We start from the raw sequence: 144,179 nt of genomic DNA on the forward strand, positions 1-144,179 counted from the left end.
GCAAGTGGATCGGACCCTCAGAATCCTGATCCACTATCCAACCCCAAAAGCCATCCGCACCACCCCGGCGTGGTATCATCCTAGTAAATCAACGGGGCACAAAGATCGTCGACCATATTCCGCGAACGACAATGGGTTCGTTCCACGGTCGGCGTCGCGCAGAAGGGTAAAATAAAAGGCGAAGGGTGCAATCTCGCCGTGCTGGCAAGAGGAGCTAATCGGCCGACATAAAGTTGCCGGGTAGCAGCGGAGGTGGTTTAACGCGTACCGCAAATTATGCCCTAACCGAGAGGGCTGGCGGGGTCGGGAAACCGGCCGACCGAAGACGGAAGCATGGAAAGAGAGACGCCGGAGCTCGGTGCACGAGAGCAAAGAAAGGAAAAGAAAGGAAGAAAGGGAGAAAGAGAGAGAGAGAGAGAGAGAGAGAGAGGAAGGAAGAAAATGAAAGGGAAACAAACGGACACCGAAGTCTGGGGTAGATTGTGGATTTTATGCATTTAGAATGAAATTTGATCGAGTCAGACAGAAAAGTGTTAGGTCAATAGACGAATTTATAGATCTTGAGATTTTCCAAATCATTAAATAATAAGATGTTTATTCACCTTATTTGGATTTCGTTCTATTGGTGAATTATAAGGGATGATGGCCAATCCGGAAATTCAGAAACATTAGAGATATACATATTTATATTATAATTTTATAATTATTTATATTATTTTATATTTTTTTTATATATTTTGTAATATATAATAATATAATATATATTTCATATATCATATTATTCTTTTATATTATTATTTCTTGCGCGAATACAGTTTAAGGGTAGAGAAAAATAGAGAAGGAGAAAAAGAGAGAAAAAGAGAGGAAAAAAGAGAGAAAAAGAAAAAAGAGAGGAGGAGAGAGAAATAGAGGTAGAGAGAAAAAGAAAAAGAGAGAACAATAGAGACAGAGAGCGAGAAAAGAGAGAAAAATATATATATATATATATATATATATATATATATATATATATAGACAAAGAAAGAAAAAGTAAAATAGAAAATAGAGAAAGAGAAAAAAAGAGAAAGAGAGGAAGAGAAAAATAGAGAAAGAGAAAAATAGAGAAAGAAAGAAAGAGAGTCAGAGAGAAAAAGAGAAAATAGAGTAAGAGAAAAATAGAGAAAGAGAATAATAAAGAACGAAGAAAATAGAGAAAGAGAAAAATATAGAAAGAGAGTCAGAGAAAAGAAAGAAAGAGAATCAGATAGAAAGAGTAAAACAGAGGAAGAGAAAAAGAGAAAGAGGGGGGGTGGCTCGGTGAAGCCGGGTGCACACGGCCCTTCCCCGGCAATCTGTAACTTCGCCATTCGACGCTAACAACCAGCCAACACGAGGAGAGGCGCGGAGCTCTTCACGGTCCGACTGCTCGACCTCTAATACCTTCTCCTTCCCGGTGGCCAGCCGGGCTGCTTCGACGACGAAAGTACGTCCTCGCGACGTGTTCCTTTGGCCCCGTTCCGAAGTGCCGTTTCTCGAATAAACAGTCTCGACGGAAAGGGAGCCCGGTGGCTGGTCTGAAGTTCGCTGGGGCGCCGGGGGGCTGGGAGGGGCAGGCGAAAACGACCGAGTCCTTTTCGAGGAGACCGTGAGTAACGTGTGACGGCGGGTGCGGTTTGGTCCCCCCTGCTGCCCCCCCCCCCCTCGATGGCCGAGCAGTAGCTCGCTCGCTCTACAAACGTTCCTTGATGAGATCGACGTGAGCACCGGGAACTCCGGAACTCGGTACTCGAGCGAGACTCCTTGAAAGTGCGGCTCGGCCGCGCGGCGGAGAGTCGTTCGGCCCACGGTTAACGAACTGAATTTTCACAAGACGTTGCCCTTTAATGGCCCCCGGCGAACGTTTACGGCCACCGCGGCGTCGTTGAACGGCGCCGGCCGTTCGCGCAAATTACAAGCGCCGACCATCGTCCGGTTAATCTCGCGCCGCAAACTTCTTTCTCCGCGTCGCGTCGCCGCTCTGCGCGCTTCGGGGACATCGTATCCTCCACCACCGGCACTATCCTCTATCCCGTTTCTCGACGGGGATTTACTGCGCGGATCGGTTTCGGCTGCCGCAGAGCCGCGTCTCGAAAACGGATCGAATCGGGGAGGCACCTGTTGCCCGGCTAATTCCTGCGACGCGAGAGAAAACGCCGACCGCGGCGACTACCGTCTGCCGAAAAAATGTTAATAACGAGCTTCGACGATTTACTCGCCGGACGATCGGCCGATGGAATCGACGGGGCTGTTGGTAAACGAAGGTTTACTATCGGCGTAGCGGAAATTTGATTTTTGGGGCCGTCGGGAAATTAATATCTCGAGGTTGTTTGACTCGAGTGGTTTTTTGAGGGAGGAAGATAACTTGTATTCGGGTTAAGGTGTTTGGGAAATAGTGGATTTTTACCTGTTTAGGGTGTAAGCGTTATTTAAAGTGCAGGAAAGCGTGTGCACTGTTTAATAATAATTTTTACGGTACGGGAAATCGTGTGAGCTTTTTTAATAATTTTTCTAAACAACGGTAAATTGCGTGCAATCTTTAGTAATATTTTTAATATAGAGGAAAACTTGTGTACTTTTTTAATATAATTTTTAAAGTGCAAGAAATTGTGTACAGTATATTTTTTGATGTATACGAAAGCGTGTGCACTTTTTAATGATATTTTTAAGGTGCTAGCAATCATGCGCATCCTTTAAGAATATTTCTAAAGAACAATATATTATGAGCACTCTTTAGTGATATTTTCAGTATACAGGAAGGATGTGCACTTTTTAATAATATTTCTGAAGTACAGGAAATCGTATGCGCTCTTTAATAATTTTTCTGATGAACAGTAAATTATGTGCACTGATCGTTGTCTCTTTTTATTTTTACCATAAGGGAAGTTTTATTGAATTGAAGACATCATCCCTTATTTTACATGCCAAATACTTGTCTATGAATATGGAAATTTCACAAAAGTTTGTCAGTTTTGCTGTAATAAAATAAATAAAGATAAAAAAAGCTTGATAATGCTTTTCTTCATAGCTCTACAGATTATAGCTAAAATAATAAATAAGGTACTAAATAAAATAATAACATAATAAATAAAATAATAGGTAATATAATAAAATAGTAACCAAAATAATGAAATAATAAATATCCACATGCAATAATAAATCGTCCAATATCCAAACACAACCCCGAATTCTCTCCAATTCCACCCCCGAAACGCCTGTACCAAACGCAGCATTGAAAAAATTATTTATCCCCCCAAAAATAAACAAAAAGATCAACGAAGCGCATCGACCGTTCCATTTCGAAAATGTTCGGAAAGCGAATATTCGCCGATTCTTGCTGTTGAAAGGGTCGCGGTGCCGACGCGACGCGGCATTGGACGTGTTAATCACGTCGTCGCGGCGCATGAAGCGTATCCGGGCGGGGTCGGGCCGGATAATTGCCGCTTACCGATCCACTCGCGGCGAAAAGCTCGAGGAGAGGCCGCGCCGGAACCGGAAAAGCGATACGAGCCGCGCGCCGGTTGCAAAAAGGCGGAGGGGTCGCCGATGGAGGAAGCGCGAGAGGACCGGGCCAGCCGGCGTGTACATCGCGCACCTGTTGCCCCCCACGGGATCAGGATTTACATTTTAATAGACAGTAGACAGAGAAGAACCGGAGTGGCGGAGTTCACGGTTCGCGGCTCGTCTTCGGGTCATTAGGAAAATGGCCGCCGTCTCGCCCGCGCGAACGGAGAACCGGTCGATGACCCCGGACGTCCGGCCCGCCGCCCCAACGGCGGTCAATCAACGAAATTAAAAGAGAGGCCTCGGCCTAATTGGGAAAGTTTATTCGCGTGGGAACGTCGCGGGGAAACGCCGTCGAAGGAGCCCCGTTCAAATTGGATCGCGCCCCGCAAATATTGGGATTCAAGCGGCGCGGACGGAATCGTGTTACAGAATATGAATAAATATCATTTCGCCGGGAGTTATTGTGCCGGGGAACGCTCGTCGTTTTCGCTTAATTTCGCCGGCTCCGTCCACTTGTTACGCGTTATCCGAAGCCCGGCGCGCCGGCCGCTGCGAGAAAACGCACGCGCATCCGGAATTTAATTAGCTTAATTAAATTCGGAGCCTTGCCGACCTCTCCCTGCGCCTCTCTGGCCAACGTGCGCGCAGAGCCGGCTCGTTTGACCTATAATCACGATGAAAGAACGTGTTACGGGGCCCGGTTCCACGGTAAACAGTCTTGGAATCTTGCTTTCGGTTTGATAAACGTCGACGAGGGATTTCGGCGCGACGGAAAATTCAGTCTTCCCTCTGTGTTTTAGGGCGGCGATAACATTCGTGTCTTTTTAATCCTTTTTAATCCATCCGTACTTTCACGAGTCCGACTAGTGATAGCTAGTAATAATTTCTAGTCATAATTTGTCGAGCATAGATGTTGTTTTTTAACATTGATTTCCTTTAAAATTAGAATAAAATTCTAATCTCTTTTTAGCAATATTTAATAATTTGACGACCGCGGCGAACCTCTCGAAAGTTTCAGAAAATTACAGTATTTTGTTCTATGAAATAAAAATTGCACAGCAAATTAATGCGACAATATTACTTTTCCTACATTCTTGCGAGTCTTAATGATATTAAGAAATTATAATTGACTGGCGAAGAAATTAATTTTCGAAAATTAAATTTTAAACAACTCTGTTATTATAATAATAATAAAGTAAAAAATTTAAATCTGGTTATTTAGCATTAAAATACCGTCGAACAAATTACCAGGTTTCAATTTTTTATTTTGCAATTTTTAAAGAGATTATTTGTCCACTTTATTGCACAGTAACAGCAAATGATTAAGTTTTCCTTAATTAAGCTTGCATTATTGCAGAAATTCTGTGAGATTTATGTACATTCGAATTTTGCCATTTTCACAAAACAATGCTCAGAATTTACAAAGCATTTTTACGAGCAGATTGTTCCTTTCATTAGCCTTTAGCATTAAAATAAATAAAAGAAAGAAACTTCTTTACGACGCGTTAAAAAATTGGCCAAGATTATTCTCACTCGATTAATAAATTTCCCCTCGAGAGAGAACTGTGTTTTATTAAAATTATCCATTGTCACAGAATTCCGACATGTCGCGCGCAATTTAGCAATCTCTAACGACGTTCGTCGATTCGGGTGTAAAAAAGAACGTTTCATATGCGCCGGGAAACGCGTCGTAGGTGCAGTTTCCGTCGGAAATAAAACAACCGCCGAATGATGAACTGCGGGGGAAAAGGTCCGCGGAAGATGAGACAACGTTTTCCACGAAATTTCGCCCGCGCTCGTTCGCGAGTTTCAAGCATTCCTTGCAAAAAAAAAAGAAAAAAGGAAAAAGGAAAAAAGAGAAACGTTGATGTGCAAAAATTTCGTGAGACCCGGGGAAAAAAAGAGAGCATTCGCGATTAAAACTGACCTCCGCTGCGAATTCAACTGCAGCGAAGATTGAGGCCGGGATGGAACTGCGGCGGAAAATGTTCCTCCTTCGAAATGCATTCTCTGTACACACGCGCGCCGGCCGGAGAATTTAATTTATTGCCGTTTAAATATTAACTCGCCGTTTATTTGTCGAAAAATCGGACGGCATGCTCAAATCCGGCAAATATTGATCATAAACGAGTTTATTCCACTTTTTAAATACGACTCTGTGTGGAAATGGTACTTCCACAGTGTCCGAAAACAGTGGTTCTAAAATGTCTAGAAATGGTGGATTTTTTTTAAGTGTTCGAAAATAGCGCACACTTTCCGGTTTTCTAGCTTCGAAAAATCATGTGCATTATCTTTAAGAATTAATATTGTAGTCGCAGTGAATTGCATTGTCGCATGCTTGCAATAAAGGAACAATTAACGAGTTAGAAAATGTTGGTTTTCGAGGAAGAGTGCAATTTTTGATAAATAAATTACTAATTTTCAGTACAACATATTTCCGCACAATTACGACGCTAAAAAAGTTTCAAAGAGCAGCAATTAAAAAGAAAAAATACACTTCAATGCAGAATATTCTATCCCTTCATTTTTATCTCTGTTCACATAATCAAATTATGTTTTACGTATATCTTCTTTCTTCTTTCGAGTTCTTTTTATATTTATGTTCCCTTTTTTAGTTTCAAGTTCTAAGTTTTAAGTTTCTTATCCACCCTTATGTGAATGCTACATTATTATCACTCTTTTTCACTACAACGAAGGGTTTATCCTGTCGATAAATAATTATTATTATTATTTACAGTTATATTATCATATCAAGGTCAAGGCCATGTCAAGGTCATATAAAGGTCACATCAATGTTATGTCAAGGTCATATCAAGGTTATGTTAAGGTCAACATATGAAATTTTTAAGCAAGGTGTACAGTGAAAATTAACAAAGTACGTAAATGATATTTTAATTTAAATAATTCCGTGTCCGAACACAGTTCAACGAATGATTCGCAAAGCTAATTTAATAAATAATAATCGCGATAAAGGACGTATGGAATATGTTTGTTAGAGAAATATGAACAATAACCTTCACATAACCTTGACATAATATAAAGGTCATATAAAGGTTATGTCAAGGTCATATCAAGGTTATGTCAAGGTCATGTCAAGGTCATGTCAAGGCTGTATCAAGGTCATGTCAAGGTTATATCAAGGTCAATAATTCCGTGTCCGAGCACAGTTCAACGAATGATTCGCAAAGTTCTCGCTTCGTGATTTGTTCAATACTTGGAACGCGGCTCGAGTCCGTCCCGACCATCTGTCGAAGCCTCGTGCTGCGGGCTTTCGAACTTCGCGCCGTCACCTCTCATTGGTCAGTATTTTCCGTTAATAACTCGTAAACAAAGCCGCAGATCGCATTTTCGCAAAGGAAAAAGTTACTTCAAATGACCTCAGCTACCCCTCATTTTCGGCTGTTAAAATAATTGTAGAACACCCTGTATATTATTTATAATTATACAATTATATTATATACTATTATATATTATTTATAATTATATTATTATATTATATACTAGTATACATTACTTACAATTATATTATTATATTATATACTATTATATATATATATATATATATATATATATATATATATATATATATTATTTATAATTATGTTATTATATTACATACTACTATACGTTATTTATTAATAATATATTATTATATTACACATTATTATACATTATTTGTAACTACAAGTATTCGCGAAAAAAAGAACAAAGTTACATTAATTTTGAAATTGTTTCTATTTTCTACCAATAATACCAATAAGACGATTAATATTTCCTGATGCCACCCTATCTGCTCGTGCTTTCCGCGATCTATTTCGTCAGGTTCTGCAATATTACAGTTAATAATCGGAAAATCCGGTGACGCTTCAATTTTAAACGACTCCGTAGTCGACGAAGGGGGCGCCAAATTCAAGCGACACGCGCTGAATGGCCGAATCAACGGGCGGTGAAAGATTAAAGGGACAGCAAGTTTTCCGCGATATGACGTCAATAGCAGCCCAATTTTCCTATTTCTTCGGTTGCCTTGAGCCGGTGTTATGGTGAATGGCGGTCGAGCGAAATTGCCTGGCCTATAGCGCGTTCCCGAACAACGGACGAGCCACACCTATATTCCATTCGAGCCTCCCCTCGGCACCGAAACCGAAGAGCACCCCCCCCCCCCCCCCGTTCGGGAAGAATCGGCGAGCGCGGCGCGAAGAAAAGGGGAGAGAACTACTCATGATTCAATCGGCGAAGTTAAAGCGAGCGCGAAATGATTTGGCGTAAACTCCGACATGGCCGACTTTCATTCCTTCGCGCGCGCGATACCGGGGGAACCACTCTTCCTTGAATCCCGCTCGCGCCCTTTCACGTTCGATGGCCTCAATCGAACCGTGTTGCTCATTGATAACCACCCTCGCGTCTAAAGTAATTGAATTTTTCAGCCGCTAATCCCGATGCTCGATGGAACGCCGCTCGGAACGGCCGGCCGGCAGCGTTCCTTCATTCGCGGAGAGCGGCGCCGAAAAGCATCCCGCGGAATCAAAGTAACTTTCGTAATGAAATCAGAACTTGGACGGCAACAATTCTCCAAATCGCTTGGTTTGTTCATCGGCGAAAATATAGCTTCCGGCGCGGACGGCCGATGCTGCGTTTAATAACGCTTTCGCCGGAACGATGAGCTTAACCGCGTTGTCTTAAACATTTCTTCACTGCGCTACGATAAATATGAAATTCATTCGCTAGCTTTCTTTTAATTGCATTTTGTTAAACTTTGTAGAAACAATAATATCGACTGCATAATGATACAAAAATATATGATTCATTTATCAGCATTGGAACACGGGTTTCGTTTAATAGCAAAAAAGATGCCATCGCGAAATTATTTCGCGATTTTTATTTTTTATAACCGTGAATTTTGTTAAACTTTGTCGAAACAATAATATCGACTGCATAATGATAAAAAATATAATATTCATTTATCAGCATTGGAACACGGGTTTCGTTCAATAGCAAAAAAGATGCCATCGCGAAATTATTTCGCGATTTTTATTTTGTATAACCGTGAATTTTGTTATACTTTGTCGAAACAATAATGTTCACTGGATAATAATAATAAATATAAAATTCATTTACCAACATCGGGAAGCTAGTTTCGTTTAATAGCAAAACAAGATGCCGTCGCGAAATTATTCAAACTAACCGTGAATTTTGTTGAAATTCGTAGAGATGATAATATCGTCGGCATAATAGTAATCATAAAATTCGTTTACCAGCATCGGGAAACTAGTTTCGTTTAACAGCAAAGAAAATGCCGTCACGAAATTATTTCAACTAACCGTGAATTTCGTTCAAATTTTCTAGAAATAATATTGTCTGTATAATAATGAATATAAAATTCATTTACCAGCATCGGTAAACTAGTCCCGTTCAACAGCAAGGAAAACGCCGTCGCAAAATGTTTAAACGAACCGCGAATGTTCCTGATATTTGTAGAAATAATAATATACAGTTTGTTAAAATTTGCGCAAACAATTTAGCCTTTAGTGCAAGCACGATGACCGATGTATTATCAGAAGATCTTTTTTCATCCGAACGCATTCGCCTCTTTATTACATAATTCGTGGGGCTTCAGCGTAATATCAAGCACCGTGAAGTATTGTATACTGATCCAACATTAATGGCTGGACCTCCGTCACTGTTATTATTCTGCCTACCTTATGATAAGCCGGAGGGTCAATATTGCGAGCGCCTATATTATAATACACGATAGATAGTACACTCTGCCTGTAATCATTAATCATGTTTTATCCGGCTTGTTGTTTGTATACCTATCACGTTTTACATTTCTTTCGCAATTTTTCATATCGTCGTCGTTTAGAAAGAAATTACTATGCTCCTTCGCTGTTCCCATTATTCATTACTGTACATTAATTATTTGATTACTATATAGTAATAATACATAATATAATATAATATACAATAATAATTAATAATGTCTGTCTGCACATAGGAATTAAGTAATTAATATCGTCCTCTACAAATGAAAATTAAATAATTAATATCTATCTCCATAAATAGAAATTAAAAATAAATTAAAATCTATCTGTACGTAGAAATTAAACAATTAATATCCATCTCTATAAATGGAATATTAATCGTATAAATTGTATGAATATTAATTGTTTAATTTCTACATATAGATAGATTTTAATTTATTTTTAGTCTCCATTTATAGAGATTAATTATTTAATTTCTATCTATACAGGTTGATATTAATTATTTAATTTCTATGTGCAGGCAGATTAATTATTTAATCTCGATATATAGAGACACCTAGATATTAATTATAAAAAGAAATATTCCTGTACACATCTAGGCACTGCGTTAATTACGGAATTTAGATTTTCATATGAATCTTTAATATCACTGTAACGCGAATATCCGTCGCTATTTCACAGAGTTCGTCGAAAAAGCACACGCGCAAAGAATACCTAAACATAAGGAACAAGCGAACAAACGCTTAATGAACGAACGCGTGGCGCACATCAGCGATCAGAGGATAATTCGTCATCGGGCTCTCTTGTAACGCGAAACTTATTTAATACCGAGCGACAAAAGCACCGCCAGGATTTCCGTGACAAATAAAACAAAAGCGGCAGATACGGTTAATTTTCGCCCCGTATGGTAATTCCATTTTATTCTTGGTGCAAAAAGGAGCACGCGCCGTGGAAACGGTTGCCGTGTCGCGCGACGCGGAATAACCCCCCCCTGGTTCCCGGGGTATTGTTCGCGGCGATCGTGTGTGACAGAGGAATAATTTGAAAAAATGTTTTCAGTGGCAACACAGCTTTCGCGCGCCGGTTCCACCCAATGCGGCCCGAACCCACGTTAATGGGTTTTCCGAGACGCGCGTAGCCGAGAGGGCCGGCCCCCGGAGAAATCGTTAAAGACACGCTAACGATATTTCTCGGTTACTTCGGCTGTATTTTCACAAAAAATATCTCACCGGCGAGGATCGCTTAAAGACGCAATTTAATCGGGAACTTTACATTCCATTACGCCGAAGAAAAAGTACCGTATCGCCGGGAACTACGCTCCTCGTCCCCCGCGCCGTCCTCCGCCTCTCGCGAGTCCTTTCTCTCTGCCGCAGACACGCTCTTTAAAAAGCTTCCTGCGCACGGAGAGGTGCCGCGCAGCTTCCCTTTGTACCGGCCCTCTGCAACTTGGGCCGCTTCCGCGCCGTCCCCCCAAATGTTATTCAATCGGCCGGGAAAACATTCGGCAGGAAATTACGTGCGCTGAAATTATCGAGATTTTTCGAGCCGACAAATTCTTACGCTTCCATTGACAGTTTTTAACGCTTGTTTTGGCGATCAGAATTCTCGTGGCGGTCATTTCGGGGACAGAATATTATATATAAAAATATAACAATAAAAAATAAAATATTACGTATAATAAATATAAAATAAAAATATTATATTGTATATAATATAATTTATATTATATAAATTATTACACGTGCAATAATTATATATTATATTATATTATATTATATTATATTATATTGTACAATTATTATATATATTATATAATTATATATTATATTATATTGTACAATTATCACATATATTATATAATTATATATTGTATTGTATAATTAACGTAATTTATATTATATTTTTATATAATATTTGACAAATTGTAAAATTAACAATCAATAAAATGGAATAAAAATAAATATAAATTACGACCCGCATCGTCTTTACAAATGCAAAAAATCAGCGAAGAGTCGCGAAGACATTGAAAAAGCGGGGAGAAATGTAGCCGGACCGATGGGAACCGCGGCGAACATGGAGAACGGTGTCCGGTCGGAAAACTGGCGTCGCATTCGAGGCACGGATGCAGGCGGCGGCCGCGCACATATCCGGAACCGAAAGCCGGGTGCTGCTTGCAGCGAGTTAATATTTAACAAGATTCGGCAGGCCGCGAAACAATTCTCCTGGAACGGATACGAGCCGAAAGAACCGCAAAACAATATTTCGATGCGTTCGCAGGTCCCGCGGCGAGCCGGTTTAATATTTCACGGTGCTGCAACGGTAACGAAGAAAACTTCGGAAAGATTTATCTATATACACCGGGCCCGGCCGAGCGTAATTGAAAATCTCCCGGGCGCTGTGATAACGCGGCCACGTAGCTCGCCGAACACCGGGCGCGGAAACTTCGCCGTTTCGCCACGATAAATTATTTTATTCCGCGATTATGGAGCGAATCGTGTGAACGATCTGCGGGACGTGTCGGTCTGGGAATGTCGTCGCGAAACAAAGAAACGCGGATCGGTGAGAGCGAGACGCTCGGAGAATCGAGGGTCAACGCGCGGATGCGTTTATACCGTAATAACAGCGACACGGTATCTCGAACGGTGTTGAATGTTAAATTATTGCAAAGTAGAATCGAGCGTTATCGGCGAATTGCAGATTTTATGCGTACATTTGTTGCGTTCAGATTATTCAAATTATTGGGATGGGAAATGAATTCTGGAAATATATTCTTGTTTTCAACTTATTGAAATTATTGGGGTGGGAGATAAATTCTGGAAATATATTCTTGTTTTCAGATTATTGAAATTATTGGCATGGGAAATATATCGTAGAAATATATTCTTGTTTTCAACTTATTCAAATTATTGGGGTGGGAAATATGTTCGAGAAATATATTTTTGTTTTCAACTTATTCAAATTATTGGAATGGGAAATATGTTCGAGAAATATATTTTTGTTTTCAACTTATTCAAATTATTGGGATGAGGAATAAATTGTAGAAATATATTCTTGTTTTCAACTTATTCAAATTATTGGGATGGGAAATATATTCTAGAAATATATTCTTGTGTTCAACTTATTCAGATTGTTAGGATGAGGAATAAATTGTAGAAATACATTCTTGTTTTCAGCTTATTAAAATTATTGGGATGGGAAATATTCTAGAAATATTCAAGAAATAAATTCTAGCTTCTGATTTACAATTATCTCATAAAAGAAGCATCGTTTTTGCAAGTATACAATTGACAACATTTAAGAGCATTCTCTCAGCTTTATTCATCAAAATTCTTTATCCTTTTCTAATTCTAATTCTTGAAGATATTTCCTTTAGACCTATTAATCATCCCACCATTCCCATTGTAACAGCAATTTACTTTATTTAATTACCAAGAATTGAGTACTCCAATAACTTACTAGTTAGTACAAAAAGTATTTAGTCTGCAAAGCAGTCCAATATCATTAATCAATAAACAACGAATCTTCGTGCAAAATAAGATGATTCGATGTTAACCATAGGAAACAGAAATTCGATAAAAAATATTGTTCTCCATTCCATCACGCCAATACATCAAAAATACCACCGCGCCGTACTTAAATTCTTTCACAGTCTTCACAGATCAGCATTTCGCCTTCTCGTTTCTCCTACAAAAATGTACAAAATCCATAATCAATTAATTAAACAACTCAGACTTCGTATGAATTTTCGGGGTGGATTTTCGTCGCTTAAAATTCGTCGAGAACCTGACGTCGACGGGAATCGCGAGCGTCGGCACGCACTGTCCACGATTCCTGAGCAAGTAGCCGATCATGAACCGAGATAATATCGAGTGGGCGATCATCGTCGCCGTCAGAGGCGACTGGGTGTCCCGGGCGATCGTCGATAGCGCCGCTCTCAGACGACAATGACGTCCGTTGGGCGCTTATCCGGTTCTTTGGACGGCTCGGAATTTTCCCTGTGTCTTTGGGAGACGGGGCCGGGTTTCTCACGCTGCTTGGGCACGGATGCGAAAATCTGCGTGGCGGAAAGAGAGGCCCCGAGACGGCGAGGCGGAGCGTCTTCGCGCGTTTAATCTGCCGCCGGTAGACGCGATCCGTCTTTGTCCTCGTCGTCGACGTCGCAGACGTCTGTCCCGTCCTTCTTCTTCCTTAAGGGTCTAGTCTTCGAGTGCATTCGAGTACACCGTCGTCTCCTCGGAACCGTTACCTCCATCCGCGACGCCAGCCGAGGCGAGGCGAGGCGGGACGAGGCGGGACGTCGCAAGGCGTCGCGACGCAACCAGCTCGTCGCAGCCGAAGCCCGTCCTCGACGTTCCCGTTGTTCTCTTCGCCGTTGTTACGAGCAGAAGCCAGTTGACACAGTCGGTGACTCGGCCACCTGGGAAATACCGGGTAATGCCCGCAAAGCTGGTCTCTCCCCTTCCCGCAGCGCCCCGTCTCCCAGCTCGGTCCTCTTTACCTTCGCCCGGGTCGCCTTCTTTTTTCCGCGACGCTGTCTGTCTTTCGTCGGTCCCGTCTTTAAACCGGTCGGAGAGAGACGGAACCATCTTCTAGCAAGCTCGTCGACGAAGACAGGCAAATGCGAACGAGCAGCCGCGAAAATTGCCACGGCCACCGTCGTCTCGGGTTCTGTAATCAGGATTAGGAACGCGCGACTCGACCACCGGGACGTCGATGATGGAATTTATCGAGCCACGGGCGGAGCGGCTCGATAAAAACTCCAACAGATCGGCTATTGTCCCGGGGAATCGATCGCGAGACTTTTCGATCTTCGAGACTTTTCGATCTTCGAGACTTCGCGATCAGACCGCGGATTTTTATGCGAAATAAAAGTATCGTCCGAGTTGGCTGCGAGAAATGTAAAGCAAATAGCAAGTTCTTTCTTCCTTTCTTCGATAACTCGGACAAGTTGGAAGTAATAAGTTGACATTTTTAAGTTATTTTAATGTGTCTTGTATACGAATTTGTCATAAATGCATAAAATCCGTAGTCTGTTAATGACGCATGAAGCGAGGGAGAGGCCTTATGAGGTTGTGATGACGATGCAGCAGGGTGCAGGTGGGGAGACAATTACCCGTGGAGATTGCTTATGGCTTTTGGAGATAGCTCATGGTCCTCTAAACTAGCTCATAGTCTCCGGAACTAGCTCATGGACCTTGAAACTAGCCCATGATCTTTGGGGTAAGTCCGTCATACTCGAAGTAAGTTTGTGGTCTTTGGAGCTGGCTCATGGTCCTCTAAACTAGACCATGATCCTTAGGACTAGCTGATGGACTTAGGACTAGCTCTAAACTGGACCATGGTCCTCAGGGCTAGCTCATGGTCCTCAAAACTAGCCCATGATCTTTGGGGTAAGTCGATCATTCTCGAAGTAAGTTTGTGGTCCTCAGGGCTGGCTCATGGTCCTCTAAACTAGACCATGATCCTTAGGACTAGCTCTAAACTAGACCATGGTCCTCAGGGCTAGCTCATGGTCCTCAAAACTAGTCTATGATCTTTGGGGTAAGTCCGTCATTCTTCACTCCTGAAAGTAAGTTTGTGATATTTAGAGCTAGCTCATGGTTCTCTGAACTAGTCCATACACCTCAGAACTAGCTCAAGGACCTCTAAACTAGACCATGATTCTTAGGGTTAGCTGATGGTGCTCTAAACTAGACCATGGTCCTTAAAGTTACCTCATGGTCCTCGAAGTTGGCCTATGATCTTTGGACTAAGTTAATGGTCCTCAAAGTGTAAGTTCATAGTCCTTAAATCTAGCTTATTGTCCTCAAGACTAACCTATGATCTTCTGAATTAACTCATGGTCCTTGGTAATAGCCTATGGTCCTTGAAGCTGGTCCATGGTTCTTGGAATAAGTCAATGATCCTCAAAGTAAGTTTAAAGCTAGCTCATGGTACTCTGAACTAGCCCATAGATTTTGGAACTAGTTCAAAGACCTCGAAACTAGACCATGGTCCTTAGGACTAGCTCGTGGTTCTTTAAACTATATCACAGTCCTTAGAGCTAGCTCATAGTCCTCGAAATTAGTCTATAATATTTGAAGTAAGTCAATGATCCTGAAAGTTTAAGTCCATGGTCTTTAGAACCAGCTTATGGTCTATGATCCTTTGAACTAGCTAATGGTCTTCAAAACTAGTCTATGATCCTTTGAACTAGCCAATGGTCTTCAAAACTAGCCTATGATCCTTCGGACTAAGTCATAGTTCTTAGTGATAGCCCATGGTCCTCGATGCTAGTCCATGATCCTCCATGTAAACCCATGGAACTTAGAGCCAGCTAGGAACTAGCCCATGCTCTTTGAAGTAAGCCCATGGTCCTTAGAATCAGCTGATGGTCCTAGGAACTAGTCCATGATCTTTGTAATAAGCTCATGATCCTCGAAGTAATTTCATGGTCTTCAGAACTAGCCCATGATTCCCGAAACTAGCCCATGGTCTACGAAGTGAACACATGATCTTCAAAACTGACCCATGATCCTTGCAGATAGCCTATGATCCCTGGAATAAATCCATGGTCTTAAAAACTAGACAATGATCCCCGGAGCTAGACAATGATCCTTGAAGTAAACCCTATCTCGTGTCTTTGCTAAATGCAGCTTGGATCAACCTGTTAGCAAGAAAATGTATCAAGAAAATTAGAGCTCGGTATTTAAGATCCTCTGTATAAATCTTTATTTCGTACCTATGAATTGACGTCATAGTATCTGCTTACATTAAGAACGATATTATAACAATTTCAGAGGAACGCGTAAGAGTGCCTAGTTGCTAACGCAAAGGACTATCCTTCTGTAACAGCTACGGGATAACTTTTTATCAGAATAAAGAACCGCGGGACATTCGATCCTGAAGATTCGGCGGCGATAGAAAATCATGCGTGTTCCTCCGTATAAATTATGCTAAAGAAGCGCGTAGCTACGTTGCTCCAGAGGTCTGCGCTCCCTGGCGCAACCTAGATCCGCAACTGCATCTCAATTGCCCTGAGAATAACGTCCCGCGGACGAACATCATTTAAATCATCGGTTAATAATTAATTAAACGAAGAACGCGTGATCCTACAAAATTCAGCATCGGCAGAGAAATTCGTCTATCTATTTCTTTCTAATTACTTTGAACAGGTATAGCCTAACCGCTCCTAATTACACTGGCCGGTGCCCCGCGATGCAATCAATGTCCATTACTGCGACACACGATCCACGCGCGATAATAAAGTCGACAAAACAAGTCAATAATCGGATAAGAAAGTTCGCGAGACGTCGTGAGAGACCGTTCCTTAAGAGTTCCGCGAATTTCAAACGGTGATTGCGCCAGCGTCGGCTTCGAATCGAACCGTCGTCAATTCTCCTTCTTCTCCGCGGCCGCAGATTGATCTTCGCTGCTCGTCTTCTTCCGACCGAACAGAAGGCATTTGGTTGCTCGGTAGGCGACGTAGAGGGTCAGCAACCCTATAACTGCGAAAGCAGCCAAGACATCAACGAGATTGCGAACGCACCAGGGCATCTTCGCCGCTTCGCTCTTCACGTACGGCAAGCCGTTGCCTCTGCCGATGTACTCCGTCCACCATACCGCCGTTTCGAGCGCGCTCGAAGGTCGGTCTCGGAACGCTTTTGACAGTCTGCGGGCGTTCACCATGTAGCTGCGACAGAAAGTGATTTCGGGGTTAGAGAAATTTCACGGCGCGCGTGAAAGGCATCCCGCCATCGAATCAGCTAATGCAGGGACATTTTTAGCTATCTGTTACAGAAAATCGGTTGAAAATGATTTCTACGATCGTTGCTGACGTTTATGCCGAACTATGTTCTGCGATGTGTTTAGAAACATGATTCAGTATTATGAATGTCAATGTTATTGTTGCATATAAATTTACAGAACAATGTGATACATAATAAAACAAGATAATAAAATAATACAATATGATAAATGAAATAAATATAGAAAATATAATATAATCAATAATATAATAAATAAAATAAATATAATGAGTATAATGTAGTATATATTGTAATGGAACAATGTAATAATAAAATAATAATATAAGAATCTCTCTTCTCTAATTATGATGAATTTTATGAGATATATATATTTCATGCATGACAGCATTTTTTACCATCAAGTCAATATATTTTGTCTATAATGAGCACCTATAATAAATAAGCATCTATAATAAAATTAATCAAATTGATTTATAATAAGCGTCATTAACAACAAAATTACCTGATCATTCGAAATTGTCCGTGACCTAATTTCCAATTAATCGAGTTATACTGTATATATTAAGAAATTAATAAAAAAATATACATGTATAACTGATAAAATGTAAACAAATACAGTAAATTCTCCCTAATTGACACTGAACTTATACACAAAACTGGACAATTTGGAAAGAGGAGATAGAAAGAGGAGCCTCGCGGTTCGCTTTTATAATTACCCATTGTCAACAACTATAAAAATATAGAAATATAAAAATATGATCGTACTCCCTCTCCCCAAAATGTCCATCTGAGCGTCAATTAAAAAGAATTCACTGTATTGCAATATAAAAACAAGCACAACGTAAACACATAAATAATGCGAAGAAGACAAATAAAAGCAACTAAAACGATGGCAAATAAAAGCAAATAACGTAAAACAAAGTACAGTAATTTTCAACGATGCCTCGATTATTCAATCGAGAAAGAATATCGGTACAGCACGAACGAAAACTTCGCCCCGGTAACGATCGAGATCGTCCAAACATCGTTGCAACATGAATTCCGTAACAGGAACGCACGTTCACAACGTGGCACACTGCGGAAACCTTTTTAGCCCGGCCCCATTTTGGTCTCCAGTAACAAATTCCTAAAAGGAGACGATCGTTTCATGGGATTCGATGGGAAGGCGCTCTTAACGCGCCGCTGCGGCGCAGCGCGACGATGATCGCGGGCGGCGCATCGGTCTCTCTCGAGCTTTTTTGTTCCGCGGCGCAGTTAACAACGTTGCCCGGGCAATGCAGGAACCGTTAAATAATTCATGGAACACGGGGATCGATCGGCCACTCGATATACCGGAGACGAGAGGAAAAAGATGCGACGGGGATACTTTATAAATATCTCCGGGAGCTTTTAACGGGACGCTTATCGGTCACCCGGAAACAACCTTTTCCATATCGATGAGAAATCCGGAAGAACGTCTTCGAGGAGCCGACGGACAGGAGACAATAGATATACAACAGACAATAGATAGATCACAATGGCCGGAGAGTAATCTCCGCGAACACCCGTTCGCAACCGGTCGCTCGAGAATCGCTATTGTTCACCAGGTGTTCGAGGACGTCATGTGTAAAGAACCGTAAGGATAGCCGACAGATAATGCCTTGAAAAATAGATAAACGCGCGGAGCATTGTTCGTCGTTGTTCGCTTATGGGGAAATATCGTTCACATTTTTTGCTATTTAAGCGATCGCCGGATTGGGGATGTTCGCGAGTTCGTCGCAGATTTTTCTAACGCAAGTATAAATTGTCGTAGTCTAACAGCGCTTTTATTCTAGTTTTACTGTGAGTAAAAATAAAACGTGGAAAGCCATTTTAATTTACACTTCGATCATGCACATTATTTTCAAATACTGTCCAAGCCTGCACGTAATGGCAGTTGGGCTCGTTTTTATAGTTACCGATTGTCAACAGCTATAAAAATATATAAATATAATAATAATAATAATAATAATAAAATGTAATGATAATAGTAATAATAATAATAATAATAATAAAATATAATGATAATAGTAATAATAATAATAACAATAAAATATAATGATAATAGTAATAATAATGATAATAAATATATAAATATAAATATAAATCAATAAATATAAAAATATAATCGTACTTCCTCTTCCGAAATTGTCAATTTTCGTGCGTAATCTAAGCGCGAATTAGGGAGAAATTACATTTCCGCGAAACTGCTTGAAATCTGCTCGGAGAAAAATTCGAAAATCATCGAGTCGCCAAAAGAAGTCGATTTCCGAAAGTTTCGGCGGCGTCGCGATCCTTTAATTTTGGTCTCCGTCCAACCAGAACGGTTCGGACACAGGGTGCACCGGTGACAGAGGTGCACAACAGAGTTCACGGGTGCGCAGGGAAACGCGAAGAGCGCGTTGGGCGAGCAGTGGGCGCGCGGGGGCGGGTGCTGCGCTCGCAACCATCCCCGACGACCCGGAACACACAATTTACCAATCGGTATTCTCCATTATTCGTGTTTACAGCTGTAGGCCGCGAATCAACCTGGCCCCCCCTGTTATTTGCCTCGGTCAAATTCAGTCGCAGGCCTGCGGTGGTTTTGAATTAACCATCAATTTTAAGCGCGTTCGTCGTCCCTACCGTCGACGTCGACGTCGCCCGTCCCCGCGAACGGACCAAACGCCGGGACGCGACGGCTCGCAGGGTGTCGGATGGACGCTACATTCGGCAAATTAATTTATTGTTCGGAGCACCGGCTGGCCGACAACGGATTACGCCGGAGAAAGATGTGAAGGCGATTCGGCTCGGAACGTTGCTGGCCGATGCTGTTCGATTTTGCGGCTGTCGCGAGATTCCTGCGAAGGTTCTTCATGGGAGGATTATGCGATTATGAGGATGTTTATGGAAAATTTAAATTATTCGATTGTTGGAAGTGTAGGCGATGAAATGACTTTTTGTTTTGGGTAATTGTAACAGATAGAAAGAAATGTAACAATGTTCTTAAATTCTTGCGAAGTCTTGCTTGTTTTAATAATTGTAATAAATTCTTCTATTGTTTTTCGACTTTTAATAATTTTAATAAGTTGACAATGATGTAGCAATATCCTTAAATTCTTCCAACGTCTGTCTTCTTTTTAATAATTTCAGTAAATCCATGTAATGTCTTCCTTTTTTTTATAATTTTAATAAGTCGAAAATAATGCAACGGTGTTCTCAAATTCTTCTGAGATCTTGCCTTTTTTTATTAATTATAATAAATTCTTTCAATGTCGAGGTTATTGACATAACCTCTTTTAATAATTGTAATGAATTCTTCTAAAGTCTTGTCTCTTTTAATAATTGTAATAAATTCTTCAATTGTCTTTCCACTTTTCTCTGTCCTCTTTTAACAGTTGCAATAAATTCTTGCAATGTTTTTTCTTCTTTCATAATTCTAATAAGGCAAAAATAATGCAACAATGTTCTCAAATTCTTCTGAAATCTTGTCTCTTTCAGTAATTGTAATAAATTCTTCTGTCTTTCCCCTTTCGATAAATCTAATAGGTTTAAAAAAAAATAGGTAATAATAGGTTTAAAATACTGTAACAAAAATTAATCCTTGAATTCCACTAATTAATATCTTTATATTTCCCTATAATCATAAGTTGAGTAACGTTAATGGCGTTCGGTGAATTTTTTATCGTCTGTTCTTCCTTAGTGGTAAATCGAAGAGTTCCTTCGTAACAAATTGACTCATAAAAGCTTAATTATATGAAGATAATAGTTGGCAAGAGGGAAGACGGTCATATATTTTAATGCTAATAGCCAAGGGACCGGGGATGAAACTTTTCTAAGGCCAGAGCATGCTCATAGGGTGGAAGTTACGGCTCTGTAACGAGTAACGAATAATACATTTACATCCTTAAGGGTATCACCTTCTCGGAACCACTCGAGCATGTCTCAAATAACTCACTATATCCACCGTGAATGCTCTCGAGAGGATCCCTATAGGGGAATACATTTTTCAAAAGCCGCGGAAGATTTAATGGGTAAAATGTGCAGAGCCGCGGCATACTGTAACAATCTTCAGCTGGAGAAATTAAGTATGCGAAAGATTTATCGGTGTGTGCAGTTTTCACGCTGTACCCAGCGAATTGTACGTTTAGCGATTAATAGAGCGTGCATCTTTTTGTGCGAAATAAAAATGTTCTGCAGAAATTTTACGGTACAATAATTAAACGAAGATGTGCTTCTTCTTTTGATAGATTTCGTTGAACTCAAAATCGTGAGACAGAATTAACAAATTCTTTTTGTGAAAGAATTTGCTCTGTACCTTCATTTACACATTTTTACCTTGAATTGGATACGTTTGATACAAATTATATTATATTATAAATTATATACTATGCTGTTGTTCATTGGAGGCCAGCATTTCAGTTTAATTTTATAACTTGTGTTAAGCAATTTTCTGGTAGGAAAAATCGATGCTAATTTATCGGAAAATTGGTAAATTTCACATGGCTAAACGAGGCATAATAGTTTCTATAAGACTAAACAAATATATATTTTATTTAATTTTACTTTAATTTTTAATTTCATTTAATTTTATTCAATTCTTATAATTTCAATGAAGAAATTTGGAAACTCTATTGTCACTTAAGGTAAAATTGTAGAGGTTAGAATATAACTGGATGCACTTCCAATCATTTTATATACTTAATTTAGAGTTTTAATAATATTTTAAAATATTTTGATAATATCATCCTACACTCCTATTTTAGTAAAATTATGTCTTATTTCTCAATGCTTCTGTCTACATCTTCAGCCTGTTTTCCATTGTCTTCCTATTTATCGATTATGATGATATAAACTTCTTCAAACTTCTTCTCAAACTCCTTTGAACTTCTTCAAACTACTTCCAACTTCTAGAAGTTCCTTCGAACTTCCTCAAACTACCTGTAACTTCTTGAAGTTCCTTTGAACTTCTTCAAACTACCTGCAATTTCTTGAAATTCCTTCGAACTTCTTCAAACCACTTCCAACTTCCTGAAGTTCCTTCGAACTTCCTCAAACTACTTCCAACATCTTCAAACAATTTCTCCAACTTCATTCGCAGATAATTGCACCAACCACCCAATGCCAACCCTTTCTTTTGGGACCGCTCAGTCCCAAGTTAAACATTCGACGAAACAACTTTCGCCACAACATCTGTCCACAAACACCGCGAACAATTGTCCAACGACAATACAAGGGTCCGCCCAACAATCGAACAAAGCCGCATTATCAGCAAGCCGGCGCGACGGTGTCTTCGAGCGTGTGTCCAGACGCCGGCGTAGAACGGCGTATTTCACGTTTGCCCGCGATAGCGGCCAATTTCGGTGTTACAACGGTGCGCGAGGTGTCCCTGGGTGCGGTGGTTGGTCGGCCCCGGGGGTGCGATAGCATTCCACGGATCACAGAGCCATCGTTCTTTCGCGACCGCAATTAGAATCCCCTAACCGAACACATTCGTGCGCGCGGGGCCGCCGCGGACGATTTGTGCGTGCGCGAGCGCCGTCCCGGAAGTCGCATCCGGGAAAACGAAGAGGCCTCCGAGTCCCTACGATAACGTTCCAAGCACCCGGGAAGTAAGTTGCCGGCGTGTCGGTGCGGGTGGCCGGGTGTGCGCCAGGGCCGAGCGACAACGATCCGAGATATCGCGGGAATTATGATCCCCCGGAGATACGAGTCGTCCTCAGAAATGGGGATAGAAATGGTTCCTCGCCTAACTTTCGCTACATCTGCCTGCAGACTTTCCCGGCAAATAATTTCGCCCGGTTTCCGATAACGCTGCTGCTCCTAACCCCTTCCCACCGCCCGCCGCGGAAACTGTTCCGTAACCCTGACCGAAAGAATCGTTGCAGTTCACGAGCAACTATGGGAGATACGATCCACGCCGTTTTCCACTTCGTTTGCGCAATCTGTACAGGGCGATCATCGAATCCGCGATTCAAGATCTCGACGACGGAGTTGGGAAGTACGTTTTTATTGTAGGGAACTCGCGATTATGGACGTTTCTCGTTGTGAGAGATGGTTGCAGGCGATGCTGGGAATTTTCGATGATGCTGGTGTTGTGAATAAAGGGTCGGGTAATTTTAGATGACACTTGTAAAGGGTTAAGTCATTTTAGATGATGCTGGACTTGTGAATAAAGGATCGGGAAATTTTAGGTAACGTTGGACTTGTAAATAAAGGGTCGGGTAATTTTCGATGATGCTAAATTTGTAAATTAAGGGTCGGGTAATTTTAGATGACGCTATACTTGTAATGGATTAAGTCATTTTAGATAATGCTGGACTTATGCAGAAAGAATCAGAAAATTTTAGGTAACGTTGGACTTGTAAATAAAGGGTCGGGTAATTTTCGATGATGCTAGATTTGTAAATAAAGCGTCGGATAATTTTCGATGATGCTAAATTTGTAAATAAAGGGTCGGATAATTTTCTATGATGATAAATTTGTAAATAAAGGATCGGGTAATTTTAGATGACTCATGAATGAAAAATTAGATAACTTTAAACGATGCCAGACTTCTGAATAAAGGATCACTTAATTTTGGTCGATGCTAGAATCATAAATGAAGCATTTGATGACTTATAAATAAAAGATCGGGAAATTTTAGGTATCGCTGGACTTGTAAATAAAAGCCATTTTTGACAATGCTAAACTCGCGATTACAGGGTCAGGTAATTTTAGACGATGTTAGAATGATGAATAAAGAATCGATTAATTTTAAGTGCCACTAGACTTGTACACGAAGTGTCTGCCGATGTTAAACGGTGCTCGAAATTTTACGAGGACGTACTTACAATTGAATTCACGTCCAAAGTATTTCCTCGAACGTTTCCCCGCCGTTCGACGATTTCGAAGTGCTCTAGTATCTCTGATATAAAGTGTCATAAATTTCACGAAACTGATGTCAACGCTGCTGATCTTAGTGCGTTATTGCAATAGCTCGAGTAGATACGTTTGCAACTGATACTACAACTTGCAAAACAGAACGTGTTCCACGGTAAAAAAAAAACAGCTGTCACCTTCAGCTCGAAATGGAAACTGGAATGCATAATCAGATCTTTGGTATGCCAAAGTAGCATGCTAAATTTTTCATTGCAAAAAAAATAACCTTGAATAATGATTAACGATCTCTACGTAGATTCATCTAGATCCGATCAGACCATCGAGATTCAGTATGCAAATTGTTTTAACGAGCATGCTTACTTCGAACTTGACGCGAGAACGACATTTTCATCGATTAATTATCGTGAACATGACTGCTCGTAGTTCAGTGTTTCATTATAGACACTAAAAAACTAGGTAAGTTAAAATACCATGCTGACTCGTTACTGAACAGAAGTAAAAACTGCGCTCGAAATCATTTTCGAATCTGAACCATTCATAATTGAAATTAATGAATGATAAAATAGCGACAATTCATTACGATATAAGAACCCAGAATTCCTGCAAAATGTATATAAAATATATGTAATAATTATTGCTTGACGAGTACTTCATTGAATAAATGAATGAATGAGCGAATGAATTAAGTAATAATAATCAATTAAGCAATCGTCAAGTAATAATTATATATGTAACATGTAATGAATGAATGAAAGAGCGAATGAATTAAGTAATAATAATCAATTAAGCAATCATCAAGTAAAAATTATATATGTAATATGTAATAAATGAATGAAAGAGCGAATGAATTAAGTAATAATAATCAATTAAGTAATCATCAAGTAATAATTATACATGTACAATTATTATATAAGCAGCAATATTACATATTATAAATTAATAATAAGTAATAATCAAATAAGTAATCAATGAACGATCCTTCGCCCTTGATTTTCAAGATGGATCACTTCGTCTCTTTCAAACAGACTGCGTTGCCATACGACACGATTTATATCATTTTCGTAGCATTTAATTGGCAACAAGAGCAACGAACTCGAGCGAACAGAACCGAATCTATCGGAACCGGCCGATCGAAATTCGCTCGGCCGAAATTTCGAGGCAGTCGGCCGCGTAAGAAATTCCGCGTGCGAGGGCAGATAATGTTCGTCGGCGGTGAGTGCGAAGGTAGCGGTCGCATAATGAACGAGACATCCGGTTATCGGGATCTCGGCACGGCGCTTCGCCGTTTGCAAATTCCCTGGAAACGAGTCACGAATATTCCCGGCCACGGAGCTCGAATCGGTGCCGCTGAATATGCAGGTACACGCAATTAAAATATTCGCCGACGCCACGCGCTCGCTCGCTCGTTCGCGTCCTCCCGCGTCCTGCCGCTCGCTCGCCCGCGCGTCGCTCCGCGCGGAAAGTAATTTCCCGAGGAGAAGGAATTTTTCAAAGTTAGTTTGCCAGTCTCGTCATGCGTTATATTGGCCGGCGAAGTTGGCGAAATTCGAGGCGGACCCGGGCGCAAAGTAATCTTCGTCCCCTCGTAATTCCTTCGAAGTTACTTTACGATTTGCCCGGCTCGGGAGCCAGCTGGCTAGCCCGCTCCGCTCGGTTCCGCTCCGCTCTGTTCCGCTCCGCTCCGGTCTGCTGTCGCTCTCGCCAGCCAACTCGCAGACGCGTCACCCAACTTACTTTCCGGCTTGCAACGTTATCGCGGCGAGCCGAGGAGCCTCTCCTCGTCTCTTCCAATTAGCCGCGGTAACAGAATTCACATTATTCAGGATCCTCCGCGGCACCGTTCTCGAAATTATAAACCATAATTTAAGGATCGTATTGCAAATCGCGTCGCAATTACGGAGCATCCAGCCTCGAGCAGTTCGAACGGAAACTTCGCTGGCCGAGCGGCCGAGCTTTCTTCGAATTAACGCGAATGATCTTCTGCGAAACGCGATCGAAAAACGCTTTCGTCGATGATTTGGTAATCGAAGACCCGAATCGATGCGCCAGAAGATCGGAATCATGTTTTAACGCGCTCGGCAGAGAGAATCAATCAAGAAAATTTCGGCGACGTCGATGCAATTTAATGATTGAATATACTTAATTGAATATAATACTTAAATGATGTGTCGTACTATTGCTATTTTAATTGGTACCGTCGTCGTATACGTCAAAACTAATATATTAGTTATTATTAAAATGATAATATATATATAATATGATATATCATTCATTATTAAATTAAATTATTATTTATTACCAAAACAATAATATACAATATAATGTATTATTTATTACTAAATTAAATTATTATCTGTTATTAAAATAATAATATATAATATAAAATAATATAACACAAAATATAAATAAATAAATAACATAAAAATTAGAATAGAACATGCGAAGTTCCACTGTGTCCTTGAACTCTCGTAATTCCTTCCTAAACGTTGTACTGGACCGATTAATGTTCGTCGCAAACGCATGAAATCCGCGAATCCGGTAACGACAGTCGATCCGTGTTGATCCGTGGCAACCGGTTCAAAGAGACTTCGCGAAAAATCCAAAAAAAGGCGCGAGGGCCTGTGTAATCAGCCTGTCGACCACCGCAAATTCATTAACGCCGGCAGGATATTATCGACGCGTTATTCCGCGCCGGAAACGAGATACAGCTGTAACGCGACCGCGAAACGCTTAACAAACAGCCGGCGAAACGAGCGTTCGCGTTCGCACGGGCTAATTGGGCCAGAAGCAGAAAAGTCCGGCAACGGGGTATATGTTTCATTTGCACCTGACACAAACAACGTTTAAATCCTCAATTACAGTCGCTCGGCCGTTACGCGGACAGGATATCCGTTTGACGTACGTGCCCGTTAATTTTCGAACGCGGTTCCGGCGCGGGCCGAGGGAAGGGGACGCGCGCCGCGACACCGGTTACACGCGACACGAAACGGTTCCCTCGAAACACCGGGGACCCTTAAATCGTTCCGGCCAAGGGCTTTCTCCTGTTCCGGCCGCCGCGAATGCCCGCGATTCGGTTGCCGGCCGGTTTCGCGGTCCACGTAAGTATTTTCCGCGCGATTTCGCGCCCGATGTCGGCGCAGCCTCATTGACAAACGGCTCCGGCCGCGTTATCAACCGCTTGCACTCGCCGAATTTCCTTGGACCGGCTGCCGAAAACGGCGACCTATTTAGTCGCCAAGCAGGAACGCGCGAGCTTTACGAAAAATATCGAATGCTGGGACCTCGGAAATAATTGGGATAAAAGATTGCATCGATACAGATCTTTTAAAACAGAAGATGTTAATTTTTGATGCGTCAGAATTATCAGATTTCGTCACTAAAAAAATTTGTACACTGTACAATCAAAGGATCTCCGAAGAAAATCCTAGAAACGTCGATGAATTTCGCGGAGTCCTTTGAATCGGTCAATTCAGGAGACAAAAACTGGCTCCGGTTTCCCAGTTTATATAACGATTAAAAAGCGGTCTTTCAAAAATCGAGTACAACGGTACAAAAGTAGAAGCTTCGGCCTTTAAAATGAGCACAGATAGACTGTCCTACGAGTTCTTCTCACGGAGTTACAGCTGTTCGATCGTCGACAATTTTCCTGACCTTTTAATTTTGCAGGTTAATGGATTTCTCGCGTCCGCGTTAATTGTAAGCTGTAATTGTGATCTGCTGACGGAAATATCTGGATCGTGATCTAATCCGACGTGTTTTTTTTTATAACACGAATGGGTGAAATGATCGAAATTTTTCTGCGAATTTTCGAACCAGCTCCTTCGAGATCAACGGCGATTAGGTGTAGCACGAAACAGCTCAGAATTTCGACCGAACGCCAGAAAATTGGAATTTAGATGGAACATTAATCCTCTTATTAGACTTAATATAAATAGCTGGTAATTTAAACTAGATGCTAGGGAACTAGAATTTAGATGGAACGTTAAGCCTCAGATTTACGAGGATCATCGCGTCAAAACATCGATTTCGACGGAACTTCGCGCGTTTGTAATTTCGCTAAAAATATTTTGCATGCGTCCAGGTAAAAATTGGGAAATTATTGTAGACATACTAAACGACGCAGGGATGAAATACTTTTCCTAATGTGTTCAAGCATTGCTCGATATCCTAAATAAACGTTCACTGTATACTATATTTATTTATTACGTATTTAATGATGCTTATTATTGGACCGTGAATTTTACGCATTTATGGCAAATAGAAGAAGAATTTAAGGACGCTGTTACATTATTTTCAACTGTTTACAATCGTTAAAAACGGAAAGACATTTTTATCTGATTCATGTTCCACGAAATTAATTTAGACAGCTTTTATTTCGCCTAAAAATCCACGGTCTTGTAACGAGCTTCCACGTATTTTTTAATGTCAACAAATCTGTCATTTCTCTGTACAACAATGACAGAGAAAATCGTTTAAACCACAATTATGTCACCTGAGAACGTGGAGCAATTTAACAGGATCGTTGAAAAACATAAAATCCCATTCGACATTCGTTATACTTATTTTTTATCAACGATAGCTTCAAAGAAAAATATGTAGAAAATTAGAAGAACCTTCTATCGATATCAGAGTGGTATTTTAAGTCCGAGGTGTTCCGCGAAGCGTCGAAAAAATCGAGAAGTCTCCGAAATTCTCGAAAGAAAAGAAACGCGGCGAAGGCGAGCTGCGAAATCGTCGCGATCGCGGAATCATCGGCGAGCAGATCGATAAGATTCGCCGAGAGCATTAGGTCGAATAAAGACGAGGGACGATCGCATCCTCGCTTAGCCGCGGCGAGCTTATCGGGGTTCGGTGGAACGGGGCGAAAAAAGGAAAGAGCGAAGGTGAAATAGCCCTCGGGCCCCGAGCTCCGATCCAATTAGATTTTTAATAAAAGTTTACCCATCCCGCCGCTCTGTCCCGCGAGTCACGTACCGGTTTGCGTCCCTACAGGCTGAGAAAAAGATTAACTGGTTCCCAGGGTAACCAGCCTTTTGACACCGGGCTACCGGATGACCTAGTGCCACCGGCGGATTAACGAGTTAGCAAACCGCCGTCGATACTTGAAAAACCCATGGAACTTTTACAGTTCCGCGGTTGGCCCGTCTTGCGGGGGGAAAAACGCGGGCAATATACACACCGCCGGGAACTTCTTCTATTATGCCGAACCGCGGAGCCGTTCGTTCCCGCTTGCATTTTTCAAATTTCCACTGCGGAATATTTAACCCTTTGTACTCGACCGGTCCCACCCCGGGGCGCCGGCAAAAATGATTACACCGCGGTCGAGAATAATTTCTGTATTAACGTTTCTGTTTCAAAAATTGTTGGAAGTGTAACCGACGCGCGAAAACGACGAAATATTTTGTTAATATCAGAAATTGTAACGGAAAGAGAGTAGTCAGTTTGACAGCGTGTCGAGTAATCTATTTTCTCCGTTGGACTTCTTGATGTTTTCGTTTGGGGACACCCTTTATATTGTAGGTATTTTGAGTGAATAAAATCTGCGGGATAAATTTAATTGGGTTGTTACAATTCATTGTAGTTTTAATTTTTTAATATGTCAGAAATTAATGCACTTTTGATGTGTTTCTTGTGTGGGGAATAGTCTGAGTGGGCGTGGCTTCGCTGCTCTGGGTTTTGACAGTTCCCTGACAGTGCTATGCAGATCAAGTTCCCTCCATTTCAAGCCTAAACTCTATAGTTTCCAAAAATTCTGAAAATTCCCTAAAGAGTCTAATTCGAAAGTTTCTCCGTATAAAATGTTCCAAGTGGGCGTGGCTTCCGCGCTCTTGATTTTGACAATTCTATGACAACACCATACAGATCAATTTCCCTTCATTTCAAGTTTAAACTCCATGGTTTCCAAAAATTGAATTCTGAAAAGTCTCCAAAACGTGTCCAGTTCGAAAGCTTCTCCGTATAGAATGTTCCAAGTGGGCGTGGCTTCGTTGCGCTTGACATTGGCAAACATCAATCTATATCCATTTCAACCGTAAACCCTATGCTTCTTGAGAAACTAACCCCAAAGATCCTAGCCAAACCGATGAAAGATCCATCAATTCTGAAATTTCTTTACAGAATACTCCTAGTGGGCGTGGCTTGGTAGCTCCCGACCGCGACAGAGCCATTGCCCGGGAGGGTAATCAGTGCTCACGATCGTACTACGGAAAAATTTTCTCGCTGAAACGCCCACGCGAGTTCCGAACGGCTCGCGTTCTTCGGTAATTCCTCGAGTGGGAGGAGTTTTGGAACCGAGGGGAAGGCAAGGTCGCCTTTTAAATAATCGAAACCGCGCAGACCGCGGCCAAAGGCGATCTTTAACGTGGAATAGATTCCCCCTCCCTCCCTGAAGACATTCGGCGTGGATGCTCCCCTAAAATAAGTATTTCTAGTTCGAAGGGTGGGCGGGAACCTTGGCAACCGGCGTGGACGCATAAAGTTCTGGCTGTCCGAGCCACTGATTCTAAATTATCACGAGTCGGCACGTGAAATCTACGTATTCGTAACCCGTTCGCCTTAGTGTACGTAAAACTGCTTGGCAGATGCCGAACAATAAGACGGGAAAACGGATCGGTGTCATGGCGGCGAACGCGAATCGTTTGCTCCCGATGACGTATGTATTTTTGACCTTCGAAAAATGATGCGTGTTCTAGTAAATGTGCTAGTAAATAGATGTTGATGTTATACGGGGTGTTTCATAATTATGTTAACACCAGGAAAGGGATCCTAAAGGATTCCTGGGGTCATTTGAAGCAACTTTTTCCTTAGCGAAAATGCAATCCGCGGCTTCGTTTACAAGTTATTAACGAAAAACGCTGACCAATGAGAGGTGAGCCAGAGGCGAGAGTCAGCTGACGCGAGGCGGCCGAGCCAATGAGCGCAAGTAGGCTTCGTCCGCTCGTCCGTGAGTTCCGCCTCCCGCCAGCCGAGCTCGCCTCTCATTGGTCATTGTTTTTCGTTAATAACACGTAAACGAAGCGCGGATTGCATTTTCGTTAAGGAAGAAGTTGCTTTAAATGACCTCAGGAATCACTCCTTTCCCAGTGTTAACATAATTATGAAACACCCTGTATAATACGTTTGTGAATTAACGAATAATTATTATAATATATATATATATATATATATATATATATATATATATATATATATATATATAATAATAATAATAATAATAATTATATTTACGATCGTTGGCGTACGACGAAAGGAAAGAATCGATTACTTAATTAATGGTGTTATTAATTCAGGACAAGTTGCTCAATTTTTGACGGCGAGAATTCACGGGACATGGAGATTGCTCACTTCCGAACATTTCCACTTTCGATTATGTTCGTCCTTCCGACTTGTCTAGCATAATCGCGCGTTGCTCTGTTCGATACACCACGCGTTGACGCGTGTTAGTCGAACGTCAAATCAATGATACTGTAATATTATGCTCGCAGCGGAGAAGCGAATCATTGGAGACAATGATTGACGGTAATTGACGTCTTAATTGCTCGGCGAAATGACTATGCATCTTCTCAACAACGCGTTGATTATCCTTTCGGAAATCTTTTAAGTGAAAGAGAAGTGTCGCTAGTCACCGATTACAAATAACAAATTACAGATTTGTCGCAGTAATTAGCTCTGTTACCTTCCGCAAACTTTTTACGTATTGTCAATTGTTATTGATAAATGTTATATGCAGACAAATATGATCCTTTTATTTTTCAAACATCTTTTTCATAGTTGCCGCGTTTCGAAAGAACAGCAAATCATTTTGTAACATTTCTGTGGATATTTTCCATTTGCAAACTTAAACGAAACGAATGAACTGAGTCAAAGTTAAACAAGTACTAATTATCACGACATTAAAGATAATAAAATTCACGGTAATCGAATAAAAATCATGGCAATCAATCGCCGACAAATTCCACGTGTTCCGATTTCCATGACATCGAGCAGAAAATTAAGCACAAAATTCTGCAAACTTTTGACAGCCTGTATCTCAACGACCGATCGATATTTTCCAAGAATCGAAGGCTCGTTCGACGCGGTAAAGCGTGCAGAATAAATCTGCCGCGACAGCAAAAGCCTGCCGCGAACTCGAAGAATCCGATCCGCGGGGAAAGCAGCAGACTCGGTTACGTTCCGGTCGCGGCAATTACAAAATCCGTGTGCCGCGTCGAGGAAAATCCGCGTTTCGCATTCGCGGACGCGTATTTCGGAGCACCCTGTGTGCAGAAGCGATCTCGTTCCCCGGAGGCTTCTCCTTCGTCGGGTGCTAGACGGTGGTCGGGAAAATCCAATCGCTTCCCGACGATATACGTCTTTGTAACTCGATAAGTCGCCCGGGTAATACGGCGGAAGGCCTTGGGAAGAAAATTTCGACGTCCAGCGAGAGGAGGATAGAGCCAGAAACTGGGGAACAACGGTAGAACGAGATCAAAATCCGGAAATCTTATCCCTGGCCTCGGATATTCGGGCGCGGGGGGGACGCGTCGCGCCACGCGTGCTGCTCCGTTTCCATAAAACAGCCGGAATAATGCCGAAAATTTTCGCGGGATCGCTCGATATTTCGATCGCTTCGAAAACCCGATTCTCCGAGATTTTATCGCGTTTGATGGCGTCGTTTGTTACGAAAACAGCAAGCGAAATCATTTGATTGTATTAAATACATGCTTTTATAAAAAGATGTACGACAAGTGTACACGTACTTTTATATAGATAATGATATAATATTACTTATATAATATTTATACAAATAATATAATGTATTTTATAATATTTATATAAATAATATGATATATTTGTATAATATTTATACAGATAATATAATATACTTATATAATATTTACATAAATAATATAATGTATTTATATAATATTTATATAAATAATATGATATATTTGTATAATATTTATACAGATAATATAATATACTTATAATATATTTATATAATATTTATACAAATAATATAATATATTTATACAATATTTTTATGTAAATAATATAATATATATGTATATTTTTTTATATATTTATAAAATATGGCTGAAGATGTGGTAAAAATTTATGACAGAAATATACAAATGAAATATGAGAACTACAGAACGACTGCAAAATTCGAATATCATTCTGCTTCTTACGATTCGTTAATATTCAGCGAAGGATAAAGTCAAAGAAGAAATGCATTTTTCTATAGCTTCAATTTCTTGCAACCGATGCAGACCATTTTTATTTTCCACGAGCAGTTTCCCGAGAATCGCGCACACGAATATCTTCACACATGCGATCTCATTCTTTTTTTTTTTGTTTTAGACCAGCAGAATGGTTTCCTTTGAAAAGACATATCGTTCGATGAATTCCAGCTCCAAGAATTTTCAACGTTTCGCCTCGAGAAAAATGTATATTGCATCTCGCATGCTATTAGAACGATCTTCCAAAGACTGATACAAAATAGTTTGTAATTTCTTTCTAAAAAAAATCCTGAGCACATGGATCTACCGTGCCAATGAAAATATGATTTCCTATCTTCCATTTAAAAATTGTTGATATTGCGAAAATCCTCTCACAGAAAATTATCGAATAAATTCCTTGAATTAAGTACAATTCATAATAAACGTGGAGAAAGATTTAAATAAATTCAGTCCTGTTCGTACAAGTCAATAAACATTTGTCAGTTTTAACATTAAATTCGTGGAACCTAAAGATAACCTTCATTTACGTGCTGTAAAAAAATAATAATAAATTATATAATAAATTATATAATAAATTATATAATAAATTATATAATAAATTATGCAATAAATTATATAATAAATTATATAATAGATTATATAATAAATTAATAATAAATTATATAAAATGTTACGAATATTACAGGACCAAAATAAACATCATTAATAAACTAATACAAATCGGCTGCTTTTTTAGTGGATCTAATGTGGACCTACTGTTAATGCAACGTTATGGCATCTGTTTAGCGCGAAGGAAAGCGAACCATCCGGGCGCGTTTGGGATCGCAGCACTAAGAAAAGCCGGCGGTTCGAGCGTAGCCGTTTAATTCGCAACGTCTTGCCGGCGTATCCCGCGGGATCGCGAGTTTCCAGTGAACCGCGAACCCCGTTTCAACGGGAACCGTATCTCGTGGCCGGATGACGGCGGGCTGGAAGCCCGGAGAATTAAATTCGGCCGGGAGATTTCGATTATTATGAGATCGAAGCTGTCTGCCGGGATTATCCGGGACACGGGGCTTAATAAGTCCGGCGGATGCGGCAAATAAAACGGGGAACGCGGTCGAATGGGACTCGTTGCATAACAAGATCAGAGAATCTTATATCCCCCGGGACAGCCGTCGGAGACGTTCGACGGGTCCCCGGGAGCCCGTGTCACGAGAAAAAGCCCTCCTTAGCGAGAGATTTACCGCGATTCGCCGTGATTCACTCGGCCCGTTCCGGTCGCCGTGCAAATTTCGAAATGATTTGCAGGTTAAAGGCTGCTTCCTTGCCGTCTCTTGAACCTGTTTTCAGGCTGAAACCATCTACCGATAAACTATACTAATGTTAACGAAATTTGCGAACACAGGATTTGCGAACGCAGGATTTGTGAATGCGAGGCGCTGTGTTGAAAAAGAAAAGTGGATCGAAAGGAGCGGAAAAATGAAGCTCGAATAATCTACGAAGTTCAATGACCTGTTTGCCACTTTTTTCAAAATGTTATGGTAGTTCAAGGAGCACTGACAACAAGCGTTTCACATGGATCATACACTTCCACACCCGACGAATTCGCGCCATTCTCAGTCGATTTTTCTCGCGAGAGAATTCCACGTTAATTGCAACATGCGTAACACCATCATTTCAATTCGAAAAGCGCGCGCCATATTTCGCCGATGATTTATCACGCACACAAGCGTCGCGCACGCAGGGAGCATAAAATATCTGCAGTATCGCGTTGCAACGCGTTCGAACCGGCTTTCATTTTTTTTTCATTTTTTGTTTTTTTTTTTTTTTACGTTTTCCCCTCCCGGGGTGAAACCCAACCCCTCTAAATATAATAATGATCTCTGGGCAGTTTTTCAGCTCGTTTAACATATTCATTAAAATCCTGGATAAAGTGTAACCGTTGCATTCGCGGGTCGGTTTACTGTTACGCGCGGCTTCCGCTTTCGGGCCGATCAATTACCGCTGGAAATTCGGGGCAACGACGATGCTCGTTCGCGCGCCGCGCTGAAATCGGATCGAAAAAAACAAATCGGTTCGGTCCGTCGCCAGATAAAAATTTCGCTCGACGCCAATTCCAACGGGGGGCGTGCGAGTTATGAAGTCGTCCGCTCCGGCCGGACGCGAACGTCTGTGTTTAAAGCGTTTTCTAAAACGCGGCGCACCCCTCCCCCCTCCCCCCTCCCCCGTGTACATCGCGGCGCCGGATGCATTATTCAAACACTTGTGCCCGTGGCCCGAACCCGTACACGTAACTTAAATAATGAAATTCAGCAGATCCGCCGGCTTTTTGCTCCTCCGCAGACTCGCTTTAACTCCCGGCCGGCGGAATATATTCCTGATAAACACACGCCGCCGCCGTCGCCGCCGAAGACGCTTCGCGGAACTTCCGTTTGCAAATAGGCAACTTTTTAATCTGTCGCGAGACCGGGCCGGGCCGGGCCGAGCCGGGGCTCCGCGATACCCGTCGAGTCGTGCCGCCGAAGCGAACCGACTTTCGGATCCGCGGCGGCGGCCGCCGAACCCTATCCTCCTGAAAACGAGACACTATCATCCGAACCGAACATCCTGCCTCCGGGGCAACATTCGCGAGAACAATGGTCGTTCGCGTTGCAGCCAGACATCGCCTGGCTCGAACCGATTCGCCCGTTTTACACGCGAGATATTCCAAGGTAGACACCGCGGGATTAACTCCACGGCTTCGAGGTGCTTCGAATCCGCGCGGAGATCGGGACTCCCGGTCTTCCGAGGAGTTTTGGTTTCGTCTGGAGCACGATATAATTAATTCGCTAGTTAGTTCGATATTTAATTCGATATTTAATTCGCTATTTAATTCGCTATTTAATTCGCTATTTAATTCGCTATTTAATTCAATATTTAATTCGATATTTAATTCGCTATTTAATTTGCTATTTAATTCGATATTTAATTCGATATTTAATTCGCTATTTAATTCGCCATTTAATTCGATATTTAATTCGCTATTTAATTCGATATTTAATTCGATATTTAATTCACTATTTAATTCGCTATTTAATTCACTATTTAATTCGCTATTTAATTCGCTATTCAATTCGCTATTTAATTCGCTATTTAATTCGATATTTAATTCGCTATTTAATTAATTATTTAATTCGCGATTTAATTTGATATTTAATTAGATATTTAATTCGATATATAATTCGCTATTTAATTCGATATTTAATTCGCTATCTAATTCGCTATTTAATTCGCTCGTTTCGACGGAGACGTGTTGAAAAAGTCGGGTTGATTCTGCAGTGTATTGTTCCACAACGTTTTCGGACTACTTGTAAATAATTTTGCGCGGTTTCTGGAACGTTTCCTTAATTTCGCACGGTTTTTGAAGCGTTCTCTTAATTTTATACGGCTTTCGAAACGTTTTCGTAATTTTATACAGCCTCGAAAACGTTTTCTTACTTTCGCACGATTTTTAAAACGTTTCTTCATTCCACACGCGCTTTTCGAAACGTTTCCCTACCTTCGTATCATTTCTAAAGGGTTTCCTCACTTTCGCACGATTTTTAAAACGTCTCCTTATTACCAGACGGTTTTTGAAACGTTCCCCAGCTTTGTACGATTTTTAACACGTCCCCTCAGTTTCGTCTGCTTTTACAAACTTTCTTCAGCTTTAGACAGCTTCGCTATTTTACTATTTATTATATTATATTTCACTATTTCACTGTTTACTATATTACTTATTTATTATTATTTTCCGGACATATTTCAAAAATATAAAAACATACACGATAGGTGTAATTTTTATCGTTTTCATCACTAAATGATAATAATAACAGAACACTAAAATAACATTAATAATTCATTTCATACGGAAATCTTCAACAAGCATTTCTTTTTCACGAGGACATGCTAGTCGAGCTCGTGGAAACTGCTCTAACACGAACCAAAAAATATTTACTAAAATCATAACATTTCTAAATTACAACGTTACCAACGCAACAAACTATGTACAATTATTCACGTTAACAGCCGAGCACGATAAAACGACATAAACCGTCAATTCACGTACAATAAAGCTCCCCTTTCTCTCCGTACGATTTGAATTCCAGGGCACAGAAATTGGGGCACAGAGATCGGAACGTCCACCGTGCACGAACGGAGTTCCCGGTTCGAGGAGCCAGCACCAGTTACGAAAGAAATTCCCGCGATGCGGCGGAGATCCGCGCCGCGTCCTCCGCCGCGGCGGACAAGTTTCCGAGGGGAATTGGTTTCCTCGTGGAGACTGAAGTTGCCAGAGCGAGGCAACCGATCCCGGGCAGGGACCCGAATCGCCGGGAACTGGCGATCAGCTGGGAAACTGGGTCGTCGGCGTGATCAGGACCCGGGACATTTAAATTTGACGGGGCCAGGCAGCGGAGCGTGCGATCATCGTCCCGCTCTCGAAAATAGAGCCGTGGCGCGCGTACACGGATCCGCGTTCCGCCGGTGAAAGGAAAGGGCGTGTGTGGCGCGGCGAGGCGTACAAGCTGCCACGTAAAGCCAGCAGCCAGCAGTCGGAGGGTTGGCAGGGTTGCCGGGGTGGCGGTAGTCAAAGTTTCGGCAGTTTGTAAGGAGGTACGAGGCACGCCTCTGCTCCTCCGCTTCTTCTTCGGTTACGGCTGAGGGATAACATAGTGCAGCTCCGTCGTCAAGTTAGCTCGACACCCAACTCACCGTTCCTTCCCCCCTCCTCGCCACCCCGCTCCACTGGTTACCGCCCTGCCCGCTTTGTCCTCGGGTTTTTCGCTCGGTTCGCTCCCTTCCATCTGTCTTTCTCCGTTTACTCCGCGCGGCCTCGGCTGCCTCGCCCTCGCCTCGTCCGCTTTATTGCTCTGTTGTTCCCGTCCTTATCCTCCTCCGAGCGTAACCCTTTTTCGCCCGACGAGCTCCAGAGCTTGCGGAACCGACCGCCACCCGCACCGCTGCCGAACCAGCCGCGGAACCAACGGCCCTTCAATCCGGCGCCGGCCGGATTTATTCCGGAGAGCCGAAAAGGGCCTCGGATCCTCTTCTCGTGATTCGTGATCCCCGCCGCCGTTTTGCGGCCTCGTTCAACCCCCCCACTCCACCCTCCAGATGGTCCCAAATCCCGAAATCCTGGCCGAGACCTCTCGAAAATCTACTTTCGAACCGTGAATGTAAACGGCTGCTTCGTTGAATTATGAAACACAGATTTTCAGCAGACCGCGGATTTTTATATGCGAGATAAAGGCCGTTTGCAGGACTAATTAATGCTAAATATTAGTACTAAAATATTATTAGGCTGTTGCAATTTCGGTTTTCCGTATAGACGGCTTGCGAGAAAATTGAAATTACCTTTCGGTTTGTTGAATTATTATTTCATCTCGGTCTGTCTCGAAATTACAGTCGTTTCTCCGGGAAATGCTACATTTCGGGTCGCTGGGAATTTCGCTAGTCCTGCGCCGATGTAATATATTGCTACGTCGATGCTAAGGGACGACGGAGTCGATCAAGCGTGGCACGCGACGTGGAAGACGACACAAAATGGTCTGTGTGCCGACTTTTCGGTTTATTAAATTGTTATTTAACCTCGGTTTATTTCGGAATTACTTCGGTTTTCTCGTAGAACAACGACCCGATATTTAGACATTATTTCCATTCGTTAATCGTTTCAACGATCGTGCTATTTTCCATGAATTCATGGAATCCGTAATTTAATTATATATATATTTGTGAAACTGTTTCTCCGGAATCGACGTTGATACTCCAATAGGATCGGAATTAAATAATTGATGCAAGGCGTCTCTATAAATAATGAAACTAGTCCGTGCTCTTCGATAGCTAGCTATTTAGGAAGCTAGCATAATCAGCTGGCTACTTAGCATAATGAGGAAACTGATGTTGGGTACTGAAACGGATACATTCTCCGGATATTTTTGAAAATCCATCGACCTGTTATATACGAATTGCGAGGGTTTTAAGCGAAATAGAAAGCTTCCTGTTTCTTTAGCTGAAACAACACTGACACGACGCTGCGTGGCGCGGCGTTTAAGCGATGCGATTCAGCAGCGAATTGTCACGAAGCAAGCCAAGCGAATTGTCTCGCGGCAACAGCAAAAGTTCAGCGATCGCTCATCCGGCCGAGCGCGGAATCGCGAACTGTTTAAACTGTCCAATAATCAATGAGAGTCCGAAGTTCTTTGCGTCGGCTCGGCAGACATCAATCAGACCGGAAGTTCCGGACTCGCTCGGTTAATCGAACGTTCTACCATTCATCAAAGCGGCGACAGTGGGACTGGATGGGGAAGTTAGGGTCGCGCAATTACTTTCACGCGCGGAGAAGTTGCACGCGTCATTGCGCGGCGTCTTCTTGTTCCCTAGGCAGCCTTGAAACCTGCATCACCTGACGGCGGACTCTGACCGGGGTGATAACGTGACCGAAACCTCGAAAGAGTCTTGCGAAAGTCCTTTGATTTAATCGGAGATCATTTTGTTCGGATTTTCTCTGCTCGGATGATTGCCACAGTTTTGGACAGAATCTGGCGACTTTCGGATCTTGGGTCGCATAATGGAGAATTATTTCGGATTTTTTGGCTGCGATGAGATTATCGGAAATTCTGTTGCTCTATTTTTCTTTTTTGTAAACGTGTGCATTTGCGTGGACATACGGAGTCTGTCGATTGCGAATTTGAACTTAAAATTTTGATGGATAACTTGATACGACTTGATACGACTTAGTACGACTTAGTACGACTTGATACGACTTGATACGACTTAATACAACCTAATAAGACTTTAAACAACTTGAAACAACTTAATTCAACTTAATATAAATTAATACAATTTAATACAACTTAATAGGACTTAATAAAACTTGATATGACTTAATACAACTTAATAGGTCTTAGTACAACTTTAATACGACTTTAAGCAACTTAATTCAACTTAATATAAATCAATAGAACGTAATACAACTTAATAAAATTTAACAGAACGTAATATAACTCAATAGAACTTAATACAATTCAATTTAACTTAATACAACTTAATATAATTGAACACAACTTAATACTAGATTTTATGCATTTTATGCATTTTCGACACGAATGCATCAAAAGCAAACCACTGTAAAACCATTCAAAAAATTTTCAAATGCTATAAAACTATTTGAAGCTTTTTAAAATAATTAAGAATAAAAATCAGTGTTCATGCGTCTCTGCGCCCATCTGCAATTAACGCAGCTTTCAATCTTTCAGAATTATTCGCAGCTCCTATATATCAGAGCGAAACAACTCAGCCATAGAATCGTCAAAAAATTGGCGTACGGGTGCAACGATGAGGAAAGGTCTTGAGAATGGAATGACCACTTTCGTCAGCCCCGCGGGACCCTGGAGCAGGTCCAAGGAGTCGAAGAGAATTCTGCTGCTCTATACCAGCGTCACGGGCCGCCGCGAGTCCCTCCTCCTCCTCTCCATCCCCTAATTCGAGGAGCCGTGAACCACGGCCAATGACATAACTTCGGTTATGGCGATTTTAAGATCGCGCCGATCGGCCGGCTAGCAAAAGTGAAGCTTCATGGCCGGATCACGGGATAGTCGAGCGTCGATTTGACTCTGCCGCGACCCGGGAAATCGTGATCGTGCCCAGTTTATTGCCACGATGTGTCTTTGAGCGGATACTATCGAGTTACGACACGCAACGACGACATAGTACGGTAATTTCTCACGGAAATGTTCGGAGGTCGGAATTGAAAGAGGTGGATCCGAGAATATTAAGTCGCGATTCTTCGGGCATCGTGGCTCGTTTTTATAGAATTCTTATTTCTAAGTTTTTTGCTACGATTCGAAGGCGATTCGGAGGCTACTTGCTACGATTCGAAGGCAATTCGGAGGCTACTTGCTACGATTCGAAGGCAATTCGGAGGCTGCTTGCTGTGATTCGAAGGCAATTCGGAGGCTACTTTCTACGATTCGAAGGCAATTCGGAGCCACGTGACACGATTCGAAGGCAATTCTAAGCAACGTGACACGATTTTAAGGCAATTCTAAAACTACATGATAGAAGTTGAAGGCAATTCTGAGACCACATGACACGATTTGAAGGCAATTCGGAGCCACATGACACGATTTGAAGGCAATTCGGAGACTAAATGATACAATTTGAAGGCAATTCGGAGACTAAATGTTACAATTTGAAGGCATTTCTGAGACCGCACGACACAATGCTAAAGCAATTCTGAGGCCACGTGACGCGATTCAAAGACATTTCAGAGGCCACGTGCCACAATTTAAAGGCAATTCTGCGACCACATGCCACAACTTCTGCGAACTTCTGCGGACTTGTGTGGACTTGTGCAGCCTACTACAGACTTCTGCGGTCTTCTGCGACACCGTCCCGCAAACAAATAAGCATAACAGAGCGTTTCCCGCCGAAGACGCGCCCCTAACAGGATAGAAACCCCGGCCCTCGTTACTTTCAGACTTATGATTTAGGGCCGATTTAATTACGAGCCACGCGAGTCACTGCTCCGAGCGATGAAAGCTGCTTAATAAATCAAAACGACGCGAAAGCGTTGGCAAGTTCGCGTTCGACGTGGCTCGGTTCCGGGTAATTACGACAGGCCAGGATTTACGAGTACGCCTTGGATCTTCGACAGCGCGGGGGCGGCGGAGCAACGATCCTCGCCGCGTGGCAGGTGCTACTGTGTCCCCCTGCCCCCTCTCCCGTGTTACGTAACGCCTTGAATATTAATTAATAAATAGATTCGTACGCGCGTAATTGGACGATCGCGATTTGCATTCCGGTGGTTACGTGATCGAAATATAGCGCCGGCTAATCGGCCGCTGACGGACGGTCCCGTCTCCGCGATCAACGCTCGGTCCCCGTCGTCACGCACGCGTTCCGATGGCCAAGGGTCCTCCGGCACACGTTCGCAATTTCCAGCGCGAAATGCCCGCGCCGTTCGAGCTCCGCGAACGTTGCCGACGCACGGCCGACGCTCGTTTCGCGTCAAATCGAACACTTTTTCCTGCTCGCGGGGATCGCGCGCGGAAATAAATCGCGACGTGCTCCGCGCGAGAAATTAGAAGCGGTTTGTGTCGCCGTTTTAATCCATTATTCGCCGATATTTCATTTTTGGGACACTTTTTTAAAGGTTTTTTTCTTCTACAAACCGCAACTTCTAAATAAAATGCAGGCATTGAAATAGTGAGAATGCAAGGGTTGCTTCAAAGTGCTGTAACTTCGCGAAAAAAAATTGCAGTCCCGTTTTTTTTATTTCAAATTAAAGAGGAAAGATCGAACTTTATTCTACACTAAACGGAATCTCCGCAAAAAGATTGTGCAGAGTCCGTGCATTTCGTCAAACTCGCCAATTCTCAATATGACGAATACCTTGTAAAAATGCAAGGGTTATTTCAAAGTGCCATAACATTGCGAAAAAAAATCGCAGTCCCGTACCCTTTTTAAAAAGTGAAAGCTTGAAACTTCTACTTTAAGGCAGTATTTCTCGATTTCAAATTTGACGACAAATAAATGAACAAATCACCGAATAACGATGCACTAGCGCGACGGAACGCGATTTCATCGATTCGTTCAACAGTCTCCAGGATTTTGATCGAACGTTCTCCGAAACGGTCGGCGGTGATTTAAATAAAGGAGCACGGAAGTCCGGAGCGCGCTTTATCACCGGCGCGAAGATTTATCTGGCGATCAAGCGACGCTTTCGAGTCGCGGCCCGATCGGGCTGGGCCCGCGTGTGGAACGAATTGCGCGGCTAACGACACGATGAAATGCGAGACGGGAATCGGCGTTAACCGTGCAAGCCGGTCGCGTGATCCGTTGCAATTGTTAAACGTGGCGTCTCATGCACGGCTAATATAAAATTAACGAACGATTTGGAAACAGCGTCCGCGCGGCCGCCGGACGGCTGTCGTGACGCGCGCTACAAGCCGCCCTGCACCTCGTAATCACCACTTCCCGTTGATTTACGGCGGCGAGTTTCTTGCCCACGCGGGCCGGGCTAAGAAAGTCGTCGCGGATAAGCGCAATCAGCCGGTAGTTGGACGATGGTCACGATACCGAGCCCGGGAGCACACGAGACAGAGTCGAAACCTCTCACATCGATCCTTCGGATTCAACGGCCTCGCGCCGCAGACACTCGCGAATATTTCCGCGATCTTCTTGGGAAACGTGGTTCTCGTGTCACGTGGTTCTCAGATATCGTCGGGTAACTTGCACCGTGTAATGTCAGATTAATATCGTACATGCACAGCTCATGAAAATTATAGTGTACACAAGCTTCGAAAAAAGATCGGCCAACTTTGAGCGACGATAACTCCCCGAGAAATCATCGTGGGACGATGACTCATTTTTTTAAATTAAAGCTTGAAACCTCTATTTTATTATAGTATTTTTCAATTTTATATTTGACACGCCCTCGTCATTGTAACCATTTAAACGCGAGACTATGTTTGTTGTAGTGGAAATTGCCAAGTTCGACGAAATACAGGGGTTGCAAAATTACAAGGGTCGATTCAAAGTGCTGTAACTTCGCGAGAAAAAATCGCAGCTTCGTTTGTTTTCCTTCAAATTAAAGAGAAAGAATCGAACTTTATTCCACTGTAAACAGCATTCTCGCGAAAAATTGTACAAAGTCCGTGCATTTCGTCAAACTCGCCAATTCTCAATATAACAAACACCTTGCAAGAATGCAAGGGTTGCTTCGAAGTGCTATAACTTTGCGAGAAAAAATCGCAGCTTCGTTTTTATTCCTTCAAATTAAAGAGAAAGAATCGAACTTTATTCCGCTGTAAACGGCATTCCCGCGAAAAATTATACAAAGTCCGTGCATTTCGTCAAACTCGCCAATTCTCAATATAACAAACACCTTGCAAGAATGCAAGGGTTGCTTCGAAGTGCTATAACTTTGCGAGAAAAAATCGCAGCCTCGTATTTTTTCCTTCAAATTAAAGAGAAAGAATCGAACTTTATTCCACTGTAAACAGCATTCCCGCGAAAAATTGTACAAAGTCCGTGCATTTCATCGCCAATTCTCAATATAACAAACACCTTGCAAGAATGCAAAGGTCGCTTCAAAATACCAGAACTCTACGAAAAAAAATCGCAATCATGTATCTCTTGATACGCGGGTTCAACGACCCCGATCACTCACGTGTCGCAAAATCAGCGGTCAACAGGGTTTCTGAACCTGTTCTCCCAAAAGCCTCGAAACCGGTTCGAAAAAAGGAGGTCCTGCGGTCATAGAAAGCCAGTCTCGTCTGGCGGCGACGCGACGCGACGCGACGTCTGCAATATTCATGGTCGCGTCGGGCAATTATCGCGGCTCGCGAGAGCGGATTCGCTCGGTGCGTAAACAGAAAGGTTGCGGGAGCGGCGTGCTGCCTGCGGATCGCGTGGCCGCGGAACGCTCGGCGGCCGCCGTGCGGTTAACAAGTTATCCGGGGGGGCCGCATTGAATAATGTAGAATTTAATTTCGGCCGGCCGGGCTCCACGGTCGTCATCGGTCCGCGGCGTTGATTCGTACCGTGAAACATTTAGCGGCCGTGAAATTTCCCATGCGACCGGTCGGCTGCGAGCCGGGACAGAGACCGTGGGCGGTCGGTGTCGCGCGTCGCGCGCGGCGTCGCGACGCCGCGCCGCTCCTCGTGTTTGTCGATGGACGAGAACCGGCCGGCGAACACGTCCGCTCTTCCCGCGATTCGTGCCTCGAATTTAGGACCGCCGCACGGAGAACGAGCTCGCGGAAACACGGGAAAAAATGGGCCGTTCGGTGACGGGGGGAGCCCGAAATGTCAGAGAGTGAGAGCCGACGGAAACGAGGTAGAAAGAGCAGGAACTTGGAGAGAAAAAAGAACGATCGGACGTTCTTTCAATATTTCTAGCGTTTTGTAATCGATCTGTTTATTTTTGTCATGATGCATGAAATAGAAAATGATGTTAACCCTTTGCACTCGAGCGGTGACTCTGAGACGGCACTAAAATTGTTATATCACGTTCTAAGATTATTTTTATATTGTCGGAGTTTAGATTTTAAATATTATTAAAAGTGTAACTGTTGCGTGAATCGCGAGAGTCAATTTCGTATGAATAAAATGCACTTTGTTGTATAAGATAGATATACTATAACACAGAAAAGTTAGTTTAGATTTATACAGTTAAGATGGCTTCGAGTGCGAAGGATTGAATAATGAAAAATATTAAAATATAATACAAGATTATTCCTCAGGTTATTTGAAGCAACTTTTTCCTTAGCGAAAATGCGATCCGCGGCTTCGTTTACGAGTTATTGACGAAAAACGCTGACCAATGAGGGGCAAGTTTGCTCTAGGCGGTGGGCGGTAGCCAATAGCGGCCGAGCCAATCGGCGGAACTGGGCTTCGACCGCTCATTGGCTCGGCCGCTTACCGCCAGCCGTATTCGCTTGGCATTGGTCGCTGTTTTTCGTTAATAACTCGTTAACGAAACCGCGGATCGCAATTTCGCTAAGAAAAAAGTTGCTTCAAATGACCTGAGGAATCACCCGCTATTATTTTAATTATAAAATTAAAATTTTTGATTATATTATAATCATAATTTTCAATTATAAAAAGTAATGACAATAAATAACAACCCTTTGCAGTCGAGCGGCGACTCAAAGACTCCATTAAAAATGACTGTGTCTTGAAATGATTTTAATATTATCAAATTTCATTATGTTCGAAGATTGTTGCATCGGTCGCAAAATTCAATTTCGTGAAAATACATCAGGCTGTATAAAATGGAAATAATCTATATTCTACAATCCAAATTCTATAATCGAGAAGACTGTTTCGACAAAGGGTTTCGTAAAGGGTTGACCGACTTCTAAGGGTTGACAGAGATTAACGAAATAAATATTAAATAAAAGTCAGCAACAACAAGAAAAATAAACTAAACTCCGTAGAAAATTCTCGAACGTGCAAAATGGCTCCCGGTTAATGTCAGAAGGGTTGAGCACGGCTCGGGGCGCCACCTAGATTAACCATAGAAAAATGGGATCGTCTTCGCGAAGGCAGAACTCGAGATGCAGGGAGGCAGAACTTCTCAAGAACTATGAACATGGTCGGTAGAAACTATGGGAACGCGGTAACTGTCGGGACGTGAAAGAGGGGGCGGGAGGAGGGGATGGAAAAAACCGGTGAGCCGCGTTACGGATTAACGGGGCCGACTCTGTGCTGCAACGATGATGCACTTCCCGGGTATCCGAGCGTCCGGACAGCTCGTGAGATATTCAACGGACCGAATATCCGGGCAGATTATACGATTTTCCTTTTTTCGCCGCGGTTCACCCCTGCCCATCCGTTTCCCCAGCGTTTTCCTCTTTTTCTATTTCTTGTTGGCTCGCCCGCACTCGTTTTCTTTTGCGTAGCACGCGAAGTTTTAGGGGTTCGACGCACACACAGGGCTGTTCGCCGAGGATTTAGCCGGCCAAAATTATTTTCTTTTCGCTCGGCGTGCCGAGAATGTACCTACTATCTTATTTATCGTATCAGGATAATTATAGACGAATAAAGATAATTGTAAACGGATGGAAATGATTGTGAAGAAACGACGATAATTATAAACTGAGAGAAATGATTATAGACGAACAAAGATAATTATAAACGGATAGAAATAATTGTAAAGAAACAACAATGATTCTAAAGAGATAGAAACGATTGTAAACAAACAGAAATAATTATAGACGAACAAAGATAATTATAAACGGATAGGAATAATTGTAAAGAAACAACAATGATTCTAAAGAGATAGAAACGATTGTAAACAAACAGAAATAATTATAGACGAACAAAGATAATTATAAACCGTTAGAAATAATTGTAAAGAAACAACAATAATTATAAACAGATAGAAATGATTGTATATACCAATAGAAATAATTATAAACAAACAAAAATAATTATAAACAGACAGAAATAATTACGAACAGATAGAAATAATTGTGAACAAATAGAAATAATTATAAACGGATAGAAATGATTGTAAAAAAAAGATAGAAATAATTATGGACAAACAGAAATAATTACAAACAAACATAAATAATTCAGAACAGATAGAAACAATTATGAACGAATAGAAATAATTATAAGCAAATGGAAATAATGAGGAATGGAAGCATCTTTGTCAAGAAAAATAATTAAAGAATAAAAGCGTATAATTACCAGAAACATCCCCTATCTGAGAACTATATTAATTTAATCTCGGTTTACGTGCAGCGCTCCTCGAGATACGTTTTCAAAAATGGTAATGATCCATGGAGATTCCGAACGGTCTCGGCATCCCTCAAGAACGAATAAAAGAAACGTACCTGGTATTATTGAAAACTTCATCCAAAGCGTGTCTCAGGCTCTTCTCAGTCAATTCAGTGAATTCTACGACTACAGCGACACCCCTGGCTTGGGCCGCCATAGCATTCAGATGCTGATCCCCGAACAATGGCATCAATACCATCGGTACTCCGCTATGAACGCCCTCCGACAATCCCAGGAGACCGCCGTGACCGAAGTAGCACTTAACGTTCGGATGATCTGCGAGGACAAAAATGCTCCCGTTATTTTTCATCTTATTCCTCTTTCTCCGACGATACGCGGACTAAGAAACCATTATTTGTACATTCGATCGTCTCGTAATGCGGTATTTATTTATAGCGTTCGAGAAATTGCAAAATGGAAGAAAATTAGTAACGGAAATTAAAATGTTCCATGATTTTTAAATACTTTTTGTGAGCTGATTTTTGAATACTTCTTGTGAACTGATTTTTAAATTCTTTTTGTGGACTGATTTTTAGATATTTTCGGTGAACTGATTTTTGAATAGTTTTTGTGGACTGATCTTTAAATATTTTTCGTGGACTGATTTTTAAATAGCTTTTGTGGACTGATTTTTAAATAGCTTTTGTGGACTGATTTTTAAATATTTTTTGTGAACTGATTTTTAAATAGCTTTTGTGGACTAATTTTTAAATAGCTTTTGTGGACTGATTTTTAAATACTTTTTATGGACTGATTTTTAAATACTTCTTGTGAACTGATTTTTAAGTACTTTTTGTGAACTGATTTTTAAGTACTTTTTGTGGACTGATTTTTAAATAGCTTTTGTGTGGACTGATCTTTAAATACTTTTTGTGGACTGATATTTAAATAGCTTTTGTGGACTGATTTCTAAATACTTTTTATGGACTGATTTTTAAATACTTTTTGTGAACTGATTTTTAAGTACTTTTTGTCGACTGATTTTTAAATACTTTTGGTGGACTGATTTTTTAATACTTTTTGTGAATCGATTTTTAAATACCTTTTGTGAATCGATTTTTAAATACATTTAGCGAACTGATATGGCATTTACATGAAAATGTAACGCATGAACATGTTACGAATTTAATTTATCAATGCACAAATTGTTGAAAACGCTATTAAAAATCGACTATCACGACGACGAAGCTCCAATTAACAAAACTTGATTTTTCACGTAGAATCATCCCCTCCACCGATGCGAGGACACCCTGGGCGAATCCTCGGTCCGTAGATAAAAAGAGCCTGTTCCAAGAATTCCGTCTACGTTGGCCGCGATAAAAGTTCCGCTCGATTCCCCCGGGAAGCGACAAAAGGTCGCGAGAGCTCCCTCATAAATACGCAACGTTAGATTTCGTCGCGCCGTCAAATATGAAAGATTTTCGGCGCCCGGGGATCAGAGGGGTGGGCGCGGCGCCCGGCCGATACGAGCTTATTATGGCCGCCGGTGTGAATGCTATCTTCGCCGGAAGGATCACGTCAGCCCGTATAATAAGGGAGGCCGGGAGGACTTCCGGGTACGGCGGCCCGTTTAAAAGAAATCCCGGCGTCACGGATGCTCCTCTGAAAAATTCCGGCGAACGCCGAGCGTTTATCGCGCGCGAGAAACCCGGCGTCTCCCGGCGATAGAGGGGCCCCGCATGCTGCCGCGTCATCGTATACCACCCGATTCCGCACCTCCGGCGTCGATTCTAATGTCAAATTCCATTACGCCAGCCCTCGGCTCGCCCGACAGCCCCGTTTCGCCCGCGGAGACCTCTACGGGGTGTCGCGGAAGTATAGTCATCAGAAAGACATTTTTTTCCTGCGAACGCTACGTTTCGTTCGCGTTCGCTGAAAATAACCGATGGAATTGACGACGATTATTCGAACGTTCGAAACAACCCTTATCCTTCTTCAACTTTCATGTCACAGTGATGTCTCCCTAATTGACGCTCAGATTGTCTACAAAAATGGACGATTTAAGTAGAGAATAGTAATGAATAATAATAATAATAATAAATGTCCGCGTCCGACACGTTATATAAAATCGTAGAATTTACTTCCTCGACACCCTGTGCATGCTCGGTTACATACACCCACACGTGCCATCCTCGAACGCAACTTTCGACGAGCGTCACTCGAGGTTTCGCACTCGATACGTCTTCGTGGAACGCGCGCGTCAATACGTGACAGAGGATATCTATCGGCTGGCATGAATTTTTGCAACCGACGGCGGTTATGCACTAGCACTCTGCTCTCTCTTTCCCCCTCTCTCTCTCTCTCTCTCTCTATTTCCCTCTCTCTCGCGCGCTCTTTTTCTCGCCCTCTCTCTCTCGCGCGCTCTTTTCCTCGCGCTCTCTCTCTCGCGCGCTCTTTTCTTCGCGCTCTCTTTCTCGCGCTCTCTCTCACCCGCTCTTTCCCTCGCGCTCTCTCTCCCTCGCGCTCTCTCTCGCGCTCTCTCTCTCTCTCACGCGCTCTCTTTCTCGCGCGCTCTCTCTCTCTCTCTCTCACGCTCTCTCTCGCGCTTTCTCTCCCTCGCTCTCTCTCTCTCTCTCTCACTCTTCCTCTCTCATCCGACACGGAGGGAAAAATCGGTCGACGACGCGGCGCTCCGCCGATTTCCTCGAGATTCTATCTGCTACACCGCAAACACTTTTACGCCGTCTGTAACGAAGAAATAACGCGTTGGCATTTCCCGGGGATGTTACCCGCGTTTTACGACGCGGATGCTCGCCGCCGGGGAATTGATATTTCGATCTCGTCCGACGAGCCAGTCGCGAATGTAACCGATAACTAGACTTCCATCTTCATGCAAATTCCCATTTTCATGTATCGCCGCATGCGGAACGCGGCGCGAACGGAACCCGTGTTTCTATGGTTAGAAGGTTCTTTGATAATGGAACTACGGTGAGAATTCTCCGGAATTCTTCTCTTCGGCTTCGAAACGAAAATGGACAATTTGGGAAGAGGAGGAACGATTACTCGAGCTCTGCTCGATTTTATAATTGCTGACAATAGGCAACTATAAAAATTAACGGCGAGCTTCGAATTAGCGTATCTGCTACTCCCAAATTGTTCATTTTTTGAAGCCGCAATTAGGGAACGTTCTACTAAGCGTTAATTAGGGAGAATTTACTGTACTTCCAAACGCGGTTTATACATTGTTTTGTAACAATTATAAGATTGATATAAACTTTGTACAATTTCTGTTGCGACTGGAATACGTTGAAAATATTAAAAAGAGAAAATGCATCATCGTATTTCTGTCATTTTTTATTAAGCAATTTTAATCTCTACAATAATCATGGTATTGATTAATATTATTAATATCATTGATTATTATACAAATATTCGTTCAGTGTATAGTATATAAATATTCATTCAACATACAATACATAAATATACATATATTATAATTAATATATAATATTATATTATATTGTATTTAATATATAAATATATTATATAATATATAATGTGTGTGTATTTAATATATGGAATATAATACTTTTAATATATCAAACAATATATTTAATATATAAATAAATGTATATATTATATATAATATATATTTATATATTAAATATATTATACATATATACAAATATACATAAATATTAATTCCAGTCTTGAAACATTTCAATGAGTCGAAAATATTCCATCAGTATCGTTCAATTCTTTATTTCTAATTCGAACAAAATGCCCGACTAGAAGAAATTCATTCAGCTAATTATCCTAATTGAATATTTCTTCCAAATAGTCCGAGTAATGCCTAATTACGTTACCAGCCCTACGACCTAGTGCAAAGAATTGCGCGATGTTCTCGTTCGAGACAGAAAAAAACGCGCGAATTTCTGCAGGCCATCTCCGCGACGGCCACGTTTTCGGGAGATCCGGCAAGTCGCGCGAAGACAGCGTCGTAAGCCGTTAATCCAATGGCAAAGTAGACAATCATGTTCCGGTTAATTCGAAGCGTCGCGGGTGGTTGATGCCGATCCGGCAAATCCGCGGGGCAAATTGAATCGCGATCGATCCCTCCCCCCATTCGAAATTTCGCCTCGAGGCGATGCCTCGGAGCGTGCTCGCGCGCGCGGCGTTAGCATGCTACCGTCTCGTCGGACCCCCGGCCTGATCTAATAGACCCCGCGAAAGTAGCAAAAAAAGGTCGATCCTATTCCTTAATGGAGGCCGGCCGGAACAAAGTGGACCCGGTGTGCAGAATGATTTCGCTTTTATCCGAAGAGGTAACGCGATCTCTCTCCCCGCGGGCGCCCCCGCGCCCACCTTTTCCGCCGTTAAACGCGATACTCGAGGGCATTGCGTGTCAACACGCGCCCCCTCCGGCCCCCTCCGGCCCATCCGGGTAGTTCCATCCCCGATATCGTTGCCTCTAAAATCAATTACATTAGCGGATCGTATGCGAATTGACAGAATCGATTGCAAACATGTCGTGAATGGAACGATGGCGGCGCTCTGTGATCAAGGAGAGTCAGCGCCGATTTATCAAACCGACGTCCGGGGGCCCCGTTTATTCGATCCACACAGGCCGACGACGGGCTCTATTCAAATTCTTTCGCGAAAAATGCGGCAGATCGATCTTCCGTCTTCCGGGCTCCTTGCTCCGTCGCGCAAATATTAGTCGCGCGACTAACGAGCCAACTCGCTGCGCCGCGAATAATTTCCGGCACGAGGCGACTTCCGCATTTTTACCGGTATTTAAACGAGAATCAAACATCGTGTTTGTATACTTCTTTCGTTGGAGATAATAGGAAATGGAAGTATGTAAATGCAGTTTCGATTTTGATTTTTGTTCAAGTGCTCGGTAAAAATGTAAACGTTACTTTGATTATTGATCGCAGCACTGGAGGTAGCCTCTTTTAGCTGAGACACCCTGTATATTTGAAAAAAGAAACTTGGACTATGGTATTTGTATATTTATATATTATAAATAATAGAAAATAGAAATATATTTAATAGAAGAATATAAAAATAAATAAAATAATAAGAGAATATAAGAGAATATATACTTCCATTTTTATATTTTTTTATTAAATATATTTCTATTTTCTATTATTTATAATATAGAAATATACTCCTATTTTTATATTCTCTTATTATCGTATTTATTTTTATATTCTTTTATTAAATATAATTCCATTTTCTATTATTATTCTATTATATTCCATATTATAAATAATATAATAATATTTCTATAATGGATAATATTTCTATATTATAAATAATATAAAACAGAAATATATTTAACGAAAGAATATAAAAATAAATAAAATAAAATAAACGAATATAAAAATACAAGTATATTTCTATATTATAAATAATAGAAAACAGAAATATATTTAATGAAAGAATATAAAAATAGAAGTATATTTCGACATTATAAATAATAGAAAATAGAAATATATTCAACGAAAAAATATAAAAATAAATAAAATAATAAACGAATATAAAAACAGAAGTGTATTTCTATATCACAAATAATAAAGAACAGAAATATACGAATATATAGAACAAGCACCGTCCGAACAAAGGAAGAAGCTGCAAGGTGAAAGGTCACGGATTTCCCCATCAAGATAGAAGCAACCGTAAAGGTTCCACGGTGCCAGTCGAGTAGCGCGAATCAACGATTTCCACGGTTTCGCAAAAAGAAGAAGAGAACGTTGGCGCGGCGAGTTACGATCAGCTGTTCGACGTCGTGCACCTTTTCGCGTGGGCCGTCCGAAGCGTGCGAAGTATGTAAAATACTCGGGGCAGAACGCGGCCCCGATCTTATCGAGGCCACGAAGACCGAGGAGGTGGCTATAGTAGTAGCCGGTGGCTATAAGGGATCCATGGAACCGGGACCAGGACACAGCAGTCACGGGACAAGATAATCAAATTAAAGCGATCGATCCCAGCCTCCCCTCCGGTCGAGTTACCGGCAGTTTCTAGCTAGATTATCTGGCCACCGAGGAGGCGGCTCGGAAAAGCAGCCCGCGCGAGCTCCAACTCGATGCCATTGCTTCGGGGAAATCGTGTGCGACTCGGTTTCGGGATTAATTGTAAATTGTTGTTCGAATTGTCAATTCTTTGGTGAACCGGCGACGTTTTTGGACACGATGGCGACAGGCATAATTGAAATGATGAGGAGTGCCTTCGATTATGTGCAATTCGTGAGCCTAATGGCAGGATGGTCCGACGATTTTTATGCATTTATGGGGTTTGCGGAGGTTTGATAAGGTTGATTCTTGGCTGCCATGATCGATTTTCATTGCAATCGTACTCTGGTAGACTGTTAAAATTTTTGAGAAAATAATGCTGGTCATTTTTAACGCTAGAATTACCAGTGAAAATTTGTAACTTTTACGGTTTTTGATATTCTAAAAATATTCGTGCGAGAAATTTTTAGCTGCACTTCTTTAACGAAGAATATATTAAAATATAAATCGTGCGCGTTTTAAATAAATTCAGTCTTGGCATTGTTATAAAACAATAGACATTAGTCGCGTTTAGGGCTCGGTAGTTTTAGTGTTAAAAACGTACATGCATACTATTTGTAAATTTATTTGGATGATACTGACTTATATATATATTTCATATTTATTACTCTACTGTTTTTTATATTCATTATACTACTATATTTTATATTTATTATGCTACTATATTTTATATTTATTAGTTACTATATATTTTATATTATATATATATACTGTACTATATTTTATATTTATATTATTAATTTCTAGATTTTATATATATTACATTATATGTATATTTATATATCTTACCAATAGGCTGAGAATTTATATGCATTTAAGAAATTTACATATTTTCTGAATACGAGAAAGTATGTACATTGAGAAACATATTCGATATTTAACATTAAACCTCTACAAACTCTAATTTATTATTTAAACGTTGTTTTAAATCTTCGGTAAATCTACTATTAACAACATCTATTCTTATCTACTAGTCGTTCCCTCAATTTAAAATTCTCGCTCGACACGATTGTTTGTTCCACTTATTAATTGCTTCGGTTTGTAAAAGAAAAATTGCTCTACTTTTACGAGATACGACAGACATTGTTTGACGTCGATTGATTGCTATCCAATAGCGTTGTATCAACACACCGCAGAGTTATCCTCTTTAATCGAACGTGCACACACACACACACGCACACAAATCTCGGACAAGAGGAAATTTTCTGAGGCGAGTGCGTCTCAAACAATGTTCGAACTCTTAACAAATAATACCAGGAGCAAGCAAACAAGGAAAAAGAGCGAGTCATCGCACGCCCGCGCTACGTGTTACATGGAACGATACTGAAAAACCGGAATTTCGCAATGTATGCAAACTGTTATTCATTGTCATTATCCGTCACGCGGTTATGGTCGTGCAATTTGAAACACTTATTAGCTACTATTAGCAGCAATCGATGCACACTTGTCTGATAATGCGAGACACGCGTTGCATCGACATGCACGATATATCACTCGCAAATGACATTAGAAATGCTGACACACCCGCGCACACGCAACGTTCAGATTTTAAACGTTTAACATTATTTTTAATGTTGCTCGAAATCTTCGGAACTGGTTTGCACACGCCATAATTGGCGCAAGATTTTATTATTATATCGTAGCGATTCTGATTGTTGACGCAATCCAGCGATTAGGCACGTCGGTTTTCTATTTGAAAAATTTATGCTTCGCTAAAAAGTCGACTTTGCGATCTGACCATTTTTATGTAAATCCTTCGACGCGTTGTCTATAGATAGTAGAAATTTTATCAATTTATGTGCAATCGTTTAGGCGTGAAAAATTCGAAAAATTTTTCATGCAATCAAAAAATTCAAGTTAAATAAAATATTGTTCCCTTGCGATTAAAAAATCGAAGTCAAATAAAATATTGTTCCTCTCTGACATTGTTTTATACGATCAAAAAATTCAAGTCGAATAAGATATTGTTTCCCTTTGACATTGTTCCATACAATCAAAAAATTGAAATCAAATAAAATACTGTTGCTTTCTCACATTGTTTTATACGATCAAAAAATTCAAATCAAATAAAATATTGTTTCCCTCTGACATTGTTTCATACAATCAAAAAATTCAAGTCAAATAAAATATTATTCCCCTCTAAGTCAAATAAAAATTGAAATCAAATAAAATATTGTTTCCCTCTGACATTGCTTCATACAATCAAAAAATTCAAGTCAATTAAAATATTATTCCCCTCTAAGTCAAATAAAAAAAAATTCAAGTTAAATAGAATATTATTTTCCCTTGAGATCGTTTAATTAAGAAATTCAAGTCAAATGAAATATTCTTTTCCCCCTGACATTGTTTCGAACAATCAAAAAATTGAACTCAAAAGAAGCATGGAAATTCAATAAACTATTGCAACTGTTATCTCACGCAGTATACTTCGCTGACAAGTGTAACCCCGGCGTTTCCCTTTAATAACAGCCCCGTAATCGCGAAGCGAAGACAACATCGGTTTCCACGGTGCAACTCGAAGTTATGAGACGTTTCCCTGCAATTTGCAGTGGCCGGCACAGCGCAATCGATTCCACGAGTCCGACTACTAAGCTACCAACTACCAAATTGTCGCCAAAGAAGGTCGGAGGCTGCGAGAGGCCACCGGCAAGGATGAAGTCTTCTTCTCGGGCAGGTTTAACGGTGATTTATGTTGCCAGCAGAGTCGTTAGCGAGTTGCCTAATTAAAGTGATTCCGGGCAGCGCGGGCTGGAAAGCCTCGCAAAACTACCTGGCCGGGAATTCCCGCGGTCCTGTCGTCTTATCCTTGGCCAAACAGCCAAACAACGGAGCCCCGAAACCCGTCGAAAGAACGTCTTTGTCTCGAAGGAACCTGGCCGAGCATTCAGAACGTGCTCGGCGAATCATGCCTCAAAGAACAACCTCACCCCCGTAGCCTACTTCCGGCGATCAACCGATCATTATCTACTTAAGGACCCGGTCAATCAACTTAATGACCGTTCCATACTAATGCGCCCCGGACAAAGAGAAACTTGGACCGTTGTAATGACCGAGGTTACGATGATACGACAGATATTCGGCGAAGGAGGTGTTCGGGCGATTGTTATTTATTTTTATATTATTTATATTTGTATTATAAATTTTGTATTATATTTTATATCATTTATATTTGTATTACATTTTATATTATTTATATTTGTATTATATTTTATATTGTTTATATTTGTATTATATATTTTGTATTACATTTTATATTATTTATATTTGTATTATATATTTTGTATTATATTTTATACTATTTATATTTGTATTATATATTTTGTATTACATTTTATATTATTTATATTTGTATTATATATTTTGTATTATATTTTATATCATTTATATTTATATTATAAATTTTGTATTATATTTTATATTATTTTATGTATTTATTGATTTATTGTTATTTGATTTGTATGCAGTCAAAGTAGACTCAAGTTGTTGCACCGAAAATACAAGTCGCTGGTATTAAGATTGCATTAACGAAGTTTAAAGATGTTTGGATAATATTTGCGGGAATTATGCAACATTTATTAGACCATTTTATTTGGTCTATTAATGGACTATTTATTTGCGGAAATTGTCCTGCATTTATTACAACAATGCACTGAAGCATGAATGAAGTTTGAAGATGTTTGGATAATGTTTGCGGCAATTGTCCTGCATTTATTACAACGATGCACTGGTGCATAGTAACGAAATTTTGAAATTACGTGAACGAAGTTTGAAGATGTTTAAACAATGTTTGCGGGAATTATCCTGCATTTATTACAACGATGCACTGAAGCAGAGTGCGAAATTTTGAGATTGCATGAACAAAGTTTAAAAATGTTTGGATAATATTTGCAGATATTATGAAGTATTTATCACAACGATGCACTGTAACAGAATAACAAAATTTTGAGATTACATGAATGAAGTTTAAAGACGTTTAAACAATGCTTGCGGGAATTATTCTGCATTTATTACAACGATGCGCTGAAGCAAAATAACTGAATTTTCAAGTCGCATGAGCGAAGTCTGAAGACGTTCGGACATTGTTCAAGCAAGTTGAGAAGCAACGACGCACGAAAATATATTCGAACGCGTACCACATTATAATCTAAACCAAGAAAAACATGCCCGTAAGATGCAAATTCCGCGAGTAACATTGTGACAACTGCGCGATAAAATTATCGTCGAAAAGTTTGCGGTTGCGTAAACAACATTATGCAGGAAATTATGCAGAATTTCTAGCAGCGACGCGTTGAAGCAGAATAACGCTACACAATATTCCAATTTTTGGCAGTGAAAAATTATAGATTTTCGGCGAGCAAAAATTATACAAAATTGCAAAGAACCGTGGCTTCCGGAAACGCAATCCTAATCGCCTCGAACTTCGCAACATCGACGCTCGAGTCTTCGACAAACTTCGACGTTACTTCCAAGACACGCGCGCGAACATCTTTCCGTTTAAAATCGTCGAGCCGAAGCACGGAGCATCGCGGAACAATTTTTCGTCGCGTTTCCTATATTTATACCGTTTCCGCCGTTTCCACGGCGTCCGCTTATCGGCGTTCAGCTAGAAAGCAGAAGACCGCCCGATATCACGGTAATTTGGATTCGACAGGCGCATCAAGTGGCAATTGTTCCCTTTCCGGATGATTTTGCAATCCGAGAATAATGTGCTATTCGATGATCGAAACCGGATACGTTGCCGTATCAACACCGGCCGCGATATCATTTCGAAGTATCGAAAGCTCCTCGACTATGCAAAGCGGCTTTGAATGTTTCTAAACTATTTGACGCTCGCCGCCTCCGCGCTATAGCAAATACCGGGCCCGCCGATTCGTAGCCCGTTTCGGCCTCGAAATCCGCTTTCGATACATTTCGCAACGATTTTCGATGGTACCGCCGGCCTCGATCAATTTCAATCGCAAGAGTAGAATTTCAATTTCGATTTCGAGCACCGAAGCGGGGAGAGGAAGAGGGGGAGGATCTCCGTTCTTCTTTGTGCCCTTTTATCCCGGCGACCAGCGATACCAATATGACGATATTACGCGTTTCGTTACGGAACATTATTCTGCGCGAACAGCGCGGCCAGCTTTCGAGAAGATCCGCGGATCCTTTTTTTGCAGCGGGGACCCATTGGCGCCGAATTGAATTCGTCGTTGACGAGAATTTTCTTCCTATTTTAACCCGTTGCACTCGAAGCCATTTTAACTGTAAATCTCGATTAATTTTTCTGATTTATGGTATTTCCATTTTATACAACAAAGTGCATTTTATGCATATGAAATTTATAGTCTTGCGACTCGATTTTTTCACGTGCAGACTTTTATAATATAAAAATTATCTTGGAACGCAATGTAACAATTTTAACGGTGCCTCCACCAAAGAGTTAAGGCGACAGAAAAATTGTCGCCTTCTTTAGCGATCGGAACGATAACAACGCGCGAGCTAATAGAAATTACGCTATTCCTTGATACAATAAAAATAGTATAAAATAACAGCAATTATGTTTCGATAAACCCGCTCGTTTGCTAAATTGACGTTAATTTATAAAGCAGAATTAATGCGCTGCAAGTTAATGCGCTTCGCCGGTTAATAATTAAATTCGCGGAGCACAAAAAACAGCTGTTTTCTATTAATTGAGACGTTAATTAAATGAGAAGTTTATCCTGATTTTTAACGAGTGTTATCGATAAGATTTGCCGTAAGCAACATATAGATCGAATAAATAGCTCGTAAACGTATCTTTACGATATGAATTACGATCGAAAATGAAACAAATTAGTGAGCCATCGTTTCGACGTAAATTCGCAAATCTAGTGTTAAAAGTGTCGGAATAAAATGACCGACGGAAATGTAAAACAACAGGAACAGAGAGGAGCGCTGTGTAAATGAACGATGCATGAGAGCAAGCGTAAATAAATGACACGAGTAGAAATACTATAAATAAATCGGAAACGCGCGGGACGAACGGCAACGTGAACCGAAAACGAGCGAATATATTTTATTGGTGCAGCTGCATCTCGTTAATACGAGATCGCGGCATGTTACGGGGTTAATGTGGAAAAATTGCATAGCAAAATGGACATACGATGCCTGTTTACGGTGGGAATAATTAACGATTTGTTTACGAGAACAAGGACCACGAATGGACGCGTGGTCCGAGCAACGTGTCGTTAGCTGTGTGCAGCTGCTTCTGCTCTTCTTGCACTGTCAATAGAGATCACGTTGAATCATTCCCTGGCCGACAAATACGACCGGTTATGCAATATACGGCGAGTGCGGAGCCTGATAACGAGTCCATTAAAACAGATACAAGCGATATATTTCACTTGCCCGAAAGCGAAAATTCATTTTCTTACGGCCCCGCTGGGAGAGGAATTACAAGAATTAAGAATTCTCATTAAAATGCAACTCGGCGAAAGATCTCTCTTTCCATTTACGGTTTCCATTACGCGGGTAAAGGCGGCCGGGCTTGTTGCATAGCGATTTTCATTATCGTTGTGTAATTATTTGAGAAGATGCGCGTTGCCGGAAAATCAATAATTGCTCAATCTGTAATGAAATTTTATCTGCGGACTTGTCGGGGCTTACGGGAAAATTCAGATTATTACGCGTTTACGGTGGAAACCGAGAATTTGAAAATACTATTATATAAATACTTTGTTGACCGAGGGATATTCGTTTCCATTTCCCTTTTGTTTCCCGCGTTTTAGAAAATTATTATGTCATTCTAGCGAACAGCTGTAATTATCCTGTCGTCGGTGGACCAGTTATACAAGTTTTTGCAACTTTTATATAACCGTTGGAAAATACTTTGTTGTAACATAGTTCGAAAATTCTTTGTTATAACATAGTTCTAAAATTCTTTGTTACAACACAGTTCGAAAATTCTTTGTTCGAAAATTCATAGCTCGAAAATTCTTTGTTACAACATAGTTCGAAAATTCTTTGTTATAACATAGTTCTAAAATTCTTTGTTACAACACAGTTCGAAAATTCTTTGTTCGAAAATTCATAGCTCGAAAATTCTTTGTTACAACATAGTTCGAAAATTCTTTGTTATATCATAGTTCGAAAATTCTTTGCTTCGACGCGGTTCAAAAATTCTTTGTTATAACATAGTTCGAAAATTCTTTGTTACAACACAGTTCGAAAATTCTTTGTTACAACATAGTTCGAAAATTCTTTGTTATAACATAGTTCGAAAATTCTTTGTTACAACACAGTTCGAAAATTCTTTGTTCGAAAATTCATAGCTCGAAAATTCTTTGTTACAACATAGTTCGAAAATTCTTTGTTATAACATAGCTCGAAAATTCTTTGTTACAACATAGTTCAAAAATTCTTTGTTCGAAAATTCATAGCTGGAAAATTCTTTGTTACAACATAGTTCGAAAATTCTTTGTTATAACATAGTTCGAAAATTCTTTGCTTCAACACGGTTCAAAAATTCTTTGTTACAACACAGTTCGAAAATTCTTTGTTATAACATAGTTCAAAAATTCTTTGTTCGAAAATTCATAGCTGGAAAATTCTTTGTTACAACACCGTTCAAAGAGTAGTTTAAAATGATTCTAATTAATTTTTCGACAAATTATCGAAAAATGGAATTCAATCGATTCAATGAAACGCACGTAACAATGAACGTGACAGATAATAAACGACGCTGATAATTTTATCGAGTATTACATTTTTGTCAAGATTCAATTAGAATTTGATCGAGATTCGATTAGAATTTTATCGGCATTCGGTTACGATCAACATTATCAGAACGGAAGAAGGAAAAACTTTCTTCCCAGGCATCACTGACTCATGCGATTAGCATATATGCAAACAGCACATTTGCTCGCTCATTGTCTACTGTTCGCTGCGAGGAAGAGTCGAGAAATTCCGTGAAAAATTGGAATTCCCCGCTTTACGAGAACCTGAATGATTTGCGAGACGTTTTCCGCGAAAGTCGAACGATACCTGTAAATATTAACCGAAGCATTTTCGTTTCGAAATTTGCGCTGCAACTATTTTTAAATTATTTTATCATTTTTCATGGTTTTATTCTACTTTCACTATTTTATCGCTATTTTTTAAACTATTTTATCATTTTCTATGAATCGATATTAATCTTCTTTACATTTTCAATAAGTCCCATGTATCGATGTTTGTTTTCTGAAGAAATGAAAACTGTCGAGATATCTGAAATAGTAATCCTAGGTACGCCGAATCAGAATGCCGTAATCTTTCGACTGTCGCTGTCTCACTTGCAAACTGCGAAGTCTGATATGCGACGCACAAATCGCTCTATCAACTGAAAGTGCTAGAAAATGTGCTAGAAAACAGCAAATGTGCTAATTTGCATATATGCTAATTTGCATATATGCTAATCGAATGAATTAGTGATGCCTGGAAAGAAAGTTTTTCCTTTCATTCAACCGCTTTGATTTATAGTGAAATCGTTGCATAGTTCGAAAAGAATTATTTATAGAACATTAAGAAAATTCAACATTGATCCGGCATAATTAATTGAGAATCATTTATTCGTAATGTACGCATCGATTAAATGATACGCAATCTTTGGTGTCCATTATGACCGAGCATTTCAAGATTATCATCAGACAGTTCGTCGTAATGAATGAACGATTAATAATAAAATGAAATCAGCGATTGCAAAATTCGATACAACAAAATATCCACGAAGGAAGTTACTTGAAAAATACAATTAATACTGCTTTACCAATTATGTGCATACGCTTATATTTACAATATTAATATCATCGTCATTGTAGGAAAAATCGAGAAATTGAAGAAAAGTGATTAAAAATTCTAAAACGTGTCATTTGACCTATTTGATAAAAATACTGTGAAACGAGATAAATAGAGGTCGAAATATGCCCAAATATACCATTCGCTATACAATAATCAAAGCTATTTTCTCTAAGGGAACAAAATCTTGAAAAAATAAGCTTTGCAATTCCACTGAAACGCGAATAATTCATAATTAGACTGCGAATTTTCACGAAAAATAAAAATTGCCTCGGTCAATTGCAAGAAATAGAAACTAAATAGCAAGTGCATCCACCCGTTTGATCACAATAAAACTAACGCATCGACATTCCCCAATTCTCCCAATCTCCCCGTTTCAAATCGTCGCAACCGAATGTCGCCAGAAACGCGAAAAAACCGCGGTCTATTCGCGATCTTCTCCCAACACTCCAAGGTCCCTGAACCCCGAGCGTATCTCGTTTTGTCCCATTGCACGGTCGCCAAGTGGCAAACGACAGGGGTGAACGTCCGCGAAGGCAGTCAAAGTATGAAAACCCAGAAGCCTCTTAGTAACACGATCTGGCCCGGCCCAGATACCTCCGGTCTCTCTTTCATTCCGCCGGGAACTCTCCACGCAAAGACAGTCCCGACGAACACCTTTACTCACTCAGTATGTCGAACTGCGGAAGCCACTTCTTCACGAGAACGTTGCCGGGCTTCTGCGGCAGATCATCGGCCTCCCACTTCCAGATCACTTTCCTCGGCAAAGAGGCGAGCACGTTGATCACGCTGGCCAATTTCTCGGGCGGCATGGTGGCCGCCTTGACCATGGACCCGAGATTGAAGTACAAGACGCCTTCCCCGGCCTCGTCGAGGAACTTCTTAACATCCGCGGGCAGAGGACTCGCCTTCCTCGGGATATGAAGCCCGCCGACCTCGACGACGTTCGGAGGATGCGGCTGGGCGCCGTGGATCGAGTAATGCGTGTTCACCAGCATCAAGGACACGTTCTTGCTCATCTGCAGCAGATCGGGCACACCTTGACCGTAGGCCTTCTCCGCGATCCTCTGATCGCGCCAATGATAAAGAGTGTTCGCCATGGCGTAGGACATCGCCACGGTGAACACGTTCCACATCCTCTGCAGGAAGTCCATCGGCCTCGGTGTCAGCGCGAACATGGTCGGCATGTAAGCGGCCTCGTTCGAGAAGCCAAGCTCGTCGTAGAACCAGGGCATCAGCTGATGGCTGCACATCTCGATGAAAGGCACGCCCAGCTGGTGGAACAGCGCGAAGAAGCAATGGGTGTTGAAGCTCTCCGTGATCGCCAGGTCGAACTTCTCCCCCGCAGCCACGAACTCCTTCACAAGAGGATGGTTCAAGCCGGCGTCGCAAGCCATCTCCGCCATCTTGCCCAGCATGTACAAATTCCCGATCATCTTGAAGTTCTTGTACTGCTCGATGTCCGTCAGATTCACCACGTTCACGAAAACACCCCGGTCCTTGGTCACCAGACTGATGTCCTTATAGTTCGCCAGAGGCTCCGCGGCCTTGGCCTTCTCGCTTCTAGGGAAATAGGAGATCACGGTCAACTCGTGACCCCGCCGCGCCAACTCTTCCACCAGGGGCTTGAACACGTCGAAGTGGCTCTTCCCCGGGTGCCCGAAGACTCCTAGGATCTTTAGTCTCTGATCTTGGTCCCTTGGGTCCTTCGCCGCGGCCGAACAACACGCCAGGAGCGCGAGAGTGCACGCGTGGAACCATCGAGCTCGCGATGCCAACATGGTCGCCGAACAACTGGCTCGGCTACGAGACTGCCGAAGATCTGTGCCGTGGCTTGAACCCGTAGCCACCAATCCACTCATTCGCGCGCAGACACCTAACAGGGCCCATCGGCCGGCGACGGCGTTCCTTTATGTAACGCCGCCGGTTTCGGGGAAGCCTGGACACGTGTCTTCGATGATAACGATGACGCCCGATAGAGTCACTTGCGATCCGAAGGTTTCGCAGATAGCGAGATGCTCCTTTTTTTTTTAGTTGGGCGATCAAGTATTTAGGTTAAGACAGATGAAAAGGTCGCCGATGTTTGGTGCTATCGCAACGAGGAATCGTTTGTCCGAACGTGCGTTTCGTCGCGACAATGACTCGCACACGCCTCGAATACGCCGTGACGCGAATAGGATGACTCGTCGAATCAAAACTCGTCCCGATTTCTCAATCGCGATTTCACTCGAGATCTCGTACGATTTTTCACTCGAGATCTCGCACGGTTTTCCACTCGAGATTTCGCGCGATTTCACGGACGTGCTCACGCGAAGTCGAGCCTAGTCTCTTGGATGCTCGCGATGAACAGATCGCGCGTGATCACTCTGCGGAGTTAATTAGATCGTTCGCGACGTTTGCAATAATGTGGCGGGTATGTTCTTGGGAATCGATCCGATGACAGGAAGAATTTCCTCGGATAGCTCGATTATGCGTCGAAAACCACGATAATGTGAAGAGAGAACGATGATGCATCCTGTTCTGCGGTTACGTGCATGATCGTCTTACAACTTCGCAACTTCTGGAACACGATACGCTGCACTGATGTCACTTCAACGACGATCGTTTGTGAAAGCGTGAATCGAAAGTGGGACGAGGGATCCTGGCGACGATGATACGTCACTGCTTTTCGGGAACTTCGTTTTGTACTTTAGTTTTGCGCGATTCGGAGGATAAAGAAAACGTAGAAAAAAGAAAACGATCGAATCTCGAACGGAGATCCGTGTAGAAAGTTTGTTTGCATATTCAATTTAGCGTTGAGTGTTAAAAAATGATATAAAACAGATGTTTTATATCAGTCTACAAAAATAACGATAAGACACATTTATTCTGATTTTTAACAAGTGTTATTGTAACATTTGCCGCGAGTAACGTTATAAATTGAATAAATAACTCAGAAATGCATCTTAACGATATGAATAATCGTAGATTAAAAAATTAATAACCCGTCATTTTGACGGGTTCCGTAAATCTAGTGTTAAAGCGTTTGTTGTCGCGTTCTTGTAATTCTCTTCGAATTAAATATTCTATTAATTTTCTTAAAAATCTCCGATCCTACAGCGATGCAATAGTATTTTGTAATCTTTTTAATGTTTATAGTGTTTCGTATTTGATCTATTCACTTCTAAAATCATCACATAAAATCAAAGAATTGTTCGTAAAAGTAACGATAAGACACATTTCTTCTGATTTTTAACAAGTGTTATTGTAACATTTGCCGCGAGTAACGTTATAAATTAAATAAATAACTCAGAAATGCATCTTAACGATATGAATAATCGTAGATTAAAAAATTAATAACTCGTCATTTTGACGGGTTCCGTAAATCTAGTGTTAAAGCGTTTGTTGCCGTTTTCTTGTAATTCTCTTCGAATTAAATATTCTATTAATTTTCTTAAAAATCTCCGATCCTACAGCGATGCAATAGTATTTTGTAATCTTTTTAATGTTTATAGTGTTTCGTATTTGATCTATTCACTTCTAAAATCATCACATAAAATCAAAGAATTGTTCGTAAAAGTAACGATAAGTCACATTTATTCTGATTTTTCACAAGCGTTATTGTAACATTTGCCGCGAGTAACGTTATGAATTGAATAAATAACTCAGAAATGCATCTTAACGATATGAATAATCGTAGATTAAACAATTAGTGACCCGTCATTTTGACGGGTTCCGTAAATCTAGTGTTAAAGCGTTTGTTGTCGCGTTCTTGTGATTCTCTTCGAATTAAATATTCTATTAATTTTCTTAAAAATCTCCGATCCTACAGCGATGCAATAGTATTTTGTAATCTTTTTAATGTTTCCAGTGTTTCGTATTTGATCTGTTCACTTCTAAAATCATAGAATTGTTCAAAAATGGTAATAATCGGTCGAATCAATATTCGTTTTTCGCACGTTTCAACAGGAATGCGAATAATGAGAACTCGCAGTCTGTGTTAACATTGACATCATCGTGACCATAATCGTTCACGAGGTGTCCGAAGCTTCTGGGAATAACAGATACCCGCGCGGCTGATTATCGGCCGCCTAACTTCCTCAAGAAAGATAATATCGATAGCATTGAGCGCGACGAAGGAGCCCGGGTACAGTGCTTAATACACGCCTGACATTACGCAATGCAGAGTAATCAATGACCAACAAACAAACCATTCGCTATTCCGGGCTCGGAGTTTAAGAAGTTCTGCTAGGATGACGCACTGCATCACGAACGAGTTTCCTCCGAACAAAACGTCACGCGAACGTATGCGAACCTTTCTGCCTAGCAGGCGTATTATTAGGCAAATTTCAGCGAACGCGTAATAGCATCGAATTTGCGGCTTGGAGTCAAGGTCGCGAACTGGTTGAGAAGAGGCGAGTCCGGCTGTTTCGATTTTAATGGACGAACTCGTGTCTCTCTTGCGAGAAAAAAAAGTTTCCGTGCATTAATTTTAATAAATTCGAGTCATGAGAAAAAGTTCTGCGGGCCGTGGTACAAAATATTCGATTGAATCGATCGAACATCTATCGTTGTAATTATTTATGTTTTATGTAAAAAATGTTGTTACAAAAATAAAAAATATATATAAATATATAAATATAAATATAAATATAAATATAAATATAAATATAAATATAAATATAAATATAAATATAAATATAAATATAAATATAAATATATATATAATATAATATAATATAAATATAAATATAAATATAAATATATATATAATATAATATAATATAAATATAAATATAAATATAAATATATATATAATATAATATAAATATAATAAATAAATATATATATAATATAATATAAATATAATAAATAAATAAAAATAAATAAATATATATACATATACTATATTTTCTATATATAATATAACAGTAAATATGTATAATATAGACAATAAAAAATGGAATATTCAAGTACAATAATAACATGACAATTCGTTTCTTTTTTTGTAAAGTTCAGAATAAGAGAATTTTCTATCGAGTTGATGACCGAGGTTCAACCATCCCCAAGAATAGTGACAATTTTAAGTCACAGTTGGAGTTTGAAAACGGATAAAATCGAGATGAAAAATCTATGAACGTTCTGACAGCTGAATAGAAACCGCGAGGAAGAGTTTCAAACCAATTCGACTTTCTGCTTTTCTTGCAAGATAAGTTCTTCCGATCGGGAAAGAAATTCTAAGATAAGCATAGTTGAAAACAAGATGAGACAGCAGAATATCCAGCTAAGCCAAATAATAAATACTTTAAGAAACAGCTTGAAGCTCCTAGTGCCGCATAAGTACTTTATCACAAGAATGTTGCAACTATCCCTTATCAGAGTCCGCGGGATAAGCAACTAAATATAATAATAACATAAATAATAATAAATATAATATAATAATAATGTAAATAATAATAAATATAATATAATATAATAATATAAATGATAATAAATATAATATAATATAATAATATAAATGTGATAATAAATATAATATAATATAGTAATATAAATAATAATAAATATAATAATAACGTAATAACTAAATATATTCAGATCACAGAACTGTGACTACATTATGATCGAAGATCCAATGTTCGCGATCGCTCAGAAATCGTTTTACTTCTCGGATCGACGATCAAGTAATATTTACTGGCACCGTTGCCATAAACGTGATCTATTTATAAAGGGACCATTTGCAAAAGCTAGCGGTCGAGGACAGCCAAATATATCGTAATCCATCCATTATTCGTACTCTAGTAGCTGCACAACCTCTGACATTTACCTCGTCAGAGCTTCAATCAAAAGAAATAAAAGCTGTCTAAACCTCAATTACTTTCATTTGGACCATCAGCTACTATTAATTTCATCACAGTCCTCGATATAAATACACGTTAAACACATATCCGACTAAAGATTTAGAAAACAGTTAATAAAATCATAATGCAACATGCTTGGCTACATTGCACTTAAAAATTGGGATCACCAAAACGAATAATCGCATCTCTTCCCAAATTGTCCAATTTTGTGCACAATGCGAGCGACAATTAGACAGAATTTGCAGTATACCGAACGAATTTTAGAAAATAGTCCATGAAATAATAATCTTCACAATATACAGTAATGTCTCCCTAATTGACACTGAGATTGTGCAGAAAAATGGACAATTTGGGAAGTGGAGATACGATTGTTCGAGCCTTGCGGCTCGTTTTTATAATTGTTGAAAATCGGTAACTATAAAAACGAGTCGTGAGGCTCGAACAATCGTATCTCCTCTTCCCAAATTGTCCATTTTTCTGCACAATCTGAGCGTCAATTAGGGAGACATTACTGCATTCAGCTGTACTGTATCTAAAAATTAGGATCACCGAGTATTAGGATGCGCCATAAATTCCACGCGAATGTTTACAAAAGGATTAATCGAGGAACGTTTTTAATAAACTACCACACCCGGCGACCTCTCAAACAATTATCAGCAAGATCTAATGTACATAGATTCCTCTAATCCCTTTCATTTTAACACTAATACTAATCAAGCCCTAAACGCGACTATCGTACTATTGTTCTATCGCGACTATTGTTCTACAACGACAAGGCTGCATTAATTCACACTCCCCGCGATTTTTATCAATTATACAGGATGTCCCAAAAATGTCTCGCAATCCGAAAGTAGGGGATTCCTGAGATCATTTGAAGCAACTTTTTTCTTAGCGAAAATGCGATTCGCGGCTTCGTTTACGAGTTATTAATGAAAAACAATGACCAATCAGAGGCGAGGTCATTTGACGCGAGACGGCCGATCAAATGGGCGGAACTGGGCTCCGTGCACTCGTTGGCTGGGCCGCCGTGCGCCAAATGATCTCGCCTCTTATTGGTCAGTGTTTTTCGTTAATAACTCGTAAACGAAGCCTCGGAGAACATTTTCGCAAAGGAAAAAGTTGCTTCAAATGACCTCAGAAACCTCCCATTTCCGGATTGCGAGACATTTTCGGGACACCCTGTACGCTCCAATGAAGAAGTTCGCAGAAAAATGCCCAACAAAAACATTTCCACAGCAGATCAAAGACCGGCCATTCCAACTAGTCTGGTAGTTCCAGTGTCAAGGAGGCCTCGCAAAAGACGATTCCAAGAAGAAAGTTACTCACTCAGTATGTCATACTGCGGCAGCCAATTCTTCACGAGAACATTGTCGAGCTTCTTCGGCAGACTATCGGCCTCCCACTTCCAGATCACTCTCCTGGGCAACGACCCAAGCACGTTCATCAAAACGTTCAGCGTCTGCTCGGACATGGTGTCCATCTTGATCATGGACCCGAGATTGAAGTACAAGACGCCTTCTTCAGCCTCGTCGAGGAACATCTTGATGTCCTTGGGCAGAGGGAAGACCTTCTTCGGGATATGAACGCCGCCGATTTCGACGACGTTCGGAGGGTACGGCTGAGCACCGTGAAGACTGAAGTGCGTGTTGACCATCATCAAGGACACGTTCCTGCTCATCTCCATGAAATCGGGAATACCGGGGCCGTAGGCCTTCTCCGCGATCCTCTGATCCCGCCAATGGTGCAAAGTGCTGGCGAAAGTGTTCACATAGATCTCCGAGAAGACGTTCACCGATCTCTGGAGGAAGTTCATCGGCTTGGGTACGCGGGAGAAGAGCGAGGGCTGGTAGGCCGCTGAACTGGAGAATCCCAGCTGAGGAAAGGTCCAAGGCATCAGATAATGTGTGGAGATCTCGACGAAGGGCGCGTCCAGCCGGTGAAACAGAGCGAAGAAGCAATGGGTGTTGAAGCTCTCCGTGATCACCAGGTCGAACTTCTCGCCGGCTGCGACGAAGTCCTTGACGAGAGGATGGTTCAGGCCGGCTTCGCAACTCTTGTGCGCCAATTCGTCGATCAGCCGCACAGTATTGAACATCCAGAAGTGCGGGCTCGCGGCGACGGTGTTCATGTCGAATAGGTTCCTGTACGCCCGCGCATCCTCGGTGACCAGGCTGATGTCCTTGTAGTTGGGCATAGGCTCCGCCGACTTCGCCTTCTCGCTTCGAGGGAAGTAGGAGATCACGGTCAACTCGTGACCCCGCCGGCCCAACTCTTCCAGCAGGGGCCTGAACACGGCGAAATGACTTCCGCCGGGGAACCCGAAGACTGCTAGGATCTTCAGCTTTTGTCCGGGGCTCTCCGCGGTGACCGAACAACGCACCAGCACGCATAGAAGGAGCCATCGCGACGAACTGAACATGATCACGGTTATGACAAGGTAGTCGAAGTGTTGACAGGTGGCGAACGTGCAAGTACTATAGTCTTGCCGGTACTGATAGGCTATACTAAGCCGCGAGCGCGGTACCAATTTCTTTTACATATTATCGCCACTTTGGAGAAGGGGATCCGCGCAAACGATAAACAACATCGACCGAGAGGATGACTTTCTGACTCGGCTGAAGAGATCGTGTAATCGCTCGATGTTGATTTCGCGATTGTTTCGGCACGGAGAAAGGTGGTCATCGATGTTCCGCCGCGTCGAGGCATCGAAACGATGCGACGAGATGTGCGGAAAATGAGATGCGGAGACTCTTGATCGAAGTTCGGATAGGCTTTCCAATTTTGCTTTGATTTAATAGTACTTCTCACGTTCGTTCTGTATAATATCTTCTTCTGGTTGAGAGCAGACTTATGAGATAACGATGTTTTCGAAGCGAGACGAACGTGCGGAATAATCGGCTGAATCGTAGAACAAATGCTTTAAGAGGCTGCTTTAAGCAGTTAATCTCGCATAAGCGAAATATCAAGTGGCTTGTCGGAAGAATGGAAATCGCATCTATTCTTATCGCTAGATTGCGGATCTTTGTGCGAAATCAACATTTTTCGGGACGATCGTGAAGAGCGCAAATGAAATGAAGACGATCGTTTTGTTTAGTCATTATGATAAACTGAAATTGGAGTGACCGTACTGTTAAATTCTTATCGCTTGATTGCAAATCTTTGTGCAAAATCAGAATGTTCCAAGACGATTGTCAAGAACAGAAATGAAATAAAAATAAATTGTTTCGTTTAATCATTGTGATAAACTGCAATTAGCGTGACTGTATTATTAAATTCTATCGCTGCGAATTTTTATGCAAAATCAAAATTTTCCGAGACGATTGCGAAGAGCGGAAATGAAATAAAAATATCTATTAATCATTATGATAAACTGAAATTAGTATTGTTAAATTCTTTCGCTAGACTGCGAATCTTTGTGCAAAATTAGAATGTTCCAAGACGATTGTCAAGAACAGAAATGAAATAAAAATAAATTGTTTCGTTTAATCATTATGATAAACTGCAATTAGCGTGACTGTATTATTAAATTCTATCGCTGCGAATTTGTATGCAAAATCACAAAATTTTCCGAGACGATTGCGAAGAGCGGAGATGAAATAAAAATATCTATTAATCATTATGATAAACTGAAATTAGTATTGTTAAATTCTTTCGCTAGACTGCGAATCTTTGTGCAAAATCAGAATGTTCCAAGACGATTGTCAAGAACAGAAATAAAATAAAAATAAATTGTTTCGTTTAATCATGACGATAAACTGAAATTAGCGCGACAGCATTGTTAAATTCTTTTCACGCGATCACAATTTTATATTTCAGCTGCGCAACTTGCGTCGTGAATGCATGAGAACCGCAGTCTACTTATCACATCAACGCGCTTATTAAAGTGCTCGAGATACGCCCACTGGCTAGCTTCAGAAGCGACATATTTTTAACTGCCAATTTAAAAGCCACGGCAGTGCACCGATCAAATTGGACAGAAACTTATGAATTATCGCCAGCAATCTGCACACATCTTGAACGTCAATTACTTCAATCTTTAGATAAGTAATCTTTAGTCCTCTGTATAGATATATATATATATATATATATATATATATATATATTCAACCATATTGTATTTAAAAATTAGGATGCACCGAGCATTAGGATGCACATTCTACGCGAATGTTAACCAAGGATCACAAGAATTCTAAAAAATCATTATGTACCTAGGAAAAAACTTTTTTAAAAAATTACCACACCCGGAAACAATTAATCTAACAATGATAATCTAACAATTATCAACACAATCGAATGTACATAGATTCCTCTAATCCTTTTCATTTTAACCCTAGAACTACCGAGCCCTAAGCGCGACTATACATTGTTTTATAACAAGGACAAGCCTGCATTTATTTATACATCCTGCGATTTTTATTAAAATATATGCTCCAATGAAAAAGTTCGCAGAAAAATGTCAAACAAAAACATTATCCACAGCAAATCAGAGACCAGCCATTTTTTGGTAGTTCTAGCAAAAACGATTACCGAGAAGAAATCATTCGACTCACTCAGTATGTCGTACTGCGGCAGCCACTTCTTCACAAGGACATTGTCGAGCTTCTTCGGCAGCTCATCGGCCTCCCACTTCCAGATCACCTTCCTGGGAAAAGAGGCGAGCACGTTCAGCACGACGTTCAGCGTCTCCTCGGGCATGCTGGCCGTCCTGACCATGGACCCGAGATTGAAGTACAAGACGCCATCTTCAGCCTCGTCGAGGAACATCTTGATATCCTTGGGCAGAGGTCTGACCTCCTTCGGGATATGAATGCCGCCGATTTCGACGACGTTCGGAGGGTACGGTTGGGGACCGTGAAGACTATAATGCGTGGACACGAGCATCAAGGACACGTTCCTGCTCATCTCCTCGAGATCGGGGACACCGGGCCCGAAGTTCTTCTCGGCCAGCCTTTGATCCCGCCAGCGGAACAGCGTGTTAGCTGCCGTGCTGACGAACCAGTCCGCCAACACGTTCAACATCCTCTGAGAGAAACTCATCGGTCTTGGCACGGTGGCGAACATGGACGGCTCGTAGGCCAGCTCGCTGGAGAAGCCAAGCTCGTGGAAGACCCAGGGCATCAGATAATGCGTGGAGACCTCGATGACGGGCGCGTCGATGCGATGGAACAGCGCGAAGAAGCAGTGCGTGTTGAAGCTCTCCGTGATCACGAGGTCGAACTTTTGGTTCGATGCGACGAAGTCCTTCGCGAGGGTGTTGTTCAGACCGGACTCGCAGACCTTGGACGCCATGGTGTGCAACGAGTACACGGACTTCAATATCCGGAGGAACGAATGGTCCAAGATTCGCAGGTCGACGACGTTCAGCAGCACGCTCATTCCCTCGGTCAGCAGGCTGATGTCCTTGTAATTCGGCAGGGGCTCCGCGGCGACGTCCTCCTCGGTCCTGGGGAAGTACGAGATCACTGTCACCTCGTGGTCCCGGCGGGCCAGCTCCTCCAGCAGCGGCTTGAACACGTCGAAGTGGCTCTTCCCCAGGTGGCCGAAGACCCCGAGGATCCTCAGCTTCTTCCCGGGATCCGGCTCGCTGCCGGTCGCCGAACAGCAGGCGAGCCAGCACAACAGAACCCATGCAGCTCCAGAAACCGACATCTCCCTGGAGAACCAGCTTCTCGGCGAGAACCGACGAAACTATCGCGATGAAACGTCCGCGAATGAGCCGTCAATCGACATGTCCTACTTCGCCACGAGATTGCTTATCTGCCGCGATGGAATTGCTAATAGCCCGCAAGGAACAAGTTCGAGGTGCTTGCAACGATAAGTCGGTGCAACGATGAGTGATGTCATCGACACTGCGCTCGAATCCGGGAAGCCCTAGGCGGCGACGCTCGTCGGCGATTAGAGCGATCTGCTTGTTGACATTTAGATAGTTCCCCTCTTACCAGCCGGTCTATTATTACGTTCTCGAAGATTCGTTCGAATTATTGACGACGGGCAGCGACGCTGCGAAGATAGCTAGCAACGGATCGCTTGTTCGGAGCATCGAACTTTCCTCGGATCGTTGAAAATTACATTTCGGTGCTTCTATTGTCCGTTTCACTGGCGTAGAAGGCAACGCGTGTTACAGCTAAACGATTGTTTTATTATCTGAATAATTGTGTCGGGCTGACCAGTTGGGGTCGCAGAGGCTCTTCGGGTCAAGCATGGGTGCCCTGTATTCATTGAAAATCGACTATACTTCAGCGACGTCCGTTCTCGGGGTTCACTGGCCGCGCAGCACTGTAAATCCAGATCGGCACTGTGACATCTCCTCGAACTTCAGATTCTCGTCGAACTTCAGATTCTCGGCTAACTCCGGTAACTCGGCTAACTTCCGGTAACTTGGCTAACAAACTCGCGGCGAACTCGCGCTCTTACAACGAGACATTACATCCTCGGAGAAAAAACCTGGCTATGCTCGCCTTCGACGGATCCCAGACGTGCACCTCGTCGGATGGATCTTGTCTTTTGCTCCGACAGTTCGGCGATCTAGCGAACGGCACTGGGCGCGAGTAGGTCGGCCGTGGCGCGTTTACAGCATTGGAAATCGTCCAAGGAGTATCTTCGTGATCGTGCTCGCGGCGCGGCCAGGAATTAACAAGGTCCGAGACGCAGCGTGTGTCCCAACTCGGCGCAAAAGCGTCGGCACAATGGAATGGAAGCTTATTAAGACAGAGAGGGCCAAGTGGCTTCCGTACCTTAACCAGAAACTGGACGGAGCTGGTGCCACACACGACCACCCTCGTACCCCTTTGACTTTGCTCTATTAAATTCGCTCGTCCGGGGTCGGTTAAAGAGCCCTGTTTACCAGACGTTAAATCCCACGTGCGGACGAGGCTGCGGTGCCACGTGTGCAAGAACCGTGCGGCGAAGCGGTCGTTCCACGAAGTTCCCGTGTTTTCTTCGCCGGCGTCGCGAAGAACCGTCTTCCCTCCGCTGAAGAACGAAACGACAAAGCCGCTTGTCCCGTTCCGCGGGATTATTGATGGGAATATGGTTGGTGAATTAGTAACGAGCATCTTTGCGTCGCCGCGAGGCCGCGACGAACGTCGTCGAGCGAAAAGCGCTTTAATTTTTTTGTTAAGATATTCCACGGAGAAGAAGCTTATTAACGATGATATATTTTCTGGGATTGTGAGATCTTCTTGTTTGATATTCGAGGAAATTGAATTATTAGAGTTGGTATTAAGTTATCGTTAAATTACGGTGCCGCGAACGGAGGAACGAAGCTGTTAATTGCGTCAAATGTTGTTATTCGAATGAAGTTATTTCAATTCTGTGCAACCATGCACGAGTGTATATTCAGAGATCCACATTAACGGATTAATATTGATTTCTATTCGAATTTAATTAATCTCTTCAGGGGGGAGCATGAAAAGCAAAAATTACACAGATGCAACATTGTCTCCTATCTTCGTGTATTCAAAGATTAGAACAGCAAACAATTGTCTATAAATGAAACTTACCTCTGCGGAACGGGTAAACGATTGCGTCGCGTGTCGATGACCGGAAAGGGATGGTCCAAGAGATCCTGTAACATCGAAATAATTTAATTAGGAAAATTGGGAAGAGCGAATATTATTTCATTGACGCTTCTGAATATAGTCAATTCTTCCCAATTTTCCTGCCGCTTGCAAACGAAAATGGACAATTTGGGAAGAGCCCGTACGATTATTCGAGCCTTACACCTCGTCTTTATAATTATTCACATAACCGGGAATTATAAAAGTCCTCCCCGAATCGTCCATTTTTGTTTACAAGCCGAAGGAAAATTGGGGCGAATTTACCGTGCTACAAAAATTGTTGCAATTCAGTTCGCTGCGCAATGCTTCGCGATAAAAATGAATTTCAAACTTTTGCCTAGAAAAGTTGTTCTCGTTAAAATGTATCTCAGCTCTCGACGATGTATTTTTAAAATAATTTGTGTGCTCCGTTATTCGTTATCGGCGACCGATTATGGTACGAAGATCGCGTTGCGATCGCGAATCCAAACCCCAAAGACGAATCGCAGAACGAACAATAAACTCGCGTATCTTCGCACGAAATCCGGATCCTTACTCTTTGTATGAATTTTCCATCTTTAATTTCTCATCTGTCGTAGTTTTCTGCTCGCTTTGTTTCTTCGCAAGAGTCGATGGGGCGAAGTAAACACGTTAGGTACAATACGGTCCGTTGAACGTAGTAAATTCACGACTCGCTGAACGGCCTGAAAAACCGCTGGATCGTGATTTCTGCTCTCGGTTGAGCCAATTTTATTTGCAGCCGAACTCAAACGCACCGATGCGTGCGCTAAAAAAAATCTCGAATAAATATTGTTTTTACAGAACGGAATGGCCTAAATGGTAAACACCGCGTCAAATAACAGTAAAACGTCTGTCAACTGCTATTCTCGTTTTTCCTCGTCTGGAATATTTTTTAGTCTAGCCTCGCTGTTTTCGGTTCTCGAACGCAGGAAGCTCTTTCGACAGCCTCGCGGGTGCATAATTTTTCGGCAGCGGTGCAATTTCAGTAATGAGTGAGCGAATTATCGAGCGATTAATTAAATATTTCGATCATCATCAGGAGTCGTGGTAAAAAATAAATTGGTTCACTGATTTTCTATGAAAGCAAATTTAGCTGTCTAGAAGCAACCATCAAATTTCTACAAATAATGTAATAGTGGACTTAATGGACACTATAGGCGATTAATTATATTAATTGATGATCATAATAATAGTAATACTAATAAGTAAATTTGTTCACTAATTTTCTATGAAAGCAAATTTAGCTGTCTAGAAGCAACCGTAAAATTTCTACAAATAATGTAGTAGTGGAATTAATGAACACTAGAGGCGATTAATTGCAGTAATTGTTGATCATAATAATAGTAACACTAATAAATAAATTTGTTCACTAATTTTCTATGAAAGCAAATTTAGCTATCTAGAAGCAACCATCAAATTTCTACAAATAATGTAATAGTGGAATTAATGAACACTAGAGGCGATTAATTGCAGTAATTGTTGATCATAATAATAGTAACACTAATAAGTAAATTTGTTCACTAATTTTCTATGAAAGCAAATTTAGCTGTCTAGAAGCAACCGTAAAATTTCTACAAATAATGTAGTAGTGGAATTAATGAACACTAGAGGCGATTAATTGCAGTAATTGTTGATCATAATAATAGTAACACTAATAAGTAAATTTGTTCACTAATTTTCTATGAAAGCAAATTTAGCTGTCTAGAAGCAACCGTAAAATTTCTACAAATAATGTAATAGTGGAATTAATGAACACTAGAGGCGATTAATTACATTAATTGATGATCATAATAATAGTAACACTAATAAGTTAATTTGTTCACTAATTTTCTACGAAAGGAAGTTTGCAATGATTGCGAAATGGAAGATCTATGATTCATCGTTTTGCTGGCAGGTGTAGAAAATATCATGCTTTCTATTCGCAGTAAGCAAATACACTTTTTAGTTGACTCAATTGACTCATAATTCCTGCATCGCCGCATTTTTTTAAATATTTTGTTTTCCATGACACAACAGCGTTTTCGCTGAACGCTCGTATTTTCAGATGAACTAATATATAATATTTATCCTTGGCAGATAAAATGCAAAAAGAAAACAGATAAACAAAGATAAACGAGGTGCGTTTTGGTATTATCATTGCCGCAAGCAAAAAGTAGTTCATTTTTACATACTTATCGAACATCAATATGACCAAGTGTTCCAGGATACTTCGGGAAACTATAAAACGGCGTATCACATAAAATAAACATAGAAAATAAAAATTGCCTGCATCAACTGTAAAACGTAGAAGGCAATAACAAGATATTCTGTCTTTTTTTTTAATAATTCTAACAAGTTAAAAATAATGTTATATCAGCTTCTTTTAATCTTTTCACTGTTTTAAATCCACGTTTCTGCCATAAGCTTGCATCTCTCTGCACAAATCACAGATTCTATATTTCCATGGAAATCAAAACAAAAATGTCTTTCATGGGCTAAAAGACTCTCGACAGCAAAAATGGAACAGAAATTACGTTCTGTATTTTGGACAATTTGCATATAGCAAAGCAGCACGAGGATCCAACGTTATCCAATTACGAAAGGCAATTATTAAAGCGAACGCTGCCGGCGGACGTGTTGAAATTCGCGCCTGTATGAAATTTACTGTCCAAGCTACCGACAAACCGTGTAAAAATCTTCTTTAGAGATTGCATGTTTAGAAAGGCAGGGCGGCATTGTTTGTGATAGGCCCTCGGCCCACAATTAGCGAATGTCCGCTGGCTGCAGCCTCCTTATGGACTGTTGGATAGCCTCTGTAGTTGGCAGGATGTTCAAGCCCGCACAGTGCTTTCGGCTGGAGTGTTAGTCGGTTTTACGCATTCATTAGCGAGATGTAATTTCAGCCGTTCCGCACAACGGAAATTATGAGTGGCTCGTCACCGTGCCGCGTCCATATATATCGCTGACATCTTTCGCGCTCTACAATTTCCCTATTTCGCGGCCCCGTGGAAAGTCCGACGACGGTCAAAGTGTTTAAATTCGTCTCTGCGTCCGAAGGATTAATTAAGACGCGGCGGATGCAGAAAGCTGTGTGGCCGATAAGCGAGCTGAAAGCAATTTCGGGTTACGCGCGCGATTGGACCGTGGACTTTGATCTGCGGTAATATAAACGTTCATTATTAGTTAACTGCGGATTTTTTTTTGGTTTGCGAGGAAAATGATAACGCGAAGTACAAAATTGGAAGAACGTAGGACGAATAAAAGGACACGCGTTATTTTTAAGTAACTAAAATGATCAAGAGAAGAGACACGTTTCCAGTCGAGCCACGATTTTTGAAATTGCTGAAGACAATTTTTATTTTGCACAGAGTTACGCAGTCTAATTTATTAGATGGCTCTTTACAGCATTTTTTCTTTACGTGATTCATTTGTGAAAGGATTAAGCTATCAGAAATACCGAGTATTTAACTTTAATACCACAAGCTCTTAATGTTACGGTTGAAAAAATTGCACGAATATTAATCGTGTATAATGATCGCAAAAACATTCTCGAGCTGAGTCACTGCATAAATTTCTGTTGTAATAACAGTTATGCCGGAATTTAAAGCCACTAGATAATGAAACACAATATACCTTGAAGCATAGACATTTTTCATAGATTTTTCCTTTACAGACATGTCATTTTTGTGCAAATTCTCATTCTGACACGACGTTCTACCGAAATCGGAATCACTGAAAACTTTTTGCTCCGGCAACCAAAGAATTTCTTATTCTAAAAATTAACCGAATTAACTAACACCAACGCGGCATGATAAAAATCTGCCCATTTGAACAAAAAGTGTTCGCAGTGCGCCAATCGCGAGCGATCCCCGAGCAATTCTCGCGGCGACCGTTTCGAGGTATAAATCTCGTATGGACGAAAAGAAATTCACGGTGATACAGTCGGAGGGCAACGGAACGTTCAAGAACAAGATGGAGTAGGATCTCCTCGGGCAATTCCTTTCCGTTTGACAGGAGAATTTACAGGAGCGGGCGAGTGTGTCGCAACAAACAACTGTAACGACGGGCAACGAGTGGGAAGTGGATCCGCTTGCGAAACACACGGAGGGCCGTGGTTTCGATCTGGCTCTCGTATTTATGAAGTCCCAGGACCGAAGAAGCCCCGCGCCATAAATTCCCCCCCGTCGAAATCTCTTAATCCGGAGAGCACCCATCCCGGCTGGCCGATAACGAATCCAGCAAATCAAAATAAACGATACCGGCTCGCGAATATCCGTCTAGGATCGGCCTCGCTTCGAAATTGATGCCTCCCGGTCTGTCCGTTCTCCAAAACGCGATAAACCTCTCTTCCAGTCTCCTCCCCCCGTCGCTCCCGCCCCCGGAGGGTCCTGCGCTGGCCGGTCGTCATTTGCAAGGGTCCAAGAATGGAGAAAATTGCGGCCTCTCGAACGGACGGGCGCAGTCGGAGAGACCTAGGTAATTGGCTGAACTCCATCGTTCCTAGCTCTTCCACTTTTTCCCTTCTTCTTCTTCTTCTTCTTCTTCTTCCTCTTCTTCTTCTTCCTTTTTTTCTTCTTCCTCTTTTTCTCCTTCCTCTTTTTCTTCTTCTTCTTCTTCGTCCTGCGTTCTCCTCGTCGTCTCCTTTGCCAGCGACTCTGTGACCCCTTCCTTCTCCGGGGCGCACAGAAAAAGAGGAATCTTACTTTCTTTCAGTTACTCCGCGCCGCGAGCAACAGTCTACAGCACCGCCTCGCCAAAGTATTTGGATACTTAGGTTCGCAACATCTCTGCCGAAGAACACCGCCGCGATACCTTTTAATTACCACCCGCCGACATCTCGCTAATGACTAGTCCGCGGATCTTTATGCAGATTCGCATTCTTGTACGGCGTTTCGCGGAAATTCTGGCCAGAGAAGAGGTTGCATTCGTCAACCGGATGATTACCGGTTGCAAGGAGATGATGAAAATGTTGTCGGAAACCGCGTTGATTTAATCGTTTAATTGTAATAAACGCGGAAAGATTCGCCGTCTGAAGGATGACATAGAAGATGACCGCGTTTTAGAGGTTTAAATGAATTGATGGAGATCGTTATTGCGACTGAGAGCGAATTGTTAATCATGGCAACGAAAGGTCCTATTATATAGAAATGAAGTTTTTAGCGAGTGTGTAAATTATCTGGAAGTAGCAAATGCATTTTTTAAATTTTCACGCTCGGATAAGAAAGTGAGAAAAAAGCAAGAGTTTCTCATGTTTTTCTTTGTTCCAAGTAATGACGAAATTGGAAGAAAAGTATCTTGGTCATTGCACGGTGAACTAGTTCCTCTAACATTTACAACAAAATTGGTTTAGACCAGATTTAACCCTTCGTTAACTTATTTAACCCTGACTCGAAGCCATTTCAACTGTAAAAATCTAAAATAATCTTTCCGACTTATAATATTTCTGTTTTATACGACAAAGTGCATTTTACGCACATGAAATTGAGTCTTGCGAATCATATGACAATTTCAACAATTTTTCGGATCTACATTTTGTCGATATGAAAGTTATCTCGCAACATGATATGACAATTTCAGCCTAAGAGTCGCCACTCGACTGCAAATCAATGAAAAATGTACTGTTTTAAAATGTGTGTAAAATTTCGTTCCTTACTCTACATGGTGTCCCAAAATTATTGTTCAAGCAGAAAATGGGGGATTCCTGAGGTCATTTGAAGCAACTTTTTCCTTAACGAAAATGCAATCCGCGGCTTCGTTTACGAGTTATCAACCAAAAAACACTGACCAATGAGAGACGATCTCAGCTGACGCGAGACAGCGGAACCAATGAGCGGTAGTGGGCTTCGTCCACTCGCTCGTGGGCTCCGCCTCGCGCCAGCAAATCTCGCCTCTCATTGGTCAGCGTTTATCGCTGATAACTCGTAAACGAAGCCGCGGATTGCATTTTCGCTAAGGAAAAAGTTGCTCGAAATGACCTCAGGAACCTCTCATTTCCCGCTTGCGCAGTAATTTTGAGACAACCCTATGCACATATTAGAAGGATAAAATCAAACAATAAACATTTTCGTATCGTGGTAGCATCGCCGAAGTCGACGGTATCCGCCGGTACCCGCTGCATCGTCCCGCGTGCAAAACGATTCGTATCCGCGTAATCGACGATGCACGACTCTCGGCGTGCATGACCCGCTGCACCGAATCGCATCGGATCGCATCGCATCGGCCGGCTGTCGTTTCATAATGCACGCGCCGATTGAGCCGATATGCCCGCGCTTTCTATTGACTTTTAATTTAAAAACGCGATCAGCCAGACCCGATCCAGCGGATTTGATCAGCACTCGTTGCTAACTACTGTTTATCAAACACTAACCGAACTGTTCGGCCGAATGCCTAATATAATTGGAGATCCGAATCGAAAGCACGCTATAACGAGACCATCATCCTCTCCCCGGCGCGTTCTGTACTCCAGGGGAACAAAAAATACTGGCAGAGAGGAGAGAGAGAGAGAGAGAGAGAGGCCACGGGATGAGGATCGGGTGCCTCGATAAAGTGCATTGTATCGGCGCACTTACCCTCCGCAAACGTAACACCGATCGATCGCCGATATTTCATCGGAGACTGTACCAACGGGACGCAAGCTTTTCTGTTTAAATGTTTTCCGGTGCGTCCGGGTGCGGGTGCGGGTGCGGGTGCGGCCTGATCCCCGTTTACGTTCGGACACCTTTCGAGATAGATCAACTGCTTGAAAACTGCGCCAGGAGTATTTGAGGTTGTGCGAGAAGCTAAGAGGATTAGTTTGCTGGACGATGTTCGAGAGGAAGTTTGGAGATGCTGCAGTTGGCCGATTTATCGTGGAGAAAGTAGTACATGCTCCGCGGATTTAACGGTGGAACTGTCGGGCCCTAAACGCGACCAATTTATATTGTTTTAGAAAAATGCCGGGAATGGATTTAGTTCAAGTTCGTGCGATTTTGATTGTAATATATATTTGAATAACGAGTATTCAACATTTTGTAGTGGTAGAAATATTAGGAATATTTGTATACTATAGAATAAATAAAGATATACTCTAGAAATATTTTACCCTTGAAATATTAGAAATATATTTTTATACTATAGAATAAATAAATATATATACTATAGAAATATTTTATTCTAGAATTATATTGCTCTGGAAATATTAGAAATATATATTTTTATACTATAGAATAAATAAAAATATCTTCTAGAAATATTTTATCCTTAAAATATATTACCCTGAAAATATTAGAAATATTTGTATACTGTAGAATAAATGTAAATATACTATAGAAATATTTTATTCTAGAATTATATTTTATTCTATAATTATAATTATATTATTTTTATATTGTAGAATAAATGAAAATATATCACAGAAATATTTTCACCTTATAATATATTAGCCTGAAAATATTAGAAATATTTTTATACTATAGAACAAATAAAAATATACTATAGAAATATTTTACCCTTCAAATATATTACCTAGGAAATATTATCAATATTTTTATACTGTAGAATAAATGAAAATATACCATAGAAATATTTTACTTTTGAAATATGTGCTACCCCGGAAATATTAGAAATATCTTCATACTATAGAATAAATATAAATGTATCATAGAAATATTTCATCCGAGAAATTATTTTTGCGATATCAAGAACCGTGAAAGAGAAAATCAAGAACCAATCGTTTCCACCGCGATTTGATAGTTCGAGTGTCAATCTAAAATCGTATATTATACTCTCCGCTACGACGACGCGTACAAATACCGTGATAAAGCTGTATCGTCTAACTAATCCATTTTATCTCTCGCATCGACGGCAGCGTCTAAAAATTCAATATGAACGCATCGAACGAAATTCAGTCGACGAAAACACGATATGTACCGCGCGAAACTATCTCCGTTTTGCTATTCACGACCGTTTCCCGGTGCGCGTAAAAGTTCAGCAGTTCATTTTTCATTAAAAATATCCGAGTCGATCGGCGAAAATACGGAAACTGTTTCGCGGCTATACTAAAATATAGAAATCGATCGGCGACACGTCTGGAAAAAATGATGAATAAGGAACAGGATTCCATCGCAGCGCCGATATTTCTTTTCGATTCGCAACAGTCGGGGTCCGCCAATTTCTCTCTCCCTCTCTCTCCGCTCTTCCGGCGTTATTAACGTTTCTATCGAATCACCCGCAGATTTAAAGCATCCCCCGATTGAAAATAGAGTATCACCGGAATGCGGATGGAATCGTCGAAACAAAAGACTCTTGGCCTCTTTCATCTGTATTATCGTTATACCGAAGGGTTAATCCTGTTTATGAGCAAGTGAGCGAAGAAATAAATTAATTTAATAGAGCATGTTAATTAAATTAAATTCGCGCGTAGTACTTTAGGTATTGATATATTTTGATCATTTATTTAACGAGCTCCATTTGTTTTCAATTCACTTCTATTGAAACATACGAAATCAAAATGTAAATACGAATTTTTAATTGAAATGAAGGATTTAAAGGGAAATTAAATAAGAATAGATAAAAATTAAATAACAATTATTCGAGAATAAATAAAAATTAGATAAAAATAAATAAAACTTGAATAGAAATAAATAGAAATTAAATAAAAGTTGTGAAGTTAAATAGAAATTTATTTTCACTCGTAACAAATTTAATAAGTTGAAAATAATCTGACAGCGTCGTTAAATTTATCACCTTTAATTATTGACTTGTTTTCCTTCTACTCACTTTTTTCTCCAATTTTGTAACAGAAAGAGTTGGCCCCGTTAATGCATTGAAATAAATAAATAAACTACTTCCATCCCCAAGTAATGAACTTGAAAATTCGAGGAATCTGTTTCATACACGTTCGAGTAATCCGAAAGTTTTCGTCTCGATAATTCATCTTCGAGTACGTCGAAATCTCACGACTCGCATTCGTTCGAACAATTCGTCGATTTCGGGCGGCTCGAGAAACTCGAACGCTTGAAATCCAAGTATGTACTCGCACGCCCTCGGCACCTAATTACAAGGCTCGCGTGTTCACCGGATGACATTAAAATGCGCAATAAAGTCCTGCCGACGTTTATTTAACCCCTGGCCCTCCCCCGCGACCAGCCCCTCCTCCTCTTCGCTGTGTTACACGTTTAATAAAAACTCGCGTTTCGCGCGGGATCAACGTATTCCGCGACGACCGTTGCCAAGATTGCGTGCAATTTTCGCCGGAATGCGTCTTACTGAAATTACACGACGTTTCATGCATACGTTATTGTAATGCCTAATAAAACGCGCGATACCGCGTCCCCGACGCGGACGGTTTCGGCGTCGCGCTGCAATTTTTCGCGAAATATCGCCGCGGCTCACGTAATTTCCGTCGATGGGCCGCATCTGTGCGTCCCGCGCCCTTCGGAATAATAAATTGCACAGCTCCGTGCCAGAAGCGACGCGCTCGCCTTCTTCGAGCCGCGTCTCGCCAGCCTAAACGAGACGTCATCGAAATCGCGCGCGCGCGCGCGGCATGATTTTAATTGCTGCTGTTCAGAAGACCGTCTTCGATATTCTAACGAAGGTAGGAACGAACGTTTCCGCGGCTCAAGTGCCGAACATCCAACTCCAAAAATGCCCCGCAATGCCGTTACGTTAATGAAACCGAGACTAGGAAGTTACGCGCGTCGTAGCAAGCGTTAGCTTAACCCTTTCGCATTCCGGAAGTCCTAGTAATATTCGGTTTGCTCGATATATTATGATAAAAATGTTTTCATCGCGTATAATAAATCGATTCATTCACGGAATAAATTAAATTCCGAGATAAATTGAATGACGAAAAATAAATTGAATGACGAAATAAATTGAATGACGAAATAAACTAAATTAAGAAATAAATGAAATGATGACATAAACTGAATTCCGTAGTAAATTAAATTCTGAAATAAACTGAACGATGAAATAAACTAAATTAAGAAATAAATCAAATCATGAAGTAAACCAAAATTATGAAATCAAATAAATGATGAAATGATAAAATTGTTGCCCCGTAGATGAACGTAAATATTATATTTACAGGATAGTGTTGCTGTGTAAAAAGATCGCCGGGAGCGATCGAAAGCGTGGCCAGCTTTATTTATTTGTGACTATTGTCTGTGGTCCGAGGATTGATGTGAACGTCGTTTCGACGTCGGACGATGGCTGAAACCGTCGGTTCCAGATCGGACAGGCAGTTCTCAAAGCGGAGAAAAGAGGAGCGAAGGCCGGCGGCGGCCCTGAATGATTAAAAGGATCCCACATCCTAGGCGGTTCCGAATCGTTCGGCATTCAGCACGCATCGATTCCGCGGCATGATCAAAGTGGACATGGATTAAATTTTTGAATGGACAGGGTGTCCCATGGCCAGGGGAGGAGGGGAGGGCGGCGGTGGAACGCGGTGAATTCGTTTCGTCGCGCGAAATAATTCCACGTCGGAGGAATTTCTCCAACGGTGGCCAACGTGGAAGACACCCCGGAACGGGAAGAATCCCTCAAAGTGCATTAAAGTTTGCAGTTTCCGGGAGATGCGAGCACGGACAGGGAGCGACAAAAAAAAGAAAGAGAAGCTTCGCTAAATAAATAGACACCGCAGCGGCCGGACAAAATTAACTGGCTGCTATCCGGGCCGCCGCCGCGCCGTCGGGCGGATTATTTGCCGCAGCGCCGCGGCATTTTTTCCGCGTAATACACATGGCATAAAAGAAAAGGTATTTAGGGAACTGTTTGCGCAATTAATCCGATTAAACGGCCGGCCGGACGGCGGCAGGATTCTATACAAGAATTATCGTGCCCTTTGCTCAAAATTCAAGCGCTCGCGTTTTTCGCGTTCGCGGACAAATAGCATGGGTTTTTATCTTCGTTCTCGCGAAAGGACGAATTATTTTTACGTGTATCGTTGAGGAAAATCGTTGGAACAACTTCTACGACTAGCAAAATGCATTTGACTAATTTCGAACATCTTTTATAACCTAAAACATCTTTTATCAACCTGAAACACATTTTCAAAGTCGACAGGATACAGAGGAACGATTTATTAGAATAAATGCAACGTTCATACACATGACGATATTAATTGATGTTAATGTTGCTAGTTAAATGTACAATATATGTGATTGTATTTGTGCGATTTTGTTCATTTAAAATGAAACAACAGGTCCCTCAAAATAGACCTAACACTTCTATCGTCATCTTAACCCTCATTTTTATTCGATACACGTGAAATTGGATGTGTGTGCTTATAAGAGACTTCTATTTTATTGGACAATTTATCGCATACAGATGGATTTAATAATGTGAACATTCTTTTGAAAATGGTGTAGCAATTTTTAGCGTCGCCTTTTAGAGTCGCCACACGAGTGCAAAGGGTTAAAAATCAGAGCTTGCGTCTGCAATTTTTGTAGCACGTTTCTGCAACAATTCGTCGACGAAACTAACGTGTTCAATAATTTCAACCCCTCGTTGCGGCTCTTATATCCGTCTTTTTGTCGCAAAATGTACCATGAGCGTCCTAAAACGTCTACAAAATTACCATCGTCGCCGTTGTCATCAAATTGTGTCATCGAAACTGCTGAAACAGCCGCAAAAATCTTTCAACGAAGCTGCTCTAACAGCACAGGCTCGGTAGCTCAGTCTTCGAAAAACTGAACAACCCCAACAAGAGCCGTTCGAACGAAACAATACAAATTTCCGGCACTCGTGCGTCGCGTACCCTGACGCGCATCCTCGCCCCTAATTGATTCCAGCGAAAGGGCCGGTGCATCGGATATCCCGCGAGAAGAGCACCAGACGCGGGTGAAGCTCGTCGCGTCCGAAAGTTATTAACGCGAAGTGGAAGAGTGGATTCTCCGGCTGGAACGAGTTCGTCCGCTTTTATGCGCGTCACCCTTTCTTGGGGGACGGTCGCGAAGACACTTGCACGGAGGGGCAGTAAAAGAAACGCGGGCGCGAAGGGCGGCGATGGAAAACAGGGACGAAAGAGGGACGGGGGGTGGGGAACAGTGGAAAACAGGACGGAGAAGGTCGGCCATAACGGCGAATGGAACAGCAGCATAAAACGTCGCGAGGAAGGCGCGTTGGTCTCCCGCAATTTCCTCGGGATCGACGAACCTACCCCCGACCGGCTTATTAACTTTTATGAGAGGGGACCGGGGACGAGTGAGAAAAGGACTCCCTCGCTCTCTTTCGCTCTCTCTCCGGTCTCTCCTCGTGCAGAAGAAAAAAGGAAGCGGCGACGCGTCGTTTGCAGCTCGCGAAAATATTCGCGAGCCACCCCTCCGTGCCGAACGCGAGGGTGGTTTTAATTCCTCGGCGCTCGCGTAATCCATCCTGTTATTTGTCCAAGGCTTTCCGAGGGGAAATGTCAATATGCCGTCAGCATATTCTCAAAATAATTACCAGCGATGGCAATTATATTCATATATGTATAATGACGCGGATCGGGGGGGGGGGGGGACACGGATCCACCGTAATTAAGCGACTTCGGGGCTACTCGTGTCACGATCCGCGCGAATGCCACCGAGTTTACACTGCGGGGGACTTTTCAACCCTCGTTACACGAGTCAATTTTATGCGGCTTTTGCCGGATGCGGGGATCCGGCCCGGGCATCGTTCCATTGCTTGTGAAAAGACCGCGGATTTTGTGCAGAAATTTGAAGCGCTGGAAATATTCGGATGATTCGAAACTGTTAATGCGTCGCTTTCAATTCTGTAGAAATGATTCGAGGGATGAAGAACTTTTTATTTGGCTTTTCGTCTGCTGTTGTCAGACAACTTTGCGAGGCTTCGCAATGTTCTTCAATGGATTTTGTAAGTCCAGAATGGGGTGATGTATTCGTCAATGATTTTAGTGAGTTTAAAATAGTCGAACAATGTTCTTTAATGATTTTAGTAAGTTGTAGATAGTCTATTAATGTTCTTTAATGATTTTACTATGTCGAAGATAGTCCAACAATGTTCGTAAATTATTTAAGTGAGTCTAAAATAGTCTAACAATGTTCTTAAATGATTTTACTATGCCGAAGATAGGCCAACAATGTTCGTAAATTATTTAAGTGAGTCTAAAATAGTCCAATAATGTTCTTAAATAATTTTAGTAAGTCGAAGATAGGCCAACAATGTTCTTAAATGATCTAAGTGAGTCTAAAATAGTCTTACAATGTTCTTAAATGATTTCAGTAAGTCGAAGATAGTCTAACAATATCCTTAAATGATTTTAGTAAGTCGAAAATAGTCCAACAATGTTCTTAAATGATTTTAGTAAGTCGAAGACAGTCCAACAATGTTCTTAAATGATTTTAGTAAGTCGAAGATAGTCTACCAATGTTCTTCAATGATCTTAGTAAGTCAAAGATAGTTTAACAATGTCCTTAAATGATTTTATAAATCGAGAACAGTGTAACTTGTTCGTCAATGTTTTTTACAAGTCGAAAATTCTACCTCAATCACAACAAACTGGTATCGAACAACAGTTTATTTGTTCAGAATTTCAACGAATTTTACCATAATATTCCTCTCAAGTATCAAAACTGAATAAATTCGTAAATACATTTTCACAATCTCAATAATCTTAAATTAATCAATTTCGGAGCCGTCAATTTAACGGGTCCCGTAAGCTTAGTATTAACAACCCTAATAGTCTGCAAACATCCCAACAATACACCTAAATCCTTCCACCATTTTTCCTATTTTGTAATCAGCCAACTCCAGCTCGTCATAAACGCATGAAATCTTGAATCTAATCATAATCACAAAAGCCTTGTATCTCCCTTCAAATTTCGCGAAAACGATTACCCTAACTTTTATACCGCATAAACATTAACAAACATCTATTCGACACTGTAATCACCTAATTATCACAAAGACAACGAAACTTGTATGGAACAGTTGTCCAGAAAACCGGCTGAAAACACCGCGAGAGGTGGACTCGAGGGGGCGAAGCAACGCGGCAAGGAAAGACGAAGGGAATAAGGGAAAGTCGAAAGGGCGGTAGATAAAGGGAGAAGGGAAAATGGGGAAATGGAGAGGGTTGTGCCGAGAGGTCCGTGAGACGTATGACTCTCGAGGGAAATTTAGGTGCGACCTCCATGTATCACGGAACCTGCCGTAAGTAGGTACGTAACCGACGTACGTATACCGCATACGTGCGCGATCCTACACGTACGCTTGTACACGCGCGAAGATCGAGCGCAATTCACGCCTAAACTCAACGAGGACCGCACACCGATCGGGAAATCGGCGGTTGCTGCACGCAAACCCGATATTCGGGATTTACCTTGACGCGAGCCGTCGATTCGCATGCTGCATAGTCGGCGCATACGTCTTTGTTGCACCGCTGCTCTGCAATCTCATTAGGAGCCGATCAAGCAGATTAACTCCGCCCTGTTATCTGGGTCATTTTAATACCGTGACGATCGTACGGTATTTCTTCGCCTAATCGGGGACTTTTTGTAAGCAAAGGATTTCTTGCTGGCAAAGGGGGTAGTTTTATTTAGGATGAATTTTAGTGGCTTAGGAAACGAAGACGCGACTTCTAAACAGCAGTTAGATGCACTTAGTGTTAATTAACGATTAGTTCGAAAAATTTCGAACACTTAAAGTGCTTTCGAAGAATTCATCAGAGGCACAGAGTTCGTATAAAAAGCGATGGATGTACTCGCTCCTCATTGGATGTATTACTGTGCCCTTTTTTGCGAGATCAGCATTTTCTGATGCCATTCCAAGAAGCACGAGTCGAATAGTAATTCATTTCTACTTGTTTTACATTATTTTATATTATATTATTATATATATTATATATTAATATATATATATATATAATATTATTAATATTATACTATTTATAATATATATATAGTATTATATACTGTATATATATTATATTATATATTATTTTATATTATATAATGTATATATAATTTTATTTTATATTATATATTAATTTATATTCTCTGTTTTATATTTCGTGCATATCCATAGCGTAAAAAATGCACAGCGATTCAATCAGGTGATCGTAGAAGGGTGGTTAATGGATCGCGCACTAAATTATGAAGAAGAAAATTAAAATAGTATTTCCTCTCGAAAATTTTACAAGTTCGAAAGTTTTTACGGACATCGAAAAATTATATTCGTTACTGGAATAATCATAGGTTCGAAGTTTCCACTTTACAGCATCTGAAAACTTCGTGTATAATTTTCGTCGCAGTCTTATTGAACTTTCGACGAAAAGTGCGCCAGCATTAAAAGAACCAAATTAAACTAAGAACCGGGAAACGGTAGCCTGTGTTCCGACAGGCTATGATTCACGGTTAAATCTTTACGAAGAGCACTGTAAAAAAAACCAGAAATATTTTCAAGAGAGCATTTTCAAGCTACGAAATCTAAACGTACGAAATAAATTAACAACACTTTCTATTTGTTATTATCTTGCGTCGTATTCGCGAAAATCAGTGCGCAGAAAATTCTGCTGAATTCATTAATGACTCCAACGTATCGTTAAATGATTAAGGGTAGTTCTGTGAACGTAAAAGCTACAAATACTCCGTATAAAATTCAAAGTGAATTCGATGAGAAATTTTGGAACAAAAACTCGAACGATTTAAAAAATCGATATAAATATTTTAATTAGTAAGCGTTAGGTTGCAAAATGTTACGTTACCAGGCGCAGTGTCTCCAGCGCGAGCAGCTGACCAAGTTCAAGAACTCGAACGTCCCCGGATAGCCTTCCGAACTAATTAGCCCAGTTCCAATGACAACTCCGTGGCCCGCAAAATACACTAATCTCTGAAGATTCAGTGGAAACTCTAGGCAGATGTAGCCGTTCTGAATCGATGAACAAACACACACACACACACACACACACACACACACACAAACACACATTCGGCGAGAAGATGCGTCCCGTACAATCGTGTTTCCCGACGGACTTTTAATGCCGTTGATAAAAAGGATCACGGATCGTCGCATCCGTCGCCGGCTTCTCGTTTATTCCTATTGACAGGACGGGGAAAGGAAAACAGCCGGCCGACGTCATTTCCGAACCGAGGTAAAACTTCCCGTGGCTTTGAGCCTTTGACAAACGGCCGCCCGTAATTGGGTTCGTTTTATAAAGTTCCAACGAAACGTGGAGCTTTCTGCTATTAATTGGAGATGGTAAGCGGCCCGGTGCCACAGCGACGCCAGTGCAGACTCGGGATCGATGAGGGTGATTAATTTGATTCAATTACAAACCGGCAGCGGATTCGGGGCATCGATTTTATTACCATTTCTCTTGCCATCGGGATCTTCTGGTTCGACGTTCCAAAGAAAAGGACAAAAAGGACAGGTGCCGGCCAGAAGTTCACTTTATCGTTTCCCCCTTCTGGTTTGTTCGGGAATTCTATTCAACCCCGCACCCCCCCCCCTTCGAAGGGGTTTTTCAAGAGTGCTCTTGATAGTCGCCGAGTGTACTCTCGTGCTTCTGACGCAGACGGATCTTAGTATTATTTCTAGGAAAAATAGAGCCACCCCAGGCAACATCGATTATGATCCAAACAGAAAATTCGAGCAATTATTAGAGCGTGGATTTTTATGTGGAGGAGCAGAATTATCTGCATCGATTACACAGCAGCTAGTCACCAAGTTTTCTTCTACTTTTGACAATCTTAATAAGTTCAGAATATTCAGACATTCTGATATTCTGAAGATTTTCCTACTGTGTTCTGTATTTCTTCTTCTTGTTTTTGTTATAAATACATAAAATCCGCGCGGTCTAGTAATTATCTGTTATAGACACAGTTCACGAAACAGTTGCCCGAGCGAAGGATTTAAAAATGTAAAAAGGTTTGAAAATTTCTTCAATCAAAACAGAGATCATGTTACACCATTAAAAAGGCATTCTAATATAGTTTCCATTATATACTGAAACTATAAGATAACTGGACGTTATTCAATTTATATAATATTATTTGTATAAATACTATTAATTACTAATATTTATATAAATACTATTTTACATCTACAAATTCTCCATTCAATACCAATATGCAATTTTCTCTGAAACACTTTCTTATTAAACTATCAGAAACAAAACTCCAGTATCGTGGCGACTGATTCATAAACCACCCTGTACATCTATTTTTATGACACAATTATCAACAAAGAATTATTTATAAAAAGATACACATTCCTTAACTATAAACAGTCCCAAACTATATAAACAGCCCTAAATGTTCCAAATAGGACTGCTTAACAGTTTCTTAAAAAAGAAAAGAAAGATTACAACAACCACCTATTTACAACATCCTAAACCAGGCACAGCCCTGAATTAACAGTCTACATCCCCGTATCGAAACCCAAAGGGCTTATGTTTTCCCTGTATTCCGTGAGCACTGCGGAAGAGGTAAATTGAACTCCAAAGCAAACAGAGACCCGTCTGTAGCTGAACGTAAACAACAATCCCCTAATTGCTACTGAATACATCGAATGGGTACGGACGGGAAAGCGAACGGATGGCACCTTTAATTAATAATTAAACGAGCGGGAACGACGCCATCCGAGCGGATCGTAGACTATCATCTAGAATCTACCGGTCGTTCACCATCTAGAAGCGCAGGAAACCAAGCCAACACTCGCTTGTAAGAGAGAAAACACGAATTTTATTGGTGTATATGAATTATCAACTGAACAAGTTATCTTACTGTTAGTACGAAAGATTGCTTCTTAATTGTTAAAAAATATTTCTTCGCTAGAACGTTCACCTATATATCTTTCGTTTACACCTAGACGGATTAATCGGAATTTGAAATTCATAACCGCTACATGCTTTTAAACAGAGTTCAACAAGTACAACGCGCTTCGGTTCTCGACGTTCGCACCTTCTCGTTTCGTTCTTCCTTTTTTTTCTTTCTCGTTAGATACAATTCGATAATCTGACTAGGTCTCCCTCACGAATCACCGGCGATCTGCGGGATCGCATTACTTTCTAACAAAAACTTGCTCTTCATCGACGCGGATCGGTACTCGTTTTTACTAGTTCCCTCTCGCGATACACTTCGTTTTACATTGTAAATATGTGGACTCTCCGTACCGTCGGACACACACGTCTGCGCGATGTTCAACCGCGTAAATTCCTTAACGCGGCTAAGCGAATAATACCACAAGCGTCGAACGTATCTCTCTATTCGGATAAATGTTTGGCCGGGACATAGTCGGATCTTTTGCAACACTTTACAAACGTCGTCTCTCGTTGAATGAGAAAACGAGCTACCTTCGAAAATTATATATTACTCTACTTAACATGGGAACGCGCGAGTTTCAACAATCAATTGGTAAAGTCGACTACGATTTTAAATCTATGTACAATCAATAAAAACGTTACTTCCCCCTATTACCACTGTAGGATGCGAGGTATCGGAAGACCGAGTGTAAGAGAGACAGGGAGTGTGTTAGAGAGACGGAGTGTATATAAGAGATATATATATATAAAGAGAGTCTGAGTGAAAAAGGTGCAGAATGTGTGTGTGTGAGAGAGAAAAGGTATGAGGTGCGATACGTTTGAGTTAGTGTGAGCGAAGACACGTGGCTGAGCGGTGCGTTTGGGAAGCATGTGTCGCGTGTCTGAGGTGTCGCATGTTTCAATCCACCTGCGAAAGCTACGCGGCGTGCCCGAGAATCTATCTATGTATATAAGAGTGCCTTGCAGAATCAATTGTTTTGTTGTCGAGAATTATATCGCACTTATTTCACTAACGCGATCCCAGCTAGACTATAAAATCCTACACCACTTAAAACGATCGATTTCAATTCTTTTAGAACGGAAAATGCAACACGTATGTGCAACACCGGGACTCGGTAAATTATTACGATCACCGAAAACTAAATAAAAGATTAACCCCTAACACCTAAAAAGAGGCAATAACAAAATATCTCTATATTAGCTTAGATTAAAATCGTTGCACAACGTGCGACAACTTAGTGCTAAAATGTCTAAAGCAGCTTAGGTTTATCCACGTATTGCTTGCCATGGTGAATGATGGTAGTGAACGTACCGCCCACCATGGCAGCCCAGAATAGCATGTATAATAAAATTTCCGTGGTGTATCTTGAAGGGAGAATTATGTGAGCAACTAGCATCGATGATGCTACAAGGAGCACCAACGGGAACGTGACGTAACGCCAATTTCTTTCAGACTCCAAAGGACACTCAACCGACGTACACTCCCCGTCCTGGACAATGTAACGACCCAAGAATAAATCCAAGGAATCCTATAAAATTCGCCAAATAGAAATCATCCTTTCTCCTAAGCGAGCTCACTAAAATTGCTCTATGTACCTGTCTATAACCATCGGTAAAGTTATTTTTGTAATATCTTGTCAAAGAATTTATACCGTCCTTCATGGCGCCCAATTTAGTACGTTTACCAGTACGCGTGAAGTCTGTCTTCAGTGCACCGGTACCCGAGTACTGAACGCTTATCACGTCTGCATTATCAGCCCAAATCTGTAAATAATACATTCAAGCTGCAAGTTACAATAGAAAGCGATGAACCCTCCGTGGTATTAAGCGACTACTCTCCGGTTTCAATTTTATGCTGTACATTTCAAAAAGAATTCTCTAAGTTTCAGCCGTTAAGGAACTATAATTATTACCCGTTTGAAATGGTTCTCAACGCTAGGATGATCTTCGATTTTCCTAAGGATTTCTAACCTCGACAGTGCGTCATTGAGAACCTTTTTCGCTATCAAGCTTTGAACAACGTTAGTTCTATCGAGGCAGTCGATACAGTTTGTACGAAAAACGCCGTCTTGCGCAGCCAATAACGTTCCATCGGATAAGAGGAAGAAATAACCCATCTGTTCCAATTCAGGAGTCAATCTGTCGAGTAGAACATTTAATCGGTCCCATCTGAGCCGCCGGCATTCAGCATGAAAATCAAAACTTTCATAGTGAACGTTTTGATTATTAATTTGATGGACTATGTTCTGATAAGCTTTTTCCAGCGAAGCTTCTGGACCATGATGATCAATCTATGTAACAAGTACTATTTATTTCGACCGCTAGCGTCGAGTAGAGAAATTGTTTTGCGAACGAAAACGATGACTTACCAAATTGATCAAGATCTGCTTGCCATAGTGGAATATTTGAGTTTCTAAATGCCGAGCACAAGCAGTTTGATGATCCTCGTGGTTGCTCAATTGTGGCTTAGGTTTGTATTTTAAATTCGGTGCCTGATACCAGAACAAAGGTATCGAGCCGCGTGTTTGTACAAAAGATATGCGATGTCCGTTGTATTCGATCAATTGTTCCGTTTCTACATAGTTAGAAACATTACCCGTAGAATCTATACCACGCGAGAATAGTCGTGTTCCTGCACGGTGTACGTTTCGTCTAGACACGATGCCCAAATTAAACGATGTACTACCAGTAACAGTAATAGTGTTTAATGATACAACTATAGAAATGTTAAGAAAAATACAGATATCTATCTATATAGAAATACAAATATATATTCATATTTAAGGATACATCCATGTATAATTGGCAGGCAAAACTTGTACTGCTCTGGTCTAGAAGTTAGATCTTGCATAAGATAAGTGTTCCATACAAATCTAAGATCTGCTCTATCGTGAAGCGGCATCTACAGAATAGAAAAACAACGCGCATCCTTTACCAATTAAGAACAATCGCCAGATATTAACTGAATTAAGAATAGCTACCTCTAAGAACTCTGGTGGCGTATTATGAAGTCTTTGCATCGTATGACTGAGATCATATGTATAACTAAAATAGAAGTGCGGTGTGTTCAATACGGACTTGATCATTTCTAAATATGTGGAATTATTTTGCAATTGCTTTTCGCTCAGATGCAACGAAGACTTTGTGTACGGTATAACTTCTGTTGCAACTATTTTATAGATTTGGTGGCCTGCTATAGTTCCGATCTCCATAGCTTCTGTAATTATTATAAGATAACGACATGCTAGCAGCCTTATAGTTCCTATTATACCCCATATTTTCCTACGGCTCGCAGTCGATGGAATTTGACTGGCCGTACCAGCTGGAATGAAAAGGATTTTCTTTACAAAACCTAATAATTAACACTTGCCAAACAATAATTCCTAGCTAGAACAATAATTACCTTGAGTATAAATTTGCTGACTCACTCTATCGACTACAAGGAGCACTTTAGTTCCAACGGGCTCTACATAGAACTTCTCAGGCGTTACATATCTGGAAAAAGAGCATAAATTATGAATGGAGATAAGACAGCAGACTGTCTATGAACAAACTGAAATGATCATGTGGAACGCCTGTAAAGTGTACGAGATACTTACAAATACAGTTTATCGTACACGTCTGTGTATAACTTCATGATGCCACTCAAGAATCTTGACGACGTGTTATACAAGAATATAAACTTGCAAAAAACAAAATGTAATGACAGAGAGAAACTAAACTACAGTGTCCATAAAAATCGTAGAATGTACATACGTATGCTGTAGATCACGATGCGAACGTAGCTACGCATATGTCGTCAAACTGTCGTCAACTAAATATATGAATCGGCATGATCGAAATCTGTCAAAATCGGAGTAACCTCCGTGCAAATCGGATTTGCAATTTTCCTTCGCGGCACGACGTACTGTACTGTATTACACGGTGCTGCTACTGCACAAGTGCAGTAGATGTTCAACTCATAGATTCTATGCCAGCCAATAGTCCATCAGCGCCCTCTCGAAGGCGCCATCTATAAAATAAATCCTATTGTATCGTCAACTGTTCTCGCTAATAACAATTGAATATTAATTGAACTTACCGGTAAAAAATGGCTCGTCAACGGTGTATGTAATGTGAGTAAGGAATCAATTCCGGTGATTTTAATTACAGTTTTATTTTTGAAAAATCGAAAACACAGACTTAGGATTCGTACAATATATAATATAATTAATATTGTACGCTATAATTGTGTTGACTGCTGAAAGAATTAACACGAGAATATTATAAACAAATTGTATAAAGCTACATTACCGATTCAGTAAAAAATACTGTGATGTGATCTCGTCATCCGGCAATGATGTTTTAAATTTAGCAACCTCGGGTACATAGTTTTCTGTGTTGCAGTCAGACATAGTTCATCGATTGACCGTTCCATTTAGAAAGAGGTCGCTTTCTGCGCTGTAGATAATTCACTTGATTTAATAGCAAGAATGAACTATACTTTCACTAGCAGGATTTCTATACCTCCTCTTTTTATTCCATACCTATTCTATATACAATTCTATGTAATATATTAAATATAATTTAATGGAATTAAATAGTACATGATGAATGTAGCTGCCTTCTGCAACTACATGTTAAATTGCTATAGCACATTGATTAGCAATTATTAATATACTCTGAAGAATACATCTTACAATACAATTCAGTATTTTTTCATTAAAAAAAATCAAAAACTTTGAAATAGTACACAAAATTATTTGGGTCTTAGCGAGTCGATTTGTTTGGTAAATTATTTCAAGGTAAAAAACTCGCGATCTTCCAAGATAGAAACATTGTTCTTCGGTTTAAAAATTGTTCATTCTTTCCACGTCAAAAAAGTAAACGAAATTAATGTACCGATATTTTTGTTCCTCGAATAAGCTGACAAGGTTCCAAGGAACAATCGACAGTCGTCAGTTCGTAGACAGCGCGTTATGCTGTGGAATTCTTTTTTAATAAACAACCAACCAAAGTTGAAAATAATGACGAACAGAATTTGATTGTACAAAGGAAAGAGAAAGCAGAGAAATCTTTCATATGCAGATAGGTACGGGGACTTACACGATGTGCACATTTCCTGTCATTGACAAGACTAAGCTCTTAGGATGGGTAGTGCTCGAGCATATAAAGGGAACGCCGATTCTACGCCGCCGACTTAGTTCTTCGGAAAACTTACCGCAATGTGGTCCGACATCACGAAAAGCATTTTCTTTTTTCCGGTGATGTATTATTTTCTAATATTTCTTTTTTTATACGTAAATTAGTATTTCGTTCAAAATAGGGGTGCACTGACGAATAAAGATTATGTTTATTGTATGTTGCCTGCACTTATGAAATAAATATTATTATATTTCTTTGTTATACAACGAATTAATAGTCAATGAATTTTATTGAAAAACAATACATAAAAATCCAAAGTCTTTTAAATGAATTTTAAGGAACAGAAATTCAATAATCCTTCGTTCGATCGTTCGAGTAAGTTGAAGGAAAAATAACCGCATAAAATCCTCTGTCTAATTAATAATAAAGATATTTCGATTTATTTATAAAATGTTCTATAATGATTTATCTATTTTCATACGTCATTTTACAAAAATTCGATTTAAAGATAAATATCCTTCGTCGACTATAAAAGATCATTTGAAAAAGAAAATAAAAATACGGTAAATTCTCTCCGATTGTTTCTCAGCTTAATAAACAAAAAAATTAACAATTAGGGAGAAGGAGATGCGATTATTCCGAAATTGTCAATTATTGTTTACAAGCTGAGGGACAATTAGACACAACCTTGACATAACCTCGACATTTGGAGAGAATTTACTTAAACCCCGCTAATTAATTCGGCTAACGGCCGAATCGCCGTTATTTTTCGGATCGAAGATTTTCGATACGAAAGTTAAACGTTAAACGTTCGCCTAATTCAGCTCAGCCTCGCATGCTTGGCCAGCGGTATACTTACAACGCAAGTGCTTCGGGATTTTCAACCGGGGACGAGTTTGCAGTATCCGCCCCTCAGTTACCTCCCGACCACAAACATCGTACCCCCGAAACTTTCGCAGCATGCTGTTTTCGTTAATCAAGCTTTGGACAATGGCCTGGAAGACGTTGCAGCAGCACCAACTAGAGGATTCCTTGAAGGACAAACGCAAGGAGGACATTCGTACCTGAAACCGTTATCGATCGACCTCAAAGCACCTTTCAAAGGCCAGCAGATTAAATTAATCGCGGACAAGCAAAGGTACGAATTTACATCTTAAGTATTCCATTCAAAAAGTATGTCGAGCGTTCTATTCTTTCTCTCAATTGTTACTCCCTTCAAAGTATCATCCGTATATATGTATTATACGGTTATTCAGATTCTTTTTCCCGTAGACGGTGGGTCAAAAATGTATTTGCACGTTCAATTCTTTTCGAGACTGCGGATTTCACGCTTAAAATGACTGAATCGAGATGGGAGAAATGGTGAAATGATCATTCCTGACACCTTGTATAATTTTTTTTTCTGTGTACAATGATTGGAACCTGTGAAATAATAAGGAATTTTATATTTATCGTAGAACCGTTTCTATATTTGTTTAAATGTTAAGCCTACGTACACATCATTATTTACAATAAATGTATTATTAAATTATATATAATTATATATATATATATATTATTATATATACTATTATACATATAATTATATATATATATTATTATTATATATAATTATATATATATTATTATATATATTATTATTGTATATAATTATATATAAAACATTGCTAAAAATGTAAGGGTCGCATAAGCCAATGGTTGAACGTCATGCGCACAGAACGCATCAAAATTTATAGTTTGATTAAAATATAAATAATAGTACAGGAAAGTCTGATACTAAAAGGTTTCTAAATTTCTTAATAAAATAATTTCAATCGTCTTAAAATATCAAATTTCATAGCGAAATACTCCCCTAATCTCACGCGTGTGCAATGTTTAAAAAATGTCATACTTGTCAGCACTGCAGGTAATAAATTTGCTAAAAGTAGATATACATATGTACACGCTATATGTACAGCTTTTGCTTGGTACGTGACTGTAGCGCTTCTTCGCGATTTATCCAACTTACGTTTCTGTTGGCCGGGTTGACGCCATTTAGGCGGGTTTCTTATTTTCAGCAATTTCTCTTACCGAACAAAACCAGAATTGTTCTACTTTTTGAATTCCGTCTTGTTTTAACGCTCGGACTCGGTAAAAATAGAACCGAGTATGATTACGATCATTTTCCATTTTATTTGTCAATAGTTCTCAATAAAGTTTCTAAGTTACTCCTTCGAGATGAAATAATTTTTATTAAAATTTATTAAAATTGGTACGCGATCGAAATGTTTAGTGCGACTAAATAATTTACCAAGCAGCTTTCGACTGCAAATTATAGACTTCCGGTAAAAATAATAATAAATTCGATAATGCGTTAATGTTTAGAAACATTTTCCAAGATGGCGATCGCTCGCAACCAACGGTCAGGTTCGTATACGATACACGTCCTTATAAATTCAATTTAAATTTTTACGACGCTAAGCTATACGATGCCCCGCCTTAAATCAGCCACCGAAATTTATTCAGACCTCGCTCCATTTCTTTCATGTTTTCCATCGGCGCCGAAGCGTGCAATCTCGATGGACTTCAAATACATAACTTCAAATCCGTAATGGCGCCGAATTATTCATCTGTGAACTTCTCGAAGTCCGAAATCAAAATTATTCTGCTTATTAATTTAAATCGGGGCTTCTTCAATCCTTCGCGATTCAGATGCCATAAAAAGATCGACGATTTCAACGGAAACACCATCGAGATGCTATTCAAACATTTACGCGATAATTCTTCGGATTAATAGATTAATTTATATTTGAAAAAGAAAATAACTGTTCCATGACATTTATGAATCAACAAATTATTTGCAACGACATAGTTTGGAAAATCCTTTCGAGGCTGTTATTTCAAAGGAAATTATGCAGAGCTCGATCATTATAAATGTCTATAATCAAGCTTCCGCCAGCTAATGAGTGAAAAAATGTTCACTTTCTGAGGGTTAAGGTGACTAAGTTAGGTGACTCACCCTATAATAGTCACGCAACACTTTGCCCGCGATATCGGCAAAGGAATCAATTCAATGTACGAGATTTGCAGAGCGACTGAAAGTGTGTTCGAAAATATCCTTGCACTTTTTATTCAATTACGAGACCGATCTTCTGTTTTCGGACACGTTTACCGCGTGTTTTTTATACAGTGAAAGTGTTCGAACCGGATTGAAAAACGGCATAACTTCGTCAAAATTGGATCAATAGACTCGAATATTTTTAAGATATTCAAAGGACTAGTCCACGAGACAATATGTAATAATTTTCTGAAAAAACACATTGTTTATCTCATGATAAAAATTCCGATCACTCGATCGAATCAGCAAACATTTCCTCCGCTTTGGGCGTTCGAGCACAAATCGTTCAAGTTTCCAACGCGTCTGCCTCGATCCGAATCACTCAGCACGCTCTAAAATCCTCGTTTAAGCAAATAGAATGTAAAATAATTCCGCGAAACACATCCGCGACGCTTTCACGTGATGAACATCCCGCCCGAAGTTTCCCCGGCCGCGCTGCAGCTAATTACGAAAGTGCGCGTCCCGTCTAATTTCTCCTCGTAGGTCCCCGTGTTTCTGCATTTGATACGACACGTTTCACGGTTCAAGGTCGCTTAAGGAGACGCAACGGGGCCAGGGAACGCCGCCGGCGAGGATCCATCATGGATCGGGATCGGCCGGTGTGCCCGGGGCTCGGGCAGAGGTCGAACATCATCCCCAACCGCCCCGGCGGACGTCGTCGTATCAAGTCGTAGAAGAGCGCGATGAATACCGAACGGACAATCCGGATCATGCCCGATTGCCCTATCGTTCGAACGTCCCGACGTCGGAGCCCCATCGTAATTCGCAAGACATAACGGCGGCCATCAAAGCCCTCGATCACTTCCTGACCGGGGTTCTGAACGGCGACAGTTATAACAGCGGGCTACATCCACCGCCCAGTCCTGTTCTTGCCCTGGTCCTATCACGATACGGGCGATATGTGCTCGGCGCACGGAATCCACGGATCTATGCACACATGGCTGTCAACAACATACACAACAACAGACCTTTCGGTAGCTATAAGGTGGAGTCGGAGCAGGAGCCGAGTTATAGACGGAGGTAATGTCCCGGAGGTGTTCAATCGCATGGACGCGTTCCCGCCGCCGCCGTTTTTGATTCTGTTCGGTTAGCGTCGGGTGCAGAGATCGGCTGTTTCTCGATGATTTTAGATGAGAAGAGTATTGTTGTAGAGACGAGGTCTTTTTGATTGATTCTGTGCAATTGATAGTGGGAAAGAGGTGAGGTCTTCTTGAAGGACGTTGAACGAACGATATTGTTGCGGAGATGCGAGGTCTTTCTGAATAATTCTGTGGAAATAGTATTGGTAAAGAGATGAGAGCTTTCTGAATAATTTTGTAGAAACAATATTGGTAAAAAGGTGAGGATTTTGTACAAGCAATATTGTTATAGAGATGAGGTTTTTTGGATGATTTTATACAAACTATGCTGAAATAAAAATGTGGTCTTTCTGAATGATGTTGAACATACAATATTGTTATAAACATGTGAGGTCATCCTGAATAATTTTGTACAAACAATATTGGTAAAGAGATGAGGTCTTTCTGAATAATTTTGTACAAGCAATATTGTTATAGAGATGAGGTTCTTCTGAATGATTTTATGCAAACAATACTGAAATAAAAATGAGGTCTTTCTGAATGATGTTGAACAAACAATATTGTTATAAACATGTGAGGTCATCCTGAATAATTTTGTACAAACAATATTGGTAAAGAGATGAGGTCTTCCTGAATAATTTTGTACATCAATATTGTTATAGAGATGAGGTTTTTCTGAATGATTTTATGCAAATAATACTGAAGTAAAAATGAGGTCTTTCTGAATGATGTTGAACAAATAATATCGTTATAAACATGTGAGGTCTTTCTGAATAATTTTGTAGAAACAATATTGGTAAGGAGATGAGGTCTTTCCGAATAATTTTGTACATCAATATTGTTATAGAGATGAGGTTTTTCTGAATGATTTTATGCAAACAATACTGAAATAAAAATGAGGTCTTTCTAAATAATGTTGAACAAATACTAATGTTATAAACATGTGAGGTCTTTCTGAATAATTTTGTACAAACAATATTGATATACAGATGAGGTGTTTTCTAATAATTTCATACAACAACAAAATAAGTTATAGAGACATTTACCTTTTGAATAGCACCATACAGTAAATTCAGCTGTATAGCATACCAACTGCCGCAACAGTATCGACGGAAAACACATAAAATCGAAAGAAGTTATTTGACACGTTAGCTTCCACCTGCGCTCACATATACACATATGTGCGTGTTCGTGTGTGTGTATGATATGTGGCATTGCGATTTAGTATCGCGCATAAAGATAGTCAAACTCGTTTTACGTACAACGTTATCAAAAGTCATAGCGTGTAACGTCCGCAAATCTTTTTCGTTAAATTGATGGAACAATTCGTAAACGAAGCGTATTGTTTTCAATAAAACAATGTAGCAACAAATGTTTGAACGACGTAATAGTAGAAACGATAATATTTGTCACAGTGATTGCTTTCGTAATATTTTTATAGCTTGCAGGTGTTAAAATAAAAGTTTGGCTTAATTAATCGTATCGTGAATTATATCGAGCTTCACTCAAAGCGATAATTATTCCTCTATTCGAGTGAAGCAGCTTTTAACACTTGATTTGTCACAGCCGGCACGTAGATCGGAATTTTATTCCGGGCAGCGGTTCGAATCGCGTTGAACGTGATCGTAAAATGCAGAATTTTCGGCTCGATTAATGCGATTCCCAAGCCCCGGCGGATGATCAACGTAATTCGAGAAGAAAGACGAGAGTTATTCATAAGAGGTGGATTTTATGATTTAAAGCAGTTTAATCCTCCTACGGCAAAAGCCGAGTCTTTCCGGCCGATAGTTTATGAGGCTCTGATTCATTGCTCGACACGCGGTACTTTAATCAACGTTTTTGTTTGACCGATTAGCCGGCGACCTTACGAAGCCGGATCCTAAGCGGCTGGACTAGTCGAGGCCATCGGGAACAACACTTTACTTTTAGGTTGTGCCACATTGCCTCCTCTCGACAAAACACGCGACCGCGACGCGTATCGCATGCCCAACAATTGTTCAATTGTTCGCCGAGAATTTCTGATTCCCGGCCGATGATGATAAGACTTGCCTGATCGATTCCACGACGCCGGTAGCAATTTTATTCGCGAACTAATTATGCAACAAATTAGACAGCATCGAGTTAGCAACTCTCATTAACTAGAAATCTAATTATACTTCTTGGATTATTATTTTGGAAATGCAATTAAGTTCGCGTGTAGCACAGCACGTTGGACATTGTTTCGAGAAACTTCTGCTTGATGAAGCGGCGAGATGTAAAGTTCGTTTCACGATATTATGGTTTCCATAGCGAGTTACGCGATGGAGGAATTGCTACTTCCGTTGTCAGCTATTTTATATATTTTATTTCGCATAAATAAAAGAAAAAGAAAAAGAGACTAATTAATCATCATGGACAGTTCATTTTCGGAGATGATCAAGAATACTGTGAACATGAGATATCGAATTACAAGTTCAAACATTGTCATGTAACAATTTCTGAATATTAATTTCTCACATGTTTCGTGAAAATTAATACTCGATAAATCTATCGAGAAAGACTGTGAGAAATAAGATTATAAATGATCCCAAGCGTGGTTACAATAGTTTTGTCGGATGGATCCGCTGTTGAAATACGAGATCCAATTATAAGGAAAGATGGACAACCGTGGATAACTATTACAGCCGAGTGTCCTATTGTCAGCAGATAAGAATGAAACCTGTATAGACAGCAAGCTTTTGTGCGGGACACTAAATCCCAGAAGGTATTTCACTCGATCATTCCCATTCGATAGTTAAATCACGATCTCGGCAATGAATCGGCCGAAAGATTGCCTGCCGTACGATGTTAAGACCGATCAATTACCCGGGGTGGCATTTCGGCTATCCTGATCGTAGAAAACTTTGCCGCGTTTCGTATCCTATTTTAAATTTAATCAATATCGTGCGGATTCACCCTTGAATCAAGGGCAATCGTTCTTGACGCGAAGTTAATTGAAGTTGTTCGAGAAGCCGCTCGAGATATCCCGATTAAGCACTAGCCTGCTCTCATTACATCATCCTATTTCGCTGGAAAGCTCTCCTCCTCTCTGGATACTGTATCAGCTTCCTTTCAATTCATTGTCGTACGAATCGGACGAAAGAATCTAATTGTACAGACCGTCGCAAAATTATCTGTGCCTTCGATCCGTTCACTATTGTTGGCGTAACCAACTTGTCACGAAATTCGCTTTGATCTCGAATATTCGTGATAAGAAATCGGAAACACCTTTTTTAGTTATATATCAGCTATATATCAGCTATATTTAGCTACATATATTAGCTACATTTAGCTATATATGTTTATTCACAAGAATTTACATAAATATAAATTTTGCAAAGTTTATTCTCGCGATGAGTGTAATACGATGCGATATGAAAATGTTTTCTATAACTTTTTATCTCGAATTGTCTAGATCGAATTTTGCGGCAGATTAGTTATGGCAATATTGCGTCAAAATTGACCAAAATTATGTTTTACCTGTATATAATTTTGTGACAAAGGTGTCACAATAGTACTAGCACAAGTTCTGTTCGAAAATTTGTGTTTAATAATTAACTGTCATAAGGTCGTTGTGTGTGTGTGTGTGTCCATGAGAGTCTTCCCTCAGTCTTGTTTTCTCTTTCAGCGTTAACTATACGTGATTACACCTTTATTATGTGCCCAGGTATCTTACGCGACCCACAAAGGAGTCACTTGTCTTCTCATAATGTATATTAACGACCAAAGTGCTTTTTCACCTCATTACATCCTCTTTTCGGAATCATCACTTTCGCAGACTCGTCGGATACACACGGTGGCTCCGAAAAGTATTTCAACACCGAATCCTTGATTTTCAAAGAATTCTCGATATCCAAACGATATTTAAAGAACACGTTGTAATATCTTCGATTCATTAAGATTATTAAAAGTCGAAATATGTTGCAATTTGCTTTTCTCTTCTTTTTCTAACAATTGCCATTTTCAGTGTCTCGCAGTGTTCACTTTTTTAAAAACGAATATTACGAAACGAATATTTCAAATCTTCTCTTCGGTAACAATCCCCTTTGAAATCTTTTCATAGATTATTATAATCCCCTTTCCAATATCGCCGAAGATAATTCCTTGACGAAAGATACAAATTGTTATCGTCGTTCAAAAATATTCGGAAACAAATTCTTCGCTATGAATCACAGACTTCGAAAAAATATTAATATTATTGTGAAATATTGTTCTTACATTACTTAATATTAATTTCCCATTTCCGGTGGAAAGTTTCTTACCTTTTTTATTCTTAAGAAATACAATTTTCCTTGAAAATTTTGCAGACATTGTCTAATTTTCATCACGTCAAAAGAGTTATTTCGCCCACTTTAAAAATTCCGTCGTAAAAGGTGCGAAAATATTAATGCCAGTCGCCGTATGTAACAAAGATTCTATCCCGTTGATAAATAAAGTTATTATTATCATTATAATTATAATTTCTGTATTTTAAAATTAATGTAGAACGTAGACGACGCTCGTCCGCCGTGAAAACCCGCGGCATCCGCCTTAACGCCACTGTTTGCCCTAAACTACTCGCCGCGGAGAAGCTGGTACTCCATAGAACTACCAAAAAGCTCGTCGTGGCGGCAGACATTTCGGCGTTCTTTTCATCGCATCCGTGGCAAGCAGCAGATCGCGACGCAGAATGGAAAGAAGCATCTCGAGATCCCACACGTGACGCGTCCAAGTAGCCACTCGGTTGGTACCCGAGTTCCTTCTCATCGTTGTATGATTCCCGCTCAATTACAACCGAGTAAAAGGTGGTAGAATGAAAGCAGCTGCGGCCGGGGTGGGTTTCGTCCGGTGTTGGCAGCCGGTAACGGTGAAGAGGGCACGATTTTCTTCCGCAGCTGGCGCAATTCACGGTAGAGAGAAAGAGTAAGAGAGAGGAGAGAGAAAGAGAGAGTGTGTGTGTGTGAGAGAGAGAGAGAGAGAGAAAAGGGAAAAGACTGCGGAAAGACCTGGAGAAGAAAGTGCACGCACCCAAGCCACCGTAATTGCCACGGTGTTTATAATTGTTGCACACTCCTCTGCTCTTTGTACGGGGTGGCCTCTTCAGGGCTTCTGACTCGCGAGCAACCCCTCCGTTGCGGGCCACTCCGCCGTGGACCCTTCAGGAACGTCGTCGTGCCGGGCCGAGACGAGAAATTAGTCTGCGTTTTCACGGAGCTGACTTAATGGAGAAAGAGAGACGAGCGTACGGACTAGCCGGCGCATTGTTCACGCCGGATCTTTGACTATGATTCTCGAGCTGTCTCGCTACGCCGTCGTACAAGCACCCGCTTCTATGAACCACTTTTTAGGAGCCAGCGATGAAAATTAACACTCCCCGTCACTATGTCGCAGCATTTATCGCGGCTATGTTCTTCGCCCTCTCTCTCTCTCTCTCTCTTGCTCGCTCGCTCGCTCGCTCTCTTTCTGTTAATATTTTTCAATAACACGCCCTAGCGTTATTATTAATTTAACAACGAGTCAGAGTCGCGCACAGAATTTGGCGGAATTACAATTGAATTGCTCAAAAAATTGTAATCACGAAATAATTCGATTAAATTAAATTGCAACGTAATTCGAAATTCAAATCGCCGTTCAATTACATCGTAATTCGAAATTCAGGTGATCATTCAATTCAGTTACAACGTAATTCGTAATTCAAATTACCGTTCAAATTACATCGTAATTCGAAATTCAGATGGTCATTCAATTCAATTACAACGTAATTCGTAATTCAATAGGAGCACAATTACATTAATTCACGAATTATAACATAATTATTACTTATTCGACGCGCCCCATCAAATTAATAATAAACAATAAACGATTCAATGATAATTAATAAGCAACAACTGAGATTGTATTCATAGATAAAAAAATAAATTCTATCATTTTAAATAATTTTACATCGATCTATATAAATGATAAGTAAATATTTTTATCTTTCATTTAAACCTCCAAATGACTAATTTTGCATTTAAATATATTTAGTATCAAGAATATAAGCGAAGGATATTATTAAAAATGAATGAAAAATCGCACGTAATATATCACAGGCGTTATCGAAACAGTTAAAAATAATTACGATATATAAAAGAAGAAAAGAGCCATTTATATCACTGAAAAATAATCAAAGATCAATATACAAAGTACGATAAAAACCAAACATGTACACAACTACGTATATGTATATGTATAATACATATGTATATGTATATGTACATATATAACGAGAAATTAAGTTTCGCAGAACAGATTTAACAAGAAGATTCGAATGTTTCCCTTCAGGATTGCATTGCGCGGAATAACGTGAGCACTCTATGCAGGCGACAGTGTGTTCCGTAGTGACACGATTACTCCGTCGAATTCCATCAACGGTAATTCGTTTACTCCGCAATGGTCGTAGCCACGTGTGCCTTCGGGCGACACATAGTTACAATATGGCGGCGAAGTGGAACTATCGGAGTCGCGTGTTCTTCCAACGAAGAAATAATGAGAGTGTCCGACCGCCAGTGGTATTGAAGATTATGATTAATGGGAGACTAACCCGAACCCGCTGATCCGCAGCGAACTTTTAATTTCGTCTCACGCGAGAATCGTTCCGGAGGATGCTCGCCACTACGGCGTTTCGGAATGGAAGAATGCCATCGGGAATTGATTTAAAGATGGAGTTCGATGGTTTCCGACGGGTTTGCACACATTCGATGGCCAGAAACGATCCGCCTGTCTTTTCTGCGAGTATTTATTCGGAGTAAGTGGTTCTAGTACCGACAATACAATTAATAATAATTAATTAACTGCGAATATCAATGGGAGTCGAAATAAATAATTATTTATACGATTGCGAATTTTTATGCGAAGTAAAAATTCTCTGCGTCCGTTGGAAGAAATAGAAAATAATAATAAATAGAAATTTTTGTTGTTATGTACGTACAAATAATATTAATATATATATTAATGTTATTACGTACATATAAATATTATTAATGCACATATTAATATTATTACGCACGTATAAATATAATTAATGCACATATTAATATTATTACGTACATATAAATATTATTAATGCACATATTAATATTATTACGTACATATAAATATAATTAATGCATATATTAATATTATTGCGAACATATAAATATTATTAATATACACATTAATGTTATTACGTAGATATAAATATTATTAATGCATATATTAATATTATTGCGTACATATTAATATTATTAATCAATATTATTAATATACACAAAATATATAGTAATAATATGTTACACGCTAATTCTTCTTAATTTCATAAATCGCTTTCTTTCGAATCGCAGGTATCATTTCGATTCGGTATAGTATCTTTCAACTGCAGTTTCTATCGTAGATTGTATTTCTTGAAGAGATTGAAATCTAAATAAAAAATAATTCGCGTTGTTCTAAAGCGTGAATCGAGGCCGGCTGAAATGTTCTGGTAAAATCTGTTGTGCAACTATTTGTAAAGAACGGTACGAGGACATGAGGTGTAAATGTTGTTCAATACTGATTCCGACCATACATCAAACACTGTGCATCACGGATGATGCATTGGACGTGGTGGAACAGAATCGAATGCATCACGCACGACGCACGGAACAGTGAACGTGTTAAACTATCAAAGTATTGGAATATTGATGGATTGGTATGTTTGCGATGGACGCGGTACTTCGAGTGTTGAATGTTGCAAATATCAACACACATTGAAATTATTCCGGATTTATTGCATTTTTTATAAGACGAGCGAATGAAACAGCAAAAACGAAGGAGCAACGGATAAACTTTCGAGATCGCTGTGACATCGTTTAAAAATTTTACGCTCGTAAAGAGAGCAAATAATTTGTTTTGCGCGAGAACTTTGCTTATCAAGACTGACGCGTAATTAATAACAATTCTGTATATATTATACAATAGCTTTTTCTTCTTTCATGGTATATGCACTGCTGATTATTACACTACTATGTAGCATAATTATCAATTTTATTATTATCTGCTGTTATTAAATTTTATTAAAAGATAACTACGAGACATTTGTTTCATTTGATCGCGGAAATTTGAGTAATTAGACGACAATTGAAAACCGCTGGACCAAAACGACCAGGCAACAGCAGTCCCAGAGATTGATAGCCGAAAGATTCGTGATCGTCGTTAACGAGCTGACGCCATCTTCCTGGCAATCGCCGTCGCGACAGAAACTCGGCGGCTTTGACTAATAAATTCGTTAAAGCCCTTCCGGACATCGTTGGCCGACCGAAAACGTGTGTCCGTTAAATGATGTTGTAGCGACCTAAACAAATGGTAATCAGATGGTGTCACGTCAGTCGAGTAAGCTGTCACTCACAAGTTCCTTGACCGTAGACAGCGCGAACCATTCGGTCGGCCCTCGTCACGGCTTTTTTCAAGGCTGAATGCAAAAAGCGCGCTGCACCGAATAATGCAGTTTGCAGTTCTATCGATCACGGTAATTTTCGCTGATCGACGTGCGCGCGTGAACATTATTATCGGGACTACATTGAAAATCGTGAAACGCCGGAAAAATATTCCCGTTCGAATAAATTGTATTCGTCGTGTGAAATCGAAAAGAATTAACTTCGTTTCCAAATCTGTTTACCGATCTGCGAGAGCAGCGAATTTATTCGTTGATTTGTAATGAACTCGCGAATGAATTTATAGAAGCGTTAAATTTATTTACGGATTTATATATTTTATTATATTGTCATAAGTAGCTATAGTTGTGTACTTATAATATTATAATGTTATACTTAATGTTGTTACTATATTTACTTGCTACATTTAATGTTATTACTAATAATATGATAGGTACATAATTAGTAACAACATTAAGTATAATATTATAATATTATAAGTAATATTATATAATAATATTATAATATTATACTTATAATTATGTACTTATGATATTATAATATTGCACTTATAATTATATACATATAATATTGTATAATAATATTATAATATTATACATATAATATTGTATAATAATATTATAATATTATACTTATAATTATGTACTTATAATATTATAATATTATACTTATAATTATGTACTTATGATATTATAATATTGCAATATTACATATAATATTATAATACTATACTTATAATTATATACTTAACTAGTTAGTTCGATTTAAAAAAACCTATCGTATCGATTTAAAAACAAAAAGTGAAGTGTCCACAGGGGTTGATACAACCCTTTCGTATCTTTCCAATTCCTGCAACGTCAAAAATATATAAAAATACAAATATAACGTTTGCGCGAACACTGCGATGCAACGAGCAACAAGCAACAGCTCGGCCATTTTGCGTTCGCGTGGAAACAGAGGGGAAAGTGTCGCCAAGATTATGTCGTAGAAAAAACGGAAGCGGACCACTGTGCAACGAATCGATCACGCGTTGTTTGCGCAGGTCAAGTTGCAAACACGGTCGGCCAAACATCCGGGGATATGGGATATGGGCCGAACGAGAAGCCGCGGTTTAATGGGAATAAATAAATTCATCGATAAAGACGCGATGGAAGGCTGCGGCGGTGGCGGTGACTTATTTCGCCGAACCGCCAAGTGTACTCTCGAAATTTCCTCTTCCGACGTACGCAATTTGATCGTGACGGCGCGCGTTACTTCGCCATCGGAACAGAGCACACAGGAACCACTTATATTTGTGTTTATTACGTCGAGATGTGACGTCACTTCCTGAGGGAAGGAGGACGGAATAACCTCATCATTGTATCCCACAGACTCGGCGGCAGTGATTCCCCCCTTTGAATGGAGTCAAGTGGTTCGTAGCCCCTCTCTCGTCCCTTTTCCACCTTCGACCGCTTCCCCTGTCTTCCTCTCGGCATTATACCTCGCCCTTTCTTTTTTCGCTTATTCATATTTCTTTTTATTTTTCGTTTTTTCTTTTCACTGTTTAATTCTTCGCGCGTCCATTTAACATCGCCGGCGGATCTCGCCCGGCGCGCTCTTCCGCCGTTTTGACGGACAGAATGGAGCGGATCGGACAAAGCGAATCAACCTCCAACAATTTACTGGCACGGCTGAGACGGCGAATGGTGATTTCATATCGTCGAACGCGGTCATTGATTGCAAGATATTCTTCTCCGGCGGAATAATATTTGTTGCTGACGATGTCTTCGAGTAATGTATACTATGAATATATAGCAGGATTTGTTTAATATTTATATACGAGTATTATGAGTGTATTTAATATGTATATAATTATTATGAATTTATTTTTATATTCTATATACTATTGTGAATTTATTTTATTTATGAAATTAATTAATATGTGCACAATTGTTATGAATGTACTTAATATGTAGACAGCAGATTTTTATGCGAAATACAAATTGTCTGTTGCTTGAAATATGTTACGTTGATAAATTTTCAGTAATTGTTTACTCAAAATATGTTACGTTGGCAAATTTGCAGTAATTATTTACTTAAAATATGTTACGTTGACAAATTTGGAGTAATTGACTACTTAAAATATGTTACATTGATAAATTTGCAATAATTACTTACTTAAAGTATGTTACGTTGACAAATTTGCAATAATTATTTACTTGAAGTATGTTACACTGATAAATTTGCAATAATTATTTACTTAAAATATGTTACGTTGACAAGTTTGCAATAATTATTTACTTAAGGTATGTTACGTTGACAAATTTGCAATAATTATTTACTTAAAGTACGATAAATTGGCAAATTCGTCGACAAAAATGCTCGACCCGATCGTACTATTTCAAAGGATCGATTCCAGCAACTCCTTTCCAAAAAGCAAATTCCACGATAAAATCGCGCAGAAATTGATTCTTCCGAAAGCTTTTCACTTAGAATATTCCTAGTAAAATCGGTGAGTGATTTCCCGACTTTTATAGGGTGTGTGATCTTCGATCGCGTCTTGCTTCGTCTGGACCATCAATAGTGATTGACGTATAGTAAACTTACAACGTTGTACGTGCAGCTATCCGTCACTCTTAAGACGCGCCCCCCGAACCCGAGATGCTCGATAACAACTCCATACATCAACTTCCGCGGGATCTCTCCGGGAAATTCATCTTTCATAAATGTAAATTGCTGGCTGTTTCGAGCAAAATCGGCCCGAAAAAATCACTCGCCGGGGGGAGGACTTGTTCGGGGTGCAGTTGACTTTCGATGTGACATCGATGGATTCATATCGGGCCTTGTTTTTCTGCACGAGGATACTTCTGGTCAACATTTTATCACTAATTTTATATTATTTGTACGTGTGGGCGTGAACAGATAATGATTTTGTTAACATTTTTACTAAATTATTTTCATTATTTTTATTAATTCATAGTTTAAATTTCTATTAAAAGTCTACTGTAATTTTAATTTCTATTAAAAGTGTATAATCATTGAATTTACCTCCTATATATATATTATTTATCCCCTACTATTATTTACCCCCTACATATATTACAATTTAAATTTATATAAAAAACAATTGAATATTTCTATTAAATCCTACTATAATGTAAATTTCTATTAAAAATCTATTACCATTGAATTTACCAGCTGTTTTAATCCAATTAGAATTAGAATTTATACAAACATATATTGTAATTTAAATTTATATAAAACTCTATCACAATTGAATATTTCTATTAAACCCTACCATGATTTAAATTTCCATTAAAAATCTATTATAATTTAAATTTCCATTAAAAGTCTATCATCATTGAATTTGCCCCTTATTTTAATCCAATTATAATTAGAAAATATACAAATATATATCACAATTTTGAAATTTATACAAAAATCTATTACAATTGAATATTTCTATTAATGTTCATTAAAAATCTATTATAATTTAAATTTCCATCAAAAGTCTATTATTATGGAATTCACCCCCTATTTAAATCCAATTACAAATAGGATTTATACAAATATATATTACAATTGAAATTTATATAAAAATCTACAACAATTTAAACGTGTATAAAAATCCGTTACAACTGAAAATTAATACTTCCATTAACCCCTACTACCCGAACAGCGCAACGACGCCTAATCTTTGTTCCGTTGTTTCCTTCTTTCCCCTCTGTTCCATGCTTTTAGAAAACCAGCTGCGCAAGTAGAACCCGCGTCGGATCCCGATATTCGTGGGACAGTTTGCTCCTCGGGTTTAACCAGCGGCACCGCGAAGCCAGCTATTTGGCCGGCGGACCTGTACCCTCGGTGATAGCGCTATTTAGCGTTCCAGCGGCGCAAGTGCAAAGTGTCGTGCCATTACAGGGTGGCAGACGCGGCGCTCCATTAAGCAACGTACGTTTCGCGTGTCCGTATAGAGACGTGCGCCGTACCATGGCCGTGAAACGAACAGAAGGATACCGTTAAAGGGGGCCATGGCCAGAAAGCGGGGCGGCCGGGAGAACAGTGGCGAAATGGGGGCGGCCGGGGGGTGGCGGCGGAGGAGCGCAGAAATAGCCGCGTTTCGGCGAAGCACGCCTTTAATTAAACCAAAAGGGGGCCGTGTATTGTCATTTTCAAGCCAGACTACGATGTATCCAGTGCGTGGTATTTGGCTGGCCAGTTTACCAGAGGACCCTCCTACGGCCGCGGCATGCGCGCCGCACACCAGCACAGAATTTTCACCATTCCGTTTCGTTTCGTTTCGTTTCGTTTCGTTGGTGAAACTCTCGCGAGCGAGCGGGAACGGACGAAATCCGCCTAACGAGATCTTCCGCTCGAATTCCCGAGAGTCGGACGAATCTCCTTCTTTTTTTTCTTCTTTTTTTCGTGCGGACTCCATGCACATGTATCCCATGCTCGACGCAACCACGATGATGCTCGATCGAATCGTTTACGTTCGACGTGCTTTATTTGTTTCTTCCTCACCTTTGTAATTGCTCCGGTCGGCTCGTTCGCTCTGCTCTCGATTGCCGAACGAGACAACGAACCGTACGATGGATCCTGTTGCGAACGGAAAACCGAGCTACCCTCCTTAGTCGTCGATTAAGGAAATCTTTTTGCGTGTAATGTGACGTTTTTATGATTTTAGAGATTTTTGTACGGATTTTTGTGTAAATTAAAATTGTAGTAGATTTTTGTATAAGTTGTAATTGTAATTGGATTTGGATAGGGGGTGAATTCAATTATAAATAGACTTTATTATAGAAATTTTAATTGTAGTAGATTTTTAATGGAAATTTAAGTTATGGTAGGATTTAGTAGAAATATTCAATTGTAATAGATTTTTGTATAAATTTAAATTACACAATATATGTTTATGTAAATTATCATCATAATTAGATTAAAATACGGGGTAAATTCAATGATTATATACTTTTAATAGAAATTAAAATTTTACAGTAGATTTTTAATAGAAATTTAAATTATAGTAGGGTTTAGTAGAAATATTGAATTGTAATAGATTTTTATATAAATTTCAATTGTAATATATGTTTGCATAAATTCTAATTATAATTGTATTAAAATAGGAGGTAAATTCCATAATAATAGACTTTTAATACAAATTACAATAGGTTTTTAATAGACATTTAAATTGTAATTGATTTTTATATAAACTTCAGTTGTAGTAGATTTTTGCATACATTGTAATTGTAATTGGATTTAGATAGGGGGTGAATTCAATTAATAATAGACTTGATTATAGAAACTCAAATTAGAGCAGATCTTTAATAGAAAATTCAATTATTGTAGATTTTAATGGAAGAATTGATAGACTTTAATCGATAGAAATTTAAATTGTAATTGATTTTTATATAAATTTCAATTGTAGTAGATTTTTCTATGAATTTTAATTATAATTGATTTTAAATATGAGATAAATTCAATTGTAATAGACGTCATTACAGAAATTTGAGTTACATTTTTATCCAAGAATTATAATAGACCTCATTATAGAAATTTGAATTACATTTTTATCCAAAAATTAATTGTTTACTTACTTTCGTTACCCACTTTGCCTATCGTTGCATAAAACAGAGCAGCACAAAACTGGGGCCAGTATCATTTTGCAAATAATCTGTTAATGTTAACGCGGAATATCGCTTCCTCGATGCATACTTTCTGAACGAATCGTAAATGAAAAAATAGATCCACGATATTCTCGGTCTGAAAGACAGCGAACTGATGGATTTTATCGTTTCGCGTTTCACCGACGCAGACAGTGTCAATCAAAATCGCCGGAACTTATATTTATACGTTTAACAAATCCCGTAATGAAATATTTCCGACTGCTTGGCCGACCGCGGCAAATTCGCGTCACGACAGATCCATTTATATTTAGATGAACTCTATTAGCTTCGTATCAATATTCAAATTCAAGCTAATCCAGTTGCAGTTCTTCCGGATCCGAGTTCATCCGAGCGATCTGCCGCGTTCCCGGTTGCTTACCGTTTCAAATGTTTATCACCATTGGACCGTGGATCGTTATCCCGGGTCCCACTTTCGTCGGTCATTTCGTAAAAATAGAAAGCCGGCAAAAATCGATTTCGTTTAATAAAGATAATTCCTGTGATTATAATATAATCACAGGACTATCTCCTCGGGTCTCTCTTTCTTCCGTTGAAAATGTTCACGGGTACCATGAACGCGTAAAAATCCACGGTCTAAGCAACCAGACTCGCAAAACAAATGAATTATGCAAAATGAGAACCGAGAGATTTAACGTTGAATTACTGTCGGAGCATTTTTAAATTCTTCAAATGCTTTTTCCGTTTCGCATTTCATTTACCCGACTTTGCTACGATAAAATCTACTGTCTGCTCGGGTCCGGTTCGACCCAGATTATAAATATTGTCATTTGACCACCTATTTTAGGACCATTTTGGAACCATGTTTGCGCGTTTAATTAAAGTCACTAAAAATTAACGCAGTAGAAATTCCTTTGTCCTCTATTTTTACAATATTCGAACGTTCTGCATCATTTAAACATCGTATTGTTTAAACGTATCATCACCAAATGAAAAACTTGAATGCAATTTTTAGACCATAGAATGTTTTCTCATCAGGATATTACAAAAATAAACGTTCCGATAAGAGAGTCTCTGCTGAATGAATAAAATCCGTAACGATCCCTTCGCTTACATTTTCCTGATAAGAAAAAAAAACGGACTGGCATTCGTGTAATGATCGCGTTCAGATGTAATCTCGCGAACAGCATCCACGATTATACGCTGTAATAACGCAATAATACGCTGCACATGTAGAATTCGAAGATTACGATTCGTTCGCGTCACGTGAGCAAGTTCGGGCGAAATCGTTTCGTGCATTTGTGTTGGTAATTGCGGAGGAATTTGCGAAATTTATATAATTACGCGGGGAAGGAATGGATACAGATGCCTTCGGGGGAAGTTAGCATACTCGATCCGTGAATCCGTGTCTCGATTCCTAAAGACACGGAGTACAGGGGCCACCCATGAACGTGGATTAGCATGAAAATCAGACGTCTCGCGGAGTAAGTCGTGCAACGGGATTCTGAAACTGAATACGTTTATCCTCGTTCTAGAGTTACTCTGCATTCGGTACCGTTACCTTCCCACACGACCCTGCCCGAACGAACGCACACCGACACAGATCCTTCGGCGATAATAAAAAAAAAGAAGATTTTCCAAACGGTTCCGCGTTCGCTTTCATCGCGATTTTTCGGAAACTCGAGCCGCCACGTCGAACGACACTTGTTTCTCGTCAGGTGTATCAAACGGAGGATGACGCAAATGATTTAGGCACCTATTTTTCCGATTTTAAAAGGAACATCGTATATTACTGTAACATTATTTGAATAATAATAATTATTGCTACGGCATTATTACAATAATTATTAATATTAGTACAACATTGTTAGAATAAGAATTATTATTGCTATGTTATTATTACAATAATAATAATTATTGCTGTGACATTATTACAATAATTAATATCACTGCAACATTATTAGTATAATAATTATTATTGCTACGACATTATTACAATAATTATTAATATTAGTACAACATTGTTAGAATAAGAATTGTTATTGCTATGTTATTATTACAATAATAATAATTATTGCTGTGACATTATTACAATAATTAATATCACTACAGCATTATTAGAATAATAATTATTATTGCGACGACATTATTACAATAATTATTAATATTAGTACAACATTATTAGAATAAGAATTATTATTGCTATGACGTTATTACAATAATTATTAGTATTACCATAACATTATTACAATAATAATTGTTACGTATAATTATTCTTCTCTTTCACCTATACTCGTTGATGCATATTATTTAAAACGCGCGTATTTCACGAGAAGCAAAATAATTTAATTCAGTCATCCGCCCTCTTTAATTGTCGGCTACGATGAGAAAGTATTATAGTAGAAGAAAAAACTAATTTCTACATCCATTCTCACGACTTTATATTAAATTCGCCTTACACGAATGTCATTCGGATCGTGTTACATGTGCCCGCATGATATTCGTATTAAAAATGATCCGCGGACTTAATGAAATTACCTTAATTGTATCAAACGAGTTAATTAACTCATTTCTGGATTTTCCGTCTCTTTAATACGCCTAGTTTCAATTATGCTCCATCCGAACAGCGAAAAGCGCCTATGGTAGCTTTGATATCTCTCTCTCTCTCTCTCTCTCTCTCTCTCTCGCTTTCTCTGTCACATATTAAGTAAACGCTGCACCGCCGGCTGAATCTGTGTGTCACAGTTTGATGCAGAATATGCCGCCGCCGTGCATACAGAACACTTCAAAGCAGGATTAAAACGCTTTTATAAATCGCTGGAAAATGCGAGCGGCAAGGAAATTTATTCTGTTAATATAACCGTGTCGAAATTGATTTCTCGTACGAATTCAGTCGTACAGATAGTGCACGCTCATTGGCGGGTCTGCTTATCTTTACGAATTTATGACGTCTCTGCGTTACCACGATGCAAGATATATTAAGGCATATTAAGCTTATTGAATTAAGATTCTCATATTTTATTAATCCATTAAAATATGCTAGAAAATATATATCTGTTTTAATAATAATACATACCTAATATATATCTAATATGTATCTACTGCGTTGGCAACTAAGTAATTGCCGATTTGTTCAATGAAATAAAAAATTTTTTTTTACTTGGAATGAAGTTTAATCTGTAATGAATTTTCCATTTTGTTCGATGACCTTTTGCCATCTCTCTGACAACTTGAAAATTCCACGCTCGTAGAAAGTCTGATCCTTTTCGGCCAAAAACTGAGTTAAGTGAGATTTTACAGCGTCATCGACATTAAAAGTTTTACCACGGAGGGAGCTGTCCAGGGATCGAAATAAGTGGTAATAACACATTTAGCTGATTTTTCAGATTTAGCCGATTTCTCGGATTTAGCTGTTTTCTTTTCACTTATTGCGGGCGCACGGTTCCGGCAAGGTACTGTTCCCGCGAAAAGGGAAAACCGTTCGAACACGAGTTTTCTTGAATCACCGTACCGACAATCGCGCGATATCTACCACCGCAAATCCTTTCCTTGCTCCCATCATAATCTCCGAGCGTGCATCATCGCCGCTAAATCAACCAAGCTCGCCCATCAGACGGATCTATCAGAGCCCGAAAACTTCTGTCGTATTAATAATTTCTCGCAATCGACTCCGCTCGGATCAATTAACGTCCATGATAGCCAATTTGACTTCATTATTTTACGTTACTTCATCCACGGTGGTTCCACGTTACTTCAAAATCGCTCATCCTGTCCAAGATCATTTTAGCGTTATGACAAGGTTGACATCATGATATGGTAGGTCATTGAATTCTCCTCGACACTGGCTATATGTATATAAATCCCGGATTTAGCTGTTTTGATGGATTTAGGCGTTTTCTTGGATTTATCTATTTTCCCGGATTTAGTTGATTTCGCGGATTTAGCTGATTTCTTGGATTAAGCTGTTTTCTTGGATTAAGCTGTTTTCTTGGATTTAGCTGATTTCCCGGATTTAGTTGATTTCCCGGATTTAGTTGATTTCTTGGATTAAGCTGTTTTCTTGGATTAAGCTGTTTTTTCGGATTTAGCTGTTTTCCCGGATTTAGCTGTTTTCTTGGATTTAGCTGTTTTTTCGGATTTAGCTGTTTTCTTGGATTTAGCTGTTTTTTCGGATTTAGCTGTTTTTTCGGATTCAGCTGATTTCTTGGATTTAGCTGTTTTCCCGGATTTAGCTGATTTCTTGGATTTAGCTGTTTTCCCGGATTTAGCTGTTTTTTCGGATTTAGCTGATTTTTCGGATTTAGCTGATTCCTTGGATTTAGCTGTTTTCCCGGATTTAGCTGTTTTCCCGGATTTAGCTGTTTTCTTGGATTTAGCTGTTTTTTCGGATTTAGCTGATTCCTTGGATTTAGCTGTTTTCCCGGATTTAGCGGTTTTCCCGGATTTAGCTGTTTTCTTGGATTTAGCTGTTTTTTCGGATTTAGCTGTTTTCTTGGATTTAGCTGCTTTTCGGATTTAGCTGTTTTTTCGGATTTAGCTGATTTCTTGGATTTAGCTGTTTTCCCGGATTTAGCTGTTTTCTTGGATTTAGCTGTTTTTTCGGATTTAGCTGTTTTCTTGGATTTAGCTATTTTCTTGGATTTAGCTGTTTTTTCGGATTTAGCTGTTTTTTCGGATTTAGCTGATTCCTTGGATTTAGCTGTTTTCCCGGATTTAGCTGTTTTCCCGGATTTAGCTGTTTTCTTGGATTTAGCTGTTTTTTCGGATTTAGCTGTTTTCTTGGATTTAGCTGTTTTTTTCGGATTTAGCTGTTTTTTCGGATTTAGCTGTTTTTCCGGATTTAGCTGATTCCTTGGATTTAGCTGTTTTCCCGGATTTAGCTGTTTTCCCGGTTTTAGCTGTTTTCTTGGATTTAGCTGTTTTTTCGGATTTAGCTGTTTTCCCGGATTTAGCTGATTTCTTGGATTTAGCTGTTTTCCCGGATTTAGCTGTTTTTTCGGATTTAGCTGATTTCTTGGATTTAGCTGTTTTCCCGGATTTAGCTGTTTTCCCGGATTTAGCTGATTTCTTGGATTTAGCTGTTTTCCCGGATTTAGCTGTTTTCTTGGATTTAGCTGTTTTTTCGGATTTAGCTGTTTTTTCGGATTTAGCTGTTTTCTTGGATTTAGCTGTTTTTTCGGATTTAGCTGATTTCTTGGATTTAGCTGTTTTTTCGGATTTAGCTGTTTTTTCGGATTTAGCTGATTTCTTGGATTTAGCTGTTTTCCTGGATTTAGCTGTTTTCCCGGATTTAGCTGTTTTCTTGGATTTAGCTGTTTTTTCGGATTTTGCTGTTTTTTCGGATTTAGCTGTTTTCTTGGATTTAGCTGATTTCTTGGATTTAGCTGTTTTTTCGGATTTAGCTGATTCCTTGGATTTAGCTGTTTTCCCGGATTTAGCTGTTTTCTTGGATTTAGCTGTTTTTTCGGATTTAGCTGTTTTCTTGGATTTAGCTGTTTTTTTCGGATTTAGCTGTTTTTTCGGATTTAGCTGTTTTTCCGGATTTAGCTGATTCCTTGGATTTAGCTGTTTTCCCGGATTTAGCTGTTTTCCCGGTTTTAGCTGTTTTCTTGGATTTAGCTGTTTTTTCGGATTTAGCTGTTTTCCCGGATTTAGCTGATTTCTTGGATTTAGCTGTTTTCCCGGATTTAGCTGTTTTCTTGGATTTAGCTGTTTTTTCGGATTTAGCTGATTTCTTGGATTTAGCTGTTTTCCCGGATTTAGCTGTTTTTTTGGATTTAGCAGTTCGGGCAAATTCGGGCAGATTCGGGCAAATTCGGGCAGGTCGGGCAGGTCGGGCAGATAGGGGCAGATTCGGGCACATTCGGGCAGATTCGGGCAGATTCGGGCAGGTTCGGGTAGATTCGGGCAGGTCGGGCAGATTCGTCAGATTCGAGCAGATATGGGCAGATTCAGGTAGGTCGGGCAGATTCGGGCAGGTAGGGCAGGTCGGGCAGATTCGGGCAGATTCGGGCAGGTCGGGCAGATTCGGGCAGATTCGGGCAGGTCTGGCAGGTCGGGCAGATTCGGGCAGGTCGGGCAGATTCGGGCAGATAGGGGCAGATTCGGGCAGATTCGGGCAGATTCGGGCAGATTCGGGCAGATTCGGGCAGATTCGGGCAGATATGGGCAGGTTCGGGCAGATACGGGCAGATTCGGGCAGGTCGGGCAGATTCGGGCAGATATGGGCAGATACGGGCAGATTCGGGCAGGTCGGGCAGATTCGGGCAGATATGGGCAGATAGGGGCAGATAGGGGCAGATTTAGCTCATTTCATGGATTTAGCTGTTTTCTTGGATTGATCTGATTTATCGGATTTTGCTGTTTTTTTCCGATTTTATTGGATTTTATTGGTTTCCCCGGATTTAGCTGATTTCTTGGATTAAGCTGTTTTCTTGGATTGAGCTGATTTCTCGGATTTTGCAGTTTTCTCCGATTTTATTGGATTTTATTGGTTTTCCCGGATTTAGATGATTTCTTGGATTAAGCTGTTTTCTTGGATTGAGCTGATTTCTCGGATTTAGCTGTTTTCTTGGATTTAGCTGTTTTCTCGGATTTAGCTGATTTCTTGGATTTATCTGATTTCTCGGATTTTGCTTTGTCGGGCAGATTCGGGCAAATTCGGGCAGATCGGGCAGGTCGGGCAGATTCGGGCAGATTCGGGCAGATTCGGGCAGATAGGGGCAGATTCGGGCAGATAGGGGCAGATTCGGGCAGATTCGGGCAGGTCGGGCAGATTCGGGCAGGTCGGGCAGATTCGGGCAGATATGGGCAGATTCGGGCAGGTCGGGTAGATAGGGGCAGATTCGGGCAGGTCGGGCAGATTCGGGCAGGTCGGGCAGGTCGGGCAGATTCGGGCAGATTCGGGCAGATTCGGGCTGGTCGGGCAGATTCGTCAGATTCGGGCAGATATGGGCAGGTCGGGCAGGTCGGGCAGATTCGTCAGATTCGGGCAGGTCGGGCAGATTCGTCAGATTCGGGCAGATATGGGCAGGTCGGGCAGGTCGGGCAGATTCGGGCAGATTCGGGCAGATTCGGGCATGTCGGGCAGGTCGTGCAGATTCGGGCAGATAGGGGCAGATTCGGGCAGATTCGGGCAGGTCGGGCAGATTCGGGCAGGTCGGGCAGATTCGGGCAGATTCGGGCAGGTCGGGCAGGTCGGGCAGATTCGGGCAGATTCGGGCAGGTCGGGCAGGTCGGGCAGATTCGGGCAGATTCGGGCAGATTCGGGCAGATTCGGGCAGGTCGGGCAGGTCGGGCAGATTCGGGCAGATTCGGGCAGATTCGGACAGGTCGGGCAGGTCGGGCAGATTCGGGCAGATTCGGGTAGATTCGGGCAGGTCGAGCAGGTCGGGCAGATTCGGGCAGATGCGGGCAGGTCGGGCAGGTCGGGCAGGTCGGGCAGATTCGGGCAGGTCGGGCAGGTCGAGCAGATTCGGGCAGGTCGGGCAGGTCGGGCAGATTCGGGCAGGTTCGGGCAGGTCGGGCAGGTCGGGCAGATAGGGGCAGATTCGGGCACATTCGGGCAGATAGGGGCAGATTCGGGCAGGTCGGGCAGATTCGGGCAGGTCGGGCAGGTCGGGCAGATTCGGGCAGATGCGGGCAGGTCGGGCAGGTCGGGCAGGTTCGGGCAGATTCGGGCATATTCGGGCAGATAGGGGCAGATTCGGGCAGATTCGGGCAGATAGGGGCAGATTCGGGCAGATTCGGGCAGGTCGGGCAGGTTCGGGCAGATTCGGGCATATTCGGGCAGTTCGGGCAGATTCGGGCAGGTCTGGCAGGTCGGGCAGATTCGGGCAGATTCGGGCAGATGCGGGCAGGTCGGGCTGGTCGGGCAGATTCGGGCAGATTCGGGCAGATTCGGGCAGGTCGGGCAGGTCGGGCAGATTCGGGCAGGTCGGGCAGATTCGGGCAGATTCGGCCGGTCGGGCAGATTCGGGCAGATTCGGGCAGATTCGGGCAGATTCGGGCAGGTCGGGCAGGTCGGGCAGGTCGGGCAGATTCGGGCAGGTCGGGCAGGTCGAGCAGATTCGGGCAGGTCGGGCAGGTCGGGCAGATTCGGGCAGTTTCGGGCAGATTCGGGCAGGTCGGGCAGATTCGGGCAGATTCGGGTAGATTCGGGCAGGTCGAGCAGGTCGGGCAGATTCGGGCAGATGCGGGCAGGTCGGGCAGGTCGGGCAGGTCGGGCAGATTCGGGCAGGTCGGGCAGGTCGAGCAGATTCGGGCAGGTCGGGCAGGTCGGGCAGATTCGGGCAGGTTCGGGCAGATTCGGGCAGATTCGGGCAGGTCGGGCAGATTCGTCAGATTCGAGCAGATATGGGCAGATTCGGGCAGGTCGGGCAGATTCGGGCAGATTCGTCAGATTCGGGCAGATATGGGCAGATTCGGGCAGGTCGGGCAGATTCGGGCAGATTCGGGCAGATAGGGGCAGATTCGGGCAGATTCGGGCAGGTCGGGCAGGTTCGGACAGATATGGGCAGATAGGGGCAGATAGGGGCAGATTTAGCTCATTTCTTGGATTTAGCTGTTTTCTTGGATTGATCTGATTTCTCGGATTTTGCTGTTTTTTCCGATTTTATTGGATTTTATTGGTTTCCCCGGATTTAGCTGATTTCTTGGATTAAGCTGTTTTCTTGGATTGAGCTGATTTCTCGGATTTAGCTGTTTTCTTGGATTTAGCTGTTTTCTCGGATTTAGCTGATTCCTTGGATTTATCTGATTTCTCGGATTTTGCTTTGTCGGGCAGATTCGGGCAGATTCGGGCAGGTCGGGCAGGTCGAGCAGATTCGGGCAGGTCGGGCAGATTCGGGCAGATTCGGGCAGGTCGGGCAGGTCGGGCAGATTCGGGCAGACAGGGGCAGATTCGGGCAGGTTCGGGCAGGTCGGGCAGATTCGGGCAGGTCGGGCAGATTCGGGCAGATATGGGCAGATTCGGGCAGGTCGGGTAGATAGGGGCAGATTCGGGCAGGTCGGGCAGATTCGGGCAGGTCGGGCAGGTCGAGCAGATTCGGGCAGATTCGGGCAGATTCGTCAGATTCGGGCAGATATGGGCAGGTCGGGCAGGTCGGGCAGATTCGGGCAGATTCGGGCAGATTCGGGCAGGTCGGGCAGGTCGTGCAGATTCGGGCAGATAGGGGCAGATTCGGGCAGATTCGGGCAGGTCGGGCAGATTCGGGCAGGTCGGGCAGATTCGGGCAGATTCGGGCAGGTCGGGCAGGTCGGGCAGATTCGGGCAGATTCGGGCAGATTCGGGCAGGTCGGGCAGATTCGGGCAGATTCGGGCAGATTCGGGCAGGTCGGGCAGGTCGGGCAGATTCGGGCAGATGCGGGCAGATTCGGGCAGGTCGGGCAGATTCGGGCAGATTCGGGTAGATTCGGGCAGGTCGAGCAGGTCGGGCAGATTCGGGCAGATGCGGGCAGGTCGGGCAGGTCGGGCAGGTTCGGGCAGATTCGGGCATATTCGGGCAGATAGGGGCAGATTCGGGCAGATAGGGGCAGATTCGGGCAGATTCGGGCAGGTCGGGCAGGTTCGGGCAGATTCGGGCATAATCGGGCAGGTCGGGCAGATTCGGGCAGATTCGGGTAGATTCGGGCAGGTCGAGCAGGTCGGGCAGATTCGGGCAGATGCGGGCAGGTCGGGCAGGTCGGGCAGATTCGGGCAGGTCGGGCAGGTCGAGCAGATTCGGGCAGGTCGGGCAGGTCGGGCAGATTCGGGCAGGTTCGGGCAGATTCGGGCAGGTCGGGCAGATTCGGGCAGATTCGGGTAGATTCGGGCAGGTCGAGCAGGTCGGGCAGATTCGGGCAGATGCGGGCAGGTCGGGCAGGTCGGGCAGGATCGGGCAGATTCGGGCATATTCGGGCAGATAGGGGCAGATTCGGGCAGATTCGGGCAGATAGGGGCAGATTCGGGCAGATTCGGGCAGGTCGGGCAGATTCGGGCAGATTCGGGCAGATTCGGGCAGGTTCGGGCAGATTCGGGCAGGTCGGGCAGATTCGGGCAGATTCGGGTAGATTCGGGCAGGTCGAGCAGGTCGGGCAGATTCGGGCAGATGCGGGCAGGTCGGGCAGGTGGGGCAGGTTCGGGCAGATTCGGGCATATTCGGGCAGATAGGGGCAGATTCGGGCAGATAGGGGCAGATTCGGGCAGATTCGGGCAGGTCGGGCAGGTTCGGGCAGATTCGGGCATATTCGGGCAGGTCGGGCAGATTCGGGCAGATTCGGGTAGATTCGGGCAGGTCGAGCAGGTCGGGCAGATTCGGGCAGATGCGGGCAGGTCGGGCAGGTCGGGCAGATTCGGGCAGGTCGGGCAGGTCGAGCAGATTCGGGCAGGTCGGGCAGGTCGGGCAGATTCGGGCAGGTTCGGGCAGATTCGGGCAGATTCGGGTAGATTCGGGCAGGTCGAGCAGGTCGGGCAGATTCGGGCAGATGCGGGCAGGTCGGGCAGGTCGGGCAGGTTCGGGCAGATTCGGGCATATTCGGGCAGATAGGGGCAGATTCGGGCAGATTCGGGCAGATAGGGGCAGATTCGGGCAGATTCGGGCAGGTCGGGCAGGTTCGGGCAGATTCGGGCATATTCGGGCAGTTCGGGCAGATTCGGGCAGGTCTGGCAGGTCGGGCATATTCGGGCAGATTCGGGCAGATTGGGGCAGGTCTGGCAGGTCTGGCAGATTCGGGCAGATTCGGGCAGGTCGGGCAGATTCGGGCAGATTCGGGCACATTCGTCAGATTCGGGCAGATATGGGCAGATTCGGGCAGGTCGGGCAGATTCGGGCAGATTCGGGCAGATAGGGGCAGATTCGGGCAGATTCGGGCAGGTCGGGCAGGTTCGGACAGATATGGGCAGATAGGGGCAGATAGGGGCAGATTTAGCTCATTTCTTGGATTTAGCTGTTTTCTTGGATTGATCTGATTTCTCGGATTTTGCTGTTTTTTCCGATTTTATTGGATTTTATTGGTTTCCCCGGATTTAGCTGATTTCTTGGATTTATCTGATTTCTCGGATTTTGCTTTGTCGGGCAGATTCGGGCAGATTCGGGCTGGTCGGGCAGGTCGGGAAGATTCGGGCAGATTCGGGCTGGTCGGGCAGGTCGGGCAGATTCTGGCAGGTCGGGCAGGTCGGGCAGGTCGGGCAGATTCGGGCAGGTCGGGCAGATTCGGGCAGATTCGGGCAGATTCGGGCAGGTCGGGCAGATTCGGGCAGATATGGGCAGGTTCGGGCAGATTCGGGCAGATTCGGGCAGGTCGGGCAGATTCGGGCAGATATGGGCAGATAGGGGCAGATAGGGGCAGATTTAGCTCATTTCATGGATTTAGCTGTTTTCTTGGATTGATCTGATTTATCGGATTTTGCTGTTTTTATCCGATTTTATTGGATTTTATTGGTTTCCCCGGATTTAGCTGATTTCTTGGATTAAGCTGTTTTCTTGGATTGAGCTGATTTCTCGGATTTTGCAGTTTTCTCCGATTTTATTGGATTTTATTGGTTTTCCCGGATTTAGATGATTTCTTGGATTAAGCTGTTTTCTTGGATTGAGCTGATTTCTCGGATTTAGCTGTTTTCTTGGATTTAGCTGTTTTCTCGGATTTAGCTGATTTCTTGGATTTATCTGATTTCTCGGATTTTGCTTTGTCGGGCAGATTCGGGCAGATTCGGGCAAATTCGGGCAGATCGGGCAGGTCGGGCAGATTCGGGCAGATTCGGGCAGATTCGGGCAGATAGGGGCAGATTCGGGCAGATAGGGGCAGATTCGGGCAGATTCGGGCAGGTCGGGCAGATTCGGGCAGGTCGGGCAGATTCGGGCAGATATGGGCAGATTCGGGCAGGTCGGGTAGATAGGGGCAGATTCGGGCAGGTCGGGCAGATTCGGGCAGGTCGGGCAGGTCGGGCAGATTCGGGCAGATTCGGGCAGATTCGGGCTGGTCGGGCAGATTCGTCAGATTCGGGCAGATATGGGCAGGTCGGGCAGGTCGGGCAGATTCGGGCAGGTCGGGCAGATTCGGGCAGATATGGGCAGATAGGGGCAGATAGGGGCAGATTTAGCTCATTTCATGGATTTAGCTGTTTTCTTGGATTGATCTGATTTATCGGATTTTGCTGTTTTTTTCCGATTTTATTGGATTTTATTGGTTTCCCCGGATTTAGCTGATTTCTTGGATTAAGCTGTTTTCTTGGATTGAGCTGATTTCTCGGATTTTGCAGTTTTCTCCGATTTTATTGGATTTTATTGGTTTTCCCGGATTTAGATGATTTCTTGGATTAAGCTGTTTTCTTGGATTGAGCTGATTTCTCGGATTTAGCTGTTTTCTTGGATTTAGCTGTTTTCTCGGATTTAGCTGATTTCTTGGATTTATCTGATTTCTCGGATTTTGCTTTGTCGGGCAGATTCGGGCAGATTCGGGCAAATTCGGGCAGATCGGGCAGGTCGGGCAGATTCGGGCAGATTCGGGCAGATTCGGGCAGATAGGGGCAGATTCGGGCAGATAGGGGCAGATTCGGGCAGATTCGGGCAGGTCGGGCAGATTCGGGCAGGTCGGGCAGATTCGGGCAGATATGGGCAGATTCGGGCAGGTCGGGTAGATAGGGGCAGATTCGGGCAGGTCGGGCAGATTCGGGCAGGTCGGGCAGGTCGGGCAGATTCGGGCAGATTCGGGCAGATTCGGGCTGGTCGGGCAGATTCGTCAGATTCGGGCAGATATGGGCAGGTCGGGCAGGTCGGGCAGATTCGTCAGATTCGGGCAGGTCGGGCAGATTCGGGCAGATAGGGGCAGATTCGGGCACATTCGGGCAGATAGGGGCAGATTCGGGCAGGTCGGGCAGATTCGGGCAGGTCGGGCAGGTCGGGCAGATTCGGGCAGATATGGGCAGATTCGGGCAGGTGGGGTAGATAGGGGCAGATTCGGGCAGGTCGGGCAGATTCGGGCAGGTCGGGCAGGTCGGGCAGATTCGGCCGGTCGGGCAGATTCGGGCAGATTCGGGCAGGTCGGGCAGGTCGGGCAGATTCGGGCAGGTCGGGCAGGTCGAGCAGATTCGGGCAGGACGGGCAGGTCGGGCAGATTCGGGCAGGTTCGGGCAGATTCGGGCAGGTCGGGCAGATTCGGGCAGATTCGGGTAGATTCGGGCAGGTCGAGCAGGTCGGGCAGATTCGGGCAGATGCGGGCAGGTCGGGCAGGTCGGGCAGATTCGGGCAGGTCGGGCAGGTCGAGCAGATTCGGGCAGATTCGGGCAGATTCGTCAGATTCGGGCAGATATGGGCAGATTCGGGCAGGTCGGGCAGATTCGGGCAGATATGGGCAGATTCGGGCAGGTCGGGCAGATTCGGGCAGATTCGGGCAGATTCGGGTAGATTCGGGCAGGTCGAGCAGGTCGGGCAGATTCGGGCAGATGCGGGCAGGTCGGGCAGGTCGGGCAGGTTCGGGCAGATTCGGGCATATTCGGGCAGATAGGGGCAGATTCGGGCAGATTCGGGCAGATAGGGGCAGATTCGGGCAGATTCGGGCAGGTCGGGCAGGTTCGGGCAGATTCGGGCATATTCGGGCAGTTCGGGCAGATTCGGGCAGGTCTGGCAGGTCGGGCAGATTCGGGCAGATTCGGGCAGATGCGGGCAGGTCGGGCTGGTCGGGCAGATTCGGGCAGATTCGGGCAGATTCGGGCAGGTCGGGCAGGTCGGGCAGATTCGGGCAGGTCGGGCAGATTCGGGCAGATTCGGCCGGTCGGGCAGATTCGGGCAGATTCGGGCAGGTCGGGCAGGTCGGGCAGGTCGGGCAGATTCGGGCAGGTCGGGCAGGTCGAGCAGATTCGGGCAGGTCGGGCAGGTCGGGCAGATTCGGGCAGGTTCGGGCAGATTCGGGCAGGTCGGGCAGATTCGGGCAGATTCGGGTAGATTCGGGCAGGTCGAGCAGGTCGGGCAGATTCGGGCAGATGCGGGCAGGTCGGGCAGGTCGGGCAGGTCGGGCAGATTCGGGCAGGTCGGGCAGGTCGAGCAGATTCGGGCAGGTCGGGCAGGTCGGGCAGATTCGGGCAGGTTCGGGCAGATTCGGGCAGGTCGGGCAGATTCGGGCAGATTCGGGTAGATTCGGGCAGGTCGAGCAGGTCGGGCAGATTCGGGCAGATGCGGGCAGATTCGTCAGATTCGGGCAGATATGGGCAGATTCGGGCAGGTCGGGCAGATTCGGGCAGATTCGGGCAGATAGGGGCAGATTCGGGTAGATTCGGGCAGGTCGGGCAGGTCGGGTAGATAGGGGCAGATTCGGGCAGGTCGGGCAGATTCGGGCAGGTCGGGCAGGTCGGGCAGATTCGGGCAGATTCGGGCAGATTCGGGCTGGTCGGGCAGATTCGTCAGATTCGGGCAGATATGGGCAGGTCGGGCAGGTCGGGCAGATTCGTCAGATTCGGGCAGGTCGGGCAGATTCGGGCAGATAGGGGCAGATTCGGGCACATTCGGGCAGATAGGGGCAGATTCGGGCAGGTCGGGCAGATTCGGGCAGGTCGGGCAGGTCGGGCAGATTCGGGCAGATATGGGCAGATTCGGGCAGGTCGGGTAGATAGGGGCAGATTCGGGCAGGTCGGGCAGGTCGGGCAGATTCGGGCAGATTCGGGCAGATTCGGGCTGGTCGGGCAGATTCGTCAGATTCGGGCAGATATGGGCAGGTCGGGCAGGTCGGGCAGATTCGGGCAGATTCGGGCAGATTCGGGCAGGTCGGGCAGGTCGTGCAGATTCGGGCAGATAGGGGCAGATTCGGGCAGATTCGGGCAGGTCGGGCAGATTCGGGCAGGTCGGGCAGATTCGGGCAGATTCGGGCAGATTCGGGCAGGTCGGGCAGGTCGGGCAGATTCGGGCAGGTCGGGCAGATTCGGGCAGATTCGGCCGGTCGGGCAGATTCGGGCAGATTCGGGCAGGTCGGGCAGGTCGGGCAGGTCGGGCAGATTCGGGCAGGTCGGGCAGGTCGAGCAGATTCGGGCAGGTCGGGCAGGTCGGGCAGATTCGGGCAGGTTCGGGCAGATTCGGGCAGGTCGGGCAGATTCGGGCAGATTCGGGTAGATTCGGGCAGGTCGAGCAGGTCGGGCAGATTCGGGCAGATGCGGGCAGGTCGGGCAGGTCGGGCAGGTTCGGGCAGATTCGGGCATATTCGGGCAGATAGGGGCAGATTCGGGCAGATTCGGGCAGATAGGGGCAGGTCTGGCAGGTCGGGCAGATTCGGGCAGATTCGGGCAGATGCGGGCAGATTCGGGCAGGTCGGGCAGGTCGGGCAGATTCGGGCAGATTCGGGCAGGTCGGGCAGGTCGGGCAGATTCGGGCAGGTCGGGCAGATTCGGGCAGATTCGGCCGGTCGGGCAGATTCGGGCAGATTCGGGCAGGTCGGGCAGGTCGGGCAGGTCGGGCAGATTCGGGCAGGTCGGGCAGGTCGAGCAGATTCGGGCAGATTCGGGCAGATTCGTCAGATTCGGGCAGATATGGGCAGATTCGGGCAGGTCGGGCAGATTCGGGCAGATTCGGGCAGATAGGGGCAGATTCGGGCAGATTCGGGTAGATTCGGGCAGGTCGGGCAGATTCGGGCAGGTTCGGGCAGATTCGGGCAGATTCGGGCAGATTCGGGCAGATAGGGGCAGATTCGGGCAGATAGGGGCAGATTCGGGCAGATTCGGGCAGGTCGGGCAGATTCGGGCAGGTCGGGCAGATTCGGGCAGATATGGGCCGATTCGGGCAGGTCGGGCAGATTCGGGCAGGTCGGGCAGATTCGGGCAGATATGGGCCGATTCGGGCAGGTCGGGTAGATAGGGGCAGATTCGGGCAGGTCGGGCAGATTCGGGCAGATTCGTCAGATTCGGGCAGATATGGGCAGGTCGGGCAGGTCGGGCAGATTCGTCAGATTCGGGCAGGTCGGGCAGATTCGGGCAGATAGGGGCAGATTCGGGCACATTCGGGCAGATAGGGGCAGATTCGGGCAGGTCGGGCAGATTCGGGCAGGTCGGGCAGGTCGGGCAGATTCGGGCAGATATGGGCAGATTCGGGCAGGTCGGGTAGATAGGGGCAGATTCGGGCAGGTCGGGCAGGTCGGGCAGATTCGGGCAGATTCGGGCAGATTCGGGCTGGTCGGGCAGATTCGTCAGATTCGGGCAGATATGGGCAGGTCGGGCAGGTCGGGCAGATTCGGGCAGATTCGGGCAGATTCGGGCAGGTCGGGCAGGTCGTGCAGATTCGGGCAGATAGGGGCAGATTCGGGCAGATTCGGGCAGGTCGGGCAGATTCGGGCAGGTCGGGCAGATTCGGGCAGATTCGGGCAGGTCGGGCAGGTCGGGCAGGTCGGGCAGATTCGGGCAGATTCGGGCAGGTCGGGCAGATTCGGGCAGATTCGGGCAGATTCGGGCAGGTCGGGCAGGTCGGGCAGGTCGGGCAGATTCGGGCAGGTCGGGCAGGTCGAGCAGATTCGGGCAGGACGGGCAGGTCGGGCAGATTCGGGCAGGTTCGGGCAGATTCGGGCAGGTCGGGCAGATTCGGGCAGATTCGGGTAGATTCGGGCAGGTCGAGCAGGTCGGGCAGATTCGGGCAGATGCGGGCAGGTCGGGCAGATTCGGGCAGGTCGGGCAGATTCGGGCAGATTCGGGCAGGTCGGGCAGGTCGGGCAGGTCGGGCAGGTCGGGCAGGTCGAGCAGATTCGGGCAGGTCGGGCAGGTCGGGCAGATTCGGGCAGGTTCGGGCAGATTCGGGCAGGTCGGGCAGATTCGGGCAGATTCGGGTAGATTCGGGCAGGTCGAGCAGGTCGAGCAGGTCGGGCAGATTCGGGCAGATTCGGGCAGGTCGGGCAGGTCGGGCAGGTCGGGCAGATTCGGGCAGGTCGGGCAGGTCGAGCAGATTCGGGCAGATTCGGGCAGATTCGTCAGATTCGGGCAGATATGGGCAGATTCGGGCAGGTCGGGCAGATTCGGGCAGATAGGGGCAGATTCGGGCAGATTCGGGTAGATTCGGGCAGGTCGGGCAGATTCGGGCAGGTTCGGGCAGATTCGGGCAGATTCGGGCAGATTCGGGCAGATAGGGGCAGATTCGGGCAGATAGGGGCAGATTCGGGCAGATTCGGGCAGGTCGGGCAGATTCGGGCAGGTCGGGCAGATTCGGGCAGATATGGGCAGATTCGGGCAGGTCGGGTAGATAGGGGCAGATTCGGGCAGGTCGGGCAGATTCGGGCAGGTCGGGCAGGTCGGGCAGATTCGGGCAGATTCGGGCAGATTCGGGCTGGTCGGGCAGATTCGTCAGATTCGGGCAGATATGGGCAGGTCGGGCAGGTCGGGCAGATTCGTCAGATTCGGGCAGGTCGGGCAGATTCGGGCAGATAGGGGCAGATTCGGGCACATTCGGGCAGATAGGGGCAGATTCGGGCAGGTCGGGCAGATTCGGGCAGGTCGGGCAGGTCGGGCAGATTCGGGCAGATATGGGCAGATTCGGGCAGGTCGGGTAGATAGGGGCAGATTCGGGCAGGTCGGGCAGGTCGGGCAGGTCGGGCAGATTCGGGCAAATTCGGGCAGATTCGGGCTGGTCGGGCAGATTCGTCAGATTCGGGCAGATATGGGCAGGTCGGGCAGGTCGGGCAGATTCGGGCAGATTCGGGCAGATTCGGGCAGGTCGGGCAGGTCGGGCAGATTCGGGCAGGTCGGGCAGATTCGGGCAGATTCGGGCAGGTCGGGCAGGTCGGGCAGGTCGGGCTGGTCGGGCAGATTCGGGCAGATTCGGGCAGATTCGGGCAGGTCGGGCAGGTCGGGCAGATTCGGGCAGGTCGGGCAGATTCGGGCAGATTCGGGCAGATAGGGGCAGATTCGGGCAGATTCGGGCAGGTCGGGCAGGTTCGGGCAGATTCGGGCATATTCGGGCAGTTCGGGCAGATTCGGGCAGGTCTGGCAGGTCGGGCAGATTCGGGCAGATTCGGGCAGATGCGGGCAGGTCGGGCTGGTCGGGCAGATTCGGGCAGATTCGGGCAGATTCGGGCAGGTCGGGCAGGTCGGGCAGATTCGGGCAGGTCGGGCAGATTCGGGCAGATTCGGCCGGTCGGGCAGATTCGGGCAGATTCGGGCAGGTCGGGCAGGTCGGGCAGGTCGGGCAGATTCGGGCAGGTCGGGCAGGTCGAGCAGATTCGGGCAGGTCGGGCAGGTCGGGCAGATTCGGGCAGGTTCGGGCAGATTCGGGCAGGTCGGGCAGATTCGGGCAGATTCGGGTAGATTCGGGCAGGTCGAGCAGGTCGGGCAGATTCGGGCAGATGCGGGCAGGTCGGGCAGGTCGGGCAGGTCGGGCAGATTCGGGCAGGTCGGGCAGGTCGAGCAGATTCGGGCAGATTCGGGCAGATTCGTCAGATTCGGGCAGATATGGGCAGATTCGGGCAGGTCGGGCAGATTCGGGCAGATTCGGGCAGATAGGGGCAGATTCGGGCAGATTCGGGTAGATTCGGGCAGGTTCGGGCAGATTCGGGCAGGTCGGGCAGATTCGGGCAGATTCGGGTAGATTCGGGCAGGTCGAGCAGGTCGGGCAGATTCGGGCAGATGCGGGCAGGTCGGGCAGGTCGGGCAGGTCGGGCAGATTCGGGCAGGTCGGGCAGGTCGAGCAGATTCGGGCAGATTCGGGCAGATTCGTCAGATTCGGGCAGATATGGGCAGATTCGGGCAGGTCGGGCAGATTCGGGCAGATTCGGGCAGATAGGGGCAGATTCGGGCAGATTCGGGCAGGTCGGGCAGGTCGGGCATATTCGGGCAGATTCGGGCAGATTGGGGCAGGTCTGGCAGGTCTGGCAGATTCGGGCAGATTCGGGCAGGTCGGGCAGATTCGGGCAGATTCGGGCAGATTCGTCAGATTCGGGCAGATATGGGCAGATTCGGGCAGGTCGGGCAGATTCGGGCAGATTCGGGCAGATAGGGGCAGATTCGGGCAGATTCGGGCAGGTCGGGCAGGTTCGGACAGATATGGGCAGATAGGGGCAGATAGGGGCAGATTTAGCTCATTTCTTGGATTTAGCTGTTTTCTTGGATTGATCTGATTTCTCGGATTTTGCTGTTTTTTCCGATTTTATTGGATTTTATTGGTTTCCCCGGATTTAGCTGATTTCTTGGATTAAGCTGTTTTCTTGGATTGAGCTGATTTCTCGGATTTAGCTGTTTTCTTGGATTTAGCTGTTTTCTCGGATTTAGCTGATTTCTTGGATTTATCTGATTTCTCGGATTTTGCTTTGTCGGGCAGATTCGGGCAGATTCGGGCTGGTCGGGCAGGTCGGGAAGATTCGGGCAGATTCGGGCAGGTCGGGCAGGTCGGGCAGATTCTGGCAGGTCGGGCAGGTCGGGCAGGTCGGGCAGATTCGGGCAGGTCGGGCAGATTCGGGCAGATAGGGGCAGATTCGGGCAGATTCGGGCAGATTCGGGCAGGTCGGGCAGATTCGGGCAGATTCGGGCAGATTCGGGCAGATTCGGGCAGATATGGGCAGGTTCGGGCAGATTCGGGCAGATTCGGGCAGGTCGGGCAGATTCGGGCAGATATGGGCAGATAGGGGCAGATAGGGGCAGATTTAGCTCATTTCATGGATTTAGCTGTTTTCTTGGATTGATCTGATTTATCGGATTTTGCTGTTTTTTTCCGATATTATTGGATTTTATTGGTTTCCCCGGATTTAGCTGATTTCTTGGATTAAGCTGTTTTCTTGGATTGAGCTGATTTCTCGGATTTTGCAGTTTTCTCCGATTTTATTGGATTTTATTGGTTTTCCCGGATTTAGATGATTTCTTGGATTAAGCTGTTTTCTTGGATTGAGCTGATTTCTCGGATTTAGCTGTTTTCTTGGATTTAGCTGTTTTCTCGGATTTAGCTGATTTCTTGGATTTATCTGATTTCTCGGATTTTGCTTTGTCGGGCAGATTCGGGCAGATTCGGGCAAATTCGGGCAGATCGGGCAGGTCGGGCAGATTCGGGCAGATTCGGGCAGATTCGGGCAGATAGGGGCAGATTCGGGCAGATAGGGGCAGATTCGGGCAGATTCGGGCAGGTCGGGCAGATTCGGGCAGGTCGGGCAGATTCGGGCAGATATGGGCAGATTCGGGCAGGTCGGGTAGATAGGGGCAGATTCGGGCAGATTCGGGCAGATAGGGGCAGATTCGGGCACATTCGGGCAGATAGGGGCAGATTCGGGCAGGTCGGGCAGATTCGGGCAGGTCGGGCAGGTCGGGCAGATTCGGGCAGATATGGGCAGATTCGGGCAGGTCGGGTAGATAGGGGCAGATTCGGGCAGGTCGGGCAGATTCGGGCAGGTCGGGCAGGTCGGGCAGATTCGGGCAGATTCGGGCAGATTCGGGCTGGTCGGGCAGATTCGTCAGATTCAGGCAGATATGGGCAGGTCGGGCAGGTCGGGCAGATTCGGGCAGATTCGGGCAGATTCGGGCAGGTCGGGCAGGTCGTGCAGATTCGGGCAGATAGGGGCAGATTCGGGCAGATTCGGGCAGGTCGGGCAGATTCGGGCAGGTCGGGCAGATTCGGGCAGATTCGGGCAGGTCGGGCAGGTCGGGCAGATTCGGGCAGATTCGGGCAGGTCGGGCAGGTCGGGCAGATTCGGGCAGATTCGGGCAGATTCGGGCAGGTCGGGCAGGTCGGGCAGATTCGGGCAGATTCGGGCAGATTCGGGCAGGTCGGGCAGGTCGGGCAGATTCGGGCAGATTCGGGCAGGTCGGGCAGATTCGGGCAGATACGGGCAGGTCGGGCAGATTCGGGCAGATTCGGGCAGGTCGGGCAGGTCGGGCAGATAGGGGCAGATTCGGGCACATTCGGGCAGATAGGGGCAGATTCGGGCAGGTCGGGCAGATTCGGGCAGGTCGGGCAGATTCGGGCGGGTCGGGCAGATTCGGGCAGATTCGGGCAGATGCGGGCAGGTCGGGCTGGTCGGGCAGATTCGGGCAGGTCGGGCAGGTCGGGCAGGTCGGGCAGGTCGGGCAGATTCGGGCAGGTCGGGCAGATTCGGGCAGATTCGGCCGGTCGGGCAGATTCGGGCAGATTCGGGCAGGTCGGGCAGTTCGGGCAGATTCGGGCAGGTCTGGCAGGTCGGGCAGATTCGGGCAGATTCGGGCAGATTCGGGCAGGTCGGGCAGGTCGGGCAGGTCTGGCAGATTCGGGCAGATTCGTCAGATTCGGGCAGATATGGGCAGATTCGGGCAGGTCGGGCAGATTCGGGCAGATTCGGGCAGATAGGGGCAGATTCGGGCAGATTCGGGCAGGTCGGGCAGATTCGTCAGATTCGGGCAGATATGGGCAGGTCGGGCAGATTCGGGCAGGTCGGGCAGGTCGTGCAGATTCGGGCAGATTCGGGCAGGTCGGGCAGATTCGGGCAGATTCGGGCAGGTCGGGCAGATTCGGGCAGATTCGGGCATATTCGGGCAGGTCTGGCAGGTCGGGCAGATTCGGGCAGATAGGGGCAGATTCGGGCAGATTCGGGCAGATTCGGGCAGGTCGGGCAGATTCGGGCAGATTCGGGCAGATTCGGGCAGATATGGGCAGGTTCGGGCAGATTCGGGCAGATATGGGCAGATAGGGGCAGATAGGGGCAGATTTAGCTCATTTCATGGATTTAGCTGTTTTCTTGGATTGATCTGATTTATCGGATTTTGCTGTTTTTTTCCGATTTTATTGGATTTTATTGGTTTCCCCGGATTTAGCTGATTTCTTGGATTAAGCTGTTTTCTTGGATTGAGCTGATTTCTCGGATTTTGCAGTTTTCTCCGATTTTATTGGATTTCATTGGTTTTCCCGGATTTAGATGATTTCTTGGATTAAGCTGTTTTCTTGGATTGAGCTGATTTCTCGGATTTAGCTGTTTTCTTGGATTTAGCTGTTTTCTCGGATTTAGCTGATTTCTTGGATTTATCTGATTTCTCGGATTTTGCTTTGTCGGGCAGATTCGGGCAGATTCGGGCAAATTCGGGCAGATCGGGCAGATAGGGGCAGATTCGGGCACATTCGGGCAGATAGAGGCAGATTCGGGCAGGTCGGGCAGATTCGGGCAGATTCGGGCAGATATGGGCAGGTTCGGGTAGATTCGGGCAGGTCGGGCAGGTCGGGCAGGTCGGGCAGGTCGGGCAGATTCGGGCAGATTCGGGCAGGTCGGGCAGATTCGGCCGGTCGGGCAGATTCGGGCAGATTCGGGCAGGTCGGGCAGGTCGGGCAGGTCGGGCAGGTCGGGCAGATTCGGGCAGGTCGGGCAGGTCGAGCAGATTCGGGCAGATTCGGGCAGATTCGTCAGATTCGGGCAGATTCGGGCAGGTCGGGCAGGTCGGGCTGGTCGGGCAGATTCGGGCAGATTCGGGCAGATTCGGGCAGGTCGGGCAGGTCGGGCAGATTCGGGCAGGTCGGGCAGATTCGGGCAGATTCGGGCAGATAGGGGCAGATTCGGGCAGATTCGGGCAGGTCGGGCAGGTTCGGGCAGATTCGGGCATATTCGGGCAGTTCGGGCAGATTCGGGCAGGTCTGGCAGGTCGGGCAGATTCGGGCAGATTCGGGCAGATGCGGGCAGGTCGGGCTGGTCGGGCAGATTCGGGCAGATTCGGGCAGATTCGGGCAGGTCGGGCAGGTCGGGCAGATTCGGGCAGGTCGGGCAGATTCGGGCAGATTCGGCCGGTCGGGCAGATTCGGGCAGATTCGGGCAGGTCGGGCAGGTCGGGCAGGTCGGGCAGATTCGGGCAGGTCGGGCAGGTCGAGCAGATTCGGGCAGGTCGGGCAGGTCGGGCAGATTCGGGCAGGTTCGGGCAGATTCGGGCAGGTCGGGCAGATTCGGGCAGATTCGGGTAGATTCGGGCAGGTCGAGCAGGTCGGGCAGATTCGGGCAGATGCGGGCAGGTCGGGCAGGTCGGGCAGGTCGGGCAGATTCGGGCAGGTCGGGCAGGTCGAGCAGATTCGGGCAGATTCGGGCAGATTCGTCAGATTCGGGCAGATATGGGCAGATTCGGGCAGGTCGGGCAGATTCGGGCAGATTCGGGCAGATAGGGGCAGATTCGGGCAGATTCGGGTAGATTCGGGCAGGTTCGGGCAGATTCGGGCAGGTCGGGCAGATTCGGGCAGATTCGGGTAGATTCGGGCAGGTCGAGCAGGTCGGGCAGATTCGGGCAGATGCGGGCAGGTCGGGCAGGTCGGGCAGGTCGGGCAGATTCGGGCAGGTCGGGCAGGTCGAGCAGATTCGGGCAGATTCGGGCAGATTCGTCAGATTCGGGCAGATATGGGCAGATTCGGGCAGGTCGGGCAGATTCGGGCAGATTCGGGCAGATAGGGGCAGATTCGGGCAGATTCGGGCAGGTCGGGCAGGTCGGGCATATTCGGGCAGATTCGGGCAGATTGGGGCAGGTCTGGCAGGTCTGGCAGATTCGGGCAGATTCGGGCAGGTCGGGCAGATTCGGGCAGATTCGGGCAGATTCGTCAGATTCGGGCAGATATGGGCAGATTCGGGCAGGTCGGGCAGATTCGGGCAGATTCGGGCAGATAGGGGCAGATTCGGGCAGATTCGGGCAGGTCGGGCAGGTTCGGACAGATATGGGCAGATAGGGGCAGATAGGGGCAGATTTAGCTCATTTCTTGGATTTAGCTGTTTTCTTGGATTGATCTGATTTCTCGGATTTTGCTGTTTTTTCCGATTTTATTGGATTTTATTGGTTTCCCCGGATTTAGCTGATTTCTTGGATTAAGCTGTTTTCTTGGATTGAGCTGATTTCTCGGATTTAGCTGTTTTCTTGGATTTAGCTGTTTTCTCGGATTTAGCTGATTTCTTGGATTTATCTGATTTCTCGGATTTTGCTTTGTCGGGCAGATTCGGGCAGATTCGGGCTGGTCGGGCAGGTCGGGAAGATTCGGGCAGATTCGGGCAGGTCGGGCAGGTCGGGCAGATTCTGGCAGGTCGGGCAGGTCGGGCAGGTCGGGCAGATTCGGGCAGGTCGGGCAGATTCGGGCAGATAGGGGCAGATTCGGGCAGATTCGGGCAGATTCGGGCAGGTCGGGCAGATTCGGGCAGATTCGGGCAGATTCGGGCAGATTCGGGCAGATATGGGCAGGTTCGGGCAGATTCGGGCAGATTCGGGCAGGTCGGGCAGATTCGGGCAGATATGGGCAGATAGGGGCAGATAGGGGCAGATTTAGCTCATTTCATGGATTTAGCTGTTTCTTGGATTGATCTGATTTATCGGATTTTGCTGTTTTTTTCCGATATTATTGGATTTTATTGGTTTCCCCGGATTTAGCTGATTTCTTGGATTAAGCTGTTTTCTTGGATTGAGCTGATTTCTCGGATTTTGCAGTTTTCTCCGATTTTATTGGATTTTATTGGTTTTCCCGGATTTAGATGATTTCTTGGATTAAGCTGTTTTCTTGGATTGAGCTGATTTCTCGGATTTAGCTGTTTTCTTGGATTTAGCTGTTTTCTCGGATTTAGCTGATTTCTTGGATTTATCTGATTTCTCGGATTTTGCTTTGTCGGGCAGATTCGGGCAGATTCGGGCAAATTCGGGCAGATCGGGCAGGTCGGGCAGATTCGGGCAGATTCGGGCAGATTCGGGCAGATAGGGGCAGATTCGGGCAGATAGGGGCAGATTCGGGCAGATTCGGGCAGGTCGGGCAGATTCGGGCAGGTCGGGCAGATTCGGGCAGATATGGGCAGATTCGGGCAGGTCGGGTAGATAGGGGCAGATTCGGGCAGATTCGGGCAGATAGGGGCAGATTCGGGCACATTCGGGCAGATAGGGGCAGATTCGGGCAGGTCGGGCAGATTCGGGCAGGTCGGGCAGGTCGGGCAGATTCGGGCAGATATGGGCAGATTCGGGCAGGTCGGGTAGATAGGGGCAGATTCGGGCAGGTCGGGCAGATTCGGGCAGGTCGGGCAGGTCGGGCAGATTCGGGCAGATTCGGGCAGATTCGGGCTGGTCGGGCAGATTCGTCAGATTCAGGCAGATATGGGCAGGTCGGGCAGGTCGGGCAGATTCGGGCAGATTCGGGCAGATTCGGGCAGGTCGGGCAGGTCGTGCAGATTCGGGCAGATAGGGGCAGATTCGGGCAGATTCGGGCAGGTCGGGCAGATTCGGGCAGGTCGGGCAGATTCGGGCAGATTCGGGCAGGTCGGGCAGGTCGGGCAGATTCGGGCAGATTCGGGCAGGTCGGGCAGGTCGGGCAGATTCGGGCAGATTCGGGCAGATTCGGGCAGGTCGGGCAGGTCGGGCAGATTCGGGCAGATTCGGGCAGATTCGGGCAGGTCGGGCAGGTCGGGCAGATTCGGGCAGATTCGGGCAGGTCGGGCAGATTCGGGCAGATACGGGCAGGTCGGGCAGATTCGGGCAGATTCGGGCAGGTCGGGCAGGTCGGGCAGATAGGGGCAGATTCGGGCACATTCGGGCAGATAGGGGCAGATTCGGGCAGGTCGGGCAGATTCGGGCAGGTCGGGCAGATTCGGGCGGGTCGGGCAGATTCGGGCAGATTCGGGCAGATGCGGGCAGGTCGGGCTGGTCGGGCAGATTCGGGCAGGTCGGGCAGGTCGGGCAGGTCGGGCAGGTCGGGCAGATTCGGGCAGGTCGGGCAGATTCGGGCAGATTCGGCGGTCGGGCAGATTCGGGCAGATTCGGGCAGGTCGGGCAGTTCGGGCAGATTCGGGCAGGTCTGGCAGGTCGGGCAGATTCGGGCAGATTCGGGCAGATTCGGGCAGGTCGGGCAGGTCGGGCAGGTCTGGCAGATTCGGGCAGATTCGTCAGATTCGGGCAGATATGGGCAGATTCGGGCAGGTCGGGCAGATTCGGGCAGATTCGGGCAGATAGGGGCAGATTCGGGCAGATTCGGGCAGGTCGGGCAGATTCGTCAGATTCGGGCAGATATGGGCAGGTCGGGCAGATTCGGGCAGTCGGGCAGGTCGTGCAGATTCGGGCAGATTCGGGCAGGTCGGGCAGATTCGGGCAGATTCGGGCAGGTCGGGCAGATTCGGGCAGATTCGGGCATATTCGGGCAGGTCTGGCAGGTCGGGCAGATTCGGGCAGATAGGGGCAGATTCGGGCAGATTCGGGCAGATTCGGGCAGGTCGGGCAGATTCGGGCAGATTCGGGCAGATTCGGGCAGATATGGGCAGGTTCGGGCAGATTCGGGCAGATATGGGCAGATAGGGGCAGATAGGGGCAGATTTAGCTCATTTCATGGATTTAGCTGTTTTCTTGGATTGATCTGATTTATCGGATTTTGCTGTTTTTTTCCGATTTTATTGGATTTTATTGGTTTCCCCCGGATTTAGCTGATTTCTTGGATTAAGCTGTTTTCTTGGATTGAGCTGATTTCTCGGATTTTGCAGTTTTCTCCGATTTTATTGGATTTCATTGGGTTTTCCCGGATTTAGATGATTTCTTGGATTAAGCTGTTTTCTTGGATTGAGCTGATTTCTCGGATTTAGCTGTTTTCTTGGATTTAGCTGTTTTCTCGGATTTAGCTGATTTCTTGGATTTATCTGATTTCTCGGATTTTGCTTTGTCGGGCAGATTCGGGCAGATTCGGGCAAATTCGGGCAGATCGGGCAGATAGGGGCAGATTCGGGCACATTCGGCAGATAGAGGCAGATTCGGGCAGGTCGGGCAGATTCGGGCAGATTCGGGCAGATATGGGCAGGTTCGGGTAGATTCGGGCAGGTCGGGCAGGTCGGGAAGATTCGGGTAGATTCGGGCAGGTTCGGGCAGATTCGGGCAGGTCGGGCAGATTCGGGCAGATTCGGGTAGATTCGGGCAGGTCGAGCAGGTCGGGCAGATTCGGGCAGATGCGGGCAGGTCGGGCAGGTCGGGCAGGTCGGGCAGATTCGGGCAGGTCGGGCAGGTCGAGCAGATTCGGGCAGATTCGGGCAGATTCGTCAGATTCGGGCAGATTCGGGCAGGTCGGGCAGGTCGGGCATATTCGGGCAGATTCGGGCAGATTGGGGCAGGTCTGGCAGGTCTGGCAGATTCGGGCAGATTCGGGCAGGTCGGGCAGATTCGGGCAGATTCGGGCAGATTCGTCAGATTCGGGCAGATATGGGCAGATTCGGGCAGGTCGGGCAGATTCGGGCAGATTCGGGCAGATAGGGGCAGATTCGGGCAGATTCGGGCAGGTCGGGCAGGTTCGGACAGATATGGGCAGATAGGGGCAGATAGGGGCAGATTTAGCTCATTTCTTGGATTTAGCTGTTTTCTTGGATTGATCTGATTTCTCGGATTTTGCTGTTTTTTCCGATTTTATTGGATTTTATTGGTTTCCCCGGATTTAGCTGATTTCTTGGATTAAGCTGTTTTCTTGGATTGAGCTGATTTCTCGGATTTAGCTGTTTTCTTGGATTTAGCTGTTTTCTCGGATTTAGCTGATTTCTTGGATTTATCTGATTTCTCGGATTTTGCTTTGTCGGGCAGATTCGGGCAGATTCGGGCTGGTCGGGCAGGTCGGGAAGATTCGGGCAGATTCG

At 43.1% G+C, this 144,179-nt stretch overlaps 3 protein-coding genes across 4 annotated transcripts; 1 reads left to right on the forward strand and 2 right to left on the reverse strand.

Moving 5' to 3' along the window:
- Positions 1–15,968: 15,968 nt before the first annotated feature.
- On the reverse strand, positions 15,969–75,445 carry LOC117220621 (uncharacterized). Its single transcript, XM_076519440.1, has 5 exons — positions 72,599–75,445; positions 69,394–70,601; positions 62,899–64,139; positions 47,478–47,697; positions 15,969–16,953 (listed from the first exon to the last, which is right to left on the reverse strand). Exons 1-5 carry the CDS (start codon positions 73,718–73,720, stop codon positions 16,653–16,655), a joined length of 4,092 nt encoding a protein of 1,363 aa, XP_076375555.1. The 5' UTR covers positions 73,721–75,445; the 3' UTR covers positions 15,969–16,652.
- A 17,804-nt stretch (positions 75,446–93,249) lies between these two features.
- Sac1 (phosphatidylinositol-3-phosphatase SAC1) lies at positions 93,250–97,300 on the reverse strand. Of its 2 annotated transcripts, none has more exons than XM_033470683.2 (9): positions 97,109–97,300; positions 96,952–97,034; positions 96,756–96,847; positions 96,334–96,674; positions 96,143–96,254; positions 95,722–96,068; positions 95,266–95,643; positions 94,949–95,116; positions 93,250–94,881 (listed from the first exon to the last, which is right to left on the reverse strand). In XM_033470683.2, exons 2-9 carry the CDS (start codon positions 96,987–96,989, stop codon positions 94,603–94,605), a joined length of 1,755 nt encoding a protein of 584 aa, XP_033326574.1. In that variant the 5' UTR covers positions 96,990–97,034; positions 97,109–97,300; the 3' UTR covers positions 93,250–94,602. The 2 variants fall into 2 exon arrangements, with proteins under 2 accessions (XP_033326574.1, XP_033326575.1); XM_033470684.2 differs by having other exon boundaries at positions 96,334–96,569; positions 96,624–96,674; positions 96,952–97,300.
- A 1,246-nt stretch (positions 97,301–98,546) lies between these two features.
- LOC117220524 (uncharacterized) lies at positions 98,547–104,129 on the forward strand. The gene is made up of 3 exons (XM_076528590.1): positions 98,547–98,595; positions 99,301–99,614; positions 102,102–104,129. The coding sequence occupies exons 1-3, from the start codon at positions 98,557–98,559 to the stop codon at positions 102,595–102,597; spliced, it is 849 nt and encodes a 282-aa protein (XP_076384705.1). The 5' UTR covers positions 98,547–98,556; the 3' UTR covers positions 102,598–104,129.
- Positions 104,130–144,179: the final 40,050 nt, after the last annotated feature.

Source organism: Megalopta genalis, chromosome 2 (genome assembly GCF_051020955.1).
Source record: "Megalopta genalis isolate 19385.01 chromosome 2, iyMegGena1_principal, whole genome shotgun sequence".
NCBI lineage: Eukaryota > Metazoa > Arthropoda > Insecta > Hymenoptera > Halictidae > Megalopta > Megalopta genalis.

What these genes read in the sequence shown, in the direction of transcription:
- LOC117220524 (XM_076528590.1), top strand. Translation starts at nt 98,557, where the DNA reads ATGTGGTCCGACATCACGAAAAGCATTTTCTTTTTTCCG. An exon ending in AAAGCATTTTCTTTTTTCCG is followed by an intron (nt 98,596 to 99,300) that starts GTGATGTATTAT and finishes CGCCTAATTCAG; the next exon opens with CTCAGCCTCGCATGCTTGGC. An exon ending in TTAATCGCGGACAAGCAAAG is followed by an intron (nt 99,615 to 102,101) that starts GTACGAATTTAC and finishes TCACGGTTCAAG; the next exon opens with GTCGCTTAAGGAGACGCAAC.
- LOC117220621 (XM_076519440.1), bottom strand. Translation starts at nt 73,720, where the DNA reads ATGTCGGTTTCTGGAGCTGCATGGGTTCTGTTGTGCTGGCTCGCCTGC. An exon ending in AGTCGAATGATTTCTTCTCG is followed by an intron (nt 70,602 to 72,598) that starts GTAATCGTTTTT and finishes AATATGTAAAAG; the next exon opens with AAATTGGTACCGCGCTCGCG. An exon ending in CAGTATGACATACTGAGTGA is followed by an intron (nt 64,140 to 69,393) that starts GTAACTTTCTTC and finishes CGTTACATAAAG; the next exon opens with GAACGCCGTCGCCGGCCGAT.
- Sac1 (XM_033470683.2), bottom strand. Translation starts at nt 96,989, where the DNA reads ATGAAGTTATACACAGACGTGTACGATAAACTGTATTT. An exon ending in CCTGCCAATTATACATGGAT is followed by an intron (nt 96,069 to 96,142) that starts GTATCCTTAAAT and finishes ACATTTCTATAG; the next exon opens with TTGTATCATTAAACACTATT. An exon ending in TTACCGATGGTTATAGACAG is followed by an intron (nt 94,882 to 94,948) that starts GTACATAGAGCA and finishes CGAATTTTATAG; the next exon opens with GATTCCTTGGATTTATTCTT.